The 139,674-nt window shown below is 42.7% G+C and overlaps 9 protein-coding genes and 1 non-coding gene across 16 annotated transcripts in view; 7 read left to right on the top strand and 3 right to left on the bottom strand.

Annotated features, from left to right (window-relative positions):
* Positions 1 to 9,719, top strand: part of LOC113020221 (C-reactive protein-like) — a 438,825-nt gene extending 429,106 nt beyond the window's left edge. Inside the window, exons 2-5 of one of the 2 annotated variants that reach the window (XM_026163991.2) lie at positions 7,795 to 7,877; positions 7,999 to 8,064; positions 8,883 to 9,090; positions 9,187 to 9,719. In XM_026163991.2, coding sequence (XP_026019776.1) covers positions 8,013 to 8,064; positions 8,883 to 9,090; positions 9,187 to 9,592 — 666 coding nt within the window. In that variant the 5' untranslated portion in view covers positions 7,795 to 7,877; positions 7,999 to 8,012 and the 3' untranslated portion in view covers positions 9,593 to 9,719. The remainder of the gene's footprint in view (positions 1 to 7,794; positions 7,878 to 7,998; positions 8,065 to 8,882; positions 9,091 to 9,186) is intronic. The other variant, XM_080300740.1, reaches the window with a different exon arrangement.
* An 8,164-nt stretch (positions 9,720 to 17,883) lies between these two features.
* On the top strand, positions 17,884 to 20,476 carry LOC113019974 (C-reactive protein-like). Its single transcript, XM_026163641.2, has 4 exons — positions 17,884 to 18,268; positions 18,384 to 18,450; positions 18,932 to 19,139; positions 19,494 to 20,476. The coding sequence occupies exons 2-4, from the start codon at positions 18,399 to 18,401 to the stop codon at positions 19,897 to 19,899; spliced, it is 666 nt and encodes a 221-aa protein (XP_026019426.1). The 5' UTR covers positions 17,884 to 18,268; positions 18,384 to 18,398; the 3' UTR covers positions 19,900 to 20,476.
* Positions 20,477 to 23,571: 3,095 nt separating this feature from the next.
* On the top strand, positions 23,572 to 26,139 carry LOC113019973 (C-reactive protein-like). Of its 2 annotated transcripts, none has more exons than XM_080300722.1 (4): positions 23,572 to 23,725; positions 23,830 to 23,905; positions 24,234 to 24,441; positions 25,331 to 26,139. In XM_080300722.1, the coding sequence occupies exons 2-4, from the start codon at positions 23,863 to 23,865 to the stop codon at positions 25,755 to 25,757; spliced, it is 678 nt and encodes a 225-aa protein (XP_080156848.1). In that variant the 5' UTR covers positions 23,572 to 23,725; positions 23,830 to 23,862; the 3' UTR covers positions 25,758 to 26,139. The 2 variants fall into 2 exon arrangements, with proteins under 2 accessions (XP_080156848.1, XP_080156847.1); XM_080300721.1 differs by having other exon boundaries at positions 23,652 to 23,725; positions 23,848 to 23,905.
* A 723-nt stretch (positions 26,140 to 26,862) lies between these two features.
* On the bottom strand, positions 26,863 to 26,934 carry trnat-cgu (transfer RNA threonine (anticodon CGU)). Its single transcript has one exon. It is a non-coding gene; the product is annotated as a tRNA-Thr (tRNA).
* A 9,731-nt stretch (positions 26,935 to 36,665) lies between these two features.
* On the top strand, positions 36,666 to 49,846 carry LOC113020216 (polycomb protein suz12-B-like). The gene is made up of 16 exons (XM_026163987.2): positions 36,666 to 37,396; positions 38,179 to 38,225; positions 38,326 to 38,390; positions 43,062 to 43,130; positions 43,452 to 43,501; positions 43,591 to 43,676; positions 43,767 to 44,013; positions 44,827 to 44,929; positions 45,055 to 45,160; positions 45,247 to 45,421; positions 45,629 to 45,717; positions 46,884 to 47,027; positions 47,562 to 47,719; positions 47,812 to 48,010; positions 49,086 to 49,165; positions 49,270 to 49,846. Exons 1-16 carry the CDS (start codon positions 37,234 to 37,236, stop codon positions 49,691 to 49,693), a joined length of 2,205 nt encoding a protein of 734 aa, XP_026019772.1. The 5' UTR covers positions 36,666 to 37,233; the 3' UTR covers positions 49,694 to 49,846.
* Positions 49,847 to 56,099: 6,253 nt separating this feature from the next.
* On the bottom strand, positions 56,100 to 74,412 carry crlf3 (cytokine receptor-like factor 3). 2 transcript variants are annotated; one of them, XM_026163989.2, is made up of 9 exons: positions 74,274 to 74,412; positions 64,143 to 64,268; positions 60,661 to 60,868; positions 60,428 to 60,515; positions 60,164 to 60,341; positions 59,248 to 59,476; positions 58,468 to 58,606; positions 58,234 to 58,346; positions 56,100 to 56,999 (listed from the first exon to the last, which is right to left on the bottom strand). In XM_026163989.2, exons 2-9 carry the CDS (start codon positions 64,257 to 64,259, stop codon positions 56,734 to 56,736), a joined length of 1,338 nt encoding a protein of 445 aa, XP_026019774.1. In that variant the 5' UTR covers positions 64,260 to 64,268; positions 74,274 to 74,412; the 3' UTR covers positions 56,100 to 56,733. The 2 variants fall into 2 exon arrangements, with proteins under 2 accessions (XP_026019774.1, XP_026019773.1); XM_026163988.2 differs by having other exon boundaries at positions 64,143 to 64,271; positions 74,274 to 74,404.
* A 797-nt stretch (positions 74,413 to 75,209) lies between these two features.
* mpv17l (MPV17 mitochondrial membrane protein like) lies at positions 75,210 to 81,714 on the top strand. The gene is made up of 4 exons (XM_026163986.2): positions 75,210 to 75,918; positions 76,386 to 76,456; positions 77,636 to 77,665; positions 77,904 to 81,714. The coding sequence occupies exons 1-4, from the start codon at positions 75,612 to 75,614 to the stop codon at positions 78,117 to 78,119; spliced, it is 624 nt and encodes a 207-aa protein (XP_026019771.1). The 5' UTR covers positions 75,210 to 75,611; the 3' UTR covers positions 78,120 to 81,714.
* A 3,519-nt stretch (positions 81,715 to 85,233) lies between these two features.
* LOC113020214 (nuclear distribution protein nudE homolog 1-B-like) lies at positions 85,234 to 99,287 on the top strand. 2 transcript variants are annotated; one of them, XM_026163985.2, is made up of 9 exons: positions 85,234 to 85,546; positions 86,335 to 86,458; positions 88,154 to 88,307; positions 90,917 to 91,065; positions 93,394 to 93,530; positions 93,613 to 93,879; positions 94,922 to 95,007; positions 95,365 to 95,510; positions 95,860 to 99,287. In XM_026163985.2, the coding sequence occupies exons 2-9, from the start codon at positions 86,373 to 86,375 to the stop codon at positions 95,906 to 95,908; spliced, it is 1,074 nt and encodes a 357-aa protein (XP_026019770.2). In that variant the 5' UTR covers positions 85,234 to 85,546; positions 86,335 to 86,372; the 3' UTR covers positions 95,909 to 99,287. The 2 variants fall into 2 exon arrangements, with proteins under 2 accessions (XP_026019770.2, XP_026019769.2); XM_026163984.2 differs by having other exon boundaries at positions 85,234 to 85,688.
* Positions 98,799 to 135,054, bottom strand: LOC113020211 (uncharacterized). 3 transcript variants are annotated; one of them, XM_080300724.1, is made up of 45 exons: positions 134,896 to 135,053; positions 134,712 to 134,814; positions 129,713 to 130,011; positions 127,137 to 127,437; positions 126,326 to 126,496; positions 124,688 to 124,844; positions 122,200 to 122,227; positions 120,977 to 121,076; positions 120,424 to 120,450; positions 120,194 to 120,286; positions 120,042 to 120,105; positions 119,864 to 119,962; positions 118,713 to 118,856; positions 118,294 to 118,389; positions 118,089 to 118,207; positions 117,850 to 118,002; positions 116,593 to 116,766; positions 115,595 to 115,768; positions 114,837 to 114,951; positions 114,557 to 114,750; positions 113,327 to 113,448; positions 112,370 to 112,439; positions 112,102 to 112,262; positions 111,526 to 111,634; positions 111,274 to 111,405; positions 110,984 to 111,190; positions 110,592 to 110,729; positions 110,376 to 110,499; positions 109,813 to 109,984; positions 109,171 to 109,383; positions 108,572 to 108,716; positions 108,207 to 108,413; positions 107,215 to 107,319; positions 106,978 to 107,130; positions 106,613 to 106,861; positions 106,205 to 106,417; positions 105,903 to 106,115; positions 105,301 to 105,462; positions 104,975 to 105,103; positions 104,544 to 104,632; positions 104,070 to 104,193; positions 103,752 to 103,960; positions 103,552 to 103,660; positions 103,295 to 103,467; positions 98,799 to 101,621 (listed from the first exon to the last, which is right to left on the bottom strand). In XM_080300724.1, the coding sequence occupies exons 4-45, from the start codon at positions 127,290 to 127,292 to the stop codon at positions 101,396 to 101,398; spliced, it is 6,018 nt and encodes a 2,005-aa protein (XP_080156850.1). In that variant the 5' UTR covers positions 127,293 to 127,437; positions 129,713 to 130,011; positions 134,712 to 134,814; positions 134,896 to 135,053; the 3' UTR covers positions 98,799 to 101,395. The 3 variants fall into 3 exon arrangements, with proteins under 3 accessions (XP_080156850.1, XP_026019766.1, XP_026019763.1); XM_026163981.2 differs by having other exon boundaries at positions 127,137 to 127,434; XM_026163978.2 differs by lacking the exon at positions 98,799 to 101,621 and adding an exon at positions 101,628 to 101,849 and having other exon boundaries at positions 127,137 to 127,434; positions 134,896 to 135,054.
* On the top strand, positions 131,147 to 133,143 carry hoatz (HOATZ cilia and flagella associated protein). Its single transcript, XM_026163982.2, has 2 exons — positions 131,147 to 132,241; positions 132,673 to 133,143. The coding sequence occupies exon 1, from the start codon at positions 131,750 to 131,752 to the stop codon at positions 132,212 to 132,214; it is 465 nt and encodes a 154-aa protein (XP_026019767.1). The 5' UTR covers positions 131,147 to 131,749; the 3' UTR covers positions 132,215 to 132,241; positions 132,673 to 133,143.
* Positions 135,055 to 139,674: the final 4,620 nt, after the last annotated feature.

Genomic DNA, 139,674 nt, shown 5'->3' with positions numbered 1-139,674 from the left:
TGTTCATCTGGATGTAGCGTTTTTAGTAAATGACTGTTTTGCAAGTTGAAAGCTTCTTTCTTTTCATGATAAAGGAAGGAGACATAAAATCTTAAGTTTATTTAAAGGGTTAAATGTCTATTTTATAGCCTTCACTGAAATTTCGATGTCATTGTAAATATGAGTCTCAACAATGGTGCATTATTAAAAAGAAAAAATAAGCTGGTCAGCTCAGCAACTCCAAATAACGCTGCAACGCTGGAATGCTGCAAATCTTTGGACTGATCCAATACCAAGTAAATACAGGGCTGGTGTTCTGACAAACCATCCTACTTTGGCAAAACGTCACATTTCTGCTGTCACAGAGTAATTCCAGCACATATTTAAGTAGGTATGACGGTTTGCCACTAAACTGTGCCCTTCAGAGTATGTTTGTAGCTCATATTCATAAAGCCAGGATGGTTTGCTACTTAATATTACCCGTCAGAGTATGTTTCTAGCTCTTATTAACCAAGGTAGGATGATTTTGCCACTGAATTTTAGTTGTTAAAGTATGCTTCTAAGCAGTGTTGTTCAAGTTACTTGAAAAAAGTAATCAGTAACTAATTACTGGTCATATTCACAAAGGTAGAATTGTTTGGCACTGAATTTATGAGTATTTTTGTAGTTAGGGTTAGATTGAAAATGTGACGTCATTTCCAGCGCAAAACCGCAAAGGATTGTAGGTACGAGTGGCAAGTGGTACGAATTGAATTCATTGTGCTATGCTGCTTTGTTCACTGTGGCTTTGCGGGCTAATAATTGTTGTGTTTTGTAGGAAAACCAGCCTACAAAATGCTGGAATGCGATCCAGACTGTGCACCCTCTACCAACCTGGGTCATACCGAGTTTAAAGCTGCTACCACAGCGAGATTTAATCGGTTAAGAGAGAGAGCGATATTAAAACAGCCACGAAAAGTCACGCATCTGCCACCAAGGAGTTGTTTAACTGCCTCAGTGACCTTGCCCCCAGAAATTAGCGGGTCACCCCCCCCCCCCCCCCCTCATCCCCAGACTCTGCTTCCTCCTCGGAAGACGTGTCAGTGGGATTAAGGAGGTCCTCAAAGTATTCCTTCGAGGAATACTTACAGCCTGATAGGATTCCTTCTTCAGCCTGGTGGCTCCCTTCACCTCTGGTGTCCACCAGCCCGCCGCCTCTCACCAGGGGCAACTCCAGACTGAGACAGAGTCCAGCCCCTCTCCAGAAGACTGGTTCCAGAGCCCAAGCTATGCGTAGAGGTGAGCCCGACTATATCGAGCCGGTACCTCTCAACCTCACTCAGGCTCCTTCCCCACCAGAGAGGTGACATTCCATATCCAATTGCCAGTCCTGGTAGCCGGGGATCAGTCTGTCAGGGTCTCTTCTCCTGGCTGCCGACCGGCACGCAATGCACCCGACCCCTACACCCCTACGGCGCCACCTGCGGGTGGTGGGCCTGAGGGAGGATGGGCCCATGTCCCCTTTTCGGGCTGTGCCCGGCCAAGCCCCATGGACTAAAGCCCAGCCACCAGACGCTTGTCCTCGGGCACGCTCCACGGCGGGGCCCCAGTAACCCTATCCAGGGCAGGGTAAACTGTTCCCTCAATGTTTTCCTCATAAGGGTCTTCTGAATTGCTCTTTGTCTGGTCCCTCACCCAGGACCAATTTGCCACGGGAGACCCTACCAGGGGGCAAAAAAACCCCAGACAACATAGCCCCTGGGATCCCTGGGACACACAAACCCCTCCACCACGATAAGGTAGCGATTCACAGACAGGCTTGTGTGCATTAATCTTATTATAATTTAGTTTTGTCTTCCTGGAATTTTACATTTTTAATATTTTATTAGTTTGATATTGGTGTTATCATGTGTGTTTCTGTGTGTGTGTTGCCCTCCAACTTTTGCTTCTGTATGTGACAAATTCTTTAACATCTAACCTTGATATATGTTTATGCAACAGATGTTTGCCTTCTACAAATCTATCTGTTACTGGATGTTGCTGGAAACATTGGCATTCATCCCTATTTTGGTTTGTTTGCCCTTTTGAACTCTGATATGACCCAGTCCTGCCAGTAAATCATGCAGCCCACTTCAAGGTACCGATCAAAGTCCTTGTACAGGGCATCAGGAAGCAAGTCTTGCAAGTTGATGCCATTTGGAAAATGAAACACTAGAGAGCTTTAACCTTGAAATGACCGGTGAAATCCTAACAAACTATTCAAAATATTTGGAAAATATTCTTCTATCCTTTGGAAAATTCTTCAGTGGATTTCTGCTCAGAAGTGTCTCCAAAGAAAAGAAGCCAATACATTTGTGCTTAATGTGTTTTTCTTTGTAAAGGTCATCAGGGGGCGAGTGTTAGCGAGCCCAGCAGGACTGAAGACTAAAAACTAGATAATTACTTTACTGCTCACTTTATATATGATCTCAGTAAACGTTGACCTTTTGAATTCATGGGCTTAATATCTAATTTGGGATCTTACTTGATACGACATAATGTTAATTGTGTAAGTCACAATCTCATTAAGAGGAAAACAGGCAGACAAATTTCAATAATAAAACAATACATTTGTGTTAAAAATGACAGTAGCTCATTGTGTTACATAAGTCAATGACTTATGTAACACAATAATATTTTTGGGATTTTGCCTTTATTGGATAGAGACAGTGAAGATGTAAAGAGGCGAAGACATGCAGCAAAGGTCTGTAAGTTGAACTCAAACCCGGCCTCTGCTTTCTGCAGTAGATTGCCTGCTCACCGACCAAGCCATATGTGTGCCCAGGTAGCATTAATTCAAATGAACTCCACTGACCACTGGGCTGCAAGACCAGACTGACCAACCTGTGCACCACCTGAATTGATTAGATGAAGGCCTAAGACTGGAGGCCCCACAAGTGGATCCCGGAATACCTAGAATTGTACAAGATCAACAGGACACTTGGAGCCTTCATCAGGAACTCAGTGGGGACATGGTGAACAACACTAGAGGCCAACTTCAAGCCTATAGCACATGTCACCATCAAGTGCGAGATCTACCGAGGAATAGCTCTGTCCCCACTGCTGTTCTGCATAGGCATGAACCTCCTCAGGGACATCATTGACAAGACTGGCTACAGATACCAACTACAGAATGGAGCAATCATCAGCCACATGGATGACATCAAGCTGTATGCCAAGAGTGAATGAGACATCGATTGAGGGAATTGAACTATATTCAAACTTATATATACTATAAGTACATAAGTGTCACGGTCTGGGTGAGTGCCAGTGTTTTTCCTCCGAGCCGGCAGTTTTATTCTCTTACATTTGTTGTGGAAATAATAAACATTGTCACTTAAACGTTCTCTGTCCTGCTCTGCGTCCTGCATTTGAGTCCTATTCCTTTCGAGTCGGCCTCGGCCGTGACAATAACATTTAACATTTCTTTCTCTCTCCCTCTTGGTATGTGTGCTTATTGCTGTGTGTGTGTCTACTTACCCTGCTTTACCTTACAGGGTGAGAACACTGGTGGGATCTCTGCCCTCTCCCTGACACACCTGAAGCAAAACATCTTACAAACAGCTGACTATGCTGGGATCTGACATTCGGTCTTTACTTGAGCTCTGCCTCACTGTGGTAGCGATCTCCTTGTTGATCTGCACGTCATGGTCCTTGTTGTCATCACATAGATTTCTAATGTGTCTTGTCCTCTGTTTAAGACATCCCAGTGGTTCCCATCAGTTTTGGAAATGCTCCTTTGTTGGATTTGGTAAATAAGAGGCTTTTGAACTAAGAACTGCTGAAAGACTGTAAATAGCACAACCATCACCTGCATTATAAATAAATCTCTAAACTTGCACTACTGAGTTTAGCGTTTGAGTTTGACCAGACAGATCATGACAATCAGCTTTCTCCTATGAAGTATTAAAGGCTAGAAAATGCTTCCAAAGAATGTAAAAATTTGAACAGATCATCATAACTTCTCTCACCATCTGAAAAAAATGATTTTAACTACTCAGTCTTGTGTGCATTAATCTTATTATAATTTTGGTTTGCCTTCTATGGAATTTTACATTTTTAATATTTTAATAGTTTGATATTTGTGTTATCATGTGTGTTTCTGTGTGTGTGTTGACCTCAAACTTTTGCTGCTGTATGTGACAAATTCTTTAACATCTAACCTTGATATATGTTTATGCAACAGATGTTTGCCTTCTACAAATCTGTCTGTTACTGGATGTTGCTGGAAACATTGGCATTCATCCCTATTTTGGTTTGTTTGCCCTTTTGAACTCTGATATGACCCAGTCCTGCCAGTAAATCATGCAGCCCACTTCAAGCTACCGATCAAAGTTCTTGTACAGGGCATCAGGAAGCAAGTCTTGCAAGTTGATGCCATTTGGAAAATGAAACACTAGAGAGCTTTAACCTTGAAATGATCAGCGTAATAATAATAATAATAATAATAATAATAATAATAATAATAATAACAATAATAATAATAATAATAATAATAATAATAGATTGGATTTACATCCGGTCGTTCAGTCTGACGTCACTAGCTGTGTCTGGGCCTAAACTCCGCTGCAGGTCCATATATCAAACGATCACTATGGCATTACTGAGAGTTGAAAAACTGTCTAAAGTCTTTCATCTTTAATAAAATGATCAGCGTTCTGCTCTACCAGGTGTAACAATTGAGTTTAACATCCAGGCATCCATGAAAACGGAATTTATGACATTTAACGGAGTTAGAAGTTAGCAGGGAGTTAGCTCGCTAGCTTCTATCTAAATACAATATAGCATGTCCTGACTGCGGGGTTTTGGAAACAAATTCAAACGTACAGCTCTGTTATCACTTCCAACATAAATGAAGACAGAAAACTAAACAGCAGAGACGTTTGTAGGGTTACTGAAGTTTGGCTAGCTGGTATATAATGATGTGCTACGTGACCGCTAGCGACACAGCTATGTTAGCATAATATAAACAAGCTAACTTTTTTTCCACTCGATAAAAGTTAACGTGAGTGTTCTCGGTGGTCAGGAACAAATGTAATCGCATGGCAGGATGCTGTAAAAGGACCACACTTCAGCCAGGAGAACAACTGAGATAATCCATCCACAATACGAGGTTAGTCGTTCATATACTGCTGCATGGGCGGTGCTGTAGTTACATCCTAAGGTTTTAAATACTGAGCTTAAATAAATGATTAGCGGTAATAAAAGCCGAGGGAGGTCAACAGTGATCACTGACTGTTTTAGGAGCTTTTTGAGATTAAATAGAAGAAAATACAAAACATTAAACATGTTAACAACACAAAAGCCATATTAAACGCAGACTACTTAAGGCCCGGAAGTAGGATTCGTCACGTCATCACTTAACAATCAGATAGCGCTTTTCAAGGCACCCAAAGCGCTTTACAATACCACTATTCATTCACTCTCACAGTAGGCGGTAGGGTAAAGTGTCTTGCCCAAGGACACGATGACCAGGTAATCCTAACAAACTATTCAAATATTTGGAAAAGCAACCTCAAAATAAAATTTAAAACTCTTGATTTGTGCAATTATATTTTTCCATTATGTATTAGTACACTTTAACAACATTATATATTAATTAACTCTGACTCAACACAGCTAAAACTGCAGTGTGCGTCAGCTATGAACATTGGCTCATGTTTCCCACCTCAACTGTTCTTCAGTGGATTTCTGCTCAGTAGTGTCTCCAAAGAAAAGAAGCCAATACATTTGTGCTTAATGTGTTTTTGGAAAGAAAAGCGTCCGGACTTCTTCCATGCAAGTGAAGAGAGAGACTACATCAAAGGACACCATGGTTTCATCTGGTTCCAGGGTAAGTTTCTGGACCTTGTCGGTGAAGTCGGTGGAGTTCTTGATGTGGTGTGGGGTGTTCCCCACGAGTGGTGCTAGGATGGTTGCAAAGTGTTTCGAAATGTTGTAAGTGGCTGAGTTTATGCTACTGACAATGGGTCTGAGTGGGACCCTTTCACAATGAGCTCACCCGAAACCCTGGCTGATTGTGACCCATACCCGTTTTCACACCTTGGCTCATGTGATTAGGTAGAGGATCATCAGGGGGGCCTTTGTCCCTCTTTGGGGGGAAATTCCCACTGGATTTAAATCTGGGACTCTCCACCATTTGACCTTAGAACTGAAGAAGCTTCTCGGATGAGAGGTGAAACGTCTTCAAGCAACTTAAAGAAGTCCAGACGCTTTTCTTTCTAAGCTCCTTAGACTACGATGACCTGGATGACTGAGAACCTTCACAGACTTAATGTGTTTTTCTTTCTAAAGGTCAGCAGGGGGCAAGTGTTGGTGAGCCCAGCAGGACTGAAGACTAGAAATTAGATAATTACTTTACTGCTCACTTTATATGTGATATCAGGAAAAGTTGACCTTGTCATATGACTGTGATTGCCCCGCCCCTCCTTGAGCCTGGTTCTGCTGGAGGTTTCTTCCTGTTAAAAGGGAGTTTTTCCTTCCCACTGTCTCCAAAGTGCTTGCTCATAGGGGGTCATATGATTGTTGGGTTTTATCTGTATCTACTATTGTAGGATCTACTGTACAATATAAAGCGCCTTGAGGCGACTTGTTGTGATTTGGGGCTGTATAAATAAAATCGAATTGAACCTTATAAGAATATACCACCTTACGTGGTTCATGTCTCCATCGTTCATATCTATAGGTAGGACGTTCTGATGGCCAAATCACACTTTTCAAAATGGGCTTCGTAACCCTTTTTTCGCACACAAGATCACTGTAGGATCAAATAATAGGCGTGTGTAGCGCCCCCTACTTAGTACTCCACTAATGCAGGGTACGCCCTGAGTTCTAATTACCTTAAACTTACCCAGTTGCCCTCAGTGCAAGCTCCCCCGAGTTACACACGTATAACACCTTTATCTTACTCTGAACTGTATATAAGAAACGGTACAACACACAAGATCTTTCGTTTGAACTAAGCAGGTTCTTTTCTCAGGCTCTTTCTTTCTAGTCCCTGTCAGTTTTTACAGAATTTTGGATTAACTGAAGATTTTTCAAGGAACACTATACTGACAAGTACAGTCCACTGTGTCCACCGATGTGTGTTTGGAACAGTCAGTTTCAACTGTTTAGCTGTTGATTTGAGATGAATTTAAATAATTTGGAGGTAATACTCCTCTTCATTATGCCGTCCACTTTCTGGAATGTACCTAAAGGACCACTCTCACCCCAGCAATCAACTGTTTGAACTATTACCGTCAGGCCGGCGGTACAGGTCACATAAAACAAGGACAAACAGATTCAGGGATAGCTTCTTTCCCAGAGCTATCACCGTAGTAAATAAGCACAAAAACAATTGAACCTATTCCATACCGTCACTGTCATTATATTATGCTGCTATCCTGTATATATTGTACATACTATTGTTTGAGTACTTACGATTGTGGGTTTTTTTTGTTTTTTTTATATATTTTTTATTTTTATTTTACATTTATATTTATTATTGAAACTTGCACCAAGGGAGCGGCACTCCAATTTCATTGTACTCTGTACAATGACAATAAAGGCTATTCTATTCTATTCTATTCTATTCTATTCTATTCTATTCTATTCTATACAACAAAGGAGCTTTCTTAAACAACCTCTTAAAATCTCCAAATAAAACTCAAAAGATCCTCATTAGCATAAATGTTTTTATTTATACTGACTCAAAAAGGCTGGATTTGTGTTAAGTTTCTTTTCCCTAAGTCAACAGTTTATTTTGTCTGCCCTCTGAACCCTAATTACTCACTGTTTATCTTATTTCCTCACCAGGATTCTGAGGTGGGGGCGTTTGAAGATCTTGGTTATAAAACCACCCAGCTGACTGTCAGTAGAGAGGCATTCTCAGCAGCACAGTACGTATACAGCTTCATTTTTGTCTGCAAGTTCATATAACATTTTAATAATCATTGCTGTGTATAAATTAAGATTGTATCAAAACATGAAAAAGACTTGAGGGGGTCTGATTTTCTGCAGATCTGGGAGATAAAATGAGTCCAGCGGTCATCCTTTTTCTCATCGTCGTCTCCACGACATTGGCCGGTAACTGTAACCTCTCCATGTTGCTTGTTTGTGTATACTTGTGCATTTTTTTCATTATTTTATTATTTAAATATTATATTTTATACTTTTCATTGTTTTTTCATAAAATGCATTTATTTGTAATTTAAGCTTTCAGTAAAGGAAAACATGGCATTTTAATAACCTTCATTTTTAAGAAATTGAATTTGTGTGACATCATTTAAAATGCATAAATTACTAAATCACAACAATACAACATAATTTTATGCATAAAAACTCAATTTTATGCCAAAGTTGTTTAGGTTTTTATTTTATTTTGAAGTTTAATGTTTTTTCTTCATTGGGAAGACCTCAAAATGAACATGGATAATATTCTGGGTTATGCACTCCCAAACATCGGCCAAGTGATGTACCTTGGAAACATAAAGGAACTGGTACAAAAAGAGGACTTATATCTAGTAAAAATAATTCTAGCCACAACAAAAAAAAAGCAATCACAAAGAAGTGGTGACACACAGACCCTCCCGCTCAACAAGACTGGATTAGGATTGTAGAAGGTATCTCAGAGATGGAAGAAATTACATTCAACATTAGACTGATGGGGTGTAAAAGCATGATAGACAATGGAGGAAGTGGAAAGCATTCTTAAGTGGCACCAAAAACACAACATAAAAAGAAATTTGCATGTGATAGAAGGTGGGAAAAGAAAGGTAAACTCCAGACTGTTTGTTTGTAATTTTCTTTACTGTATCGTTTTCAGTAAAAACTAAAACTAATAAAAATTAAAGTTGGAAGAAAAAAAAAGTATTTTCTTTATTGTTAATTTTGCTGCCTCTCAGGGAGTGTTACCATCAAGACCTTGGTTTTCTCCACTGAGACAAGCACCAATTATGTTGAGATGATCCCTCAAAGGCCGATGAACCTGAGGTCGTTCACTCTGTGCATGCGGGTGGCCACAGAGCTCAGCGGTAGACGAGAGGTCATCCTCTTTGCATACCGGACCAGAAACTATGACGAGCTGCATGTGTGGCGTGAACTGGATGGAAGGTAGGACATCTTCTGCGGGGGACAGGTGTTTTTTTTATTAAGCTGTCTGTGTGCAGACTCATAATGACTAAACATGCATGTTGTTTGTGTGTGCAGACTGTCCTTTTATCTAGCTGGAGATCCTGTTTTATTTAAAGTCCCTGAGCTCGGAGCCCTGCAGACCCACCTGTGTATCACCTGGGATTCCACTTCAGGTTTAGCTGCCCTCTTCCTGGATGGCAAGAGGAGCTTATCTAAAATCTACAGGAAGGGTCACACTGTCAGGGCAGGAGGCAGGGTTATCCTGGGACAAGATCCGGATTCTTTCCTGGGTGATTTTGATTCCGACCAGAGTTTTGTTGGTGAGATCTTTGATGTGAATATGTGGGACACTGTTCTGGCAGATAGTGTGATCCAAGGCATATTTGCAGGAAAGAGAGAACCAAGAGGAAATGTTCTTGACTGGGAAAGAACAGAGCTGAGAATTAACGGGGACGTCAAGGTCGCCACTCGTGAGCTGTAGCTATAATGGAATAACCCCATTCTGCTGTATGAAATAAAGATACTTCATTGATCAAAATGTGCATCAGTATCACTGACATGACTTCAGGTTACTGCTTTTTGAGGCCAAATAAAAATATCTGCTGAAATTGTCTGTGGTGAATTAATATATTACTCAACTCTGATGCATATTGTTCTACATTATTTGATACAATTAGTCTTCACATAGGTCACAATTTTACTCAAGAAGCCTAGCAGTAAAAAGGTTTCATGTTTAAAACACTGAAATTACGAATGTTCCAATACTTTAGATTTAGATTTGTTTGTTGTCTTTTTTGTTTTCTTCTTATGATGTAATAAATTGTCAAGCACTGTTTTTCAGTGCTGTAAAAAAGTGTTTGCTCCCTTCATAATTTCATATATTTTGGGGGGTATACAAACCTGCATGGTCCTGTGTGAAAAAGTGATTCTCCACAATGCAGGAACTCCAGCAACACTTAAGGGAAGAGGAACAACTTTATTGACTGACTAACACGTTTTGGCTTGTGGCCTTCATCAGGGTCATAGTAAAATATTGTAGAAGTTTGCTTAACTAAAAGACAGGAAACAGAAAAAAATTCAAAATAACCAATCACATCTTCATAGATAAACATGTAACAGACTGATATTGGTTAATTGGCTAAGTCACACCCAAGTAAAGACTGGATTAGATCATTAATGATGAAGACGGGGGGAGGAGACATAATCACCACCAAAAAGTGATTGTCCCCTAAACCTAATAACTGGTTGGGCCACCCTCAGCAGCGACACTGCAATCAAGCGTTTGCGATAACTGGCAATGAGTCTTTCACAGTGCTGTGGAGGAATTTTGGCCCACTAATCTTTGTAGCATTGTTGTTATTCAGCCACGTAGAAGGGGTTTTGAGCATGAACTACCTTTTTTAAGGTCATGTCACAGCGTCACAATCGGATTCAGGTCAGGACTTTGCCACTCCAAAGTCTTCATTTAGTTTTTCTTAAGATGAACATTTGTGTTTTGCAAAATAACCTCAGACCATCACACTACCACCACCATATTTTGCTGCTGGTAAAATGTTCCTTTCCTGAAATGTTGTGATGCTTTTACACCAAATGTAACAGGACACACCATTACATTTGGTGCATTACTCTGTGCATGCGGGTGGCCACAGAGCCCAGGAGGCAGGGTTATCCTGGGACAAGATCTGGATTTTTATCTGGGTGATTTTGATAAACATCAGAATTTTGTTGGTGAGATCTGTGATGTGAATATGTGGGACATTGTTCTGCCAGATAGCGTGATACAAGGCATGTTTGCAGGGGAGAGAGAACCAAGAGGAAATGTTTTTGACTGGGAAAACACAGAGCTGATAATTAACGGAGACGTAGAGGTCGCCACTCGTGAGCTGTAGTTATAATGCCACCCATAGGGTTGTATGAAATCTGATACTTTATTGATCAAAATGTGCATCAGTAATACTGACATCACTTCAGATTAATGTGTTTTGCGACCTAGTAAAAATATCTGCTCCGTCCTTCTCTATGCCTGATAAATCATTTTGATTTCAGAAATGCCGGACCTTCTGACAGTCATGTGACAAAGGAAGCACACCATCTTTCTGTTCTAGAGTTTAATGTAACTGAACATAATAAAAAAAAAAGTCATCATCAACAACAACTCATGCTATATTACACTGTGTCATTTCATTCATATATTCTCTCAAATATTTTAATAAGAAGTGCTGAAGATTCTACAATGTCTTTTAATTCAACAGGACGTATTAACGCATTACTGGTTACGATTGACCACAGCTGGTTTCTCTCGGAGCATTTCCAGATGACTGCAGATTCCAAAATCCTCACTTCAATCAGCTGTATATGTTATTTAAGTTATTCAGAAGTGTCAACAGTTTGCCAAGGGCTGGAAGAAAACCCAAACGGTCACCCTCAGGTGAGAGGAAACTACTGAGGATGTTTACGAACAAGACAGAACCCATCAAAGCTCAAGATATTTCCCCAGGTTCATTTTGAAGTCAAGCTTTATGAATTGATTTATAGACAACAATGGAGTCTCTGATCACCTGCTCTGTTTATTCGGATAAGCAAACCTGAGATATTTTCTGTTTGAAGGATAAATGATGATGCAAAAGTATGTATGACAGGTTTATTTTAACAACATTCAATGAACTGATCAACAGAGCACTTTATTCACTCAGTGTTGTGAATGTCTAGTTTTCCTGTGCTTATTTAAAACAGATGCAGATGCAGCCTCTTTGCTCTTCGGTTCTGACTGTTTGCCTGTGGCCGGAGCTGTAGCCATGGTTACTGGAACGGGTTGAGACTACACCGGGCTTAAAGCCAAGCTAGTCACAAGAGTCACCTCGTTGTGACGTTAGTTGAGCTTTGCTAAGCACTTCAGCTAACAAGCTAGTGCTAGCCTAACACTTGCTAACACATAGCTTGTGAAAAGGCTCTCTATGTCGTGTTAGCCCAACAACACAAATACTACTCGTTAACTAAAACCAGACAACTGCTGGAATAGCTCGCACCGGAAAACTCTTCTTCAATTACATATTCCTTCCAGGAATGCCTGGGAACTGAACTGCTGCTGGTGGTGGTACCCACGCACAGCAAAAACTGGTTAAAAAAAATCAATGAGAGAATCCTTCTAGGTTCTTATTTTTGTATGAAGAGCACAACATACAAGATACAGAAAGATATCACATGAAGTAAGAAAACCCGAAACCTATCCGGTCGTTAAGTCTTGACGTCACTAGCCGTGTCTCGGCCTGTGTTGCCAACTTAGTGACTTTGTCGCAATATTTAGCGAGTTTTCAGACCCCTTAGCGACTTTTTTTCTAAAAAAAGACGTGAAAGCCCGTATCACTTTTACTCTCAACAAGCAGCGGGTGCTGTAACGCAGTCAGTTGTTCTTTTACTCTTTTACTCTTATGCTGTTTTGTTGATCACAAGGTTTAAAACTACTTATAAACACACACAAAGTAACTCTCCCAGAGTGCCAATTTCGGGTCACTTTTGCCGGTCCAAGCCCGGGTAAAGGAGCAGGGTTGGAATTGTGACATTAAAAAAACAATAATTGCTAAAAGAAATTTAATTTGTAGTTCTAAATAAACTCTAAATGCATTTAGGACGTTTTTTACTCACTTTATGTCTCTTCCACGATGTTATTTGTCTCTCCAACAACATAGGTTACAATTACATTAGCATGACCAATTATGCAAATTAGGCGATGACGTCATTTAGCGACTTCTAGCAACTTTTAGGACAACCAATAGCGATTTTCCTTACTGAGGAGTTGGCAACACTGGTCTGGCCCTAAACTCCGCTGCAGGTCCATATATCAAACGATCACTATGGCATTACTGAGAGTTGAAAAACTGTCTAAAGTCTTTCATCTTTAATAAAATGATCAGCGTTCTGCTCTACCAGGTGTAACAATTGAGTTTAACATCCAGGCATCCATGAAAACGGAATTTATGACGTTTAACAGAGTTAGAAGTTAGCAGGAAGTTAGCTCGCTAGCTTCTATCTAAATACAATATAGCATGTCCTGACTGCGGGGTTTTGGAAACAAATTAAAACGTACAGCTCTGTTATCACTTCCAACATAAATGAAGACAGAAAACTAAACAGCAGGGACGTTTGTAGGGTTACTGAAGTTTGGCTAGCTGGTATATAATGATGTGCTACGTGACCGCTAGCGACACAGCTATGTTAGCATAATATAAACAAGCTAACTTTTTTTCCACTCGATAAAAGTTAACGTGAGTGTTCTCGGTGGTCAGGAACAAATGTAATCGCATGGCAGGATGCTGTAAAAGGACCAAACTTCAGCCAGGAGAACAACTGAGATAATCCATCCACAATACGAGGTTAGTCATTCATATACTGCTGCATGGGCTGGGCTGTAGTTACATCCTAAGGTTTTAAAAACTGAGCTTAAATAAATGATTAGCGGTAATAAAAGCCGAGGGAGGTCAACAGTGATCACTGACTGTTTTAGGAGCTTTTTGAGATTAAATAGAAGAAAATACAAAACATTAAACATGTTAACAACACAAAAGCCATATTAAACGCAGACTACTTTAGGCCCGGAAGTAGGATTCGTCACGTCATCACTTAACGACTGGATAGACGAAACAGAGCTACATAAAAACCTACATTCTTGCATTGTAATTCCTCTTAGTATATTTTAAACTTTTATCAGACTCTTCCAGGTCAGTGTATAGTTTGTGCTAACTTTTGGTTTTGTTAACTGTTATTTGTAAATCATGCCTTTACCTATGGGTGTAATGGCATACTATGTGAATTATAATGACCTTCGACCTGAAGCAACGTCATTAGTTGTGTTTTGCAATGTGAAGTTTTTTATGAAATATATGAAACTTTTTGCCACAATTTTTCTTTTCATATTAGCCAGTACTCGGTTTAAAGTAGTTGGTATATTTAACGTATACTTTCACAGTATCATCAATATATGTGCCCAAATTTTGGACAGTAATTTTTTTAGGATAATTGTAGATTATTGATCAGAAAATGTTCTCAAAAATGTTGATATGAGATAAAATGAAATAACTGTAAAAATTTGAAGGCCTTATATATATATGATAATCTAATGCAATGGAACTAAATGCCAATCATTTCAGTGAAATGATCCAAAAATACATCTGGAAAAATTCAAATCAGCAGCAGCGTCTCTTTGACAGAAACAATGGCCTGGTTACTTCTCTAACACAGACGCCTTTCAACCAGACCATTGTTTCTGTCAAAGAGACGCCGCAGCTCATTTGAAAAAGTCAAATGAGAAACTATTTACAGAAACAATTTAAATGAGAAACATTTGAATTAAAAAACAAACAAACACCAAAACGGAAACAATTCAAACAGCAGCGGTGTCTTTTCTTCAGAAAACATAGAAAACAAACATTGTTTCACTGCAACAAATGGCTTTCAAACATTTTTGAGGTGTGCTGATGAAAATAAGTCTCTCAGGTCTTAAGGTTAGAAATCATCTTAATTTACACAAAATGCCTTTCTGTCATTTGAAATAAATGCTTAAGAAACGAAACACCCGTAGGTAAAGGTATGATGTAAATAACAGTTACCACATTAATCTTTTTTTTTTTTTTTGCCTGTCCCGTTTGGCTCTTTTGCCATCAGAATTGTTGTCTAAAGGCAAAGAAAGATGCCCAACGGATTTACTTTACCAAATTGACCATCCCAGCCTTGCCATAATGGATCATTTGATTCACCTTTTATTGTTTATTTTATTTTCACTTGCTGAATACGGGACAGACTTGACTGGAGGAAAGAAGGGGAGAAAGAAAGAGAAACAGCTGAGAAGAGGGACGGGGGAGAAGGGCAAAAAACAAAAATCAACAGAATGGGCAGGAAAAAAAATGCATATATCGATCACCTGGATCACCTGTTGAGAAAGAAAAAAGAAAACAAGCAGAAGAGAACAAGAGCAACAGAATAAACAACATCACAATGATATATGGGAATTAGGGGTGCAACGATACTCGTATCGATATTGAACCGTTTGATACAGTGCTTTCGGTTCGGTACGCATATGTATCGAACAATACAAAATTTTTAATTTCTTTTATCAACTTTCCTTCTGACGATGCTGTCTGTGTTGAGCGCTCAGTGAATCCGCGCCCGACTACTCTGCCTAGGCTGCACTGTCGAGCGCAGATCCACTGAGCGCTCAACACAGACAGCATAGCCAGAAGGAAGAGCGCAGGGCAAGCTAGCGAGACAGAAGTTAAGCTCTCCTTGCAACATGGCGAATTGAACCTCCCCCACCCTCATTCACATCTGGCGTTTGGAATTATTTTGGTTTTCATGTGATGTATGACCCTGAAGGTAAGCGCGTCATGGACTAAAGTAAAACAGTTGTCGTGTCCAAATTCATGGGCTGCATTCTCCTGAGGCCGCATTTGTAGACCGATTACGTCACAGCGACGCGCCGAAGGCTGTCCAAATTCGTAGACCCCTCCGAATGCAGCCGACAAATGCGTGCTCCTTTTTCCGAATTTGAAGGATGGGTCGGGTGTGTCCTTCGTGGCCCACCATATCCCAGAATTCATAGCGCGGCCCAGCCAAACTCCAGTTTCCGGCTAATGGTGGCCGCTACTAAGTTTTAAAATTACTCTTATTAATATTTCTGGGTCACAAAATAAACTTTTAACATATTTTCAGGCGAGAAAGTAGCTGTGTAAACATCAAATATCTGCTCGGTTTATCAAGATATCGCATCTTTGCTAAAGTGCTTCGACGTTTTCGGAGACGTCTGCTACCCACCAGCTCGATAGCTAGCCGGGAGCTCGAGGGTTACTGATGCGGCCGAGAATGGCACAACTCCCGGCACATCATTTTCAGATCACCGCGGACTTTCGCTGCTCGGGTTAAACGTTGTCAGCCGGTGATCAGCTGTGATCAGCTGATCACGGGGCCGGGGTTAAAAGAGAGACGCCAGACATCATTCTCTTCGTGTCAGGAGCTCCGAAACTCTGCCGACGTCAGTCTCCGCCTGATTCAGCAACCGTGAGTGATTATCCCTTCAATCCTTTTTCTCTTCCCGGCTCCGCTCGCTCTCTGTCGGTAACGACCGTTCCGAAGCCACGCTTCGTGCACTGATCGTTACTAGAATAACTGCGTGCCTGCTCCAAACCCACCGCTAGCCTTCGCCGCGCTTGGGTCTAGCCAACACGCCACACGGGCACGCCGAATTACTGTGTGTAACCCGCCCGGCCGTGACAAACGTAATATATAAGTCACTTAGACAACCTAAAAATGTTATTGTTGGGCTTTTTTCAGTGTTTTGTTTGTTCGTGAGTAAATCGGTTTGGCTGAGATTAAAGTTATTAGATTAGATAAAATAAAACTTTATTAATCCCCAGGGTGGGTTCCTCCTTGGTTTTTACACAGCTGACTAAACGTCAAACAGAAAACTGATTAAACAGAAGTGTGAGATAGCCGGGAGTTTACTCCAGTGTCCTGTTATATTTTAGACAGCAAGGAGCAGACGGCTGAGTTTATTAAACTCCACCGAGACAGCGGTGACGCTAATCAGAAGGCTACCCGATCTTCTGAGGACCCGGCCCACGTAGACCGCGAAGGCCGGGTCCTCAGGAGAATGCAGCCCATGAATTTGGACACGACCAGTATGTTGGATGTGCCACGCAATGCTCAATTACATGGTGGGAGCTAGTGTGTTAGCGCAGTTAGCTCGTTAACGTGTTGGCCGTCTAGCCCCATGCACGGGGCGATCAGGGGTAGCTCGTTAACGGAGATTTGCCGTGTTGTGGCGTTAAGGTCATTTCAACGAGATTAACCTGAAAGCACTAGCGGGAACACAACGAATATGACTGCACATTTACGCTGACATCATCCTAGTGCAAAGACAAAAACAACAAGCATGCATGCTACAAACTTTACCCGAGTCATTTAGACAGCCGTTAGCACATGATTCTCCTTATGGGGACCTGATATGTTTAATATGCTGCTGAGAATATAGCCCAGAAGAAGCGGATAGTATAGCTTTTATTTTGGAAAGAGACATTTCTCTGTAATAAACTCTCTTTTCCAAAGATGAGTGATTCCTCAATCAGATACAGGGCTCGCAAAATCGCTAACCCGACGTCCTGGGGCTAGCGATTTTTCCAGTCGGGCTGCCAAAATCTATCTCTTCCCTGCCCGTCGGGCTATTGTAGGAAGGAAAATATATGTCAATGCTTTTGCATTCTTTCGGAAATGTAGCTGGGTAATTATGTCATTGGCATCGGTGAGCCACTGTCAATATGTGACATATTGAAATCGCGTTTGAATTTGCGCTTGTTTTTTGCTTTCACTTTGCAATCGTGCGAACTGTGTATAGAGAGCGACAGCACTGATCTGTGAGTGATGATAATTTGTGCACCAATTCCTCTGACATCGTCTTATTAATCGTTAGCTTACTATGCAAACATGACAAGTGAAATCTCCCGCAGCTTAAACATGTGAGAGGTTGATCGCGCAGAGAATCGCTGAGCTTATGTGAGTGCGTGTGTAAAAGCAGCAGGATATATATTTTAGTTCTCCATCCATCCATCCATCCATCCATCTTCATCCGCTTTATCCGGAGCCGGGTCGCGGGGGCAGCAGCCTAAGCAAAGAGGCCCAGACCTCCCTCTCCCCAGCCACCTCCTCCAGCTCATCCGGGGGAACACCAAGGCGTTCCCAGGCCAGCCGATCTCCTCCATACCTGACATGAAGCAGGTATGGAGGAGATCAAAACTCCAGACATCCAGAGGCCCTCAGAACCACATTAATCTAAGATGTTATGTAAAATCATTCATGATCGAAGACAAACACTGATCAAATCCAAATTTAATATGTACAAGAAAGAAAAGAAAAATCATCAATGACTCATAATGTGATGCTAAAAAACTTAAAAAAATAATCACAATAAATAATCCACAGAAGTGTTTGTATTTGTTAAGACTTCGTGTAATTTTAGCATCTTCTTCTTCTTCTACCAAAACCAATGAAAACCAGCCAATCAATGACAGCCTGTTATTTGCATCGCAGGACTCTGAAACGGGGAGGATTTCTGGTACTCAGGTTATAAGACTGCCCAGCTGACTGTCTGCATTAGGACCTTTGGAGCATCACAGTATGTATACAGCTTCATTTTACTTTGTAACTTTACATAACTTTCAAAAAAACTCCCACTGATATTCTGTGTATAAATTAAAATCATGTTAACATATGAGTCTCATTTTCTGCAGGTTTGTGGAGACAAAATGAGACCTCTGATTGGCCTTTTCCTCATCGCCGTCTCCATGGCATTGGCTGGTAACGGTTTCTCTGTTCTTTTGTCCATCTCTGTGCAAGTTTGTAATTATGTCATTATTTACTTTTTATTGTTTATCTCATTTTCTATTTTTCTTTATATGTTTTCTTGTCTTGATTAAATCCTTTTATCTGTCATTCATCCTCTCAGTGGCTCAGATGTCAAAATTTTTCATTTTTAAGAGCTCATTAAATTTGTGTGATATCAGTTAAAACAGAACTAACAACAACAAACACATTTATGTACATAAACAGCTCTCGTGGGAGAGTTAAAGACATGGAGTTTGTTGCAGCTGAGTGTTTTGAACCTTTCAAAGGTTACAGGCCAAACCAACTTTATTTATAAAGTGCTCTAAGAACAGCAAGTTCTGACCAAAGTGCTTAACATTACGAAGAGAATGAAAATATGAATTAGTTCATACAATTTAATTACAATTAATTCGTTTACAATTTCATCAACACAAAAGAAAACTCTGCTTCTCAGGGAGTGTTCCCATTAAGACCCTGGTATTCTCCACTGCGACGAGCACCAGTTATGTTGAGATGATCCCTCAAAGGCCGATGAACCTGACTGCGTTCACTCTGTGCATGCGAGTGGCCACGGAGCTCAGCGGCCAGCGAGAGATCATCCTCTTTGCATACCGGACTGGAAGCTACGATGAGCTGAATGTGTGGCGTGAACTGGATGGAAGGTAGGACATCTCAAAGTCAACAGCATCTACACTGTGAGCTTTACAAAAACAATATCAACCAAATTTGATCTTATTGGTCCTGGTGTAAAATTGTTTTGATTCAAATGTAGTAAAATTATGATTTTTCATGAAGCTGCCTGTGTGCAAGACTTTTATGACTAAAGGACGTATGGGTGTTGTGTGTGCAGACTGTCCTTTTACATGGCTGGAGGTGGTGTTTTGTGTGCTTTTGCAGCATTTTTCTTATTGCTGGTGTTTTCTTAAGTTGCAGTCCGTTTGGCCTCTGAGGGCCACTGTAGGGTTTTACATTAAGCTGGCTGTGTGCAGACTTATAATGATTGTTTGTGTGTGCAGACTGTCCTTTTACATGGCTGGAGATCCTGTTTTATTTAAAGTCCCTGAGCTCGCAGCCCTGCAGACCCACCTGTGTGTCACCTGGGATTCCACTTCAGGTTTAGCTGCCCTCTTCCTGGACGGAAAGAGGAGCTTATCTAAAATCTACAGGAAGGGTCACACTGTCAGGGCAGGAGGCAGGGTTATCCTGGGACAAGATCCGGATTCTTTCCTGGGTTCTTTTGATGAGCAGCAGAGTTTTGTTGGTGAGATCTGTGATGTGAACATGTGGGATGTTGTTCTGGCAGATAGCGTGATCCAAGGCATGTTTGCAGGGAAGAGAGAACCAAGAGGAAATGTTTTTGACTGGGAAAGCACAGAGCTGAGAATTAACGGGGACGTCGAGGTCGCCATTCGTGAGCTGTAGCTATAATGCTCACCCACAGGAATAACCCCATTCTGCTGTATGAAATAATGGCTATTAATCAAACTGTGTGTCAATATCACTAACGTTACTTTAAGCTTTTAGAAAACAAATATGTGCTCACATCACCTGTTTTTAATTATATATTAAATACTCAACACAGATTCATATTGTTCTAGATTATTCTTATCACTTACTTGTACTTACTTTTAATCACACTGTCATAGTCCCATTGTTGTATTATGAGAGTTTTTAGAGCTTTTCTGTCAGTTATTTCCATGCATTGAGTTCTTTTAGTTTCCTTCCCCAGTCTCAGTCTAACGTTGCTACATGTGGGTTTGTGTCTAACCGCTGCATTTGTTATTTGTCTTCATTTTTGCTACCCCTCCTGTCGCCTGTGTCTACTTACCCTAATCACCCTTGTATGTGTGCCATCTTCCCCTCACACTTTTGTTTTAACGTCTGTGACGATATCTTGTGTGTTTTCTCTCCATGCACTTGTGGATTTGGTTTCGTAAAAACTTTTACGTTTCCCTTTGTAGACTTGTGCCATCAGCTTATTAAAGATTGTCCTATTAAACCCTGCTGCCTCCTGTGTCTGCATTTCAATCCTCAGCTTTACACTCCATACAGTTGAAATAATATGCAGCTTGTGACATCGGCATATTTTATCACCAGGGGCTTAAAAATTAACAAGACAACACAGTGTCACTGATAATGCTGACTTCCCGGTCTTCAGGCTCATAAGTATCTCTGTTCTGATATGGTGGAGAACTCAAAGCACTCAGTGGCACACAAATAGTATAAAGGTGGTACTGCAGAAGAGTTTAGCTAATGTTTTGTACTACAGAACTGAAAAGAAGTATTTAGACTGTTTAGTTAAGTAAATGCTGTAATTGTACTGTATTTGTAATCATATAAACAGTACATTTGACAATAACTGAAACCAGCAGCACTGGCCAACAATGGGTTGTGAGGTCATTTTTTTCATTAACATGCAAATTGTCATGACCATTGATCAACAAACACTGATTAAAGACCATTGATCATTGGTCATTCATTCCCCAGCTTTTTAGAAGCTGCAGTCAGCTGAGACTGGATGGCCAATGATCAATGGTCTTTATTCAGTGTTTGTTGATCACTTGGATGAGTGACGAAACGTTTCTCCCACTGGGAGACATGAAAAAGGAACCGTAGGCCTAACACTGAACACCGGAAAACTAAGTCTAAGCATACATCACATGGAGAACAGAGTTAGATCTTTACCAAGAACACAGAGGAGGCTCAGAAACCTAAAAACCAGGAACTATAAATGTAATACAAACAGAAAACCATAATTGACAGAACAAAACTTGAACAAAAAGCACAAACACTGCGTGACCCAGGACCGTGACATTTTTCATTATAAAGCAAAAACCCCTCGATGTAATTTTTATTTTAGTGACAGAGCGCAAATATTTCCTTGCAGTTTTAAGTAAAATTTATATGATGTGATGAAACATTTTAAGACAAGTATATCAAGTTGAACTGTAGTAATGCTCTAGCAATATTATGGCATTATTAAACAATGTAAAGTTAGTATTACGTGTAGCTATTTCAGTGTTTATACTTATTAAATACACATGATGTATTTATATGTAACAATATTATAATTCAATAACATTTCTGGATATTTTACTTTTTATGGGTGGGATATTGTGTTATTACATGATAATAGTACTTTTCAGCAATTTTAAACCTGATTAATTTTATTGCAGCAGTGTTTGAATATATAATTATGTAATTTTGTTTTCACACATACCTTCTATTTAACATGAAAAATCCACAGAAATACACCAAACTTTAACTTACCACCTTGTGAAAGTACATCAGTTTTCAGTACTATAATTATGGGAAATTACTGTATGTTTTGGCACTACAACAGCTGGAATATGACAGGTTTTCTTGTTTTTTAAACGTTTTTTTACAGAGTACGTTTGCAACATTAATAACAGTATAGTCTGAGGAGCTTGGAAAGAAAAGCGTCTGGACTTCTTTAAGTTGTTTGAAGACGTTTCACCTTCATCCGAGAAGCTTCTTCAGTTCTAGGGTCAAATGGTGGGGAGTCCCAGAGTTAAGCTCTGTGGGAGTGCCCCCCCCCCGCCCGAGAGGACCCCCTAATGATCAGCTACCTAATCACATGAGCCAAGGTGTGAAAACAGGTGTGGGTCCCAATCAGCCAGAGTTTCAGGTGAGCTCATTGTGAAACCTGGCCCCACCCTATCATGTGATTTCCTGAGGTCAGATGCCCCAGGATGTGAGTGGGCGTTAAGGCGTCTGGGAAGAATCTCAAAACTAGATTATGATGGCAACCAGTTGGTGTCGTAAACCCCCGCCTCTGTTCAAAGATGGTCGCTCACAGTGGCCATAGATGCTTCTTTCACTCCTCTTTCAAACCATCTGTCCTCTCTGTCCAAAATGTGAACATTGGCATCCTTGAAAGAGTGACCTTTGACCTTTAGATGAGGTGGCTCTTCTATGTTGTGCCATGTGTTTATGAACTGATTCTTTGGTTTCTCCAGTGTAGAGGTGTGAGCATTCCTTGCTTCACTGCACAGCATATACAACGTTGTTTAGTTTGTGTTTGGGAGTTTTGACTTTGGGTTTCTCTGATAAACATGAATTGATCTGAGAAACTCAGGATAGTCTTCTCCAAGCACGACATCCCAGCTTTTATTTAGAAACACAAGAATACAAACACTGATGATCAGGAGCAAACAATCCCAAAACTAGTAGACTCGGGGAAATGTGCAACAAGGAAACACAAAACCATGAGGGCAAACACCATAAACAAAAAAGTGTGGAGTTTTAACATAAATCCGAAGTTGAAACCAAAAGGACGTTGTGAAGTCACAAAACGCAGAATGAACCTAAAGATTGACCCAGAACTAAAGCCATGAAATATAACCAAAAGAAACTTGAAAATACAAAACTAAACACCAACAGTACAAAACCACGATCCAAACACTATCAAAAAAATTCCAAACTAGAGAAAACCTAAAAGTCAGAAAAACTCGAAGCCCTCAATCCAGGGACCCTGACAGCAGTCATAATACAGAGTAAAATTACAGATTATAAAGGTGACATTTTGACACACCTTTGCTACAATCACTCCATGTGCTATGGTACATAGATGATTGTAGCATTGTATGCATATTTGTTTCTTCCATATCTCCTGCATGTATACTGATAGGTTTGTTAGAATATAGTAATATAATTCAGGGAACCACATTTTAATCATGCTGCATCAGTCTGAAAAATTCAAATGAGCATCAGTGTCTCATTTACAGGAAGAATTCAAATAAGAAACATTTGAATTGCAAAAAAATACAACAGAAACAATTCAAATGAGCAGCAGTTTCTCTTCTGCAGAAACTATTGTCTGCTTTTCTCTTTGATAGAAATCTTTCTTGGACAATGGTCAGAAGACACGCTCGTGCTCATTTGCAAAATTCAAATAACCATCAGTGCGTTGTGAACAGAAAGAATTCAAATCAGAATTTATTTTTTAAATATTCCCTTTGAAATAAATGGCTAATAAATAAAACACCCACAGGTAAAGGCATGGTTCGCAAAAAACAGTTAGAACTTTAATCTAAATGACCTTTAACTACAGAACTCTGTAACTTTAGCAGCTGCTTCTACCAGTACCAGTGAACACCAAAGCCTGAAACCAGTAAGGAAGTTTAGAGAGCTGCAGAGATGTTATTTGCGTAGCAAGAATCTGAAATGGGGAGAGTTCAGTCACCGCTCAGTCGTCTGTCTGCAGCAGGATCTTTGTAGCAGCTCAGTATGTATACAGCTTCCTTTTATTTTGTAACTTCATATGACTTTTTGATAATCAATGCTGTGTACAAATGTTAGATTGCATTAACACATGAAAATATCTCGAAGGCGTCTGATTTTCTGCAGGTTTGTGAAAATAAAATGAGACCTCCAGTCATCCTTTTCCTCATGACAGCATTGGCCGGTAACTGTATACCTCTCCATGTCGTCCTCTTGTGCACATTTTAAGTTATTTTATTATTTATTTTCTGGTTTTCTTTGTAAACTTAAAATGCATTTATCTGGTATTCAGGCTTTCAGTGGGAGAAAACACAGCATTTAAACAGTGATTTCAGTGACCTTCATTTTAAGAATTCTTTAAATTTGCGTGACACCTCTGTTTTTCCCCTGCCTGTCAACTTAGTTATACCATCTAATTATTTTTATACAGAAAAACACAGTTTTATCACAGTTTCTTTTTTAAACCATTTCAAAGTTTTAGTAATGTTTTTATTTATTTTCCTGCCTCTCAGGGAGTATTCCCATCAAGACCTTGGTTTTCCCCATTGAGTCATGCACCAGTTTTGCTGAGATGATCCCTCAAAGGCCGATGAACCTGACTGCGTTCACTCTGTGCATGCGAGTGGCCACGGAGCTCAGCGGCCAGCGAGCGATCATCCTCTTTGCATACCGGACTGGAAACTACGATGAGCTGAATGTGTGGCGTGAACTGGATGGAAGGTAGGACATCTCAAAGTCAGCATCTACACTGTGAGCTTCCCCCAAAAATAATATCAACCAAATCTGAAAAGTTCCCACTCACATATTTCATGTACACTAACTTTATTCTGTTAATGGAGGCATGCTGGGATAGACTCCAGGCTTTCACGACCCTGATAATGTTCAGCATAAGAGAATGGATTGGTTTCAACAGAATGTGTCAAAATGAAAATTACAGATGGATTTCTCCTGTACTTACAAATCTATGAAGGAAAAACAGCCCACAGTATGACCTCCCATTATGTGGTTTATTAAACATGCTGAAGTTAATGTGGAGCACAGTCGGGGGTCAGGTGGTTTTTACAGTGGCCCTGAGAGGCCAAATGGACAGCAACTTCAGAAAACACCAGCAATAAGAAAAATGCTGCAAAAGCACACAAAACACAACAGAAATAGGAAAAAACAAATCTCCAAAAGCACAAGGGAAGTGTTTCTGGGGAGACAATAACCAGAGGGACCAGTTGCAGCAACCAAAATATGCTAAGCATTGTACTGGGAGACACTTAGAAGAAGTGGAGGATCTATCAGTTTTGTGAGGAAAGAAATGATGAGAGGTAAGTGTGTTAGCCTAACTATTAGTTATTTGAATCATGAGATTAAAACACACTTACCCAGCATGTTTTGGTTTCTACAACTGGTCCGTCGGGTTATTGTCTCCCCAGAAACACTTCCCTTGTGCTTTTGGAGATTTGTTTTTTCCTATTTCTGTTGTGTTTTGTGTGCTTTTGCAGCATTTTTCTTATTGCTGGTGTTTTCTTAAGTTGCAGTCCGTTTGGCCTCTGAGGGCCACTGTAGGGTTTTACATTAAGCTGGCTGTGTGCAGACTTATAATGATTGTTTGTGTGTGCAGACTGTCCTTTTACATGGCTGGAGATCCTGTTTTATTTAAAGTCCCTGAGCTCGGAGCCCTGCAGACCCACCTGTGTGTCACCTGGGATTCCACTTCAGGTTTAGCTGCCCTCTTCCTGGATGGCAAGAGGAGCTTATCCAAAATCTACAGGAAGGGTCACACTGTCAGGGCAGGAGGCAGGGTTATCCTGGGACAAGATCCGGATTTTTATCTGGGTGATTTTGATAAACATCAGAATTTTGTTGGTGAAATCTGTGATGTGAATATGTGGGACGTTGTTCTGGCAGATAGCGTGATACAAGGCATGTTTGCAGGGGAGAGAGAACCAAGAGGAAATGTTTTTGACTGGGAAAGCACAGAGCTGAGAATTAACGGGGACGTAGAGGTCGCCATTCGTGAGCTGTACACTCCTGAAGCTGACGTGTGAGGACTCACAGTGTTTATGATGTTTTTCACACGGGCTGGACCACAGTAGCGTTCACGGTTTGTTTGTTTTTTCTTTTTGAATAGCATGGCCTTAAATAACTCTGTATTTATTTATTTTTTACGTGTATTGACACTTGTTACTTATGTTTTAATTAAAGATTCTGTTCATTTATTTACTGATTGATATGTTTCCCTGATGGCCAATTAACATCAATCAGAGAGCTCATTTTCATTTTACGTTGTGGGACACACAGAGCCCACTTTGAACTTAAGTGTCCAGACCAGTGAAACCACATAATAAATGGGTAAAATTACAAAAAAGTGCAGCTGTTTCATTCCAAGACTGTGTAATGTGTAATCATAAAATATTAATTCACAGAAAATTGTTGTCATTGTTTATTTATTGCTTAATTACTTTCTGAATTTCAGTGGCAGGGAGGAGTCTTTATCAACAGGAGAAGCTGGAAACCAGAATACAAGTAAAAATCTAAAAAGTAAAAAATAAAATTTTATTTATATAGCATCTTTCTAGATAAAAAGATCACAAAGTGCTTCACGAAGGGATGACAGAGTATAAAACAGAGTCTTTGTAAGGCCTGATTCTGGCCCCCGAGCTGTATGTTGGACATCCCATCCAGTAAGAACATACAATCCTTACCAAGCCAGTATTCATAATGAATTCATATATTATATATAATTGCTTACATGCATATTTCCAGGAATTTTTTAAAGTCGGATAGGCAAAAAAGAAGAATGGGAAGACTCTGTTGGGTTGCAATCAAGTTAGACATTAAAAAATATCTTATTGCTTTGCATTGAATTGCTTTTTCATACAGTTTGAGTCATTATCAGTTTTAACTTAAACAAACCCTCTGTAATATACTGTTCGTATTGCTCCCTCTTGTGGTCTTCTGAAGTTTTATAAAACATGAAAAGTTTTGTCCACTTTCGGGCTATGTTTATAGTTTATTTCTTTATAATTTCAATTTCGTGTTGGGGTTTTTTTTTTTTGGTCTGATTTTCTTTTGTAATACTGTTCGACAACTTCAAGGATAGCATTTTGTTTCCCCACCCCAAAAAACACAGTTGGTACATTCCAGTTTAACAGGCACGGACGGGGTTCGAACCCGCGATCTTCGGTTTACGAGACCGACGCCTTACCACTTGGCCACCGCGCCTGGTAATATAAAACCTGCAGTATCTGTCAATTTCAAGGTACAGCGTCAACGTGTGACGTAAGTGCTGAGATTTCATTTGACCGTTTCACTGACGGAGAAGAATCACGATCCCGAACTCCATCCAAAATCTGTTCAGTTTTGGCTTTCTCATCATCAACACGCAAATGCACGTCATATTATAAAAGCCAAGGACGGAAATTCTTTAAAACTGAGATAAAATATCCTGACAACATCATGTATGAAGCCGAGTGTCCCAGTCGAAGGCATTGCTGATAAAGACTGCCTCAGGTTATGGTTTATAGGCTACGTTTTTGGGTCTGTGCGAAGTAAGAAAATTCGTTATGTTTCTGAATGGAGTTTGGCGTTTCTTCACGACCTCACATACGCGATGAAAGGGTGTCTTCAAGGGAAACGCACCCGGAAGCAGATGAAGTGGCTCACGACAGATGGGATTTCACACTTTCCTTTTTAACCGCTAACTGTAGAGTCAGCATGATGATGTGAAAGACTCCTGTACATGTATGGCATGGAGGAAGGGCTGTCTGATCCTCGAGTAATGCTGTGAGTAATGGCGCCTCTTTAAAAGAATCAAAGCTAGCTTTAGCTTGCTGGTAAAGCGATAGCTTGGTAGCTAGCAGGGGAGAAGTTTGTGTGCAAGGTGCATTATTTTCAGTCTGCAGTCCTTGTGAGATTTTACTGACAGGGCCATTATCACGTCTTTGTAGTATTATTTATGTTTTGTGTAATACATCAAAAAATTATGTGTTCAATGGGGCATGGAACAACCTGGAAAACCTGGAAAAGCCATTGGATTACATGATTAATGTTTCGAAAAGAATATTAAAACCAGGAAATTTACTTTGTATTATAGTTAGTTAGCTAAATAAAATGGACAGAGGGAGATTTATATTTGTTAGATCACCAGAGGGGCGGCACGGTGGTTAGCACTGTTGCCGCACAGCAAGAAGGTCCTGAGTTCAATTCCACCATCAGGCCGGGGTCTTTCTGTGTGGAGTTTGCATGTTTTCCCCGTGTTTGCGTGGGTTCTCTCCGGGTCCTCCGGCTTCCTCCCACCGTCCAAAGACATGCAGCTTGTGGGGATAGGTTAATTGGATAATCCAAATTGCCACTAGGTGTGAATGTGTGAATGAATGTGAGTGTGAATGGTTGTCTGTCCCTGTGTGTTGGCCCTGCGACAGACTGGCGACCTGTCCAGGGTGTACCCCGCCTCTCGCCCTATGACAGCTGGGATAGGCTCCAGCGCCCCCCGCGACCCTGAAAAGGATAAGCGGAAGCGAATGGATGGATGGAGATCACCAGATCCCAAATCTGTGTTTAAGGCATTATCCAATTAGCACTGATGCTTCAAATGAGCAAAATTCACTAAATCGTCTTACTCTTTGATTCAGTGTGAGGTGACCTGTGACCGAGCCTAGAAAGTGTTTACTGAGTTTTCCCAGGTGCTCTTGTGTGGCATAGACTTGCATAGGACTGGGACTCTTTGTGCAACGAAAGGTGTCGCCCCCTGGTGTCGTTTAAAAAGAAGGTTTAACAGGTTTAATGCACTTCCACTGGCTTCACTTTTCAAACCTGGAAGCGACAACCATCTCCTACTCTCTCTGTGATGTAATATCTGACCTGAGCTCCAGGAGCACTGAATCACCGAATGTTTTAAATAATCATGTAAACCTGCTTCTAGACCGTGTGTAAAACATCAAAGCCTCTTTTCTTAGCATTTAGGGAATTATTGTGGCTCTAGCCAAATTCCTGTTGGTCATTTCACTCAGTTTAAAAAAAAAAAAAAAACCTTTTAAGGTAAGTTTTTTTTTTCCATCAACAGCCTGGAACTTCTTTGGGTGCTGTGTCATGAATACAAGCCTTCACTGCAGAGGTATTATAAGCAGTAATGATATAGGACATGGTTTTGTTTTCACCTGGATAGTCTGTCTCTGTGTCTTATGGCAAATTATGGGGCTGCAGGAGGTTTTCAGACCTTTGGCATGAATTGCTAAATGTCGGTTTGACTGTTGACAGATCTGGTCAACACAACCGTGCAAAAGACAGTAGCCTTTATTTTGCAGGTGTGTTGTTGAACACACCTGTCGAAATCAGTCAAAGGCGGGTGTGGTACTGACATAATCATGTAACAATAGTGGCTCACAGGTCAGAATATCAACATGTTAATGGTTGTCATGGTTGGTGTGCAGGAGTGGATCTACAGGGGTGGCACGGGGTGACCCCTAAAATAATCTCTTGCCTCTAGTTTTGCATATGAAAATGTTGCTTATTAAAATAAGATAGTATTAACAGTTTGAACATAGCCACAGTTAACATTGAATATAATTTCTAAAACTGAATGTATTACACAGTGTTATTCCCCCTCCACTATTAAAAAATGGTTGTGCCCATAACTCGGACCAGCTTCATTTCTTGTTGTCAGTAGCAACCGATGCCTATGATTGTGCCAGAGCACAATCAACATCACTACGACGTTTTTTTGTGCCACTATTCTGAGCGCACGTAGTAAAAGTTTGAGCGCACGTAAAAAAAAAATTGCAAGTACAAGTGTTGCATTTTGAGGAGAATTTTATTTTGAGTGAAGAAAAGCTCAATTTGAGCGAACAAAATTCATTGCTGCGTGCAAAAAAATTTACTTCAGTGTTTGCTATTATCCATACACACACACACACACACACACATACACACACACACACTCTTTCTGTACACCGTTCTATTTGTGCCACAAAACCAACCAATCACAGACTTGAATGCAAAAAAATCTGATTAGCTGTTTTGGTGTCCAATCAGCTCGCTAGCTACTGTAGCTAAACTGGGGCTGCTATTGTGTGTGTATATGGATAATAGCAAACACTGAAGTACATTTTTTTTGCACGCAGCAAAGAATTTGTTCTCCTCAAAATGCAACACTTGTACTGGCAAATTGTTTTTACGTGCGCTCAATTTTTTAAAATTGTTTTTTACATGCGTTCAGAATAGTGGCACAAAAATGACGCCATACATCACAGGCACGTCAGATCTGAAGAGTGATACACCTCCTGCTCCTTTCGATGTGGAGCAGCAGCTGCTCTACTCTGAGCCCCTCCCGGATGGCCGAACTTCTCACCCTATCTGTAAGGGAGAGGCCAGCCACCCTTCGGAGGAAGCTCATTTCTGCCGCTTGTATCCGCGATCTCGTTCTTTCGGTCACTACCCACAGCTCGTGGCCATAGGTGAGGGTAGGGACGTAGATCGACCGGTAAATTGAGAGCTTCGCTTTTACACTCAGCTCCCTCTTCACCACGACGGACCGGTGCAGCGTCCGCATTACTGCAGCTGCAGCCCCAATCCGTCTGTCGATCTCCGGCTCCCTTCTCCCATCACTCGCGAACAAGACCCCGAGATACTTGAACTCCTCCACTTGGGGCAGGAACTCATCCCCGACCCGGAGTGGGCACTCCACCCTTTTCCGGCTGAGAACCATGGCCTCAGATTTGGAGGTGCTGATCCTCATTCCCGCTGCTTCACACTCGGCTGCGAACCGTTCCAGTGCGAGCTGGAGGCCCTCACCCGATGAAGCCAACAGAACCACATCATCTGCAAAAATCAGAGATGAGATTCTATACATTACATAAAATCAAAATGTTTAAGTATCTTGGCTAAAGAAAATTATTAAGTTATAAACTATATTTATATGAAACATTTGCATACTTACTGCATTTGATGCATTATAACCTTATATAATGCATATTACTGGATGGTGGTGTGACCCCATGACAGAAGAGTTCGTGGACAGCCTGTTCTGATGTTCAGCTGAAACTGGTTTCACCATATATCCCATCGCATCAGGTGAAAGAGCACAAAAAGGCCTCCGATATACGCTATGACGTATAATCTGTGCATGTAGAGGGAAAAGTGTTGCAATAAAACGATTGAAATGTAGTTTTTCAAAATCAGAATAAAGGAAAATTTGGACACAGTGTAACTACAGGAGAAAGCTTTGTCATAAAACGGTGCCATCAGAAGATATCAGAACGCAGGTTCGGTCATCAGAAGTTCAAAGTTTTGTGACTTGTTTAAACGTTAATCAACGTTTTTACAATAGAGACCTTTGAGACGATTTTTATTTGAATGCCGTTCTTTGACCTTTTTTTATTTTTATGAATTGCATAAAAAACATGGGACCAGTCACTACTGGGAATCGTGGCCCGTTATTCCCAGTCGAGCTGCATGTTTTGAAATCATTTCGTAGAGGCTCTCAAAGCTGCAGAATGAGTTATGCATCAAAATTCAGCATAGAAGAAGTCGTGTGCTTCAGTGCTTTGCATTGACCCACTTACATTTAAATCATCAAGTTAAAACTGTCTGAAACATGAACCTGTATTATAATAATAATAATTATTATTATTATCTATTATTTATTGAATGCAGAAATGTTTTATAATGTTAAATCTTATTATAATATTATTATTTTATTTCTCCATGAGTCCATATTGATAACATAGTGTGCATCGTGTTTCAGCAGTGCTGCATCTTTCTTTTATACCGTCATTGATATGAAACCAGGGCTTCCTGCACTAACACGTGTGATATGCTGATCAGAACAAACTCATATGGTGTTTTTGGGGTTTTTGTATTTAAAAATTTCATCTTGTATCTGAATTATTTACGTGTTGTTCCCATGTTCCAGTCTGTAACAGAGTCTGATCTACAGCTGAGCCTCCATCCTCCTGCTTAGCCATGCCGTTGGTGGTGGATGCTGTGTGGGCGCTGTGGAGCATCACAGCCGGCGTCTACGACTACTTCCACACCAGTGCCATGGAGGAGAGGATCCACACACTGGAGAACGTCCTCTCCATCCACCAGTTTGTGATTGCAGGCCTGTCAGCAGGCCTCATTCTGCTCATGACCTACATACTGTTGAGAAAACACTAAAACCGTCCTCACCCGAAGGACAAGCGCCCACTATAGGTCGTTTACCTGAAGGATGGCATGTTTGGTGACAGTCAGGATGTCCCAGATGAAGTCGGGAGGACTGATGGGCTCCTAAGTCTGACCAACAAAGCTCCACCGGGACATGCTTTCTAAAACCTGGTGCACTTTGGGTAGTGGCTGCTTGGTTGGTTTGTCTGTTTGCTGCTTTGTTTAAATGTTAAATTATTCTGCTAAAAGAAACATAACAGCTTCTCAAGGCGAATTTGCACTCTGTTTTCCTAAACATGAAGGACTTCATTGTTTAGGAAAACCACCTGAGATGGCGTCAAGAACTCAAACACCTCCTCAGAGTGTAACGAAGGAGTTAAAATGAAGTTATTGTCGGTTTTAAAAGGGAAGAAGCCCAGAATGACTGTGATCACTGCTTCATTTTTAACACTGTTGTTGAAAAATCACACCATAATTAACTCGATCAGTTCTTCTTTTGTGCTTCCAAATGAATCATGTTATTTGTTAAGACAAATAATCTGAGATGCATCAAAATTGCCCGTTAATCTTTACATCTTCTAGCTCCATCTTCATGACTTATAAATGGTGGCAATGTCTGAATGAGACACGTGATATTGTGGACTAATTAGGGGCCCGTTCTCACTGATCCGAGCCAGAATTACACGTGTGAGACCTCAGGTGCACCACTCAGTTTAGGAGATGGTGTCAGTGGTTTGTTCAGTTTCTCGTGTCAGAATACTTTTTTGTAGATGATTTGAACCCTCGGACCGTTACAGGGAGTCTATGGTCAAAATCAGCTACGGAAAGCACACAGGAAGAGAAGGAAACCAAGTCTTTCGCTAAAATGTCAACAGTGAGGGGATTACCCATCACTAATAAGGTTGTGACAGTGAAGTGGACTTATTCTGCTTATGCAAATAGCTTTGCATGATTCACAGCTCAACATACGCTTTGATCCAACCCTGAAGTTCATCTTCTGTCTAAAATGAGATGTTTTAGCCCCTCCCCCTTTAATCCAATACAACTTTATTTAACCCAACTTTCTTTTTGGTCTCAGTCACACAAACCGGCCACCAACCACCTGGCAACCTCCAGACGCTGGGGAAAAATGTCTATTTCCTGAATTCATTGGGTTGCCTTAGGTTGATGGCTGTTGTCAGTTGAAATCAGTTGCAAAGAAACCCTGTCGAGATGCTTTGGTCACTAGCTGCAGACTAAAAGCACAACTTTTAGTTTGGAGGCATCGGTCTCTGTTACTGGTTTCTGTTTCATTGTTTCACTAACCAAAGTAAATGTGGACGGAGGAACAGTAACATCAGCCTGGGTTTTGACTTTCATTGACTTTATGCAGTGTTTAATTTTTAAATTGATTCAGTGGGACAGAAATGCCAAAAATGTGATGTCTGGGTCTGCTAAGCTTGATGGGAATATGGTCATACTAGAATCTACCCCATCTCTGAGACTGGTTCCAACATGCACAGTCCGGTCATGGTATTTGCTGTAAAAGATTATAATCAGAGATTTTAAAACATGCTCTGTGGCAACTGTGGTTTGTAATTACCCTGATTCCACCGACACACCTGGACTTGGAGGATAAACTCAAAAAACGCTTCAAATGCTGGGAAATGAATTTGTCCTGTACGTGGTTTATTTATTTTTAAACACCAAAGGGAAATGATCATGTAGGATGGAGGTTAAAGTCTGCATTTAATGTGGAAAAGGGAGATTGGGCGTTTAATCTGTTTGTTTACATTTTTACTAATGTGTGTGTTAGGATTTAACCGATTCTTGGTGGCTCACTCACTGCTGTTCCTGCTCACACTGGGCTTCATTGTCAGTGTACTGTAAACACTACTGTGTGCTCTACCCAGCCGAACCTCTGCCGCGACTGCTATTAAAAGGGAATATGTTTGAATATTGATCAGAATTTAAGTCCAGACTTTGTTGTCTTTTATTCATAATTTGTGTTTGCTGATTTACGGTTTTTTGTTGCTGTTCCTCTTTTCTTTTGTCCTCTCACCTCCCTGCTCCTTCAGCCTGGCTCTGTAAGAGTTCTTTTCCTGTTGAAAGGGAGCTCTTCCTCCCCGCCATTGCCAATTGTTTTGACATAGAGGATCATCTCATGGTTGGGAATCTTTTTCTACTATTGTAAAGGATTTTTCCTGTGAAGACTGCTTTGGTAGTATGGGGTATTAGCCCTGTTGTCACGTGTTCTTCCGTCCTTGTACGACCACAGTGCAAGCACAGTTCTCATTTCCAGCAATAAGTCAAATTAGGCCAGTGTGACTGGAACTTTTATGGACAAACATTTGTAGGCAAAGTCAAGGAGATGAAGTTGGAGATCGCATCTTTGCGTTTTTGTGAATGGCGTGGTCAACAAACGCTCACTATACTGCCAAAGGTATTCACTCAACCATCCAGATAATTGAATTCAGGTGTTCCAGTCACTTCCATGACCACAGGTGTATAAAATGAAGCACCTACACACGCAGACTGTTTCTACAAACATTTGTGAAATAATGGGTCACTCTCAGGAGCTCGTGAACCGTGATAGGATGCCACCTGGGCAGGAAGTCCAATCGTGAAATTGTAAGTAGGTCACCTACTTTCTGCAGACGGTTGCTACAGACCTCCAAACTTGATGTGTCCTTCAGATTAGCTCCATAAACAGTGTGTAGAGTGCTTCATGTTTCCATTTCCGAGCATCTGCATCCAAGCCTTACATCACCAAGCGCAACGCAAAGTGTCAGATGCAGTGGCGCAAAGCACCCCGCCACTAGACTCTTGAGCAGTAGAGTGATGGGAGTGATGAATCACTTCTCCATCTAGCAATCTGATGGACGAGTCTGAGTTTGGTGGTTGCCAGGACAACAGTACATGTCTGACTGCATTGTACAAAGTGTAAAGTTTGGTGGAGGGGGGATTATGGTGTGGGGTTGTTTTCAGAAGCTGAGCATGGCTCCTTAGTTCCAATGAAAGGAACTCTTAATGCTTCAACATACCAAGGCATTTTGGACAATTTCATGCTCCCACCTCTGTGGGAACAGTTTGGACATGGCCCCTTTCTGTCCCAACATTACTGCACACCAGTGTAGAAAGCAAGATCCATAAAGACTTGAATGAGTGTTTGGTGTGGAAGAACGTGACTGGCCTGCACAGACTCCTGACCTCAACCCGATGGAGGACCTTTGAGATGAATTGGAGCAGAGACTGTGAGCCAGGTCTTCTCGTCCAACATCAGTGTCTGACTTCACAAATGTGCTTCTGGAAAAATGGTCACAAATTCCCAGAAACACTCCTAAACACTGTGGGAAGCCTTGCCAGAAGGGTTGAAGCTGTTATAGCTGCACACTGCGACTGGTCTGTTGTGGTGAAGAAAGGGCAAATTTGTTGTTTCATGGTTTTATCTATGGCCTCAAGCTGTGGCTAGTGACCTACAGAATAAGATCAACAACTTAGTGTCTTCCCCAAAGAGGAGAAGGCTCAGAGGGAGGTCTGAGAATCATCTCTGCTTGGACTGATGTCCCTCCAACCTGGATGAGGGGTAGAAGATGGGAGGATGGATTTTGTAGGATCTGTACATAGATTATAAAGCTCCTAAGACAACTGCTGATCTGAGTTTTTGTCATAGAAGTCAAAATAAAGTTAATTAAATTGATGATCCAGAGTTGTTGGGGTATTTTTATAATTTTAATTTTCTTATGGGAAGCACAGAAGCAGTAATCTAATACATCTCTAAGAGGATCCAAAGTCTTATAATTACCTTATAGAACATCATGACACAGAAAACCCATTTGGAAAAATACAGCAGCATTTAATTTATAATATTGTGCAAGTAAAAATAGAAAGTACAAGAGCTGCACTGAATTCCACGTCATGTCTTCTAAGTACTGAGTGTTCACAAGCTATTTTAGGCCTCGTTACATTTTTGGGTCAGTGGTTCAGTCGTCTGCAGGCAATACAGCACTGCTTGCAACTGAAATGTTTACCATAAAAAGTCTCTCCAAACTGTACTCATAGCCCTGATTTCCAGTGTAATTTCTCATCAATCAAAAAAAAATTTTTAATTAACCTTTAGTAAAGCAATTTATTTTCCATTCAGGATAAAATTCCAACATTTCTACATGTGGATATTGAAGGGTGCTGATTCAAAGCGAAGCGATAATTATACAAAGAATATTTTTTAATTTTCTACATTTATGTAATTTAGAATTTTTAAAACAAAAACGTAAATCTCTTAAAAATAACAATGATACCATTTATATGTAAAAACATGAATAGTATTTTAATCTATTTTGTCTGTAGTCAAATGTGATGATTTATTGGCTATAGATTCCCCAAATTAGATAAATAATATTATTGTTATTATTTATTTATTTATTTATTTTCACAGTTAGTGACTTGCGTGAATAATGTATGCATATTCAGACCTTCTGGCTCGCTACCCAACGCAACGGGCGGCAAAACGTGCCTTCTTCAGAGTCTCGCTGACGAGCGCGATGATTGGACAGAGGTATTTAGAAGGTGGACACGAAGACGCAACGTATATCTGTGAAGTCGCTGAATTGAGGCCACATAAAGGAAGTTTGCCTTCCTAATAAAAGCTGAACAATTGCGTGAGGGTTTTTTTTTTTTTTTAAATCTACTTTGTATTGTAAGATTTTCTATTTAATTTTTTTCTGATTGCAATTTATGCACAATTACCGCGTATAAACGGGTAAAATATGCATTTGCCAATGTCATAAATAAATTAAAACTTTATTTAGGAAATTCCAACCGGATGTATGAGTGCTTTGTTGCTGTGTTCCGGGGTCTATATCCCAACTTGGAAACAGGCGCTCGGCGAGAGCTACTGTGAATTTGATGTTGTTGTGGCACCAAAGCCTCAGAAAGACTATCGTTTATGTGATTTATGAGATGTCGCGTGATAGAAACGCGCGTGGTCGTCGTCGGTAAAGTCAGAGCGCTGGACAATGCTAACCGGTTAGCGCAAGGTGGTTGCTAGCTGGCTAAGGAAGTTAGCCAGTTAGCTAGCAATCCGCCTGCCGGAGGCTGTTCTCTTGTTTCGCGCATTTCAAGTCTGTTAACCGCCCTCACCAACTGCTTAACCTGTTCCTCGTCGAGAGCGTTAAGTCGGAGTTTCGCCAATGACGGATATAAAAGAGGAGAAACTTTACAAATCGTTGTGTAAAATGGGGAGTAGGCGGTGTTTCTCCTGAGCGGCTGATTTTCTGCCACTGCTGCTCTTTTGTTTTCACAAAGGAAGAGGAGCCGCATTTCTTTATCATTTTACACCACCTCGCATTTGGTGGTGGGAGAGTTTCTTTGATCTTTCTCTTATTTTTTTTCACTGTTGTAATGGCTCCTCACAAGCAGAGCCATCCGGTGGGCTTGGGCTCTGGAGGTAAACCCAATGGGTTGTACCACCACCAGCCGTCCTCCGCCTCGATGGCTGCAGCCAAGAAGCCCAACATGCAACTTATTCAAGCCGACCACGAGTTGTTCCTGCAGGCCTTCGAGAGTAAGTTACTGCTGTCATCGGGTTGCATGTATAAAGTGTTAATTTAAGCTTATAGGAAGCTTTCCTGCGGCCATGTGCATGCAGCGGTAGCAGGAGGAAGAGAGCTGACTTAATGCCGTACTTTTATTATTATCTACAAACCGGTACTGTACACAGTAATTCTAAGAGTAAATGTGTCCATTTACTCTTAACTGCATGTCCTGGAGGGTCATCACACTCAATGTTACATCCTGAAACTTGTGTCAGAGAGACCCAGACAAACCTAGTAATTAATATAGTCTCTGCTGTTGCTTTTTAACTTTCTCTTTCTGCAGGATTGTTGTTAACTTATTTATAATTCATAGTTCTAAGTTTTCATAATTCAGTAAATGTCAAAAACTGTGCTTCCAGATGTCTTTTTCTTTTTTTTAAACTTTGAACAGTCAGAGTAGCTGTGAAATGGAGAAAAATTCCTATTCTTGAAGGTTCAAGTGGCAAATGTGTGGTACTTTACTTGAAACGAAACTACGTGACGATGCACTGATACTGATATTTAAAATGGATCCATAGCATGTGTTTTGAAAATGGTCATCTTTCCCCTTTTATGTCATAGCAAGTAAGAATGTTTTAAAGGTTTTTAGCTTCTAGTTACACCATATTTGGATATTCAGTCAACTCTGAACTGATGTGGCAGGGTAGATAAACTGAGGTAGTCGGAAAAAAAATATCACTGGGTATGTTGGTGCAGTTCTAGTGAATAATACATGAATTAATGTTCTGACATTTGGACTGTTTATTTGCAGAACCAACCCAAATCTACAGGTTTCTCCGCACAAGAAACTTGATAGCTGTAAGTTTTTAACTTCGTTAAACTTAACAGTTCAGATAGTCTCTACGTTTCATAAATTACTGATGTGTATTTAAAAAAACATTGTTTTTCTGCATTTCAGCCCATCTTTTTGCACAGGACACTCACTTACATGTCCCACAGAAACTCAAGGAATAACATCAAAAGGTAAAAACTCAGACTGTTAACAAGCTTTTTTGTTTTGTTTTGTTTTTTTTGTTTTTTTTTTTTTACAATTTTAGCTATAATTTTTCTTTTCCTTTAATGCACCTCAATGTGATTCATGTGTAGATCTCGTGTTTTTTCAGCAAAAATTGTACTTGTCACTTTCTCGGGTTTTAAAGTTTATTGAAAAAGTTTGACTCTTAGAAAGAAGGTCAGTTGTTATCATGAGTGAGAGCTAACTGACACGTGGAGGCTGCCTCGATCAGTTAAAGCTGAGATAGAAGGTTTTTTCAGTTGAGCTGCTTTGCATACAGACTCTGCAGGGGAAGGAAAAAAAAGATCACGCTGATACACATGAGGCTGTCTGTGGTTCAGACGACACACCGAAGGATTGTATTGGATTACAAAGGGCATGTCACAACTTCTGTTATGTTGCAGGACATGCATTTTATTTTGCAGACCTCAATAAGTGTTTAAAATGGTGCAAGTGATAGCTGCAGCTGAGCTGCCTCCAAACGTCTCTCTGGTTTAGTTTGTGGTACTTTATTTAGCTTTTTGTTAGAGGGCAGATTAATCATGGATTTAGTGTTAAAGAAAGGAGCATAGAGAGGAAGTTATTCAGCATTTAACTGAGACACGTGACAGGTAATGTTGTATAAAGCACTGAGTGCTCAGGTAGAGTAGAAAAGTCATATGTGAGAACCAGTCCATTTACTATAATCTAACTTTAAAAGTTATATCAAGTTAAGTTATGATTAAGCTGTTATTGTTGAATGTTTTGGGGTTTTTTGTTTAATGTGTTTGAGGTTTTTAACCCAATTTAATTGTTAAAAAGATGCTGTCACTTGTTATTTGTGTTTTAAGCTCTACTATGAGGTTAAACAGATTGTTTTCTGCTGGTTTTTGGATTTTTGCTTCTTCTCTCTTTGCATGACAGTAGTTTTCTCTTGTTGCTGTGGACTTGTTGGCTGTTAGTGTGTGTGTGTGTGTGTGTGTGTGTGTGTGTGTGTGTGTGTGTGTGTGTGTGTGTGTGTGTTCTTGATTTGAATTGGAGGTTTTGAACCAGGTGTCTGCTGCTGCTCAGCTCAGTTTCACTTTGCGCTGCAGTGGTGCATGCTTCAGTCACATGAAACGCAACTTGTGATTTGAGATGAAGAGACTCAGGGCCACACCACAGTTATTGACTGTTTTATTTAAAGCATTAATAACCAGAAGATAAGGAAGCAGGAAACCAGCAGGGTTGTTAAATGGTTGGATTATCAGAAACTGAAGTTCATGTAACTCCTTCTACACAGAGGTGATCTTTGGGTCTGCGCCCAGCTGAGTTTGCTGCAGAGAGAGAGACTGCAATAAAATGTTTGAGCAGGACACGGTTTCTCTTGTATGGCTTCTTGGAAAAGAAGGGGGTACACAGCCTGCCTTAAATGTACAGGGTCTCAGGTAATTTGGCTCATTTTGTGTGTTTAACCCTAAAGATACCAACCAGGCTGTTGTAGCTACTAAAACATGGGGTATAGTATCTACTGGAATTTTTAAGATGAGCATTAATGGAGCCCTTCTGTCATTTTCTCTGGTCATTAATGATGATTTAAATCATTATCGTAATAAGGATGTACAAAATTATACACGTTCCTGTTTAGGTTATAGTTATATTATTGTTACATATTTCCATGATTATAGAGAAAAATAAGATTCGAAGACTTACTACCGAACTAATCACATCTCTACAAAAAGTCAGTATTTATAGTTTAGACCCTTCTTCTTCATGACTTCTAAAATCGTTGGTAGCATGCTCAAGATCAGCTTCTGGGGCAAGTCTTATTATTGGTGATCCGTTCCTTCCTCCAGAGCTCCAAGTTGATCACAGGTTTGTAACTGATTATTGCTAAAAACTCAAACAATCACCAGCTTCTTCCAGCGATCCAGGAGGAGTTTGGTAAGAAGCTACACATCAAATTAACATTTCAACAGATCTTAATCCAATCGAAAATCTATGGGCAGACTTTAAAAGTGATTGGACAAGCAGGAGGCCACAGTCTGATAAACTTGGAGCTCTGATAAGGAACAAATGGATCAACATCAATCAGGAAAGGAAAGCCCAAAGTTTCAATGTTTATGTCCTGTATACAGTTAAGATGCCAAATAATGGAAGAATTACCAACAAGTTGAAAGCCTATAAAGTTTCAGAAAACATTTAGTGCATCAGTCACTGAAAAGTTCTAAAGTAAATTTAAAAATCCATAGCAAGCCATATAAATGACTGAGCTCGTAAATGAAGTTGAAATTTCCTGTAAGCAGGAGCATTTCCATTAAAATAATAGCTTGAATGTTACAGTCCTGTAGCAGCAGTGTGGTGCTGGATGCTTGGCGGCGTATAGATGTTAATGGTTTTTGTAGTTCCCTCTGCAGCGGTCATTAAAATGAGACTGCTTGGGCCTGAAGACAGCCTACAGATGTGAAGGTTACCTCACAGCTGTTCTCAGTTACTTTGGCTCATTAGAGTACAGCTCAGGTTAAAGCTGGACAGGACTTTATTTATGTTAGCTCTCCAGAGTACATGCACTACAAAACTCAAACGGTGTGCAGCCATTATGAGCTGGGGGGACGTGCTTCTCTATTTAATTTTATTTAAGAACACATCAGGACTTGCCAGCGATGCTGACTTAAACTGGCAGTTGAATAAAATACTTTCAAGCAGACACACAAACCAAAACGTCAGAAACGTCGTCATCCTTCTGCTGATATTAATTCAATACCTAATACCTCTTATTGTGCGTTCACACCATTTAAGAGTTTTGTCAGCCACGTCGTTTAAAGTGCCTTTTCCCTCACTTCACTCGAGTCTAAAAGCTCAAAGACGAAAAGTTTATTTCAGCTTTTAAACCTCCTCCTCCTCCTCCTCCTCCTCCTCCTCCTCCTCCTCCTCCTTCTTCTTCTTCTTTCTCCTCTTCCTCCTCCTTTTTAAAGGGCACCTACTCTGCTAATTTGTTTTCATTCTTGGACTGTTAAAACAGCTTTGCATGATTCACAGTTCAAAATAATCCTCCTTTATCTTACACTGAGCCTGGTGCAGTCTTCAGTGAATCCTCTGTCTGATAAAAAGCTTGCTTCCCACTTCCAACAGTTTTTTTTTTTTTTAAATATATAAATATTATAAGATATTATCAACAAAACAGTTCAGTTTTAAATGAAGCATATTTCCGTTTGACAGTTGTTATTTACCAAAGGAAATGCAATTATTCAACTAAGTTTCACCTCTTATTTTTTCCTCTGGCTGTCCGTGACCCGTCAGTGTGGGCTGCAGCACCGTTTTAGAACAACTCCTTTTTGTTTATGTCACAAAACGCTGGTTCGTATAAACAGAAAATTAACGGCAGAAACCTCAACAATCAGATGATCTCCTGTGAGCAAGACTTGGAGAAGGTGGTGAGAAAGAACTCCATTTTGACAAGAACGAGACTCTGCCTCGCGTCCTACTTTTAGAAACTCCAGGAAACGCGTATAAGCCTGCACAGAGGTAAGTGCTGGTACTGTGTGGTCTTTGAGACAGGGCTGGGCGATGTGAGGAAAACATAAAATCACAATGCTTTTTGGCTATATCGCGATACACGATTTATGTGTAACCAACCCTAACCCTGTTTAACTAAACTCAAAAAACAAAAGTTACTTTCAAACATATATTTTACTACATGAATAGAAACGCCTTATTTTAACCATTATCTTTAACCATCAGTTGCCCACAGAGGTTTTCTCTAATGACGACACTGTCACAGTGAACCTCGTTCTGTGGTCAACACCAGACCTTTAACAAACAGAAGATCAAAGCAACAAAAGTACATCAAGCAAGATTTGATGAGAGAAAATAAAACGACTGAATTTAAAAAGGTGCTTTTTTGTGCTTATAACATGTACAAATTGTAAAATTAAAAAATATGATCACCTCAAATTACAAAAACAAAAGTCTAGACAGTGACTATAAAAACGACTGACCTAGAACAGTCACCGGTATCACAGCTCATTTATTTAACATTGACGTTGACAGGCAGCGGTTAAAACGGCCTTACCTTTGCATTGGATGACTTTTCAGCTGGTGGGATATTTTGTGGTACTTCTACTTTTTGCAGCATGTTTTGCAAATTACCGGATTTTGTTCGGCGTCATCCTCGTGGAATCCAAATGACAGCGAGTTTCATTCCCTCTCGTCTGAATCTGGTAGTATATAAGCGCCTGCTCAGCGCAGTGTGCTGGACAGAAAGTCACAGTGAATTACATACAGACAGCTTAATATTGTTTGGCAATTTATACTTGATGGTTACAATAAAGCCATTTTAACCATCGTACGCAGAAAAACACAGTGAATTCGATATATCGCCCACCCCTACTTTGAGATGTGATCATTCAGGACTCTGAGTGTGAGGAGGAAGATTTTAAATGACAGAAGCTAATATTGAGAGGTGTCGTTAGCCCTTATAAGAAAAACGAGTCATTCAATCTGCCTGCAGCTGTATAACCCCGGGTGTAGTGTGCCGTAATCCAGATTACGTCCTTGTCCCGAGGACAAGAACCTGATCTTCCTCCAGAAACAAGACGTTTGCCACTGAGTTTCTGCATGTTTGGACTTTCAGTGGGCTGGTTGTACGATTGCTAACTGCTGCCGTTTGTCTCCATGTGCAGGAAAAATTACAAGGTTGACAATCTTCTGTTCAAAGTGGAGAAGATGAGAGGGGAACAGGAGACTCACAGGTAAGCGCTCAGTCCTGCAGGACTCTCTGCTTTCCATTCCAAGCTTCTAGAAAACATTTAGCTCGTTTTTGTTTATCAGGTGACAAAATATCAATAAAAAGTTCACCAGCTACATGTGGAGCGATCCCGCTGAGGTACATCCACACCTAAAAGTCCATTTTTAGCAGGAAAACAGTGCTGTAGCAAAAAGAGATTCTCAAGTTTCACATTTTTGTTTATTTGATGCTGCTTTCTCTGGCACCAGAACGCCTCCTTTTATAGCTGCAAACTTCACAATGTTTGGTTTTAAAAATATCTCAGAACTTTTCCCCTCTTCTACAGCTTGGCCTCCAATCTTCAGCTCACCTTTACTGGCTTCTTCCATAAAGCTGGTACGTTTTTCCATATCGGCACTTTGTTTTATCGTTTCCACTGATCCCACTGTGACTAACAGGAAATCTTTTGTGTTGTTTGTTTACAGGAAAACTCTCTCAGGACAGCGAGAACGAGCAGAACTCGGTGTCTCTGGAGGTGCTCCTGGTCAAAGTCTGCCACAAGAAGAGGAAGGTGTGTGTCATGAATTTCCTCTGCTGGTTTTCTACAGCTTGCACGTCTAAATGAAACACACGAAGTTTCCTTTTCTTGCTTCCTGTGTAGGACGTGAGCTGTCCGGTGAAGCAGGTCCCCACGGGAAAGAAGCAAGTCCCTCTGAACCCAGACACGAGCGCCGGGGTCCAGGCCAAGCTGAGCTCCTACCCCTCCCTGCTGGTTCCCAGCAGCGAGTTTGAACCCAGCAACTCTCACATGGTCAAATCTTATTCGCTGCTCTTCAGAGTGTCACGACCCGGGCATCCACGAACACAGATCAACGGGCTTGCTAATGGCGAGATTCACCACAGCAGAGGTGGGCAGAGTGGGTTATTGGGTGGGTCTCATCTCTGCAGCTTTGCAAAAGCTTGACAGAGCAAGACAAACCAAGGACAAGAAAATGGGATTGTAGCAAAAAGCCAACTTGCTTTGTTTGTCATCCGATCATCCCCTGCAATGAAAAAGAAAACATGAACTAAACTATTGGAGAAAATCCTGATTTAGGCCGTAAACTGGGATAGTGAAAGGAAGCAGGATTTGACTTTGGTTTCAAACACCAATGAAGTTAAAGCACCCCTCACGTGAGTCCATGACAGTTTTGCCAGTACTGGTGGGAAACTGTCACAGGAAGTTGTTAACCAGTTACTAGTGTCAGTAGGGCTTAAATCATCAGGGGACAGGAAATGTGTCATATGTTTTGGTAACACACATTGAGACAACTTTGGTTGGATCCAATCAGAATAGCAGCGAGTAGAATTACGAGTTTAAACCAACTTCTTAGATGCCAAAGAGTCCTCCCTTTGCTTAACGACTTCAGATTTCTTATTGGTCTGCAGTGGAAATTATCAGATGTTGGGAGGTGAGACTGTTGTACGGCGAGTCTTGATGTAGTTCAGTGATGTTTCGAGTTCGTTTATAGCGGGTCCTTCAGACTTGATTCACTCAAAGTTTTTAGTTGACCCAGTTTAACTTGCAGAAGATTATTATGGCTGCTCTATCTATATCTATATTTCTTCAGCTGTTTGAACTTAAAAATTAAACACAGTCACCCTCGTAGCTCCACATCCGTGCAGAAAACGAGGGACGGTTTGGCGGAGCAGAGGTTCATGTCACCGTGTGTCTTTTTCAGACTTTTCAGAAGAAGCTGTGAACAGGAAAAGGAGGAGCTCTGCTCTCAGGGAGGAGGGAGAAACCACATTTGTAGCTCAGATGACAGTCTTTGATAAAAACAGGTGAAAGACACACACATACACTGACGCGCACACACAGTAGCACCTTTTGGCACAGGAAAGAAAAGGTGTCATTGCAGCGTTTGTGCAGCAGAAGTGAGAGGACGTTGTCGTGTACTTGCGTGCAGGCGTCTGCAGTTATTGGACGGCGAGTACGAGGTGTCCATGCAAGAGATGGAGGAGTGTCCCGTCGGTAAGAAGAGGGCGACCTGGGAGACCATCCTAGATGGAAAGGTGTGTGTTTGTGTGCGTGAACCAAGTAACCCTCAGTTCACACAGCTGATCTGTGTAGTGAAACCCCGTGTTTGCTGTTTTTGCAGCGTTTGCCTCCGTTTGAGAGTTTCTCTCAGGGTCCGACTCTGCAGTTCACACTGCGCTGGACCAGCGACTCCGCCGATCATTCCACCGCACCCGTGGCCAAACCGCTCGCCACCCGCAACTCCGAAACCAACCAGGACACCCGACCCAGCACCCTGAGAGCCACGCACGCACCAAGTGAGTGTAGCACAGATAATGTGTGCTGTGTTTCAGCACACGCGTCAAACTCGTGTTTCATGTTGATTATATCCAGGATGATCTAATATTTAGATAAAATTATGACGTGCTAGTAACCTGCATATGTTTGGCCCTTTTCCCAGTGTGGCCCTCAGTAAACTGACCTATAACATCAGCAGTGAAAGTGTTGCTGTTTTTCTTCTGCAGCTGTGAAAGAGTCGGTAAATACAGATGTTCAAACCAGAAGAGAACAAGTCTTATCTGAGCCTCGACAGAAACTACGAATCTTCTACCAGGTCAGTCCGTACCTGCTAACGCTGCCGTTTCTCCCACAGACTTCAGTCATTTCTGTGACCCTTAAATGTCATTGTGGATCTTTTTTTACACACATCTGTAATTTTTCTATGATGGATGGATACTTTGTTGATCCCACAAAGGATCCTTATGCCTGTTGTTACAGCAGGAGCAAGTGGTGAGGGCTTTATACTGTGACAGTGCAAAAACGTACACATGTGATAAGAAAACAAAGAAAATAAATAATAAAACTGATTTTAGGAAGAGTAAAAAGTAAGACTGAGAGTGCAAATCCCATTAATAGATAATATGTACACTGTACAAGAAGGAATAATACAGAAGTGTGTGTGAAATCTTACACCTGACAGGTGTGTTCACCTGTGACAGAGTTTTATAGAGAACAGTAGGAATGATTTCATGAGCGTTACTCGAGGCAACCCACAGCCTCATTCAAAGGCTTTGCACAGCTGCTGTCTGTGCTGATGGATGATGGACACCTGATGGACATCTGCTGTCTGTAGTTTCTCCACTGCTTCGGCTCTCCCCCCGTGAAGAATCCAGTGAAAGAGAGACTGTGTGTTACAGATGGTTAGAAAAGTTGGACACTCACAGATTCAAGCGTGAGTGAACTGTATGAACGGAGCTCACTTCAATTTACAAAACAAATTTTCAGCCTGGCCTCGGAGGAAAACATGAAGTTATCACGAAAAGGCAAATTGTCCATGTTCGTTGACACAAAACGCAATTTTTATTTTGGCCAGCACGACTTTCTAATGCGCGTCAACGGGAAGTATATTTTCTGTCTGGGGCACATGTATATCCTACCAGTTAATGTCAGTCTACACCTGAGCACAGATGGGGTAAAAGATGTGGTATTTTTGTGTTGTTGCATTAGCATTAGAATTGGTAATCCCTTTTCTTGGGCGTCGGGAATCCCTGTGGTGAGTTTAGGTGAGATAAAATGACCCAAAAACCACCGATGAGGTGTGACAGCGAAACAAAGGAGTGCCGAGATCAAAGTGTGAGACACGGTGGGATTTATGAAGGCCGCTGCATGTCGATTCAGACCTCCGGAGAAGTGGCAACGGGATGTGAATTCCTCGTCAAAGATCAGCGAGTCTGTCGCTTCTCAGCAGCTGAGATCACACTCTGTTTCTTTCTTTCCTAGTTTCAATACAACAACAACACACGGCAGCAGACCGAGGCCAGGGATGACCTCCACTGTCCGTGGTGCACACTGAACTGCAGGAAGCTGTACAGTCTCGTCAAACACCTCAAACTGTCCCACTCCCGCTTCATCTTCAACTACGTGGTGAGAGATGTACACCAGCTGTTGCTCTCATGTTTTGCACTGCCAGTTTGACCAAAGCTTTCCTACCAACCAAATTCCTGTTCTGTCAGACATGTTTCTTAGGTAAAAATGTCTTCGTGCAGATGTTGCCCAACATCAGCTTACCTGCTAACTTGGGTAGATTACTTGATATCTAGTGCAGTAGCCACATCTGCGTCAGTCAGAGCTAATGTTGGCTCTAGGAAAGGAAGAGAAGCACAGATATCCCCAGGAGCATAAATCCTTTGGATTCAAACAGTCGACACGCTGTTGGAGTCAACACGAGCATCGAGGAGCGTTTCATTTTTAAGTTCTATTACAACCTGATGAGCGTGCTCCACAAGGCTTAGAATCAAAGCTAAGAACAAATAAAATCAAAGATACCAGTACTTTAAAAACATCGTACAATGTAAAACTTGGGGGTATCATCAGTATTTCTTATTTAAATTCAGCACTGAGATCTTTTAACATATTGTCGAGCGTGTCCTTTAAATATGCATCTCTGATCTTTGGCAGCCCCATCCCAAAGGAGCAAAGATTGAGGTCTCTATCAACGAGTCTTACGATGGGTCGTATGCAGGAAATCCTCAGGACATCCACAGCCAGCCGGGCTTCGCCTTCAGCAGGAACGGCCCCGTGAAGAGAACCGCCGTCACCCACTTTCTGGTCTGCAGGTACCCCTCCAACTTCTCCTCTACCTTTATATTTATTTACATGCTGCCGAGGGCGACAGGAACTCCTGATCATCCTCTTCCTGTCCTCTCAGACCCAAGAGGACAAAGCCGAGCCTGTCTGAGTTTCTGGAGTCTGAGGATGGCGATCGGGAGGCGCAGAGGACGTACATCAGTGGACACAATCGCCTGTACTTCCACAGCGACAGCTGCCTGCCGCTGAGGCCCCAGGAGATGGAAGTGGACAGCGAGGACGAGAGGGACCCCGACTGGCTCAAAGAGAAGACTGTAAAGGTGAGCTTGAGCCAGACGAGCGAACACAGGAATGCTCCTGAGGAGGAAGAAGCCGGGTATAAAAACAGTAGAAAGCTTCATTGGATCGGTATTCGATATCAACACAGTTTGAACTGTAAAAAGTTTGATTGGTGTGTCCCGGCTCTCTCAGTCTGGGATAGGAAATTTAATAGTCATGAAAGGGAAAAATCCAGGATAACCCTGTTTCCATCTTCACCAAATTCAGAGAAACAAATGCGCTTCCAATAATCAAACAGCGATATTGAAACATTTGCTTTCTCCTGCTTCTAAAAGGAGAACATTTGGAGAGTAAAACATTTCGGGTTGTTGTTCAGACGAAACAGCCAGTTTTTGTTGAAGATGTCACCTTGATCTCGACTGTTTTCTCTGATCGTTAAAAACCTCTGAAGGATTCAGACGATTCAGCAGACGCTCGGGCTTCTCTCCTCCTGTGAACGGCTTCTGCTTCTCGTGACTGTGTTAACTATGCTAACTTTTCCAGATTGGTGTGAGGGTAACAGAAGTCAGCGTGGACGTTTCTGCCGCTGGCCTATTGATGTCAACATTAAAGCTCCCCATGACTTAACAACCTGTGACTTAAAGCAGGTTTTATAATGAACGATAAAAAAGATTTCAACACACACACACCGTTTACAAATGGTTGTTGTGTTCTTGCGTTTCTTTGGTTGTTTTGGGGAGGTTTTCTTTTTCAAGTTTTCTCTGTGATGTTGGACTCCAACCTGCATAAACGCTATAGACTGTATGTAAAAGATGGATGTAACCCCGTGGTTTGAAGAATGAAGCCAGTGCAGAGGTGTCTTAAATCTGCAGGGAGCGGCTCCTCTTAAATCTGATTTGTATAGAACTCTATGAGGAAAACGACCCTATTTTTAACTCGAGTTCTGACTTCAGTAAATGCTTTGCTGAAGAGTTTGTGGTCTCATTTAAAGTCTTTTTTTTTAAAATACCAGAGGATGCGACACTCGCCTAAATCATAAATTTGAGGCTTCAAAATCGACCTCCATCTTTTATATACAGCCCATGCTAAACGCTAACTAGTGTGCTCTGATTGCAGCAAATCGAGGACTTCATGGACGTGAACGAGGGGGAGAAGGAGATCATGAAGATGTGGAATCTGCACGTCATGAAGCGTGGGTATGTACTCGGCAAAGCTTTTATCAAACTGCAGAAGTTTTTTGGTTTATTTCAGGGTTTTTGTTTTTTAAACCTCACCTTATCCACTGGCGTCTTCCTCCCAGCTTCATCGCAGATAACCAGATGAAGGAAGCGTGTCTGCTGTTTGCTGAACACCACGCCGCCTTCATCGTCAAACGCAACCTGTGCCGCAATTTCCTGCTCCATCTGATCAGCATGCATGACTTCAACCTGATCAGCACGCTGACCATCAACCAGGCCATGGCCCGGCTCTGCCTCGTCCAGAGCCAGGCCACCCACAGAGACAAAGAGGAGGATGACGAAGAGGAGGAGGAGGACTGGGAGACGGCCGCGGAGTCCCAGCCGGAGCCGGATCCTGACCCTGATCCCGATCTGACGGAGTTTAAAACCTGCAGTACCGAGACCGCCAACAGCTCCCTGGAGACTGGAAACCAACTGGTGGAGGACGGCGGCGAGAAGCCGCACGCCAAGCAGAAATTGTCCGGCTTCGGCTCGGTTTTAAAGTGACTGCTCGGCTGGAGCGCCACAAAGATTCCCGGACAGAGCGGGAAGACTGAGGCCTGAATCAGCAAACAGGTGTTAGACACACACGGGTTACTGCAGGGATTCTCAAAGGCAGGTTACACCAGGATCAAAATGAACTTCACATCCTGGAAGTTACACATTCAAATCGAAGAGACGCTTTATGGTTTCACAGTTCATCAACGCTGAGATCTTTGAATTATTTTTTAATTATTTTCATGTTTTTCCCATGTTGTTTGTCCTGTTTCTGTAAATGTTTGAGTGTTTAACTCTGAGCTGCTCCAGTTTTATTTCCAGCCTGACACAGCTGTGGAGTGAGCACAAAGCAGGTTCGGTCTTAGGGCTGGAGGTGCAGAAGACGGTCGTACGCCTTCTGCAGATGACGAGTTGCCTTCAAAAGAGGCGTCAACATTTCATGCAGCAGCTGCGAATTCAAACAGGAGGAGATGGGCCGTCTGCTCGGGACTGTTTTCAGCAGCGGAGTGATCCGTATTTGGTGCTCTCTTTGGTGCTACTTTGCCTCTCGAGACTCTTCGTTGGTGCTCTGAGTCATTTTGTGTTCACTCCATCGTTCAAACCTCATGTCAGTCTTCCTCAGAGTGAAGCATCAATCAGTGACCTTCCGGGCACCCTCAGCTCCACCAAAGGTTTTCTTTTAGCAGGGAGTGTGTGCACATGCTCAGTAGTGTCACGGTTACGGCGTCTGATTGGGTGTCAAGAGTGTTGCTGCAAAAGGAAGTTTGACCAGTTATTATCAAGAAAGGTCAGGGTTGAACCGCTGATGGTCGGGAGGTGGCTGATCACAACTCGAGACGCCTGTTAGAGCCGTTGCTATCAGGTGATTTTACCTGGAGACGCCACAAAGTTCGTATTAACTGTTAATGAGACCGATGCTCAAAGCTAAGAGACTCTCTGCACTTGTGTTAGTCTTTTTTCTCTCCCCCATATGTATTGTTGTTGAGCCCCGCTCATGTGAAAATCATGTTCATAATAATTCTGCGAGTCAGAATATGAAGAAAATATATTTTTGCTCATACTGTGGAGCATTACCTTTCACTATCCGTGCAGCGAGCTCGAGGGATCTCGTAAGATCAAGGATGTTTTCCGTGTGATTCAGCTGCTTGTTAGCTCAAACACAACGAGACAAAAGTCTCCGAGCTTTCTTTGATCGGGTTAATCAGGAAGTTAATCCTCAGGTTGGGTTAATTTTTGGCATCCAGTGATCATGAAAACAAGATAATATTAAACAAATGGTTCGTTTTTGCTGCAATGCTCTGTGAAGACTTTTCCTTTGCAGGCGTTTTTCTCTCTTTTGCTGCTTTAGTTCAGCTCGAGCCGAGACAATGAAAACTGACTCCTAACAACAAGTTTTATCTGGAAGTAAAGGGTTTTCGCTGGATCGTTAAAGGTTCCAGCTTCGTCTGTGTCGGATCTGAGGGTTTATTGAACCTGTGACTCTGCTGTACTCGTGGGCACACCTCCCCTACAGTTATGTTTTTCTTTAAACTACTGGTGCTAAATGTTTTTACTCCTCAGTGCATCTCCTTTCTTACAACAGATCTCCACTGCCAGCTCTCCAACAACGAGAAGCATGTTTAGTTGTCTGTTTCGTTTTTTTAAAGCGACTCTCTTTTTCCTACAGTGCTGTTTTTACCGTGCTCTGAGCCCAGGACAACAAAAAACACTCGCTGTGCAGCAAAACTGGACAAAAAAGCTCCTCAGAGCTCAGAGAGGCTTGGAAAGGCCACGTTCCTACTGTTGTAATCTAAAAAAAATTGATAACTATAGGGTTAAACTGTTTATGCAGGTGCTGGTTCCAGTTTCTTTAAAATAAGAAATTGCTGCTTTATTTTGAAATTATTATAAACTGAATAGTTTAAGTTTTGGACTGATACAAGTTTGGCTGGTCTGTTTTGTGTTTGTTTGTTTGTTTGTTTGTTTGTTTGTTTGTTTTCTTTTATTTGATCAATGAAATTGTTTAAAAAAAGAAAAAAAAAAGAGAAAAGAAACAAGAAAAGCCACTTATAAAACGAATGGTTCTACAGGGTTGTGATGTCGCTTTATGGTGTGGCGTTAATGCAATATAAATAATGTTGCTCCAACCAAAAAAAAACATGTTTTGATTAGGGGGGGAAAAAAACACCTGGAAGTCTAAAGTTGGCTGGAGGAGGTGATGGTGGATGGATCAAATCCAGGCCTTTCACACAGGACGTTTGGGGTTTGAGTCCACCATGATGTGAAAAGTTAGTACCGATTTATCACTTTTAGACCAAGCGACACACTCGGAGACTGAAATAAGTATGAAAATGTGCAGTTCCTGTAGCGACCACCAGAGGCTCCTGCAGTGGCTCAGTCTATGTTAAAATGTCCAACTTTAATTTGTTTAAATAAACATGTTTTCAGCCAGATATAAAAAAATAAATACATTTCTGGATGGTTTCTTCCTTCAGAAAAACTGCACAGCTTAAAGTGGCCACTCTGACACGTGGGTCAAACCATCTACTTCATGTAGATGATGTCATCTCGCTTTCACATTTAGGCTAATGCTACGCAGCTTGGTTAGCACATTTCATATCCATAAAGTTGATACAGCACACAGACATGCATGTCTGTTAATTGGTACTAAGAAACTCTAAAACTGGATGCTTTTCCTTTTGGATTTTTGTTTATTAGAATTGGACAGGTCCATGTTGAGACAGGCAGCTGTAGATGTTAGCTCCTAGGGTGCACTGTATTCTTGCTAACCAAACTAGCTAGCATTAGCTGATAGCTTGGTACACCAGTTTTCATCCAGTCTTTTCACTTCTGGCTCCAAAAATCAACATTGTTGGAGGCCAAACTGTGAAGTCCAGAATCCAGCAGGTGAAGGCACAGTAACTTCGTCCATCTTTTAGCTTTCTTTACCCCCACGAATCTGCAAAATTGTGACATCACAACAGTGTGACTGGTCCTGGAGCAACATTAAAATGATGAGGGGACACCATGGCGGCACATGTAGTTACTGAACACGCCCACTACACCTGTTATATATAAATGTAAATATGACTGTAAAAAAAAAAGCTTTGTGATATGTATGTTTTTGAAACTCAAACACCATCAGTGACATTTTAGTAGGTGTTTTTTAGTTAAAGGACCAAATTGGGATTCATTTCCTGCAGATTTCTTTGCTCTTATGTGTCCTGCGTCATGTGACTCCTGGATCCCTGCTGCCGTCATTACTTTGACATTTAACCTGGAGAACACGCCGGGTAAAGATTAGACATGACAGACGAATCGCACCGGGAGCATTTCAGTCTCCACGGGCAATTTTATTTTGAAAATTAAAACCGTGCTCCTGTATAGACTGTATATGAATGTTGGATGCATCTATTGTGGACCCTCTGTGTAGGTTTTTCGCGAAACAACAGGAGTAGTAACTCCTGGAGTTCTTCCATTCTCCTGCAAGAGGGTCCCCAAAACACTCGAGGGCGCTGCCACAGATTTGTAAATGAAAATATTTCATCACCCCACCCACTAGTAACAGAGTCAGGCAGTCCAGGTGCTGATGTTTTACCCGTGCCATTTTAGCCTAAATGCAGTACGAGCCTCCAGATGTGGGCAGCTGTGAGGCCATGGGAGCATAACGTCAGACATGATCATTTGGATGTATTTAGAGCTTATCGATCTTTTTTGTGTTGTTTTAAAAAGCTTTTGCCTGCTGGTGACTGATCCAGCCTGCTGAAATCTGCAGATCTGAAACCTTGTCTTTGTTCACGAGACCCAGCAGCGTTTTGCACAATACGGGAGGAGCCGTGTCGGCCAAACGAGACTTTTCTTTAACAATAATGTAAAACTAGTTCGAGTCACAATGGTTTTCTATTAAAAAGGACAATTTTGTAATAATATTGGCATCATGCTCCATTTCTTTCACCAAAGTACACGTCACTCACAGCTCGGTCACACTAGGTTCAAAATAGGACCACAGTGACTAAGTGTCGTCGTTTCAGGATTGCACTGATTTCATTTGCTGTCTGAGACTGATTGCAAGTACTTGCTGCGACCAGCTGATCGCTCAGAGCTGCAACATCCCAAACCTCTGGGTGACTTTTGATCACAAAGAGATTGCACAGGTTGAGTGCACGTGGCTCTTCCCTCTCATGTTGCTGGATTGAGAGCTCTGACTTTAAAGCTGTTGTTTGGTTTTTTTGATAAAGGCTGTTGTGTCTGATCTGGTACTTTTCATTTATAGACAAATGTTGATTTATATTTTCTATAAATTATATTATGGCTGGAGCATTCCCCGCATGATTGTTCCAATATAATATTGTACAACTTTTTGCAAAGACAAAAAAATCAAAGCAATCTGCATGCTGGGTTTTCAAATCTTCCAAGTATGAACGTTAACTGCTCACACAACAGTTGGTAACTACTTTTACTACCCTCTCGTGTCTGCAGTGAGGAACTACAACACAAATGCAGGCAGCAGCATTTCTAAAATACAGCGACCTATAGAAGTGAAATAAGCTGATCTCGTTGCCATAGTGAAGACTTCAAACACTGATCAACACTAAAACGCACACTGATGATCTTGATCATTGATATCTGCCAACTATAATCCAGATGCTGTCCCACATGTGACCTTAGTGACTCCCCACATGAGGTGAAACATCTTCATGAACAGCTGTCATCCACTCAAGACGGTGAAGATGCACAGACGTCTTTATAGAGGTTTAACAAACTGATGTTGTGGTTCCTGTCGTGACCACTGGGGGCAGCACAGATTAGAATACATTTGCCCCTTAAACAGGCAAATTAAACTTGCATTGATGTCATTAATAAGCCAATACATCATATTTTTAAAACTGAGAATCACATGATGATCTTTATTGAACACAATGTGAAGAGACCAGCAGTGAACACACATGCAATACAAAGGTTTGACCAGCAGGTGTCACTGATGTGACTTTGACACAAACAGGTTTGTTTCCTCCACCTTCAGACGAAAAATAAAATAAAAGGGTTTTTTGAGGTTGCTGGTTTCCGGACTTTTGTACCATCAACTGGACCAAATCCAGAGTCCCACAGTTCTCTAAAAACACGAAACACTGTGCTCAGTTCTTCAGAAAAACAGGAGAACATCTGTGAGCAACAAGCTGTCCCGGCCTGTCTTTGTATCAGCTGATAACAGATTACGCCAGGCGGCTGAAATGTGTCCAGACGTGTAATAAAAGCAAGACAAGTGAGCAGTTGCAGCAGATAAATCCTATAACAGTGTGTGTGCAGAACACGTATGTAAAAACAAAAAGCTACGCAGGAAAACTCGCAATGTTAAGACATCTGAAGACATTTTTAAACCACATCAGGCCCTCTGCTCCACCAGAGTGCAAACATGAGCATGAAAAAAATTGGCAGGGCAGGAAAAACCATGGGGAAACTTCCTGTACATTACCACAGACTTTACTCCGTTTAGTTGACTGTTTTGTTAAAATGGCTGCCGGTTCGCTACTGAAAGAAATGATAACGGATCATTTGCCGTTTGACGCCCTCCTCCTGCTTTAAATACTGTCAGCAAGCTTAAAAGTAACCATGTAACTAAAAAAAATAAAAAAGCAAAAACAGAATGAAACGCTCAGAGCGCCACCTGTCAGCCAGAAATCAGTCATCAGCTGTGAAATTGGGACGCATGATTCAGATTTCATTTTAAAGCCTCAGCGTCACATTTTGGATTTCTACATGTTGATCCAGGTCACATAGGTGACCGAGGTTAGAGTCAAGATCAAATCAAAAGTCCCCATAGACTCCCATCTGTACAGCAGAAAGACGTGTTTACAGCCTGCTGTGTGTCAGTTTTTAAGCCTCAACAAAATCTAAATGAGTTCAAAAAAATGTTATGAAGGAAAAATTGTGCACTGAGACCAAAACAGCGTCTGTATCAGGCTGTAAACATGTTTATTTCCGCTTTAAAGTTGCACATTTTTAACATGGGAGTCTATGGGGACTTTTGGAGACAACTAGTGGACGTTGGAGGAACTGCAGCTCGTGGCACTTTTTTAGCCCTGATAATCATCACTTTCAGCCACTGTAGACGTCTGATTTCATGCAGGACTCTAACCGCAGGCTAACATGTAAAGGTCCTGAAATGGAGCGCTTCACCTCAGATATTTCTGTGCTGCAGCCCTGAAGGATCCGATTGGTCAGAGCATTCTGAACGAGCCATTTTTATATGATGCCGACATGTGTGTGGGTTGCTGTTCCCAAACGCCACGTGGAGGTTTATGGATAAAATCTGATTCCTCAGGACTTTTACTGGTTTTGGTTTTATCCTCCTCTATAACCCGTGAAGTCCAAGTAACCCTAACCTGTAGTAACCATAGTAACCCTGTGCTATGAAATTATGCGATTTTCTCAGAAGTCAAACGCCAAAAACGACACAGTCCTTTTAATCATGTCCAAACCTCAGGGTTAGGGGCTCGAGCTACTTCTCATTATCTCTGATGACTTAATAGTGCGTCCACATCAAACAAAGGCTTTGCAGAGGTCATGGCTGCCACTCAGAAATGCAGGACGAGGTTTCTAAAAGTGAAGGGTAAACCATGTAACGTGATATCAGGGTGAATGCTGTGGGGTTCTGAGCGGCTGCAAAGTGGTTCACCCTCCATTTGGTGTGAACACATGAGACCTCACTGGGTAAATGTGCAGATGGAGGACGGCTGAGCTCAATCAGTGTTACTCAGAAAGTGAGAGGACTGCAGGAGAGGGGACAGTTAGTCCTCAGACTGAAACTCTGTCCACGGCCTCGATTACAAACAGCAGAAACCGTCACTGCAGAACCGAGCCGAAGACAGGAGCTGCAGTTTGTGACAAGCAGAAGGAAACGTCGGCAGACGCCGCCGGTTGAAAACTCGCTCCAGCGAGGAAACTCCAGAAGAGAAAGGCTCCTGTTTGAGCTTCAACCCAACAGACGTGCAAGCGGCTTTTTTGTGTGTGTGAGGTGAAAAAAAGAGGAGCAGAAATGTTTGGACTGGGACGCCGGAGGAGCTGGCGTCTTAAAACACGAGCACCTTCCAGCCGGAGTGGACGAAGGAGCAGCCGAAGAAGAGGCAGTCCACCGGCTGGTCCACCAGCCAATCGAACACCACCTCGCGGTTCCCCGAGCCGATCGTCACCCTCAGCTTGAAGTTGCCGCCCTCGCTCGTGTTGTTGTTGCTGATGGGGAACAGGCTCACCACCTCCATGTCAAAGGTGACGGCGGAGCCAACGGTGACGGCGGGCAGCTGGTTGGTCATCTCTTTCCCGTTGACGAAAACGGCACCTGAGGAGAAGAAGTTTGAGAGAATTCAACATTTGTTATTTATCATAAAAAAGAATCGAAGCTGAACTTTAGTTAAATTGAAGTTTGAAGTTTAATTTTCAAGCATCTCGTTTAAATGCTTCCCACAGAGGAATTCTACACTTCAGGAGGTTTTTCCACTCTCCTGTTTTCAGCTTCGGTGATTTTGCTTTAAGTCTCTTTGTCTCCTCGTCTCCGACGATGCTCTGCTCTTTGCTTCTGCATCAACACGTCAGCACCACAGAAACAGTCTGAGTTGATTTGCCTGAAACTCGTCTCCAGACTGTTTCTTCATCTTTGCAGCATCACCAGTTCTTCTTCTTCGACATCTGGTGGGGTTCTTTTTAATTTAATTTTGGCTCCACCTTTCAGTGAGTGGCTTCAAACATTATACATCCCATAACTGGGAATAAATTAAATTATGGTCCATACTCACAATCCTGCCCGGAAATCTAATCCCTATAATGGCTCCATCTCCCACCAGGAGGGAAACCATTGATCTAAAACATGGCGTCCACACAGAAAGCCTCATCAAGAGCAACCTTTCAAAGTATCAGAGCATCAGAACTTGAAGGAAATGACTTTTCAGATCTGATCAACAGAAATTAGAGACTTCAAGAGCAGTTTTTGGAATAATGGAATCTAAACAGTCTGCAGCCTGTTTTTATACTTCAATGAAGCTTAAAGTGCCGCTGTAGGAAAACAGTAGCGTGGTGGTTAGACCCTGTGGATCCGCCATCTGATAGTGACTCCTCCCATTTTAAAGCCTCGACTTTAAACATTGTGTTTAAATGTGTCTAAACAAGAACAATTTGCACTGGCCTCATCATTTATTTACAGTCTTTGAAAAGGACCCATTAGAAATGAATCCGCCACTGAAAATAGTCCCTGACAAGTGCACTATTGTCTCTGGTGTAATTCAGTTTTGTTTGTATTTCACCGATTCACAACTGCAGTCGCCTCAAGGTGCTTGGATTAATACAGAGAAATCCCAACAATCAAACGACCCCCTTTGAGAAAGCACTTGGCGACTGTGGGAAGGAAAAACTCCCCTTTAACAGGAAGAAACCGGCTGGGGGTGAGAGCCTTTCTTATCTGCCAAAAAACAAACATTTTCAAGGAGACTAACGACTTTCAGGCTCGAATCCTCAGCTGTGAGCCACGCAGACTCGCCCTGTACAAGCTGAGTTTTTCAAGTCTATCTGAGGCGGCATACCATTGGTGGAAATGCAGACAGCCTGGTCCCGCTGTAGTGACTCCTCCTCACTCTCGCTGTCTATGCACACGCCCAGACTGTCCCTCCGATCCATCTGACCCGCTGCAGAGATCCTGCACAGACACACAAAAACACGCCGTTAGCATCTAACTGTGGATTTACATATGATCTGTACGTGACGTCCAGGAGAGAAATGGAAAGATCTCCATCTTTAAAGCTTTGTTGTGGGCGTACTTGAACGTGAGCGTCTGGCCGCAGAAGTAGGTGGGCGCTTTGGAGTAGAGGACAGGGCAGCGCGATTGGGAGGAGTCATTGCGCAAAGCGATGTTCTTCCTGCTGCTCAGGATGTAGCCCTCGGTCCCTGAACGCCACTCTGGAAGATAAAACAAACACACAGCGTTCGTTAGCGGACCTGATCTGCTTCAGTTTAAACTTTCAGGTTTCTATATATTAACACGGCTCCATACTGCAGTGGAGACAGAGACGGTCTCTGCTGATAGTACAGAAACACAGAGGTCATGCTGATGTTTCCATTAGATGCTGCCTTCCTGTTAGAGGTGCACTGATTGGCTAGTGACTGCATGAGAAGGCTGCAGCGAGTCCTGCGCACATAAATGCTTACAGGCCTGTGATGATGTCACGGTTCCTGCAAACAATTACCAACGCGACTGCATTCACAGCTCTGTTATTTCAGCTGCAACCCGGGAGGCGTTAAAGGGTCTGAGAGTTAAAAACAGAATGAAAACTGGCAAATATTTTAGAGAAAGGTCACAAACACGAGACAGAGGTCCTTGAAGGACGATAGAGTAATAATATTATTGCTTTAAAGTTATCTGTAGCCAACAGGAGGTGAAATCTCTGTTTCTTACTGGAGCATCTGATTTTAGTGGCTTAAAAGCCTGGAAGGCTTTTGGGAAGAGATGCAGGTCTTTGATTTGCTTTAGTAACTCAGACACGAGTGAACTTCACCGTTTGCTGCTACAGGGTTTCCCTCTCTCGGATGTCTCCACCTACCGTGCGGTGCCAGCGTGGTGTAGCCCGTCTGCGGGATGCTCCAGGGGCTCCACTCGGTGCGACCCTCCCCGCGGGCGCAGACCCTGAACAAATAATCCGTGTGAGGGTCCAAGTGGAGAACCAGGAACTCCGATTCCCGCCCGATGTAGGCGTCCTCATACTGGCTTCCCCCACTGCCGGAGCGCCGGTACTGCAGCCGATAATCTGCAGCCGCGAAGTCCTCGTCCACCTGAAGCACCAACGATAATGTCCAGTTTTAATTAAGATGCAGAATAATGTACTTCCTCATTTCACCAAGTTTTACATTGTAACAACAAATGTCCATATTTGAGCTGCGATTCCTCGGCACAAACTTAAAGGAACACGTGTGTTTCCACCAGAGACTAAATTAACTTCATGATTTTATCCATACAAACAGACGTGCTCGAAGGATTTTGGTGCAGAGAAGACTTCACTGCAGAGGCTGACACTCAGGTGAAGTTTAAATGCTGTGAAAACTCAAACTTAAAGGACTTCTCTGAACTTCTGAAGTCCATTTATGATCAAGAAATGTCAGTAGTAAGTTCAAAGAGCCCTTAATTACACTGGCAGTTTAACCTCCTCATTACACCGACCTTAACTTTCACTGTTTGAGTCGAGTAGTCTGGTTTTCGTCCACAACATTAAAAGTCACACCACTACGAGCGTTTTACAGAGCGAGTGAGCAGCCTGCCTGGGAACTTTTATTTTGAAAGCTGACTGGATCTTCCTACCCACCTCTGTGTGGTGCGATGGGACTTTAAACAATAGGCTCAGCATTATCTCAGATCGTGGGCTTGATAAGGTCTTTTGTTACGCTCTGCAAACTCCAACAAGCTTCCTGCTCAGTCTCTTCACCTGGAAAAGCACCGTGTGTGTCCCGTTTACCCCTGCTGACCTTACACCAGCGAACCAGGATGCTGCCTGGTCTCTCCTGCAGCTCCTCTATCTGGACGGGCGGGTGGGAGGAGACGGCGCCGTGGCGAGCCACCCGGTCCCTCAGCAGGCTCAGCAGGGAGTCATCAAACTGGGCTGAGACACACGGCACGTCCACCAACGCTGGAACCTCTGGCAGGCTGGAAAACACGCACACAGTTCTAAACAGCAGCTGATTAACTTTTTCCTTTAAACACCTGCAGCGAAACACCTTCGCCCGTATCACCTGTCCAGCTGGATGTGCATGGCCTTCTTCGTGAAGCTGCCCAGTTTGTCCTCCTTTTCTCCAAGACCACATCGCAGAGCTGCTTCTCCTGCAGAGAATAAGCATGGATCATCTTTCTGGGCTTGCTTTTGCTCTGAATAATTGTGAAAACTGTGGTGGCTGTAAATCATCGTCTCTCCTTCTTGAAAATAATAGTTTGCAGCTGTGTTCGTGGCAGCGTTTGTGCGACCCACCCTCTCTCAGCAGCTCGTCGGCCTGGCCCACGCCGTGCTCGATCAGGCTCTGACAGTCGTCCAACGGCTTGATGCTGTCGGCCTCGATGGTGTCGACCTCGGTCAGGAGGTTAGCCAGCCGCTCCGCCAGCAGTCGAGTAGCCGCCGCCTGCAGCTCGGCAAAGTGCTTCCGGAGGGTCTCGCGGGCCTGACCCGAGCTGCCTCGAATCTGAGCCACCAATCAAAGAGGAAGAAGGTAAAAACAGGTGAGGACGCGACTCCGAGAGAGAACGACATAACCGAGTGTTTCTGTCATCAGACGTCTCCTCGTTAGCTTTATTGGTGCTAATTGTTGCTGTTTTGTGTTTTCTTTTGTCTTTGCTCGTTTCAGCTCCTGAACAGATTTTAGCCAAAGAGTGAGCTCTGAAATAAACATAAAGGGGCTGCGTGAAGGGAAAATATAACATTTAAAGGCAGTGTGGCAGATCGTCAGCACACTAATTGTAACATAAGCTGAAAAATAACAACAATAATAATGCAAATTCAAAAGTACCAAATTTCGACCTGCCAGTGTCGTCTGAGCGCTCAGTCTCAAGACCATCAAGGAAAAAATGAGTTCATCTGGAATCTGATGTGAAAACACGTTTCTAAAAGTCGGGTCGGGGTCGTGTTTCCCACTGAGGAGCATCTTCTCTCCTTCAACATCTGTAAACATCTGTGAGCTGAGCAGCTGCTGCACTGTTGGGAGACAAATGCCTGATGGAGGATTGTCGCTGCTCAGCAGTCCTGGCTCTTCTTTGTCCTGTTGTGGGTTCGTGAAGCTCCAGATGAGCTCATCCGGTGAAAGGTCGCACAGACGGTGATTTCTGGAAGTGTTTTTGAGCCCGTGCACTCGTTTCCATCCCAGAATCGTGCCTGTTTTTAATGCAGCGCTGCCTGAGTGCCTGAAGATCACGGGTACCTGCCTCATCTCAGAGCCTTTTGATGAGATTATATTGAGTTGGTTGTAGAAACGTTTACTTTGCCCGTCTCCAGCAGCCACAGAAACCCACAGTCTGTGCTGAGATGCACAAATCATCACCTTCTGTATTTATTTACGGTGCACACAGCGTCCCAGCTGTTGTGGGGTTGTACTTTAAGCGCTTATAAATCAGGAAACATTCAGAGTATAAAGGTAAAGTTCTGCAGGGCTTCATCACACGTACTGAAGTTATTATACATTAAAAACACAGTCGGTTGATTCTGGGGTTTCGTTTGGGAGGAACCGATAGAGTTTCATTGAATGACCAGCCACAGTTACGCCGCAGTTAGCGCTATGACAGGTTACACCTCACACAGAGGCGGTGCGGACCATCTGCACACACCAGCAGCTCATCAGGAAGCTGACTTACTCGTCATCTGCAGCGGCGGAGGTCATGTTTCAGTTCCTCTTTGCAGAACACACAGAGTGAGATTTCACAATGAGTACACGGAGAGCGACGGCAGGAAACGGAAGGCTGATTGACAACTGCTGCACTGATAAAGCAGGGACTGTATGACGACGGAAAGCCGCTCTGCCAGAGTACACTCGGATCTTTTTGTGTGTGTGAGCAGTTCTCCAGCAGAGGCATCATATCCTGAGGATTATCAGCTGGACACAGATGAGCAATTATCAATATTTTGGGATTTGAAAAGTAAAATAAGACTAAAGATATGATCCAAACACGAGGCAGGACAGAAATAGTTTTCCTCTTACAAGAAGAGAGATGCTGCAGTGATAGCATTGTCTCAGATCTCAAACACACACTTTGGTATCCCTTATTCGCTCTGTGTGTGTGTGTGTGTGTGTGTGTGTGTGTGTGTGTGTGTGTGTGTGTGTGTGTGTGTGTTGTTTCCTGGACTATAATCTGGTGGGGAGCCGTCTCCCTCTGTGGGAAATCGGGGGGTCATGGGAAAGAAAAGAAAGCACATCTCGATCCAGGATAACGTGCGATGGAACAGCTGAGGGAGGTGGAGGGAGTCTCAGCTGCACTAACAAAACAAATGAAACACATCCCACATCGAATTTTACTAACAAGTCTAATAAGTCTGCAGATTGTTTCTCTGGATGAGGCAAACTGTACGTGTGTGTGGATCAGCTGGAGGGGCTCAGGTTTGCTTTGTGATACATTATGTGCTCTGGACCGCACTGATTCAGTTAGCGTGGCGACTCTTGCAGGAGACAAAATACTGATGGAAAGGCAGACAGGAATTCAAAGTAACCGGATCACAGACAGCAGCACCAGCAGCAACCCTCTGATAGAGATCATGTCAGAGAAAGATAAAAACTGGAAAAAAAAAGGCAGATTTACCAACTGGAAGTCGCTCGTGGAGCAAAGGAATACATGATTATGCCCCAGGTCACCTACATATTACACCTACGGGAGCAGCTCAGCCATGCCATCAAGTCATCAGAGCGTCAGCGACTTCTGAACATTTAGTTTGCAATAAAAGCACTTACAGTTCCTTCCATCCATCCCCTTCTGCTTATCCTTATCTGCTTACCAGGAAATCTCCTTTTTAACTTCTTTATTAGTGTTTTTAGCCACTTTATGTGTAAGTAACCTAACAAGCTTAGGCTGAAAGGGGGGTGGGGTCAACTTCAAATATAACCCTGAACAGTGTAGGTGATTATCAGCTGCACAGGGCTGGAGCCTGTCCTCGCTGCCAGAGAGGCGGGGTACAGCTAAACACATCCAATCAGAGAGACGCGACACACTCTCACACCCACACCTACAGCCAATTAAGAATCACTAAAAGAAGAGATGTTTGAACCCAGAATCATCCACTATGCCCCCTGGTGGCGGCATTTTTAGGTATATTTTGAATTTAATGGCTGCCATCCTGTCCTGGTTAGTCGGCGCTCTCGTCCCTCAGCTTTTCTGTCGCTCCATTTTCATTGGAAGATGGTCTTTATGGTAAAATAACCTCCCCCGCCAACTCTATGCCTTCCCCTCAATAATCTATAGATACCCATTTTTATACCACCATGTGCACACGTCTATGTCCGTCATTTTAACCAGACCAACTCACTGTTGGAGCCCCCTGTGGAGATTAGAGGAACTGCAGTTGCTGCTTATTCTGAATGAAAAAACAACAATCCCATATTTTATGTTCTTGGACCAAAATCTGCCTCGTTTCTCTCCCGCTCTCCTTTTTTAATCTCTCCTCTAAGGCTCGCTGTCCGTCCACAGCGACAGGAAACAGCAGCATTGTTTATTGCGAGCAGCTGGAGGGGTAAAACTAGACAGCAGGGGGAAGGAAGAGATAGCAGAGAGGGAGGGAGGGGGGAGAATTTACTCTCCCGGGATTCTTCTGAGTCAGGAGCGAAGACAAATCACACCGCCTGGGCCTGCACGAGTCTTTCAGAGTGAGCGGGTGCAGTGAAACCGACAAAGAAAGCACTGAGGGAGTGAAGCGCATCACAGGAGGAGGGAAACACGAGGCCTGAGCTTCACAACAGATCACAAATCAGGATGCAGTACCTGTTTACGGGCCTGGTTGAGGCCATGCAGGCGCTGCTGGAGTTCGCTGCGGTAGTTCTGCGCCGCCTCGATGCTTTCCTTCGCCTCCTGCAGCAACACGTCCACCTCCACAGACATCCTCCCGGCCTGCTGTCACACACACGAGGGAGGGATACTTACTAAACACACCCAGAACGCAGCGTAACCTGAAACTAAGCACTTAGAAGATGTATTTGCACAGATGACAGAGGCTGAAAAATGACTCCAGCAAACAGAATCAGGCCTCAGTAATCATGTTGTTTTTAAATCACAGACAAAACAGAAACGTGTTGTCCCTGAGAGGCACACGGTGTCCCGAATGCCCTGCTTCATCTTCTGTTTTACCTCGAGTGTGACCATAATTTACAACATGAACATCGAGTTGTATCACAAAGCCTGCAAACTAAAGACTGGGACCATAACCTGGCTGTAAAGTGTTTCAGGTTTCTCTACATTCAGACCACAGGAGTCGCCCCCTGCTGGCCATTAGAAAGGACACAGGCTTAAGGCACCTTTGCATTGAATTAACTGTTTACGGCACAAAGCGAGTGACTCAGAGTGACTGAGCGGACACCAGCGTGTCCTGTAGCTGGTCGTGACTCATCGATGCAGACGTCTCATTGGACAAACGGCCCACAGCGTTCTTCATAATTCACCTCTGCAGAGGCGCTGCTGTGGCTAATAACCAATAACGGAGTAAGACTCGATCTTCTGCTAGAAAAACTACAAGTCAACCAAGTGCGTTGAGCATTTTCAGTGACAGAGGAAATGAGAAAACAAGTAAACCACTTCCTCTGCTGCCAGCCAGCCGCAGTACCAGCCGCTTTACGACACGGCGAAAACACAGGACTTCTGGTTTCATTGCAGCGGCGTGGGACCACATTCTTCACGACCTTTACGTACAATGCTCAGTGTGGTCCACCGGCCTCACATAACTACGAAAATAAAACCCCACAATGATCATAAACACGCTTTAATGAGCCTCTTCCTGTGACCTTAATATGATTATCAAACATCAGTAAAATAATGCTTTGTTACTGATTTTGGCTTCATTTTAATGTCAAAAGCAACGACTGGAAAACTGATAGCATGGAGTTCGTCTAGTTTTAAAACTGCAGCTCTGTCCGTCTTCACGTCTCTGCACCGGGAGCCAAATGACCTCTAAGACCACTTTTACAACAGCAGACACTCAGGTTTATCAGAGTAATCAAGGCTGGAGGGTCCCTGAGCTCTTTAGTGTTTTAAAGCAGCAAGTTTAATTTTTAGACATTTTTTAGCCCTCAAATGATTTTTGTGGACCTCGTTTTTGTCGATCGTTTAAAGGAAGCTACAGTTTTAGCATCCACAGACTATTAAACCTAGAACATCCAAATAAAAACATTATTATGGTATTCTGGATTTTATTTATTTTAACTTTATCCTCCCTAAAAATCCAGTTCCCTCACGGCTAAACCGTTCACTTCACTTTGAGTCATTTAGTTTATTCATTGGACTCGAATCCGAGAAGAATCGTGTGAATCGATGCTTTCCTCGAAGCGTTCCCAAACCAGCAGAGATCACTCCAGAGTGTCCTGGGTCCACTCCAGAGCCTTCTCCCAGCTGGACATTCCTGAAACACCTCAGCTAGGAGGGGCCCAGGAGGCATCTCAGCTGGCTCCTTTCAGTTTGGAGGAGCAGCTCCACTCTGATATGTCAGTGTAGGGTCTCAGTCATCCGGGTCATGGTAGTCTTAGGAGCTTGGAAAGAAACTGACTGGACTCCTTTAAGTTTTGTGAGGATGTTTCACCTCTCATCAAATGACAAGATAAAGGAAAACCCCCACTAAGGTTTAAATTCCTGGGACTCTCCACCTGGATTTGGTTTCAGAACTGGAGAAGCTTCTCGGATCAGAGGTGAAATTCACGGGAATTAAAGAAATCCAGTCACTTTCTTTCTAAGCTCTACTCTGATGTCTTCACTCTCTGTCTAAAGCAGAACCCAGATGTCTCATTTCTGCCTCTTTCATCTATGATCTTATTCCTTCAGACCCATAGCTCGTGGCCACAGATGAGGAATGTAGATTGACAGTTAAACCAACAGCTTCACTCTCAGTTCTTTCTTTATCACAACAGGCTGTTAAAGGGTCTACATCACTAATCAACCTGCTCCAGCCTCCCTCTCACCATGACAAAAACCCAGAGATACTTGAAATTCTCCACATGAGGCAGCAACTAGTTTTAAATCCACCCTAATCTGGCCTCGGACCTTGAGGTGCCGATTCTCATCCCAGCTGCAAAGCATCCCAGCAGAAGTTGGAGGTTACCTCGTAACGAGGCCAGCAGAGCCTCTTCTTCCACCAAAAGAGGAGATCACACAGCAGGTCTGGCCAACATGCACTGGAAATATTCCTGATTTACTGACACAATGTGGATCAAGCTCTCACAAGTAACCAAGGCTTCAAAATGTAGTAGAGTAAAGGCTTTGGCACAAAGCTTTACAAGAAGTCTGCATATTTTAGCTTCTTCTTTATAGGGCTGCTCAATTAATCGAATTTTAATCACGATTACGATCTGGGCTTTCAACGATCATTAAAAATGACTGAGCCGATTATTAGCCCCTCCCTCATTTATCCGCGACACCTTAAAGGCCGGTCCGTGAAAATATTGTCGGGCATAAACCGGTCCGTGGCGCAAAAAAGGTTGGAGACCGCTGATTAAGAGGACCCGAGGGAAGCTCGGAAAGCTAAGCAGAAGTTATTTGGAGAGTGACTGCCGTTGGTTGAAAAGAGTTAAAAAAAAACAAAAAAACTTCAGTGGTGTTGCACACTATTTTATATTATTTTTTAAAGTCATTGTTAACCCTTTAAAGCCGGTCAGAGCAGCACGCTCCGTTTTGCGTAACTATTTTTAAATCCCTGTAGAACCTGAACCATGTAAGCTAGCGCAATAATTTGTTTTGCATATGAAACCGGAGGAGTTGTACTTACATCTTATGCCATCAGCTTGTCCTCGGTCACGGTTTCGTTCCACATATAGCTTTGCAAAAATTGCATAAAAAGCGCTTGCAGGAACAAAAACATAATATTCCAGAAACACGCTTTGCCGTTACTATCAGCTGTTCGTAACACTTCCCACAGTGAAATGATGCACCTGCTGTTTTCTTTGCAAATTTGCATCATAGGATTGTTTTTTGTTTTTCCTGCAGTATATAAAAATTGCTGTATCTCCAAAATAAAACTATGAAGACACTCAAAATAAATTTCCTGTGGTGGGAAACTATTTTTTGCAACTTTATTGTATTTAAAGTTTTGAGGGATAAGCCTCTTAAACTTCTCCAAGTAGAAATATATGTAAACAAAACAAAAGCGATTTTCAATTTTTTTTGTAGTTTATTGCACTTTTTTGCAATTTATGTAATTACTATGGACTTAATGCATACATATTATTAAAATATGGACTATAACAGTTGTATTGATGTATAGCAACTTGAAATGCTCCCACAAATGGCACTACAGCATGTAAAAAAAATAATATAAGCTCTGGTGGACTTGGTTCTATAGTAGGTCTTAAAGGGTTAAATAAATATCGTCAAATAATCGTGATCTCAATTTCAGTGAAAATAATCGTGATTATCATTTTTGCCATAATCGAGCAGCCCTACTTCTTTATTTAGCTGTGCTCTCAGCTCTGTGCTGCTTCGTTTTATGTTCAGGATACAGCGTTGGAAATAATCGTTTCATCACTTCCACCTCACTTGATTTGCATGTCACTGAGTAAAATAAGACAAACATGACTTAGTGCTTGGTGAAGAAACCCTGATTAGTGTAAGACGTTTGCACACATTTACACCCACTCCTCTTTGCAGAAACTCTGTAATCTTTTGGGTTTCTTCTTCTCAAAGCTTCAGCTCACTCCGCAAATTTTCAGACTGGACTGAGGTCTGGCTAGGCCACTTGTCTATGTTTTGGGTTACTGTCATGCTTGAAGACCAGTACAAAGATATTATGGAAACGGCCCCATGCACTGGCCCCTCAATGCGATGAAGTCATCCAGTAGCCCTAAAAAACAGCCCCAAAGCATAACGTCTCCACCTCTGTGCTCGACTGAGGATGGTGTTCTTTTGGTCATGCTCAGCATATCTATTACGCCAAACATGGCGGGTCGAGTTGATGCTTTAGACGTTCAGTGGCAAACTTAAGACGTGCCTGTACATGCGCACTCTTGAGCAGGGGGACCTGCAAGATTTCAGTGCACTGCAGTGTGCTATCAGCGGTGTTCTTGGTGACCGTGGTCCCGACTGCCTTCAGTTTGATAATGAACTCCTCCCGTGTGATTTTGGGCTGATCTTCCACCTTTCTCATGATCATCCTCACCCCACAAGCAAAGATCTTGCACGGAGCTCCAGACCGATGGTGACTGATAGTCTTTTTATCAGCGTCTTCCTGATGGTCCGTCCATTTTCCCCTGACAGCCTTTGATAGCATGTTGGTCTTTCCCAACCTTGCTGGAGAGGCTGGAACATTTTCTGTGGACAGGTAAGCTTTGAACACACACCGAGTTGCGAACAGGAGAAGCAGTTATTCCTGCTGGGTTGTAGGGGATCAAATACTTCTTTCTCCCAGTAGCATGCAAATCCTTTTTTAACTTTTATGTAATGTGGTTTTTTTTCCTGGATTTTTCCTAGGAGCACCAATCAGCTGCAGGAGCGTAGCTGGACTCTTATTGGATGGATCTGGACACTCAAAGCCCACGAACAGACAAGACATTAGTCACAGGAACATATCTAATCTTACCTGCATGATGGAAAGCATCACCTGAGTTCAATTATTCAAAGTACTCTGAGATAAGTGAACATGAGCAGTGTAATGTCAAAGTACTGTAACAGCCTCCACTTTAATAATTATTTTAATGTAAGTTTGAAAATTAATACCATAAAACAAATACCAAATTCTGCCACAAACCTCTGAGAGAAGCAGCAACTTTGTGTCCTCACAAAGGGGATAAAAGCAGCACGGAAATCTCTGTAGACAGAATGAAAGTGAAGGTGAGGTGAATTACCACCAGCCTTCAACGTCTTCCTGTCAGAGGTGTCCGCTGACAGGTTACACGTTTAAAACCGATCCTTTATCTCATCGATTAATCTGTTTATTTCACAGGTTTCCCAGAAATTGTGGTGTTTATTTTCTCTCAATGTTTACCCGACAAACATTCATACCTAATCCTTTAAACTCATGTGATCTGATAGTTCCTGTGCTTGTATTTAAAACCACATTTAAAGGTTTTTTTGTATTCTTCTTTATTTTTGGGGTGAATGTGAGATAACAAAATAAAAAAAAACATTAAAAATGACTCATTATATATAGTAAGAAATTATATATTTAGAGTCTTTTTTGCATGATAATAACTCCTCTGAGCACAGCTTTTACACCACTGCTTTGGGGCTAATATTCACCTACATTTGGTGCTTGTTGAGTGAATTTAGGACCCTGGAAGGAGGTCTCGGAGGAGTATAAATACTCCAGTTCTGAATCTATTTTGGTGAAGGCAGTGTTGGAAAAAATATCTTTTTGTTGACATAGAACAATGAAATATATCACAAAAACGCTGGATTAAATGATCTTCATGCTACAGAATATCTGGCTTGGACCTTCATGTACCTTCCGATGCTTCGGCAACATTCAGTGACGCGCTGGATTGCGAGTTTTGTCTCTATGTGAAGCAGGTGCGTTAAGTCTGAGCCAAGTCCTTCTCAAAGCTGAAAGTAATGCCGCTACCTGCTGCGGTCGGCCACGCTTCCTTTAAAGCATCTAAAGAGGAAGTTACTAAAATGCATCACGCTCCCGCCACATACAGTATGCAAAGTGTCACATGTGGTCCGCTGCTGCAGGTTATGGAGGAAAGGCATAATCTATACAAGAAATCCAGCACAGCAAATGCTTTTTTAACCTTTAACCCCTGCTAATGAGTCCTGGTGATTAAAGTGAAACTTGGAGATAAGTCGAATAATTTATACTGTAAACTCCAGTGTGATTTAAAAAAAACCCTCAAAAACTAAAGTTAAAATTACTTCAGTGGAGTTTTGCTACTGTGCAAAAGTCTTGAGCCACCACTTAGTGCTCCGAGGAAAATAAGAAAAAGGTGCAGCGATGTATCGAAACGTGCAATCATGCATAGAAACACAGTGTGTAAGAGAAAACATTTACCAAATAAATGCATTTGGTATTTTTCAGCACAGCCTGAACTCTCAGGCAGCTTTCTGTGATTTAAGTATCTGTTCTCCAGATTCTTGAAGGACATTCAAAGCTCTCTGGATGTTTCTGCTCTCTGTCAGGACGATCCCACGCTGCTTCAGTCACGTTGAGGTCCGGTCTGATCCATGACTGATGCTGTTTGTGTGTTTTTCTATCCAGGTACGTTTTTACTGCATTGGCAGTGTGTTTGAGATCATTGCATTCAGAGGATTTCCAGATGGTACAGCATGGTGGAACAAAACGGGATGTCCAACAGCACGTGCTGAAATGCAGCTCCCAACAATGGCAGAGCCTCCGCCATGTTTTCCAGACGGCTGCAGACTCACTGCTGTAGCTCTCTGCTGACTTCGTCCATAAACACTGGACATGATTAGAACGAGACATTTCAAATCCAGATTCGTCTGTAACACCTGTTTTGCTGATTTTCAGTCCAGTTCTTGTGTAATTTTTATACGTCAGCCTTTTCTTTCTGTTTCCCTTCGTAAGAATGGCGTCTCGACAGCCGCCCTTCCACTGAGACCATCTCTGATGAGGCTTCAGTGAGCAGTAGATGGATCAGCTGACGGTACAGATGCATCTCTCTTTGCTCTTTTCCTTTTTCTCGTTTCTTAATGACTTTCACATGCTGTTCATCTGCTGTAGATATTTTTTGTCCTCCACTTGTTCAGTTTTAAGGATACACTGCACAACATGCCAAAATATGCCAAGTTTTTGGCTAATAGCTCTCTTTGGGAATCACTTTGCTGCTGTTATTCCTGTCAAACTTTTACCTTTAGCATTTTTAATACATTCATCTAAAGAAATGAGAACAGGCTGTGCTTTTGTGACAGGCTGCTAGTAACAAAATGCAAAGATACAATTAATAATAATAATAATGGATTGGATTTATATAGCGCTTTTCAAGGCACCCAAAGTGCTTTACAATGCCACTATTCATTCACTCTCACATTCACACAATTTGAAGATGGATCTTTGCTGTGTAGACACAACACTGGTTCTCCCTTCAGCTGCGTACTTTTTATATCCGAATGGTTAATAGGTCAGTGTTTAAAACCAGTAAACCTGTGAAAATGGTCAGGTACAAGGACTGGACTGAAAATGAGTGAAAACACAGCCAGTGAAGAACTTTGAAAGACCTTCAGAGAGCTGGAGAACTTTTGACGAGCACTTCAAAAAACTATTACACTAAAATCTGGCTCATTTGAAATAAAACAAAGAAATTAGGGGTGGCTCAAGATTTTCGCACAGTCCTGCCATACCAATCACCTGAATCAAACTAAACAGGACGTTTTCTGTTGATGCACAGACAGACAACCGACCAGAGATCCAGTGTCATGCCTCCAAACAAAACCCCAGTATATATATATTTATACACATGAATGCAAATAAGTATGCAGGCATGCAGTCACTTTGACTTAAACAGCGCCCACTGCTAACACTGCTCCTCGACTCTCACGCTCCTTTAACAGCCCAGACATTGTTTTACATCCTTCAAAGAGAGGGGTGCAGGCCCTCTCTCCCTCTGTCTCTGTAATCCTGTGGCTTATAATCCCTCTCTCTGAGCGCTCAGCCAGGTCGACTTGGTTTCCCTCTCTGTTTAGATGACACGGGTGTGGCTAGAAACAAATGAACAGGAATTTCTCCTCCTACTTTTTATTTATTCTCTAAAGAGTTCAGCCGTCTGTGTCTCTGGGATATTTAGGTCAACCTGCATGGAGCCATGACCCGCTGTCCTGCTTTCAAGCTCCCCCACACCGTTTACAGTCTCACAAATATATGTGTGCTGCAGCGGGGCTCCTGTGACACTTTAGCAGTCAAAAATCAATGCTTTTTAAGATCTGTGTGTAATTAAATGAAGCCTACAGTGTGTCAAAAATAGGCCTTATAGTTCAGCTTTTATAAACAAGCTCTAACTACAAGTTGGGTATGCAATTATCCAATCAACAAAGGCATGCTTCTCTTTGCCACACATGACAGTTGAGTCAATCTCTTGTGAATTTTTGGACTATTAAGCTGTTTTACTGTCTAAGCACAAGTATTTTAGCCACAGACGCAGGGTGTTTCTCACTTTTTCTCATTATTATACAAGATTTCCTCCACAGGGAATACTTCCGCCTTACCCACAACAACTTTTTGTGCATTGTTGAGACATCCTAAAATGTGCATCTCCACTCATGCTCTACTTGTGCAACAGTCTTTGCTTCAATACACATCAGGGAGCAGGGCTGTAAACACTTATCTAATGCTGCCCTAGACGGAGAAAGAAAACACTGAATTTGTATCACGATGGTTATAGTGTGTACTGTGTACTACATACTGTTTCGTGAACGGGAAATTAAGCTGTTGAGGCTGTAAATAGGTCATTTTTCATGACCTTAGTTCGGATTTTAGCTTCATGCTAAACAAGCACAAGTTTCCAAGAAGAAACTAGAAGATGCAACCTTTCAAATGAAGTCTCATTTGGGTGAAGAGTCAATAAAATGTTTGGATGCTAAGAGGTTAAAATACCGTATGCCAACAATAAAAACAATAAAGATGACACATTGCATGTCAGAAGGCACAAACATATCCTCTACATCAAAAGTGTTCTGAATATATATTAAAATCAACCTCAGTGTTGCATTTAAATGCCCCAAAATGTGTGGATTTGAATGTAAAGTTGATAAAGCCCAGCTAGAAGGTCCCTAAAGAGGCCTGAGGCAGCTCCTCTGAGCAAGCTGCACATGCAACAGGAAAGCTATGACAGGCACTCAAGTGCAAACCCACGCTATTATTATTATTAACAGCGCAGGAGGCATCAGACATGTCGTGGCTCGCTTCTGTTACTTCCGTATTTTGCAGTTATTTTCTAGATAAACTCCCGCCCACCACCAACTGCAGGGGCTTCTCCAGTCTTTTTAAAAGTGCTCGAGAATGCATAAAATGTGTGACTGCATAGCTCACTCTGCGTGGTTTCTCATGCTCTGGAGCTCCAACAGTTGAGTTGAGCCGAACTCTGCTGGAAAAACTCCCATTTTTAAGTTTGTGCTGGTGTCGGCAAACAATAATAAGTCATAACAAAACAGTACATTGTTTTTTATTATAAATAAGTTGTTTAAAATAATTCGGCATGAAAACTATTTAAAAGTAATAACACTCTTGACTGAAAGTCTAACCTAAAGGACAGTACGTGCTGTTCGTGTAAGTGAAAGAGGACGGCGATAATACGATAATGACAGAAGAATTTAAAATATAGAGCTGCTCTTGTCGTCTTTAAAAAATCAAGAATACATAAAATGTTTAATAAGGTAAGTCACGCCGCATAATTTCTCACATTTTTGGTCCTGGAATGTCTTTTAAAGTCGGGTTGAGCCGAACTCCGTTAGAAAATCACCAGTTTTCCAAGTTTACGCGAGTGGCAGCAAAAACGATCAATCATAGTAAAATATTATTTACTTTGAAAAGATTTACAACGTGTTAAAAAAAATCGGCATGGAATATTTTTAGCAGGTAGCAACTTTTTCCATGAAAACCCAAACTTAATGGATGCTTCGTGCTGCTTGTCAGGCTGAATTTAAGAGGATGAGGAGAGCGTTCGACCAACTGCCGAGAAAGTTGTAAAGTATGAGGCGTAAACTGGTAATAAAGAGGTGATGAAGAGGGACGACAAAGAGTAGATATACACGAGTTGGTGTTGAGACTAGTTTGTCGTCAGCTTCTCAGAATAAGGTCGGAAACCTGAGAAAAAGTTGAAGCTTGCTTGTTGTGGAAAAAAGACAATGAAATCGGAGCACGCTTGAGAGAACAAACACAACACACACATTAATCACGACAACAAGACAACCGACACATCGACTAAATCAACAGCCCTTCTTAACATGCGGCGGTAAAAACCCCAGCCGTACCTGTTTTAGTGCTTTCTGGTGGCCATTTCTTCCCGAGAGTTATGAATCAGCTCGAAGCCGCCGCCACACCGATATGCCCAAGTTTTCACTCAAGTCCAAAAATGACACTTCCGAGGCTTTAAGGGCAGCAGCCAATCACAGAGGAAGTCGCTTCGAACGACAAGACAATCAACCAATAGGAGTAAGATATTCTCTCTTTTCCCCACCCTAATCAGACTAACCTTCTAATCGAAGTGGAACTGATGGAAGTTAAGCGACCGACTGTGTATGGAATGCCCCTTAGGCCAAAACTAAACTGACTAAATACATCAATAAATAAACTGTATATTTTATAAATAGTTATGTATACAATTTAGCCTTTTCCTACATTAAAATGTCATATATATATATATATATATATATATATATATATATATATATATATATATATATATATATATATATATATATATATATATATATATATATATATATATTATCGTATATATTTTCTAATTTTGTACTTCACAAGCGAGAAAAGGAAAACAGCCCCAGTGTGGAGAGATGTCGCCCTCTAGTGCTCTGTAATGGATATGGCATTTGGATCACAACCTTCCATCATTCAAGTTTTCGTGATGTCTTTCCAGACAACTCCTGGTTTTATTTGATTTAGTTGCAGTATTAGGGAAAACCTTTGGCTGTACAGGCCTTTAAGAAAAGACAGAGGATAATCTATTTAAGGATCCTCAGAATGAGAGATCTACATTTTTCTCCATAGTATTTGAAGTCTTTACCTGGCTGTACACTCAGAAAGATTCTGCCCAAACTCTTAACTTTTACATAATTTAATTACATGTAAATTTCCCGAGTAATTTTGTTAAATATTTGGCGTGTAAAATGTTACATTTAATGGAATCTGGTCAAATTAAATTAATTGTGCTGCTGTGTTGGTGACGCAGTTGGACGGGATGTACGCCTGAGCAGATTAGCGCTTGACCTGCAGGATTTGTTGCTGGAGACGCACCTGATTCACGGGAAGTAGAAAGAATGATCTGGATTTAAATTTACCGTGACCAAAGCGAAGCCATGGCAGGTTTTATGCATTGCATTTTTCGGGGAGTTTTTTGGGCATTTCTCATCTGAGATCTGATGATGTGCGATATTCCTGCTGCCAGCGGAAACGTGTAATCCCTCCCAGATTACGGCGCACTGATGGATTGCGTCCTGTCGTCCAGTAGGCTGGCACTAGGGCCTAGCCAAACGAATCCAACCGGTATGCCTGCATCCTGACTGCTGAGGTGAAACCACTCAGGGCAGGTCATTCTGTAGGCACCTGCGTCCCCGTCGGTGCCAAAGACGATGAGGAGAGCTGTACTCAAAGAAGCCGCCAAGCGATTCCCCTGGCTGGCTAATGTCACCTTGTACGGATGCTTATTCGCCGGCGGTGACCTAGTCCACCAGCTCATCGCTCAGAAGGAGCACATGGACTGGAAACACACTCGCAATGTCGCCATCGTGGCAATCAGCTTCCAGGGAAACTTTAACTACTTCTGGCTACGCGCCCTGGAGAGGCGCTTCCCTGGAAAGTCCGCCGGGATGGTTTTCCGCAAACTGCTGCTGGACCAAAGCTTCGCGTCGCCTTTGGCCACCAGTGTCTTCTACACCGGTAAGATGGGCAGCTTTCATTTTATCCACGTTAAGGGTTACAGAACTGAGAGTTTGCTTCGTGTTAAAGCAAAGCGCGTGAGTACACCCCCCCTTCAGTGCGCTTTTGTTTGAAGCCAGCAAATATTATCTTTAGTCGGAACATCAAATATGAGAGTTATTGATTATTTTTCCAACTATAAATGTCAACCAGCCATCGGAGCCAGAGCGCAGACGCAGAATGACGCTGATAATGAGTGATAATTGGACAATCGGGACAAACCATTACTATAAAATCTAAAGAGTGTCAGTTTGTGAATGAAACTCTAACATCTTAAATGAGTGTGAAGGTGAAGTGGTTTCCGGTCAAGGTTGTCTCTCAGTCAAATACTAAAGTGTTCAAGGTGAGGTCTTGTTCCATAGTTTTTACATTTGTGCGTAAAGACGCACGTCCCAAGCCGTGCCTTAAACCTGCTCTCTGTTTCGCAGGGGTGAGCTTCTTGGAGGGAAAGGAGGACGTCTTTGAGGACTGGAGGGAGAAGTTCTTCAACACCTGGAAGGTGAGAAGCGCTTCAGCAGCGGCGCGAAACGAAGGAAAGTCGCCTTTCTTTCACACACGGTAGCTTCTGCCGCTGCCAGCTCACAACCGGATTAATGTAGATTACGCCACCGGCACTTCTGCTTTTGCGCAGTGGGCTCGGCGCCCGGAGGAGAGCACGCGGGGTAATTCAGCCAGAGGATAAAAATGTCAGTGGGTTTCAGGACGTTCAGGAGCTGACGTCCTGCCAAGTGTGACTCATAGTGTCATGTTGCTGTGATTACAGTAAAACAGCTTCGGGTTGCTTTATTTGTACTTGCAGTCGTGAGTCATCCATCCTCACACGCAGACAACAGTTATGCATAATACAATATCTTGAAAAACAGTGACTAAACACACACACACACACACACTAAACAACAAAAGTGAGCACCATTAGAAATCAGTCCATCAGAGGGACAGCTCAGAGTTCGAGAGGCTGAGGTGGTCTGAGTATGTGCAGAGGTGGGAGGGAGGATCTACTGGACAAAGTATGATGGAGCTGCCAGGCAGGAGGAGAAGAGGAAGACCTCAGAGGAGGTTCATGGATGTAGTGAAGGAGGAGATGCAGAGGATCAGTGTGACAGAGGAGGATGCTGCTGCTGCACTTCCCCCTCTGTTAACTTGTAACCCACACCTAAACCTAACTTCTCTTTCATGTAACGTTTTCTAACCCCAGTCTTTTAGCTTCAGTGCTGAGCTCTAACCATGTTTGGTGGCCATGCTTCACTGTTTTTCTGAGATTGGCGTGTCTCCCTTCTATCTCTGTCTTATTCAGATCTTTTCTGCTTTATCACCTTTGTGTAAATTATACTCTAAGGAGTATAATAATTTGCACACACTAATTGAAGTGCAGTTGTGCAGGCGTTGCTGCTGACTCTCCATTTCAAGCTGCGTTAAGTGAGTGGATTGAAACTGCGAGTGAGATATGTCCTCTTTTCTAACCTTAGAAGGATCCACAGTGACCAATGTTTTAAATAGTAAAGCAACAGATGTTGCTGCGTGCAGTTTGGCAGCTCTGTGTGCGATGTTTTAATGAACGGAAGCATCCCAATCACAGCACCTTCGCCTCAGTTCTACACTCATCCCTGGCCTCTCCCTGGGATCCTCTCAGGTGTGCATGGAGATGGAAACTCTGATCGTGTCTTGTTTTCTCTTTCAGACTGGACTCATGTACTGGCCATTCATGCAGGTGAGCCTGTTTTCATTTTTATTTGTTTAAAGTCAGAAAAAATAAAAATCTCAGAGGAGTGGAACTAAAAATCAGAGATTTTGCTGCTGTGCTGTCTGATATTATTTACTGGTAAATGTTGTTGTTTTTTCACATGAAGTGTGTAGATTCAGAATCACAGTGTGCACCCCACTGACAAGAAAACCTCTCAGAAGACCCTTTTCCATGATGGTCCTCTTCTCTGCTTCTACTTTTCTAGTTCCTCAACTTCGTCCTGATGCCGTTGTACATGCGGACTGCCTTCATGGGCTGCTGCGCCTTCCTCTGGGCCACCTTCCTGTGCTTCTCTCGGCAGAACGGCGATGGCACGGCCGGAGTGGCTTTTGCGTTCATCATGGACCCACGTAAAACTCTGGAGGAGATGCGTGAGGCCCGGCTGGCCCGGAAGAAGCAAAAGACCCAACGGGAAAACTAAAGCGAGGAGGAAGGAATGGAAGAGGAAGCCGCTTCAGTCATTCAGGTTGTTGAGCCGTGGAGGAAAGACCGAGAGTTCGTTACCTCCACTTAAACCAGCACGATGAGAGCTGAGGAGCGAATGAAAGCAAAATCACTGAATACTCTCACTGTCTGTCATAAGGTTTGACTGATGTGGATTTTGAAGGCGAGTTTTTAAATTAAGGGCATTGATTGACAGGCAGGAGTCTGTCAAGGAAGTTTATGAGTCCAGCGTGTTTTATTGATTCTTTTTATGGCGATGAACGTTTTTAGGATTTATGAAAATATGATGTTGTTTGCGTACCAATTTAAAGGCTCTCACAGCTACAGGAGAATCTTCTAAAGCTACACATTAATGCAGTACTCCAGCTGGTACCCAGAACTCTTTAGTCAGTTTTGGTTAGATCAGTCTGGTAACATCCACAAGGGTCAGCCTCAGGGTTCAGTAAGCGTCCGTCCTTTTTCATGCATTTTTAATCTTTTTGGAGCAACCATAGGTAAAAGTCCCGCAGCTCTGCTCACTTTTCTTCAAACCCTCTCCCTTATTTTGCATCTTTATATAAAGCAATGGTAAATCATACGATTTAGCTGTGCACAAGCGACAACATGAAGCTTGTCCTTCATTTCTCGTTGCAAAGGTTCATTCGGTGTGAAAACTTGTTATTATATTTACTTCGAGTACACTGTGAGTCAAGGTCAGGTCATTAAACTGGTTCCTGCTCAGGCAAGCATGAAGGCTCATTTAAACTCATTAGATCAGGTTATTTAATGTGTAGCTGAGACTTTTTTTGGGTCAAATGAGGCTGCTGGTCGTCACCATTCAACCTCAGGGAGCTTAGAAACACACCAAGAAGCTGCTGAGATGCACTATACTGCCAAAAGTATTTGCTCTTCTTCCTTCCTTTGACCATTCATCCACAAGCACCTTTGTGAGGTCAGACACTGATGTTGGATGAGAAGGCCTGCCTCACAGACTCGGCTCTAATTCACCCCAAATGTCTCTTATCAGGTTGAGGTCAGGACTCTGCAGGCCAGTCAAGTTCTTCCACACCAAACTGACTCATTCACGTCTTTATGGACCCTGCTTTGTGCACTGGTGTGCAGTCATGTTGGAACAGGAAGGAGCCATCCCCAAACTGTTCCCACAACATTGGGAACATGAAAATGTCCAAAATGTCTTGGTATGCTGAAGCATGAAGAATTCCTTCCATTGGAACTGAGGGCCAAGCTCAGCTCCTGAAAACAACCCCACACCATAATCCCCGCTCCACCAAACTTTACACTTGGCGCAATACAGTGAGAGAAGTACTGTTGTCCTGGCAACCACCAAACCCAGACTCGTCCATCAGATTGCCAGATGGAGAAGTTTGATTCATCACTTCAGAGAACACATCTCTGCTGCTCTAGATGCTTTACACACTGCATCTGACCCTTTGCATTGCACTTGGTGATGTAAGGCTTGGTTGCCATGGAAACCTATTCTCTCGACACTGTTCTTGAGTTAATCTAAAGGTCACATGAAGTTTGGAGGTCTGCAGCGATCAACCTCTGCTCACTATGCACCTCTGCATCCGCTGACCTGTGATTTCAGGTCGGTCTACCTCTTTGTAGCTGAGTTGCTCTCTTTCTCACTCACTTCCACGTTTCTTTTTTATAAAACCACTAACAGCTGACTGTGGAATATTTAGTAGCGAAGATATTTCATGCCTGGTCTTGTTGCACAGGTGGCATCCTATCACGGTACCACGGGGAAATTCACCGAGCTCCTGAGAGCGACTCATCCTCTCACTAATGCTTGTAGAAGCAGTCTGCATGTCTAGGTGCTTGGCTGTACACGCCTGTGCTCATGGAAGTGATGCAACGCCTGAATTCAATGATCTGGATGGGTGAGTGAACACTTTTGGCAATATAGTCTATTTTTGCTCTGGACCAAAGTGAAGCAAACAGCGATGAATCAGCACTAAAGCAGCTGCAGGGCTAAAGCTGAACAGCAGATGTTTGCAGCTGTGGTGACGTCTCGACTTCAAACATCGCAGGTTTCACTTGAAATAAACGGGGACGTTTTATCTGACATATCGAGCCACAGCTACTGGTTCCTGATCTGATCTGAGCCTGCAGCTCAGCGGAGCTCCTGAGACCAGTTTCAAGGGCTGATATTTCTGCTTTATACCAGTCGTGCCTTTTTCTGTTGACAACAAGTCTGCAGATGTGTTTGGCTGACTGGTGACTGCCATCAGTTACAATCAATGCTACGAAAGATGTGTGTTGCTGTATATTTATGTGTGTATGTACAATTAAAAACGTAGTTGCGCTGGGATGCACTGACGTATCTGCAGGATAAAAACTCAGAAAGGTTCACTCTGTGTGATTGTGCTCAGTAAATGTCAAAGTAATCAAACTTGAGAATTTAAAAGAATACCCGCTAATGCCACTAGATAAGTAATATTAAAAATAAATATACATGAAGGATCGAGCAGGCAGGTGAGCAGTTAGACAGTAAAGATAGATGACTGTCAGTTACTTGCATCAGGTGGCTTAGAAATGTGGTGGGGACCTTTTTAAAGGAGGCAGTTGAGATGGTTTGGGCATCCAGCTAGAATGTGTCCTGGGCACCTCCTTTTGGCCGATTTCAGGACACACCCAACTGGGATGAGACCCTGGCCTAGACCTAGACCTTCTTGGAGAGATTATATAGCTCATTTGGTCTAAGAACACCTGGCCTGGGCAGCCTGCTGCTAGTTGGACACAACTTTGGATTGGTGGGAGATCATAAATGGATTGATGCACAAGTAGAATTACAGATGTTTCCTCCTTACCTCCTCCCTTCCTGCCCCTACAAGCGTGCAAACGTAACCTAAACCTCACGTTTATGTGGAGAAGAAGCGACTGACCTGATGTCCTGTTTCCTGAGATGCGGTGTTACCAGAAAACATCTGTATCAATACAGATACACAAGAAGAAGAGTTAGAAGGTTACTTTACTTCACTGAAGGCCTGGAGGGAACCCAGAGGGCTCATTATAAGTTATTAGAGCAGGATACGTATCAGTGCATCCCACTTCTGCTGTGTTTGGTAGTTTGAAATGTGAAGTTACAACATTTGAATCCTGTTCTGTTACTTGAACCATCCAATACAGGTGAGTGACAAATTAAAGGAAAAGTAAAGTGCTGAACCAAAATCTCCCACCTGTGGTCAGCTGGGTTGAGATCATGTGACTGTGAAGGCCAGAGCTAGTGATGAATGTCATCTTCATCCCAACGCCCTGCTAGGCCCCGAAACAGCAGAGGGAAGCGTTCCTTCACAGGATGAAGCAGGAGGCAGCGAGCCTTCCCTCGCAGGTTTCACTGGTTTTTATTTAATTTGTCACTGTTCTGTATTTTGCCATCAGCCCAGAAACCTTACTGTGTTCACATCACTTACCTGAGTTACACGAGTTTAGATTTACTGATTCTGTAAGACTTTTGGTTTTGGTGTTATCAGATGAGATCATGTATCAAATGAAAAACAGCCCTTCAGTGGATAAACCTAGAAATCCTGTTTTCCATGTTTAGAACATTAAACCTCAACAAATGTTCATTTATTTTGCAAAGTGGTTTATAAAAGTTATCACTAGGATCTTACAGCGACTAGTTTACAGCAGCTGTGATGACCTCAGCTGTTCTGTTGTTCCATCACTTTAATATTTTCACAACGAGGCCACGTCTTTGTGCGTCCTTTTGACACGTGTTCACAGAGTAAACCTGACACCAATAAACCGGTCAAACAGCTCTCTCCTGTTGTCTCCAGTGGACGGGGTTATTGTCCTGATTCGAATGAGATGCGATGGGAAAATTGTGTCCCAGTTAAGCCATGAACAGTGAGGCTGTTGGACTGTTGAGCATTAAACAGGTTCCCGGAGCAGATAAAGACCACAGTTAGCGGCACGGTCACAGGGGTGGAGTAAATGTTGTTTCCACCCTCCTGAGACCCAGCCTGTTCACTTATGTCCTCTGTAATGGACATTTCTTTTAGGTCTCTATCTTTTGAGTTATTTGAGCAACCCCACTAAGTACTGATGTGCTAAAAAGAGGACATTGTGGCCTTTCCAGTGATATTTCATGTGTTTTGGTGATCTTGTTTAGCTCCAAAAGGGCAGGAAATCACAAAAAAGTTAATCTGGAAGATACTTTTTTCCTCAGCGACTAGAATCTCACGAGGTTCTCACGAGGATACGCACCAATTCTTCTAGAATTTATCGTCCAATAAGAGGTTTTACTTTTTATATAAGTTAAATGAAAAACAGTTAATACATTCTGATGAATTTTTCTGTGTTAGTCTCAGAATCATCCCACAGTTAACAGTTAAATATAGGAATCTTAAAGAGTCGCTGTCTATTTATACTGCAGCACCATGAGGAGGTGTTTCAGGCCAGTTTGTGGAATCTGATGCTCAAAGTCTTTTCCCAGCAGTGCTCAAAAATGAAAACTAAAATGATTAAATAAACACTTTAACTTAGTCTAAGTATTCTCTAAGATTTGACTCTTAAGTACATCACTCTAAGTTTATGTTTTTGTTTTGTTTTCCAATTTCTGGCAACTCGTTTGTCTAACCAGATCGAGCTATCCTGTAAAAATCGACAGACTGGCTTTAATTAAAACCTTTAATACAAACTCTTAAAAAGAGTCTTAAAACATTAGCTAACCTTAAATTAGGATTGATGCATTGTTTTGTTTTTAGTGTGCATAACAGGATAAGTCACTTAATGTACCGGTAAACAAGAGTGGAAGAGCTAAATATTATCCATCCATCCATCCATTCGCTTCCGCTTATCCTTTCCCAGCTGTCATAGGGCGAGAGGCGGGGTACACCCTGGACAGGTCGCCAGTCTGTCGCAGGGCAGATAAATATATTTTTTAGCTAAATTATAGTGAAGAAATTCATGCTGACGTAAGAAAGCGTCATTATAAATGGGCTGGATATTTACTTTATAGCATGTACACAATATTTACGATTCAGAGACAGGGTTCTCTGTTTTCTGTGACCCATACGCTGCAGAGACAACAGGAAAGCTGGATTTATTAAAGTTACTGATCACTGCAGAAGTCTCAAACGTGGTCGTCTAAACACATCATAGTGAAGTGAAGACTAAATCAAAGATCTGAGGTGAAACATCAACAGCCCAGTGAGTCTTTGTTCTCACCACAGAGGAAGTATTCTTAATACAAATTATTACCTTTAAATGAGTTTAGTCAACTCTACTGCTCAGCACAGACAACTAATACTAATATAAGTAAGTAAACTCCAAAAACAAGTGTGAATAAAATTAAAGTTAGATTTTACCAACACACAGTACTGACATCAGTCTTTTAATAGATTTCATTCTAAAAGCAAATAAAAGTATTTCTTAAAACAGAGATGTATCACTTTAACCAGACTGCCGCTAATGTCAGTGACGGTCACATGTTCATGTTTATAATCTGCTGTCAGTGTGTGGACTCAAAACATGCAGCACAGATATGAAGCAAGGGTACAGTGTGTGTGTGTGTGTGTGTGTGTGTGTGTGTGTGTGTGTGTGTGTGTGTGTGTGTGTGTGTGTGTGTGTATAAAAGCTTTATGCTCCAGTGATGTGCGGGTGGATTAACCAGGATCAGATAGGCCTCCTTAATCCCTTTGCAAAAGGACAGAGTTGACCCAGTCATTCCGACCTCTGACCCCATCAACAGGAAGTGAAATTTTTACCCAATCAGAGTGAAGGACGCTGCCAAGTGCCCTTCTTTTCTAACCCTGGGAAACATAAGCGACAGACTGTGAGGGGGCGGCTGCAGAGGACTTAAATTTAAGCACAGGTTTAGTAACTGATACAAAAAAAACCCACAATGGTTAATATAAATAACCATTAATGACGTCATCTCAGTAAAAAAGTGATCACATGATGAAGCTTCTGTTGCCACCCAGTGTTGGAAAGTGATTTTGGTTTTTATAAAATTGTTTTAAAAAGCTGAAACTCACATTTGGGTTGGCAGAAATAAAAGTAACTTGAAGTAAGCAGACAAAGAAGTTGAATATTTAACATGCTTCTTGATCTCTTTTTAAATCACACATCCACACAGTTTCAGCTTTATCACACAGCTCCTTGTCTGGTTATGTGAAAACAACAAGTGGTTTTTTTCCACTGAGAAACCCTGAGGTTTCTTTTGAGTAAGTACTTGGTGACAACACTCGTCCTGTGGTCTTATTGGCCACAGAGCCAGGGATGCCTGCAGACAGATGAAGGGAGACCGAAGCTGCAAAGGCAACTAGGGGGGACCAGCACTGCCAAAATAATGAGGTCATAAATAAATGAATAGCTCTACTAAAAAACAAAACAAAAAAAACATGCACATATACATTTGCAAAAAAGTATAAGCATGAACGAATCTTCCTTTAGCCGTCTGGCTTCTGTCTCACCCTGTTACTACCATCCTGTCCTGTCACACCAGCCCTTTGTTTTACAGATTCTGAGCTGAGCTACATTTGTGACCTCACCAGTATCCTCGTCATTATTGGTAGTGACTGAAAGAATAAGAACCAAGATACCAGTAGCAGAAATAAGCATCTTCTAAAAGTGACAGCTGCATCCTTCAGTATTGGCTCAACATCTGACCAGGATGCCTTGGACAAATGCCGGATGGATGGTACATTATTATCTTCTCCAAACAATATTATTTCTTATGAATGTACTTTTTTCTTTAACAATAAGAAAACTTAAGGTGCACTCCAAGAGAATACAAAAATAATTTAAATGCCATCTTTTAACAATATGCAATACAAACTGTCGTGAGCAGGGGCTCTTTAAAGTAGAACGCACACACAAAATAAACAACAAGTAAATAAAATAAAAGCTTTCCTGAACTTTTTTGCAAAAATAATTTACCACCCTTTCAAAAAACAAACAAAATCTATCTGAATTTATCACTTTTCTTTATGGCTGGCAGCTATTTATGAAACAAAAAAAATTGTTAAATAAATATAAACATAAATATATTTATATATGTTTTTATTTTGCAATTAAAAATAATAATGGTCTTGTTAATAACTTTTACATGCCTATATTCTAGAACTTTTTAATATTTGTTTTTTCGACACATTTCCAACAGCACTTAAAGGCAGCATCCTCTGGTAATCCATCAAAAACGTCTAGACTCTTGGGACTGTTAAGATCCCTTTTGGTAGATTCCCCCATTCTACATTGATATCATTACTGTGATTGGACAATAATTATAAACCCCGCCTGCCAGTCCTTGATTGACAGACAGTTCACCAATAGCGAGAGGCAACGAGGCTCCCTTGTAACCTCTGATTGGTGGATTGGTCTGGACAATATGAATGGCAAAGTGTATTGTTCGACGTCTTCCCAAAGAGCAGCAACTTTGCGGTTCTCCAACTTAAGGCGAGTCCGTTAAATTGGTTTGTTTGAACGATTCTGCTTGAAATTTCATCGTCAAAGCGCCACAAGTTAAAGAAGACATGGAGAAGATTTAGATTTAGTTCAATCTGGTTAATTTGTCGTCGAACGGAGACAACTGTTGAGCGTAAGTAGCTGAAGTCATATGTTAGTCTCAGCGGGGATTTAAATGGTTAAACTCCGTTAGCCCAACTAGGTGGCTAGCGGTGGCTTGTTTGCAGTCATCTAACTTTGTTGTATACGAGTTAAAAACCAATACGACTCTAAAGGAATGTGTTACTAGTATGAAAAAAAAGATAAACTAAGTTCTAGGTTTTGATGCAAGTCTTACTGCTCATTAAGTTCCCTTTTTTGGTCTCGCTCACAGTGTGACCAGACTCCATGTAAGTTTTTCATTTAAAATCGTTTACATTAGTTCAATTGCTTACACTATTTGTGGAAGTTGGAAATATTATTACGTTCTTGGACGCAACACGGTATGCTCCTTAATTCGGCATACACTCAGGTGTTCGATAAACTGCACTTAAAACTGAACGATGTTCTCCAAGCACGCCCTTACACCACGGATAGCTGCGACGAGCGAACTCTGAAAGTTCAGATTTATTTTGTATAAATTCTGCTTCTTTTCGTGCCGGATTATTGCGAAAACTCACAAGAATCATCTCAATTTATTTCCTACTTCAGGTCCTGTTTTTTCACAAGCCTGTGTAACAATGAAGATAAACTGGCCGCTTTCAAACAGTAGTTCAGCTCTTTATTGAAATTGCCCACAGACTAGTGTTGGTGTGTGAGAGAAGAGCCTGCCCTAGAGATGGGGGACCGGGAGCCTCCAGTGTTTGGGTCCCTGGAGGAAGAGCTGGAGTACTGGAAGGAACAGGCTGCCAAGCACCAACAGAGGTATGGCCCCTGGTGATCTTCTTATAATTTTATTAATTTATAAACCCTAAGCTGTATATAGAATGAAGTGGATGTGTATCTTAATCTCACGTTAAATTCACCGCTGGTGGCGTGTTTAAAAATAGTTGGGAGTGAGACATGTTTATCACTGTGTTGCATCACGTTCTTCTTTTATCAGCGCTCAGAGTGTTTAGAAAACCAAATGTTTCTCCGTTCTCAGTGGATATTGGATTTCAGCACTCCCAGCTGTCGTAGGTTTTTGTTTCATAATGTGCCAAATGTTTTCGACAGGTGATCGGTCAGGGGCCGCTAAAGCACGTTTAACATACCCCGGATATTTTTTCCTTATCTGGCTTCACTCAAACATCCACAAATAAATCAACCTGGGGTCTAACAGCGTAGCCGAGGCAGGGTTTGCAGCATCTGACCAAGCAGAAACACTGAGAGGTCTGCTGGCAGCAGCTGATTTTTAGGGCATGTGGACACGTGTGAATGAGAGTTGGCTTTACGAGGTTTATTCAGTCGGGCTGGAAAACTGTTGCTATGTTCATAAAGTTTATTTGAAGCCCAGAAGGAAAGCTGACTAAAAGCATGACTGTATAAGTTAAGTCTTCTGTTAATCTCACTGTATTTTTATTTTGTATCATTTCTGCTCCATCGTTAGGAGTTTTTAACGCTCTGAAAGCAAAGAACACAAAAGCAAAATTCAAATTTGGGTTATCAATAAGTAAGAACGCCGTTTGAAGTTTACATGTTTAGGCTCATAGAACAATAAAATGGTTTTTAAATCGTACATAACGGAACGAAAAGCAGCAGTGACGTTGCTTCAGTGGATCTTTGTTTGTTACTGGTGCTCTTATAAACTTCAGATGCTCTTACTATCTGGGTGCTGAGGCCTTGTTTGTCTTCAAGCAATGCTGATGCACATTTCCAGAGAGCTGATTGGCCAGTAGAAAGTGATTTAATACCTGTTGATTTGTGTTCTCGCTTCTGAGCAGGTTAGGTCTGGAGCGTAAGTTACCATGGTGGTGAACCGCATGTGTAATACTGCGTCCCTGGGTCCTAAAGCTGCCTGCTAGTACGAGCTTTCAGACTGCAGGCGGGATGGTTTAATCTGGAGCTGTGTGTTGGAGTCTGAGCAACACGCAAATAATAACAGGTTGTATGTTTCTCTGCAGCCTGAGTTAGGGTTCGGGGCATATGTCATTCAGCATTAGTGGGGCCTTCACAGATGTTCATATTACCAATCTAACATGCACTGATGCTCCGCCAGACCATCGCTGATGCAGGTCTTCTTGCAGTTTACTGATACATGACACATGTTGCTGTAATCAAATGAAAAGTGAAAATAGATTTGTCAAAGACTAAACATTTATTTGTAATTAGGGAGGTCTGCAAATGAAGGCCGCCTTCTTTTTATTTTTATTTTACACAGCATCCCAACATGCTTGTACCCCCTCCCCCAGTTAAACAGCTTCCCATAATGCTGACTGTGGTTATGTTGGTCAAGTTGGGTCCAGCTGCATCTGGTTTAAATTGATCCAGATCTTTGTCTTAAACATCGTCTTGGTCTGATTGTTTTCACTGGAAGAACCAAACTCACAACCCGAGCTGTATTCATTTATGAGTTGGGATTGATTTGCAGTGAAAATATCCAACGGTAACAAACATGCGGGGCATGTTCTGTGTTTTCAGTGCAGAGGAAGCTCAGGAGGAATTGCAGGAGTTCCAGCAGATGAGTCGGGACTACGAGGTGGAGCTGGAGACGGAGCTGAAGCAGTATGAGACGCGAAACCGCGAGCTTCTGACTGCCAACAACCGGCTGCGCATGGAACTGGAAAACTATAAGGTACGGGAGACGCAAGGAGTTCTCAGTATTCTGCATCTCAGCTCTCCAAGCTAACTCAAGACTGAAAACTGAGACTCCACCAATGAAGAAATGAAACTTTCCAGCATTCAGCAGCAGAGAAGACCTCCAACAGAGCCCTGATTTTCAAGATACTCCCTTTGATTCTCTGAAGCTACAGTCACAGTGGGGGAAACGGTGGTGGGAGACCACAGCATGACCAAAATTATTGCAACTGTGTGCAATGAACTTCAGCACAGGAAGCAGGTCTGCGACCAGCTGCAGACATTTACAATCTTCAAAGTGACTTTGGTGCGTAACTGTAGCAACAAGACAGTCAGTCTGCTACCAGCGTGCAGCTGAACGAGATGGAAAATCAGCAAAAAGTGCAAATCTGGAGCCGTGTACACCGAGATTCACATTAACAACTAGCTTTCAGAGTCCTTTCGATTCAAAATTCCTCCACAAATAGTGACGTAGTTGCTGCAGGATCATTTGCTTATTTTCCAGACATGCACATCATTTTTTAGTCAAAGTGAATATGTTAATGTGCTGAGGAAATGCAGCGCTTCAAACACAGAAAATAATGGGCAGATTTCAAATATGAGAATCTTTGACGAAGCAAAATGAAGAGAATCTCCACCTAATCAAATACCTGCACCACCTCACCTGGCTCATCTTGATGTGGAATAGCAGTAGCTTTACTCTGAGCTGCCATGCTATAGGAGTCAGTTTCATAATTTATAAAGAAAAAGTAGTGAAAACCACAAATGAGACGGTTCTGTTCAATTCACTCTTTCCTCAGTTTTCTGTTTACTTTATTCACACAAAGTAAATGTTGAAAGGGTTATTGCACTGGTGACCGAACCTGTATTAGGCTCGGATATATGGCTAATTTTTCAGTGTTTGATGTTTAAAAAGCATAAATGTTGTCTTTTAAGATCCTGCAGAAACTCTGAAAGGAGCTTCTGTGACGCAAGTCCGTATCTAAACTTGAACTAAAGTGTTCAGCCGTCTTTGAATTTGCATTCAGCCGACTGACCGTCGAAGCGGCTTTGATGAGGATTTTCATATCGCTCAGCTGATTGCGAGTCGGGTTTTCTGGCTCTGGTTTGCCTGCAGTGAAGAGGAGCCGCTGCTCAGCGTAAGCAGCGCGCTCTTCGCTCTCACAGAGGATCGATTCAGGCCAGAGAGAGGCAGCTGACGCCTCCTGCGCTCCATCTGTGTCTGGAGGGGATGGCAGTACCTCCAGAAGATCCTTGGTACAAATCTCATTAGTTTGTCCCGCTGCTGTGCACAGAGCCGGGTGTGCGCCGGCATTTTGAGGAGCTCGGTTAAAAAGCAAAAAGGGGACAATGGCGCAGAGTTTGTTCATGGTGGGCGCCGCGCCCCCGGTGCCAGGCACAGTGAAAATGACGTCATGCCATTGTGTTTGATGGTGAACCGTCCCCACACGCTGCAGTGATAAGACGGTTAACAGCTGTATCTGCTGTTGCGCTCACTGCTCAGAGCCAACATCAACCCTGACGCTTGCTTGTAATGATGACGGTGCCGTTTTCTCCTCGTCATACAGAACGCAGCAGCCTGACGCTGGACCCAGACTTCTGTGGAGCGTCTGTGCAGACGGCTCCGGCGTTGCTGCCTGTGTGAGCAGCATCGATGGGGACGGTGGTGTCACCAAAACGGTGGAGAGAGAAATGCATTTTTTATATTAATATCTAAATATGCAGCACGATTCATGACTAAGGTTTTGAAATAAATGCTGAACACTGGCTGCTCTGTCGTTCACAAGAAATATGAGAAAATGTTGACGTCCTGGAGGCGAACCCTGCCACAAAAAACCTTCCACGTGTACGAAATAAGAGACAGAGTTCAGATGGTCTCGCGGCACAGAAAAGGCTTCATCTTGGAAGGATTTTTGCTGTGCTGGATGAGAATTTATTTATTTATTTTCTGACAAGGCCAAAATAACTCCAGTAAAGTAAGCGAAGGACCAGACTTTGAAGAACTGAAACATGGCGACACTTTGCTGAATCAAACATTTGAGCCCAAACTTTCAACCTGGCATAAAAGATTCGACTAAAGAAATGTGAACATGTGAAGTGTTTTTGTGACAGACTGGGTGCAACCAAGTGCCCGAAGATACAAATGAAATTTGGTTCTTTGCTAAATTGTCTGACTGACTCGTCGCTTTAGCTTTGGAGCCTTTTATGCTTGAATGATTCGTAGGTCGGTGTGAAGCAGCTTGACAAACAAAAGGTTCTGACAGAGCTCGGGTCTAAAGGCTGGATTGAAAACGAGCGAAAAAAGCTCTTCAAGTCTGACATTTGTTTATAAAGGTTGAATATTATGCCTTCAGTCGTGGTTTCTTCATTTGTGAGGCATTTGAAAGGTTCTCTGGTGAATTTGATTCTTGAAACGGTTTGTTTTTACTAAAAGTTTATTCATTTATTTCTGCCTTTAAAGCTGAAATCAATCCTCTTGAATATTTGTTGAGGTTTAAGCCGAGTTCCTGAAGATCTGCTCCACTCCAGCCGCCGAGGTCTGTCTTTATTTTGCTTCTCATTCTCTCTCTGACTGTATTTTTCTTGTATTTTCGTCCCTCCTGCCAGGATAAGTATGAGACGCAGCACTCTGAGGCCTGTCGGCAGATCTCCAGCCTGGAGGGAGACCTGGCTGAAACCACTGCCGTCCGAGACCAGCTTCACAAATACATCAGAGAGCTGGAGCAGGCCAACGACGACCTGGAGAGGGCCAAGAGGTCAGGAGGAGCATGAGCATGGTTTTATTGAATTTCCAGAAATAAATGAAGAAATTTAAGTTAAGTGGAGGTAAAAGAAACTGGAAAATTGTACATCTGTCCACCAAAACGGGCTCGAAACCAGCAGAAGACAAATGTAGAGAAACGACAACAAAAAGCTGCAGGGCTCCAGGTTTACTGATTTATTAAATAAATGACATTTTGAACATGCATGCTCTTAAATCAGATGATTGTGGTACCACCTTAAATCACAGCGCCCAATCAGTTCTTTGATATTGTCCAGTTAAAATATAAAAATGAGCCTTAAGATATTTTTCAAAAACAAAATATTAAATATACAGAAATAAAACATTGATAAAATATGAACAATGTATGTTTTTATAACCTATTAAATAAATTAGAAGAAGAAACAGTGAAAATAATTGAAATAATTGGGGGAGAATAAAAAAAAAAAAAAAATATATATATATATACATACATACATACATACATACATACATACATACATACACACACACACACACACACACACACACACACACACACACACACACACACACACACACCGGTAAATGTAATAAGGAAAAACTCCAAACATTCATAAATTAATTAGTAAAATAAATCCTTTTTTTTTTTTTTTTTGTTTTTTTTTTTTTTTAAACATGCACTAACCAGCTGGTAAAAATGAAATGAGCCTTAAAAACAGCAGCAAGCCCTCCTCCACGACCAGAAGCTCTCAGAACATTAAAAAAGGTTCAGCCGGCACTAGCTCAATGAAGGTGCTTAACTCAGCGGGAGAAATCCAGGTTTCAGTCAGGAAGAGCAAATCCAGAACACGAGATACAAGGGCTGTCTCCCAATTCAGGGTCTGCAGCGTTAAAGTACGCAGCCTCAACGATCCTCAAGGGCCGCGTACTCAAAGACCGCTAATGCCGGAAGTGCGAGGCTTGTGAAATGGGACGGTCTAGCCTCCGTTGCGATGCCCAGGTTGCCTAGCAACCATGATACTAACAGCTGGAAACGTGTCATACAGCTGTGTTTGACAGAGATGAAGGAGACAATCTTTTGTTCATTTGTTTGTTTCTACATGAGCTTTGATCATTCTCTGTAGGATTAAGCTCAGCTATTGAACGCCGTATATTTTAAAGTAAAGGCTTTAAAACCAAGTTAGTACAAACGTCACTAATGTCACATGACTTTGCTGACATGTGGCCAACAGGAATGTTTAATGTTCTTCGTTATTAAACATTTGCACATAAGTGACGTAATATTCAGTACTTAAAGTTTACTCTTCGGGAGCCCCTCATCCGCAGTTTTTTTTTTTTCGGCAATTTTATCCACACCCACCGCCGCGCTATGCATTCTGGGATATGTTGGGCCACGAAGTCTACACCGCCACAGCCTTAAAATTCAGGGAAATGAAGGACGCATTTCAGGGCCGCATTTCGAGCAGCCTTTGAATTGGGACAGCCTTCGGCGCGCCGCTGTGACGTAATCGGCCTTAAAATGCGGCCTTTAAGGCTGCAGACCCTGAATTGGGATGCAGCCAAAGAATTCCTTCAGTATGAAGGTCTTGTTTGCCACCGACCTGGTATTTATTAGACCCAGCCTGAGAGGAACTGGGCCCAAAACTTCCGAGGCATTAGCAAGCAGATCCACCGGTCGAAGGTTGTTTTGTTTTTTTTGTTTGTTTTTTTGCCAACTCCACGCCAGCACAAATGTCGTAGAGGACAGAGAGTTGCAGGACCATTTTCGAGAGATGCAACGGGAACCAACCAGGAGTCCACGGCACGCAATGCAACCAAAAGTCACGGATGGAGCGGAGCTCATAGGGAAAATGAGAAATCTAGGATTTCAGCTTGACAAGACGACCTCCACGGTGACCCCGTCTCCTGCGTCGCTTCCGCAAATCCAGTGACAGTGGTAGGGAACGCCAGTACGGTGGTACTGGTTCCAGATAGGGAGGCAAAAAGCCTTGGTTGTCACATCCAGGCCGGTCAGACATCCGGACATTTTTTTGACTTAAAGACACTTTTAGTACAATTTTACCTTCATAAATGAATCTTTTCTGAGTAACAGGTGGATTCAGATTTTATTCAGTTTTTCAGTTTTGATCCTTCATAACTCCAGAAGTTCAGGAGAAACATGAAAAACACCTTTCATAGTTTCAACAGCAAAACTGCAGCGGCTCTGGTGTCTGCTCATCTCCATGTCTGCTTTGCTGTCCTCTTTCCTGGTCTCTCTTGTTACAGGACAGACTCGCTGATTTTAATGCAGTGACCCTGTAAACGGTCTGTTTTGTGACGTTTCTGGTTCGGTGCCTTTCAGGGCGACGATCATGTCACTGGAGGACTTCGAGCAGAGGATGAATCAGGTCATAGAGAGGAACGCCTTCCTCGAGAGCGAGCTGGACGAGAAGGAGAACCTGTTAGAGTCCGTCCAGAGACTGAAGGACGAAGCCAGAGGTGCAGCGAGATCTTTTTCTTCTGCAGTTTCGTTCGTGTTTGCTTTTGCTCGTCTTCATCACTTCTTTGTGTGTCTGCACAGACCTGAGGCAGGAGCTCGCCGTGCAGCAAAAACAGCAGGTACAGGAGAGGAAACCGTCCTTCAGCAGTGCAGCCAAAGAGCCTTCTTCATCAGCGTCGTTGTCCTCGGCTGGGCTGCCCACCCCTCCTCTCACCCCGTTAGACAAAAGAACAGAAGACAAACCCGCGTCTTCGTCCTCTAACCAGCCCCTTCCCTCCGCCGCCACGCCGCCCAGACCCCCCGCCTCCGCAGAGCCCTTCAGCACCCCGCAGCCCCCCGTCAGCAGAGGTCAGTCTATGTTCTGTGGTGGTGTTAACCTTTTTACCATCCAGCTCTGTTTATGAAGTGTGACTTTCTCAAAATGTGCTTGAAACACAACCTGAGCTCTTCTATAATCAGTCGTATCTGAGCCACAGCGATTCCAAGAACATGCTTTATGCCTGATTCAAGAAAAAGCTCCAAAAAGTTTCAGATCCCTACAGATAAACTCTCTTTAGTGACACTAAAACAACTATAAAAGCTTCTGGCATCATAAAAAACAATGCTGTTCTTTTCTTGCTGCTAATTATGGATTTGCCCGCGATAAGCGCTCAAACTGCTCGGCTGAAATCCAACCAAACTGCCCGTGTTTACTGCTGCTGGGAAAGGATCAGCGCTGATCCTGATTGGTTGCTGAGCTGCCCCGTGGTGGAAACTACACCGAAAATACTGGGGGCTCATTTTGTAGTTGGCAACAGTATCCAGGAAGAAAGAAAAAATATGATGTTTTTTGTTTGTCTTTTCTGAACAAAACCGCCAGTGGAAAGGCTGCAGCAGCACTTTTAATATAGAAAATCCCCTTTGGTGTTTATTTTCTGTGGATCCTGAAGGAGAAACGGGTCGAGCTCAGTGTTCAGCTTTTATTTTACTTTATTTGTATGTGTCAGCTGTCCTGCATGGGTTACCCTGATCCTGTGGAGTGGGTTTTGCAGCAGTAGTCTCAGTTCTGCAGCTTCAGTTTAGGTCCGTGTGGGTCCGTGAGTCGGGTCTCATCCTGCTGCAGGTTCTGGTTAGCCTGACATCACCGGTGGAGTCCGACTCTATCGATGGGCGACCCTTCCACCAGAGAAACACGAGGCAGGAAAGGACGGAGCGGACTCGCCAACAGTGAACTTTCACAATAAGAGTGTGATGATTGTTGATAAGTTTGAATTGGCTACAGATGATGATCATATTCATGAATCTGATTATTTGTGAATGTTTTCTTTAACTAACTGCTTTATCGAGTGTAAATCGGTCATCCTGCTCGTCTGTTTTCGTTATCACTGTGAGCTGCGTGTCTGTTTCTCAGGTGAAAGCCTGTCTGGGACCCCGCTCACCACGTCGGCGAGGATCTCTGCTTTGAACATTGTCGGAGAGCTGCTGAGGAAAGTCGGGGTAAGAAGCTCGGCTCGTGTTTTTCATCATCTGACTTACCGTCATGTGATGCTGCAGGCAGTTTCTCAGAGTCCATTAAACATTACACAGACTTATCTTTGACTTTTGGGAAGAATAACACAGCCAGTGATTTTTCTTTCTTTCTGTTTTTAAATCACCGGTACAGAGTGAAGACAGTAACTTGGCATATTTTTAGATAAACAATAGTAAGATGGGAGCAAAGCAAGAAAAGCCTTAAAAATTATACAAAAGGTACTTGGTGTCACATGACAGGAACATGTGGTCCGTTATGGCCGGTGGTTTGTGACACTCATTAAATCAGAGATTTGAACCTTTCGTTTTTTCTTCTCCGTTCAGAGTCTGGAGTCCAGGCTGGCATCGTGTCGGGAATATGTCCAAGAGCAGGCGGTGAATCGCAGAGCCCACGCTGGTGGACAGGGGGCAGCAGCGGGTCAGAGCAGCTCCTCAGAGAGCCATCCAACCAACGGCCTCTACAACAAGGGGTGAGCTTCTGTGCAGCCATGAAAGGCAGCGTAAGACTCACTGTAAGTCTCCTGCTTATCAGGGGAACCTTCATATTACTGAGAGAGGCCTAAAAATTTGGATGCATGTGTTTGGTCATCTAAACTTTCCACTGTTGCTTTCCTCGCCGGTCAGCATCGAGCGCATTAGTGAGATGAACGACTGATTTTCTTGCTGTAACGTACGATGCTGCAGCCCCGGGTTGTTCTGCAGATTTACTGATCTTTATTAAAGTCCGTCCTGTGAAGTGGAAATACTCACTCTGTTGTCTGATCAGAGATGGCACTGAAAGACGTTCAGAGGTTGTGACTGTTTACTTGTTGTTTCCAGGCTCGTTAAGAGGTTGGATTTAGGAGCTGGATCCAAGCTGCTGCTGTGAAAGTAAAAGTGCTGCTGGGCCCGTCGTCTCCGTCCACCCCGGGTCTCCCGAACGTGACACAGGTATCGCCCTTGTCGCCTCTTCAGGACACAGACTACCGAAGCTCTGAGGACACGTTACTCCAGACACGTCGGGATGTTTTTGTTTGTTCGTTAACAGGACTCTTTTCAGCACTCGCACTTGGCTTTGAACTGATCTACTGGACCCTCTCAGCTCCTTTTGTTTGGATCTTCTTGTTTTCCCCTCTCCCTCTAAAAGTTTTGTTCAGATTAAACACAAAGTGAGCTTGAGAGACGTCTGATGGCTGAGCACTGGACGGGCACCTTTATGCACACACTGGGGGGTAAAACTGCCTTTAAACCTCCCGACAGTCAAGAAGCTTCCACCGTCAGGAGTGTCTCTGAGTTCACACAGAGAGGAGATGATGAGCACACGTGGTGGCCTAGAAAGACGATATGTTTACACATTCTTACAGACTGAGCAGAGACTTTGACTACGTTACTTAGGGCTGGGCAATGTGTCGATTTGGTAAATACGTCGATATATTTTCAAAAAATCCACATGGTTTACTTCTACGTGTAGCGTGAATAATGACTTGAAATGTAACGGTACATGTTAACTTAATGTCTGTGGTAGCAGAAAACTTGAGGAGAGGGAATCGGACTTCGTTAACAAAAACACATTTTTACCTCGCAGGAAGCCGGATTTACCCGTCACTTCAGATCCAAACTGACTGCAGGGTTTCTGCCGCTGTGCTACAACCCTGCCCCAAGCTGCTGGGATTAATGGCTTTTCCTAGCAAAACCTCTGTAACCACCTTTATCATAGTAACTAAAGCTAAACTAAAAGGGCGGCGTGGCAAGTCAACTACTAAAGGCCCATCTTGAGCCAGGAAATACCCCAGAGGTGTTTCCCAAACTTCCACGCCACCACGTTTATTAGAACCAACCGAAACTATTGAACGACTAACTCTGCCAGTAACCACCGCCGTGCAGTAACACGAACTAATGATGAGCAGCTTCTGCTCTGGCAGGTAAACTTCCTGTTTTTGTGAATGGAGTCTGGTGGAGCGTTGCAGCTTCTTGTTTTACCACAAAGCAACTGTGAAAAGTCTTTTTTAACAGAGCTTCCACTTAAACCCGCAGTGACTGAACCTCAAACAAGCAGCGTTTATGTTCAACAGCAGAACGAAAGGTGGACGCAGACTGTTGGTGAGCGGTCACGTGACCGCTCAGGATGTAATGTGTATTAATGTTTTTGTCTATATCGCCCAGCTCTAACATGACCGAAGATTTTACTGCTGAGGCAGCAAAGCTCAGAAGAAATAGTGTTGTTACCTTTGACCTTTTATAAGGAAGTCACAGACAGCACGGTCACGGAAAGGTGACGCGCTGTCTGTGACTATTTTTGAAGGATCCTGCGACACCAGGTGACCTTTTTGGGATGTATCTGTCAAAGGTGTCTAAATGTGTTTATAATGATTAATTGAATGTGAGAAGTTGGCTCCTCTGCAGCTCCATGTGGCCCTTTGGCCTCGTTCTGTGGTTCACTCTTTGCCTTCTGGTTCTCGGGCAGTTCTCCATGAATTTCATTTTAGTTTGTCAAAGTCAGGCTAAAACCTAGATTGAGGTGGGCCGAACACAGTAAACGGTTTTGTTTGGGTTTATTAGTGTTATTGTCTTAATTATGGAGTTCAGCTCAGTTTGTCATCAATAACCTGATTGTAGAGGAAGGAGGCTTTCTCACAGTTTAAGTTTGTGGCTGTCCGTCCACACGTGGCGTTCATAATTCTGTCATCTACAATTATTTCACGAAGACTAACCGATGGACATAATGAGCTGGTCTGACTCCGCCCTCCTGGATTGTAACTGGTAGTCTTTGTTCTCAGTGTAGTGCAGCGTAAACCAGCTCTTCACCACTTTGCTGTTTTTAACTCGCAGTCTGACTGCAGGATGAAACTTTCTGAAGAAGCAGCTGAATGATTTCTTTCAAAATCAGAGCGAAAGCATTGTCCACCTCGTTTGGTGCGTTCACACTAAAGAATCGAAGAATCGTCATATGAAAATCCACAATTATTCAATCGTGACAGCCAACGAGACGAGGAAGAGTCCAGCCCACAGCTGGAATAACGTTTCAGTAGCATATTTTCAGAGTTTCGCAGGAAGTCTTCCTTTTCTCCACGTTCTCCAAGTTAACTTGAGTAATGCCTCGAGATTCAAACAGCGACGGGTGTCAGGAGAATCTCAGCTGATCGCCTGAAATATTTTTACCTCCATTCATGTCACCAGCTCAAAATTTAGTCTCCTTCTTTGCATAAACTTTGATTCTTTTTTCTGTGAACGCACCATAACGCTCAGGTGAAGAAGATGAACCCGATAAAACCGGTTTTATTTCTCTGTGTGGTGGAAACATTAGGAAAGATTAGCCGTGGATATTCATCGTTCCTGGATGATGATTACTAATGATTCTGGAGACTTCCCTTCAGACCAAAGTTCAGTTTTATACTTAAAATGTTTCACTTAAATCACCAGCTTGACGTGAAATTTACAGGTAACATTAATGCCTCTAACAGGGTGAAACTTTATAACTTATTGTAAATTCCTGCATTTAAACAAACAAGAAACAAAACTTTTTAACCTTCCAAAACGAACCAAAGCTACCAACAGAATGTAAATAACTGCTATAAATTTGTGCCCAAATTGTACCAGGATACAGTGCAGCAGGTCTGGGAAAGCAGCCGCAACATCTGGTGAAACACTGCCCCCTGCTGGTTAAAGATTGCAAACGGTAGTTACAAAAAGTACCTCTGGCGACCCTCAGGATATTTCAGATGAGCTTTTATGCTTATAAAAATATTTGTTCCGTCCAAAAGTTTGATGTTATAGCTAACGTGTAGATGTTAGATGATTCTAATGATGGAGATTTGTGAGATCTGTGTGGCAGACGGGTAGTTTAGGCACTTTTTAGTCTGTGGAGACGTTTGTTAGATCCCTCTGCAGGGCTACTTCTGTCTTTCCAGGAGTGAAATCTGAAACATCTTCTGTTTCTGAGGAGATTCGATTACTTCAGTGAAGGCTACTCGTGTTTTATGTTAAAAAAAGTATGTCGTAGTGTTGTCTACTCACTGTAGGGTCACTAAAATGTAGGATGAGGATGTGTAGGTTGGGTTGCTCAAGCCTTGAGTCAGGACCTGTTATAAGTAGCCGCTCAGGGTGGGAGTAAAGCAACAGGCTCTGGTGTTTTTCTTTTGCCTTATGTGACTCTGTAAAATGAAGTGCTTGCATGCTCACATGAAGTGCTGAAGACCTGTTCTGGCCTTTGTTGTTTTTTACCTTCAGCGCTGCTTCTGAAAAAGCAATAAAACTTGAAACGCACAGAAGGATTGTCCTTTTTCATTTTTATTTATCACAGGAAGTGGAAACAGAAAACATTTGTAAGAGTTTGGTTTCAGTCTGATATCATTTCTGTGGTTTACAGAGCACAGACTCCTGCTTCACCCTTCGCCAAGTGTGGGGGACTTTGAGCCTTCTGTGAGTATCTGTGAGATTTAAAACCAAGTGTGTCAGGAATTAATGTGGACCCGGTTGGATACATTCAGTTTCCAAACATACAGATTTTCTCTAAATATTCCTGAAACCCTCAAAGAAAGTCCAGAAAGGATCGCCTCAGTTTGTGCGCTGAAGAGTTGCATATGATCTCCCGAATCCTGGCAAAGCCAGAAGGTTGTTTAGACAAAACAAAAGATCTACAGGTAATATTTTGACAGGAAAATCACACTGATGACACAAACCGAGGCGAGCAAGGCCGACTTCTTATATAAGAGTTATTTAGCTTAATAACACTCCACGTAACAAAAGCTGAAACGGCAAACGTTCATCTAAAGTGTGCAGCCTAAATTCCTCCTGTGTTAAAGCAGCGCAGATTGTTAAAGTGTGACGGCAGGGCTGGAGCTGGCAGCTCTTCAGCTGTTGTCTGAACCTTGTTTTATTCAGTTTGACATTGTGAAGCCAGGATCCTCCCCACAGGTACACGGATGGTTTTAAAAACTGCTTTTATCCACCTGTTGTACAGTTTAGAACACAGTTTACTGTAAATGAAGATATTCCAAAACTGCTAGGTTTGGTTTTTGGGTTTGTGCAGTTTCACTGCATCTGATTGGCTGAGTAGACCTTTAATAAAGGGTGATGCTGCCATCTGCTGGTTAGGAATGCTCCTAACAGCACTTTAAAGGAGAACTATTGAGCTAATTTATTCATCTTAAAGCTTCTTTGTTGGTCTAAAAACTGCTGCAGTGTTGCACTGTAGACACATCCTGCTCATGTTTGTCTCCACGTTATGATTCTTAGACTCCACCTGAGGAGCTTTGCATGATTCATGTCCCATTTGTCCACCTATCTTCAGGTGTGTGTGGCTTGTGTGCCCGAGATGAGCAAACTGTGATAAACAGCGTTTAGAGCAGCCGGAGCTCTGGGCTCACAGGGACTCTTGTACATAATCATCTCATTATTAGAAACCCTATATGAGCGTAGACTGCTGGAACAGTGAGAAGATTTAAATGTTTTCCACCAGTTGATTATTAATAATTCTTCTCCTGTGGAGCTGCTGTCAGGACAGGGATGAACAGGCTCAGATGCAAAGCTGCAGATATTTGTGGAGCTCTGGAACTGAAGTTCATGTTTGTTTTTAACTCCAGCATGTGGTGGGAGGTTATTTGGACAGGAGATGCCAATTAAATTTTACCAATTCAATGAAATTAATTTCTATATTTCTATAAACTAGAGCGGCAGTCTTTGGCGGGACTAATGGGACTCATTAAAATCAGCTTTAAGAGTTCTTGGGTGAATTTAGGAACCTTACTGTGGTGTTTTACATGTATTTGCAGGGATAAAATGTTTTTTAAAATAATTGGAGATATGTGCATATTTATGGAACAACAAAAGAAGGGAAATTCATCCACAAAGAATCATAAATTAATTAAATTGGTCTCAAATCTCACAGATTATTTCCTATAGAAACAGATTATGTATAAAATGTAAAAGCGTAGGCACAGAGGCTTTAAAATGCTCTCAGATGTGACGGTAAAACAAATTCTCACACTGAGGAAGTGAAAGTGGAACATTTGGAGAGTTTTTGCTCGTAAAATAACATTTTACTGACTTTTAGTGTCAGAAATAATTAAAAATAAATAAATGATCAGACTAACAGGTTGGTAGCATTGTATGGATGAAGTATGAAATACTTGCGCTAATATTTCTAATATTTGGGACATTAAATTGTAGCTTCAGGCTATTAAATGACTTTTTTTCTTGTTTTGTTGGGGATAAATTTGGTCCGTCCACAGTTTGTCCCTCAGTGTGTTTGGAATAACTTAAAAACAAAACTATTTGCTTCAAACATAAATCCATAGTATTGATTAAATATCCAGCTCCTCCTGTGACTCTACGCTTGGTTGTTTCCTAAAACACTTCTTTATCTGCTCCTGGTCGTCTACTCATTGGGGGAGCAGGTGTAGACCTCGGCACGGGGCTCCAGAGGTGGGGTGCGGGCGGGTGAGGGAGGCTCTTCCTCGTGCAGCTCCACCGAGTTCTCTTTGATGTTGCTCCTCCGGTTGATGCTCCCTCCGAGCCCCAAACTCCTCATGCTGCCGCCACCACTGCTGCGAGGAGTGGAGCTGCTGTACAACATCTCCCCACCAGCACCGCTGCCGCCACGCCTGGGAACACCCGACACATCGGGAGGAAGAGGAGGGTCAGAAAGAGAGGAAAGGCGGCAGAGGAAGAGGAAATGGCTTTCTGCAAAGCAAAATAATTAAGAGGTAGGGCCTGAAATCCTGAAGCAGGAGTAAACTGGAGGCAGAGCAGTGAGGGGGGGGGGGGGGGAAGCCCGCTGAGGAAGAGGAGAACCATTCCCAGAAGGCTTTGAGTTTGCAGATCAGAGGCGCCTGAAGACGAGCGTGAAACAAGAGCAGCGAGACATGAAAGGAGCAAAAGGAAATTTAAAATCACAAGTGAGCTCGTCTTCGACACTCAGCCGCTACAAACACGAGAGCGTTCGATACATTCAACAACAAAACACTTTGATTTGTGGAGACTGTCACTGAGGCTCATTTATGAGGGAAGTGTCCTGTTAAAGCTGAGCTCTGATTGGTTACTGAGAGGGAGCCGATGCTTCCAGCCTGTCAGAGCGCAGGATTAACCAAAGAGCCCCACCTTAACACCCGGAGGACACACATCTGTTTGGGGCATCCAGTGAAAAAACTAGTTGGCGTACCTGCTGTGGTGACTCCATCAGTGTTTTAAAGCAGAGTTATTAACTTACCAAATATAACCAACTAGTTTCCAGCATTTAATTTGGTCAAGTAACTTTTGGCATCTCCACCTAAGCAGGAAGATTTTAATGACTACACCTCGACAGGTAGTTTTTCTGCTAGAGTAGCTAATGCGTCCAAATTTGTCTGTTATGAACTCTCCTCCACCTTTCTTCTGATTGGCTGTCTATCTTAAAGACGAGGTTTAACCAGAAGGTGGGCGGGGCTTCTGTGCCGTGTGACCATATTAGCGAGATCCTCTCTCTGTGACGACATTCAGATTCAAGAGAGGACAAAACAGTAACTGAGGGATTGCTGTTCATACACTGATCAGGCACAAGGTTATGACCACACACAGGTGAGAGGAGTAACACTGATTCTCTTCATGGCGCCAGCTGTTAGTGGGCGGGATATATCAGAGAGCAGGTGAACATTTTGTCCTTTTTGCAGAGCTGCAGACCAGAACATGGAGCCCTACCATCCGCGTGGATGTTACACCTACTAAAGCATCGTTGCAGACCATGTACAGCCTTTCATGGAGGCGATACTCCCTGAGGGCTGTGGTCTCTCTCAGCAGGCTAAAGCTGCAGAAATGGTTCAGGAATGGTTTGAGGTGTTGACCTGGCCATCGAATTCCCCAGATCTCAATCCAATCGAGGGTTTGTGGGATGTGCTGGACAAAGACGTCTGCTCCATGAAGGCCCCGCCTCAGAGCTTACAGGACTGTGTTGATGGTGCAGCTACCACAGCACAGCCTCAGAGCTGTTCTGGCAGGAAAAGGCGACCAACGCAATATCAAACAGGTGTTTATGATGTCACGCCTGATTGGTGTGTACTCATCGCACCATAAGAAAATGCATTGCTGCATTTTCTTATGGTGCGATGAGTACACACCAATGCTTATTATGCCCGCCCACTGTGGAACAGCAGATACGAGAGGAAACAATTGTCATTTGTCTTGTTTCAAACTCCAGAGCAGAAGAGGCGCTGAGGTGACCTTTGCTCACATTGTTCTAGTTTTGCTTCGCGGTGGGTGTGACGTATTTATCGAACGTCTCTGTGCTCGAGACCTTCGTTACCTGAGTTTGCTCCTGAGCGAAGCAACCTCTCTGTTCAGGGCGTCATTGGACTCTGCCGCCTCTTCCAGCTCCCTCTGCAGCTTCCTGCGGGCTGCCACCACGCGCTGCGCCTCCTCCTCCGCTTCCTCCAGCTGATGCTTCAGCTGCTTCACCCGCACGTTGCTCTTCTCCACCTGCAGGGGGCAGACATGGTTTTATTTACAGTTTGTAAATGACCAAAACTCTGAACTGTCATTCATCCTTTGATCTTGCGTCACCTGATCTTTGTACTGCTGCGCCTGCTTCCTCTCGTCCTCCATCTGGATCGTTAAATCTTTCAGTTTCTTCTCTTTCTGGCGCAGATTCTTAGCGTTGGCCTGCCGCTCTCTGCACAACAAAGTGGCACAAAGTCATCTCCTCAGTGCTCGGCACACGTTGAGTTGGGATCAACACTCCTCGTCCCACCGTGCGCCCTCACCTGCTCTCCACCTCCAGCTGCTCCTCGGCCTCTCGGAGTTTGGCCTCCAGAGCAGTGATGGAGGACTTGAGTTTGGAGCGGCCCTGGTCCTCCAGCTCCTGCAGCTTGGCCTTCAGCTCTCGGTTCTGCCTCTCCAGCTGCTGCCTGGATCCCTCCCTGCTCTGAGCAGAAGACCTCTCCGTGGCCAGCTCTGCTCCGAGCTGATCCACCTGTAGGAAAATCAGTTTCAGTGGCTGTTAGAGGAACTGAACTTGAGCATCAGCTTCACTGGTCAGGCCTGCTGTAATGAAATGAGATTAGAGACGATCATGAACCTACCAGCTGCTGGCTCTTCCTCAGCCGGTCGTTGAGGCCCTCCATGTTGGCCTGCTCCTCCTCCAGCTCCTCCTCCAACTGGCTGATCTTAGTCTCCAGACGACGTTTTTCATCGGACAGCAGTGACCTGAGCGAGGACATTCAAGTCAGAGTTAGATTTCGCCATCAGAAGACTAGAGATATAAATGACTCAGATATTTAACTAAATCTGAAAACATGATCAGTGTTCTTGCCGATTCCTGATTAATTCATTTACATTCAGAAATGTTTTCATTTAACCTTAAAATCTCAGTGACAGCCAGCTGGGACGACCTTTAGTGGATGTTAATGATCCCTAGATGACAAATTCCAGTGAATTTATTGATCTCTTGGGTTTTCCCCTCCCAAAGTAAAGACTAAAATTCCAGGAAGTGAAGTTGAAGCTTGATGAGACTCATGCTCCTCATTTTAAATGCATCAATAATGTAAGACACCTACTTTCCAGATGAGTTACTGGCCAGTTCCTCGGACAGCTCGTCTCTCTCTGTCTCCGCCTGCTTACGAGCTCTCTCGGCAGCTGCCAACGCCTGGACAGATGGAGACAGCAGTGTAAGAAACGATTTCCAGAGGACAACCTGTGCAATGCTGGTGAAGCCTGAAACCTTTATCGTTCCAAAAAGTGCTAAAAAACACTTGGAAGAAACTGATTCTGTGGATTAATCGCATAACGATAATGAGTATCTGCGTCTGACTGATTGAACTCGCTGTATAAAATCAGCTTTAGCTCTCCAGGCACGCCCTTTAAACCACATTTCTTCTGACCGCCCCTCCTCAGGTGGCCATATTGGGTCGATCCACCTCTCTGTGATTTCATACAAACTAAAGACTAAAAATTCAACGTTTAGAGCAGGCAGCTCCTACGGCCTTACCTCATTCAGATGCATGATGTCGGCCTCCATGGCCTTGGACCTGCGCTCAGACTCTCTGGCTGAGGCAAGGACCTCCTTCTGGGCTGCACGGGAGTCCTCCAGCTCCCTCTGGAGATCTTTCATCTGGCCCTGTGAGGAGAGCAAGGAGGCTCATGTGGGGTTTTGAACTGGTTTCTAAATACTTCAGCTCTTATAGTTACCAAACCTGCTCAGGCAAAATGTGAAAATACATCAAACGTGGTTATGTTTAGGACTTTGTTAGGACAACTCAGCTTCAGAAACGACGAGTTCAGAGAAATAAGAAGTCAATAAAAGAGTTTGCTGACCTGGATTTTGCGGAGCTGTTTGAGCGCCTCGTCACGCCCCCTGCTGCTGGCCTCCAGCTGATCCTCCGCGTCCTTCAGCTCCCCCTCCAGCTTCTTCTTCCCGGCTGAAGCCTGACTTCGCTGCTTCTTCTCCTCCTCCAGCTCTGACTCCAGCTCTCGGACCTGACGGACGCCAAGAGGAAAACATTAGCTGTCTGAAAACTTGCGCTTTTTTCCTAACATGTGCTTAGAAATGTTCTCAGTAAGTGCACTGGCCAGTTTTGTTCTTACTGTTACATCAATGATAGCAAATCAGAATCTTTCTAAACCACTACCTGCAGTCTCCATCCCACCAGGTCTATTTCTCCAGATAAGGAAACAGATAAACCTCACAGTATTCGGGAGAGAGAAGTCTGCACCACTAAAGCAAAAAGCAGGAAGACCTCAAAGTGGAGAAACATCATCAAGTTTAAGGAGGAAGCCAGTTCAGAGAATTCAAACTTCTTCTCCTTCTCAACTCTTAAAGGACCTAAATTATGATGATAAATTCTAAAACTGTGACGAGGTGCGAGTGTTTACAAAATGAGATGAAGTAAAAACCAGCGGTGGCGAGGTTTCCCGACCTGTTTCAGGAGCTGCTTCCTCTTCTCCTCTCCCAGCTCGTCGCGGGCCTGCAGCTCCCTCTCGTGCTGAGCTTTCAGAGCCTGACTGTTGACCTCCAGACGCAGCTTGGCATCCTCGGCCACCTGCAGCTCGTCCTCCAGCTCCTCCATCTGCGTCCTCATCTCCTCCACGATGGCCTCCAGGCCGCGCTTCGCCTTCTCCAGGTCATGCACCTGAAATATAACCAGAAATACATCCACCTTCATCGGAAATACTGACCACGGATAGTAGGAGTCGCTCGTGTCCAGGTTCAGTGTTTTACATTCTTTCCCACGTCGTCCTTGGAGCTGATGAGATCTTCCATCTCGGCTCGGAGCGCCTTCACCGTCTTCTCCGCCTCCTCCAGAGCCTCGTGGCTTTCTTCCAGCCCTCGGGTAAGAGCCAGCACCTTTGTCTCCTTGTCCCGCACCTCTGCCTCCGCTCGATCCCGCTCCTCCGCATACTTACAGGACACAGTGCGCTCCTCGGCCAGCATCTGATGGACATGGAGGACATTAGAGATCACAGATCATTGCAGGCTCAAAAAAAAGCACTGAGAGAAGCTTTTGTGGAACATCTGGTTCCTGGGACAAACTCTCCCGTCTTTAATACGTGTGGAAACAAAACTGGAAAATCTGAAAAACTGATCAGTGGGTAGGTAACTGAAGCAGTCATTGTGGAGCTGCCAGACCTGATCGAACTTCTTCTGCTTCTTCTCCAGGTTGGAGACGAGCTGCCGCTGGCTGTCCAGGTCCATGAGGACGTCCTCCAGCTCCTGCTGCAGCCGGCTCCGGCTCTTCTCCAGCTTGTCGTAAGCGGAGGCCTTCTCCTCGTACTCTGTGTTGGTCGCCTCCAGCTCACGCTGCAGACGCTTCTTCCCTTCCTCCAGCAGCTCCACCGTCCCCGACATCTCGTCCAGCTTCTTCTTGTAGTCGGACAGCTGAGAAAAGTCAGAAGAATGAGAACTTCAGTGTGAGAGAGGATGAGCTTAAGCATTAGGAAAAATCCCAGTCGGCCTTTGAAACGATTGCTTCGGAGACCCGGAGCAGAGCTGACCTGCATGTTGAGGCTGGACACCTGCCTCTCCACGGCCCGTTTGACCTCAGTCTCCTCCTCCAGCTGCTCCATGAGGCTGTTCCTGTCGTCCTCCATCTGACGCAGACGCCCAGACAGATTCAGCTTCTGACGCGTCTCCTCTGACAGCAGCTCCTGAAAGAGTTGGGGGGGAGGAGGACGCTGTTTAGAAACCTGGCTTCATGCATCACAGCATTTAGCAGTCAGGGTGCTCCTCACCTGTGTGTCGTGCAGCTGAGAGGACAGGCTGGAGACGTCTTTACCCAGCTTGATGTTCTTTCCCTCGGCCTCGTTCAGCAGACCCGTCACGCTGTCCAGCTCCAACTAACAGAGAAGAAGAGACGAGAACTGTAAACACAAAGGCTAACGTCAAGCGCAGATACGTGTCTCTTTAAATCTGAGTGTGACTTTTCATGAAGATCCATTTGTTCTCTTTAAGTAGAAGAAGCAGAAAGTTTAAAGTTAACTGAGAAAGCTTACAGCTACTGCTGCCAACCTCTTTATCTCTGATTGGAGTTTAGGTCTTGTTGAACCAGCTAACACAAACACAGCCTGGATATTTAAGACTCTGTTCACATACTGTGCTCCTGATGAGCCTTTATCCTTTAAACCCAGAGACATGGTGGTAACTCAGATTATAATTTATTTTTACCTCAAAATATTCTTTGACTTCTAAATATGTTTGTTTACAATGCTTTATCTTTGCTTTAATAACCAGTTTATAAATCAATATCTGTTTTGTGCATTTTAGATGTACTAGTTTCTCATTTATCTGTAATTAGGATCTAAAACATTTCCAATTAGTTACTTAATCACATTTAAAGAGGAACTATTATGATTTAGGTCAATATTTGAATTATGTTTCAGGCACTTTTATTTCAGTTTGTCACTGATTTCCTTATATGGTCATAAGAAACACCCACAGTCACTCCTCATAGGAGGCGGAGCTTCCCATTTATTGACTGCGTTTGTGTAAGTAAAGCAATCTGGTAGCTAATCAGAGGACAGTGGCCTTTAAAGGAAGATGACGAGCTTGTTTCAGAGGACAGACTCGGGGACTTGTACTCTCAGGCATTCAAAGCTAATTTGGAGAAATCTCAGAATTAAAACATGAAGATGGAAAAGAGTAGAAAAAAGCCAACTTGTAATTATAAATAGCCGACTGATATCTTCCTATCTGACTCACTTCTGTCATTGTTTGTATGGCTCACCGTCATCTTTGAGACTCGCTCCGACAGCTCGTTCTTCTGCCGCTCGCTCTCATTGAAGCGAGAATTTAGATCATTCAGCTGACCCTCCAACTTCTTCTTTTTGTGCTCAACGTCCTGTTTGGCGCTGGTGAGGGAACGCAGGTCAGCACTCAGGTCTGCTGACTCCTTCTCCAGACCTTGCTTGGCTTTCTCAAGACCAGCTCTTACCTGGACAGAAGGAACAGATGCTGAATGAGTGAAAATATCCACCTCTGTCTCACTGTTCTTATAAGGACGTGCCAGTAGCAATATCCATGTACCTAATATTACACAAAAGTATATCTGCACCTCGTATGAATGAAAGTGTCTGACTTTGGTGAACTGACCCGCTTGGCCTGCTCCAGGTGCTCATTCAGCTCCTCCACAGCCTGACTGTGTTTCTGTCTCAGTTCCTGGATTTGGGCCTCATGGCTCCGCCCCTCTTCCTCCATGGCTCTCTTCAACATGGCCACTTCCTGCTCACGTTTCGCCCTGCCAACCATAAACACAAAACATCCGGTAAGATGGTGCAGAGGCCTGATTAAAACAACTTAAAAGCTGCTCTTCTATGCAGATGATACTCTTATTTACTGCAACGTTTCAGATTTGTGTCGCATTAACTGTTATGGATGTTTAACCGATACCTGAAGCTCATTCTTATGTAACTGGAAAAGATTTAAGCATTTTTTTAAACGCCGGACCAATTTCTTTTCTCATCTTTTGGGTATCTTTCTTTGGATTATCTAATTCCAGGGATGAAGAATTGCTGTATATATATTTTCCCAGACACAGATTAGGGCTAGTCTCATGCTAAAAGTAAAATTAAATGAAAAACGTTCAATTTGTGATTCATTAATTTTGTCCTACAGAATATGAATAACAGAAAAATGAGCTTGCTTATCAAATTATGTGGTTCATTTCGAGGATGTATATGGACGACACGGACCGTAATTCCTGCTGGGCAGCAGTCGTGTCCAGACTGTCCTCCAGCTCGGTACGTAGAGCATTAAGCTCCTCCCCGAGGTCCCGTCGTGCTGCCTCAGCCTTCCCTCTCGCCGCCCTTTCAGCCTCTAAGTCCTCCTGCAGCTCTGAGAGCAAAGCCTCCAACTCCCGAATGCGTTTCACCGCCGCCCCACGCTGACTGCTCTCCTCCTCCAGGCTGTGGACACAAATTTGTTGGAAAGGAAATCATGAAGGTTGGAGAAATGTTACAGTTTTTCTATGGTTTCATTCACACTGTTCAATTAGGAGAGAATTTAAACAACTCTGTATCTGCATCTCTTGGGTATGGTGTCCCACAGGGATCATTTTTGAGACCCATTTGATTTCCTTTATATGTGCTTAGCCACATAATTCATGATGTCTCTTTTCAAGTTTATGCTAATAAAACACAAACCCTTCCCCTTTAGATCATCTGACCTGGTACGATTAAGTTCTCTAAACAGCTACATTCATAAAGTTCAAAACTGGATGCACTGGTTCCCTCCTGGATCATATCAAGCCATGTTTGATGGCCTCGCTTCAAGCTTCGACCTGTCAGGACATCTTCAGCATTCATAATGCATCGTCTGTTCATGTTAGTCCTCACCGCTCCTGTGTGGCCTGCAGCTCCTCCTCCTTGGCAGCAAGCTGGGCCCGCAGCTCAGCTAACTGCGCCTGCAGGTCGGCGTGCTGCTCGTGCAGTTCAGCAAGCTCCGCCTCCACCTTCCTCTTCGCCTTTTCCACATCTTGGCGACTCTTCTCTTCCTTCTTCAGACGCACTGGACACAAAAAAACCAAATTTCTTTAGATGTTACAGACACGAGTTACTCCATACTAAAGCAGCAGAATGAAATGGTTGATATTCGGGTTGTCATATTATTTTAATCTTGAGATGAAATATGATATAATGCAATAAAGAGACATTTGCTCTCTGTACTGACTGCAAGGTCAGTTATCACTCCTGAAATAACTCCTTTAACTCCAACTTCACACTGTGAGTTGAAATTTACTGTAACAGCTGAAATCTTCCCCCAGGTTTAAAGCTTTAAACATTTCCTCGGTCCAACATGTGATTGCTGCAACGTCTGCACCGTGCTGTAAACTGAACATGCACCACAGATTTTTATTCAGCTCATGAGCCAAACAAACAAAGACAAAGTGCAGACTGACCTTCGAGGTCAGAGATCATGGACTCGTGCTTGGCCTTGAGTTTGGTTAGATTCTTAGACTTCTCCTCCTCCTCGGCCAGGTTGGAGCTCATGTCAGCCATCCTCTCCTCCAGCAGCTTTCGCTCCTAAAAACAGACGCATGTGAGCGCGTGCAGTGCAGCGTTCACGCTGAATGAAGCGCTCTCTTAGAGCAGAGCGTGAAGCTGCCTCTTCATACCTTCTGCAGCTTGTTGTTCTGGTCCTCCATCAGCAGAATGTCCTCCTCCAGCTTCTTCACCTTTCCCTCCACAGCCGCTTTCTCCAGCTGCAGCGTCTGCTTGGCGTCTTCTTCCTGTGCTATGTGGGCCTCCATCAGCTGCAGGAAAAGACGACGCAAAGTTAACGGACAGAAAATATAAGGATGCAGTAGGAGGACAAGCTTTCAGTGTAAGACCAGAGTTATTATCCATCATTGAGTAAGTTTATACCTGTAATCTCTTCTTATTTGCTGGACTTGAAAGATAGTATTTTAATTAACAACAAGATAAACTAACCATACGTGTCTGTGCCTTACATTGGCGATACAAAAAGCGTTGCATGTCTTGTTTTTGTAATGATAACGAGACAAACCTGTAGCTGCTGCTCCATCTCCTTCTTCTCCTGCTGCAGGGCGTTACTGCGGTCCTCCTCTTCCTCCAGCCGGGCCTCCATCTCGTGCAGCACCTCCTCCAGCTCCTGCTTCTTGGCCTCCAGTCGCACCCTTATCTCCTCTGCCTCAGCGCACAGCTCCGTCTCCGCCTGAAGCTTCAACTCCAGCTGCGCCCGCTCCTCCATCAGCTATAAACACCACAGCGAGAACATTTACTCAAAATGACTTAACGCTCAGATAAAACCCAGATAAAAACCCGAGTTTGTGTCACCTGGGTGTGCTTCTGGGTAATGTCCTTCAGTTCAGCCTCAGTTTTGGCCGCCACCTCTTTGGCGGCCTTCAGCTCCTCCTCTTTCTGACCCATCTCCTCCTCTTGTCTGGTCACCTGCAGCAGCGGCTTGACCTGAACCACAGACAGATGAAGCAAAGTTTGTTCATCTGACCTAAATAAAAATGTATTTGAGAGACATTTAAGAACAAATATGTCCTCTGGTTGGATGGTGGTGTGAACTGTTTGAATCACCTTAGTGAAAAGCCTCCACCACTGCCAGTTCTTGAGCTTGAGGTAGCAGGCGCAGTTCCTCTGGATGACCTTCATGGCGGTGAGCTGCTGCTGACGTTTGCTGAAAGCCCTGAAAACACATGAAGAAGAATCAGACCTGCAGAGATCACAGACTGTAAAGAAATGATGCATAACAGAAGACAACGTGGAAGCAGCCTACACACGTATTCTTTCTAATGGCCAGCAGGGGGCACTGCCTTTCAAAGTCTATGGGATAATGACCCTACTGCTCACTGGATTTATGACTTTGAAAAACATTTTCCTGATGAGTTTATGATCTTAATCACTAGTTTAGAGTCTTCTTTAATATGACATAAGGTTTCTTAAAAAAATTCTGGTCCCATTTAGAGTCAAATAATAAAACTGGTCATGCTTTAGGGCACGGAGCCTTCTGTTGTTTAAACCAAACAAAGATTGTGGCAAAACATCAAACTTGAAGCTTCCAACAGGACTTCTCTGTTATTTCCTGATGACTGCGTCTATCATGGGCCCCGAAAAGTAGAGGAAATGACTTCTGGGTCTTAATGCTCCACCTACTTGCGGCCCAGGAAGCCTCTTGCTTGCGCCTGGAAGGCGATGATGACGACAGTCAGTTTGAGGTCTCGCTCCTCTTCCAGCTGAGCCAAAACTCCTGTCCTGAAGAACATTTTGCTTTGACCGATGCGATACAAGTTAGGGTCCAGATCCAGGTGCTTTACCTGGAGACGAGCAGAGGAATGAACCCTGCTTCTTCCTTTTCACAGTAAATTAATATTCAAATAGCATAAATTTGTAAGCATTAAACGTTTTACTCCATCGAGCTCACCATTAAACTGCAGGCCTGTTTTCCATCCATGAAGCCTTTAGGGATGGCATTGGCAGCCAGGATCTCGTACCTGCAAACAGCACATTACCGGTGAGACCAAACCTACTACTACATGAAGTACTCGTTCCTTAAATGGGTTATCGATCGAAGTATAATTGCAAAGCGGTCAAAGAATATTCTAAATTGGAAGATATGAGGTCCCAATTCACTCTAATCTCAAACACAATCTGCTTGACACTTTATTCCCGTACCAAGCTTATTCATTTCCTTTCTCGTGGGTAAGGGGCAAGCCCATTAAAATTTAGTTTAGATGCAGATCACCTTCACGTAACTGCAAAATATAGCAATAAGCTAGCAATGAAGAAAAACAAAATAAGATAAAGAAATAGAAAAAACTCTTGTGTTTTAAACTCATCCAATTTTTGATCTGAAGGAACTTTTCTAAAAGAGGAAGAAGCATCTGCCTTCAGTCCAGAGTGAGGAACAACCAACGAAACCTGATCACAGGGCCTCAGACTGTGGGCAGGTGTCCATGGACTTATTTGAATATTTAGTAATAGCCATAGGTACATGCAGGTAGCTGTGGGTTTGTGAGATGTGTGTCTGCTGTGGGCTCTCACTGCAGCTGCATGAGTAACTTTTTTATGCAGGAATTCTTTTGACATGCCAACTTTACACAGCAGCTAATAATATTCCACAGCTGACAAGTATTTTTAAACAAAAGCATTTACATGACACTTAAGGCTCACAGTTGGTAGCATCTCCCATTAAACTTTTACAGAAATAAAAACATTCTGAAGAAACAATGTTTTAGTCTCAAGTGAGATACAGAATTGAACATCATCTGCATACAGTGGAAGCAAAAATCTTTAAAGTCGTTAGCATTCAAACTTAGTATTATTATAAAGGAACTATGATACTGTTATCAGTATAAATGATCTCAGACATCTCCCTCACCTCTGCCTGAACTCCTGGAACACAATCCGGTTTGGAAATCCCTGCCTGCAGATTCGAATCCCCTCCAACACTCCGTTACACCTCAGCTGCTCCAGCACCAGGTTGGAATCCATCTTTCCAGCCTGCACCACAGCAAAAAGCCAACAACTCCTCAATGAATTAACAGACTGTCTTTTATCTCGGGGTTAGAGTCAGCTAGGGCTGCCACAAACGATTATTTTGATAGTTGACTAGTCACCGATTATTTTTGCGATTAGTCGACTAATCAGATCATCATCCATTGGACGTAAAACTACAGCTTATTGCACCAGCAGCATCTGCTCTTATATAACTATCATTAGCTTACAGCTTTAAGTGTTTAAGGTCTGTGCTAACTAAAAATAAAGACAAGATGATAGTTTATTAAATTTTAATGAAGTTTGCAGATTGTTTTGGTGAAGTTTAATAAACTCCTTGCTATCTAAACTATAACAGGACACCGGAGTATATTCTCGAGCATCTCACACTTCTGATAATCAGCTGTCTGCTTCACGTTTATTCAGCTGTGTAAAAACTATAACTTTAATCTCAGCCAAACCGATTTACTCAGGAACAAATAAAATACTGAAAAAAGCCAAACAACAACATTTCAAGTTATCTAAGTGACTCATATATCATGTTTAACCTGAGTAGCGAAAGACTGCGGTGGGTTTGAAAACGATCTGCCGGGAGTCCGGTGTTCTCACGGCGCTAGTGACCTAGCCCCCGGCTAGCTATCAAGCTAGTGGGTAACAGACGTCTCCGAAAACGTCGGAGCGCTTTTGAAAATATGCGGTGTCTTGATAAACTGAGCAGATATTTGAGGTTTACACAGCTACATTCTCCCTGAAAATATGTTAAACGTTTATTTTGTGACCCAGAAAGAATAATAAGAGTAACATTAAAACTAACTAGCTGCCGCCATTGTTGGAAACTGAGCTGGGCTGCGCTATGAATTCTGGGACACAGCTTCTTCTTCTTCTTCGGGGTTTAACGGCAGCTGGCATCCTTGTACATGCAGTGCTGCCATCTTCTGTTTCAGTCCGTTTTTACACTCTTAAATCCTGCTACTTATTCCTGCGTCTTTGGGATCTTACAAAGCTTCAAACGACGCGTCGATTATTAAATTCGTCGTCGACGATTTTGATAGTCGACGTAATCGTGACTAGTCGACTAATCGTGGCAGCCCTAGAGTCAGCTATAATAACCTACCCGCTTCTCGTGGTTTGGAATGATGCAGCGGACGAAGTTGGGCTGGGTGTTGTGTAACGTGGTCATCAGTTTGCCCAAAGACTCTTTGTACAGCTGACCCACAGTGCGAAACATGCCCTTCTTGGATTTGGTGGAACTGGGCGCTGAGCTCTCAGACATCTTGGTCATGGTCTCCAGACCTACAACTCGATCCACTGACATGGAGAATAAAACAGGAAAGATTTATGACGACTTTTAATGCCCTGCTTTATGTTATTGCTCTACTGTGATGACGACTCACCGTCTTTCCACAGATCCTGAATGAAGGCACTGGAGGAGTTGTTGAGCAGAGCTGTTACGTTGTCATTCAGAGGGTCCATGTTCTTTGTCAACCAGTTGGCGGCATTATAGTCAACCTGGAGTCACAATTTTTAAAAGAAATCTCAAAATATTTAAATCACCGTGCCCAAAATCATAGAGTCCATTGGTTTCCACTCAGCATTTATCATACACCTCACAAATATACACAGTACTTCCCTGGATCTAGACCAGCGGTCCCCAACCTTTTTTGCGCCACGGACCGGTTTATGCCCGACAATATTTTCATGGACCGGCCTTTAAGGTGTCGCGGATAAATACAACAAAATAAAACTAGTACCGTACCGAAAAAAAGAAAATTTATTCATAACACATGTGAAAAGACCAAGGAAAACAGAGTAAACGATAAAAACGATAACAAAATAACGCTGAAAACCGATAAAAACCCTGAAAACCAGACATTTCACACCTGAGCCTCAACTCTCGCGGCCCGGTACCAAACGACTCACGGACCAGTACTGGTCCGAGGCCCGGGGGTTGGGGACCGCTGATCTAGACCATTGAATTGGTTGTTGTTTTCAGAAAAATTGCATGAGAGAAATTAAAATCACATCAATCAAGAGCAACAGAACCAAACAGACCCTCTGTTTCACTGTGAGTCATTTTTTCTTAAGTGTTTAAATATTTTTCACAAATGCAAAGTTTTACAGATGACTGTCCGTCTCGGGAAGCTGTCCTCACCTTTCCAGCGTAGTGCAGGACAGTGAACATCAGTTTGTCTTTGTGCTGTTTGGGTTTGGAGAATTTAACGTGACCAGTGTGGGTGTTCAGCAGCTTGTCCACGAAAGAAATATCAGTGGCTTTGGGGAACCAGCACTCCTCGTCCAGCAGGGCCAGGATACCCGGAGGGTTGTTCTGGAAGAGAGTGTCGGATCCACGGCTCAGTTTAGGAGAACATTTTTACAAACAGTTACTTTTTGATCAGTGTCGAGTACAGGGATGTTTAAAAGTCATTCCTATACAGGCAAACATCCTTTATAGCAGTCCTGATAGGAGCAAAGAGAACGCAGTCCCTTCCTCAAAGACCTCGAAAAATTAACCTAAAATTATCCCCATATGGAAAAGAAATAGTAAAAACTTATATGTGATTACTCGTGAAAGTGGCCACTTTCTCATTACTTTCATATATTGTTTTAGTAAGTATCCAAAACATACAAGTTTCATTATATAATTTTTCAAGGGATCTTATATCTGTTTTCACACTTATATGCTTTTCATACAAGTTTCACACAAGACAGATACAAACTTTATAAGATTTATATATATCTTTTCCATATGGGTTATTGTTGGATGTTTGGGAATAACATGATGGAAAAATATTTAAAACACATACTTTCTTGGTCCAAATCTTCTCTTATCATTTTGTTTTATCTGTCCAGAATAATCTTAATTAGATAATCTTGTTAAATTTAAACCTTCTTGAAATTGATCTGTTAACAATCTTACAGAAAGATCTCTTTGCTCACTCTTCATTTGTTAAAGACCGTGAATGTTATCTTAATTCATCAAATTGCTTTTGTCCTGTTCATAAAATAAAGGCAAACTTTGAGTTATCTTTCAATTAATCCTTCGTTAACTTAGATGCCATATTTTCTTCTTTTGCATTTATCAGTTGTGCAACACCGGCGTAGACTTTATTGTTATACATGTTAAGTTGCTTGTGTGTGTAGCTGTCTGACCGGCCTCTCGATGAGCTCGATGCAGGGCTGCAGGTCGAGGCCGAAGTCGATGAAATTCCACTCGATGCCCTCCCTCTTATACTCCTCCTGCTCCAGGATGAACATGGTGTGGTTGAAGAGCTGCTGCAAACGTTCGTTGGTGTAGTTGATGCAGAGCTGCTCGAATGAGTTGTCCTGTGGGATCGAAATTCATGATTAAAAACTGACAAAAAACACAATTAAACTTTCATACATCCATTTTCCCAACTTATCCAGGTCACAAGTGCTTCAGTCTAAGGAGAGACTCCCTCAGGTGCTTCTGGGGGCAGTCCCAAGTAAACCGGCATAATGTCAGATGCCTGAACCATCTCAACTGTCTTCTTTCAATACGGAGGATGATTTTCGAGAACGATGATGATGACACAATGATTCTTTTTTTTTTTTTTGCAAACGCCCTGTTGACTCCAGAAAGTTCTATCAGAAAAACTTGTCACCCTCAGCCCTCGATTTTGTAGAACAGACCAGTGAGTCTGCACAACGATCCAGGTAACTGGGGAAAAAAGACCCCAAGACTCTGAAGCTCATTCCCAACCAGTGTGGTCAATCCACCATTTTCCAGTTAAGAACCAGCGATAGAAATGCTATATCTCATTTTGGCCACTACAAAGGAGGCTGCTTGGAGCTTGAAGCCAGAAGAACCAGAGACCAACCAACCCTCTTCTCTTCGTCTTTCATTATGAAGAGGACACGTGACAGGGTGGGGCCTCATTATGGTTGTGCACACACTAAAACACCCATAGAAGGGGACACGGGACTTCTCCAAGTCTATAAAACACGACTGAATTTCCTCGAGAAGATAGAGAGCTGGACCGGCGTTCCACAGAACGAAAATCTCATTGTTTCTCCTTAGTCCTCCACCAGGAGTGGGCTCTCCACCCTTATCTGGCTAAGACCCACAGACAGAGGTCTTAATTCTCATTTCCACCACTTCTCAGTTGACTGAAAACCAGCTAAATGAAACAGTGACTTCCAGCTTACATTACTCCGAAAAACGTATCAACAGGGCCTGAGGTGCTCTCGGCAATGGACCTCGAGGGATGCATACCCTCAAATATCCTCAACAGGATAAAGAGCCGGTCCACTTTTACGCAACTGCAAACCTGGCTGTTCTTCTTGAATGATTAGTTCGACTGACTCATAGGAATGACATGAAACATTTCACTGTTTCATGTCATTCCTATGACACACACTAAAAGTTAGTTTTTAGGAATCAGTTACCTCAAAAATCTCAAAGCCGGCGATGTCCAGGATGCCGAGGAAGGATGACGACTGCCTCTTACTCTTGTCCAGAGTCTTGTTGACTCTGGCGAGGATCCAGCGAAACAGACGCTCGTACATGGCTTTAGCCAGAGCCTCGATGGCGAAATCAGCCTAGGAAGGGAGATCGAAAGGACATGAGATTGAAGGCTGCCGTCTTCTGTGTTTAATTAACGAGGTTTGGTTTGCTTCTCGGGTACCTGCTGCTTGGTCTGAGCCTTCTGCACCACCTCCCTGCCCACTTTGATCCTGGGCGTGAGGATGGCGCGGGTGAAGTCGGTCACATTGATGCCCTGCAGGTGACACACCTTCTGCGCAGCTGTGAGTCGAGGCAGAGAGGAGGTCAGACAGGTGAAGATGCTCATTTACAGAACTGGTGATGGTGCTTTTTTGTTTTAAAGTTACCGGTGTTGTCGGGCATCGTCGCCTGCTCGTTGTTCCTCTCCTTCTCAAACTTGATGTTACCCAGCTGGAGCACACTGGACACCACCTTCAACATGCCTGCAGACAGGAAAAGGAAGAGCAGGAGCATCAAACTGATTCAGATCAAATATAACTTCTTATGTTCCACTTATTCTTTGATAAGTAGGGTACTTCTTTAACTAAAAAGGGGCATCAGAAGCATGAACCTGGGTTGCCCCAACACCTCAGAATTAAATTTGGAGGTGATTTCTGTCTACTTTCTTATAAAAATACCCCCAAACCCCAACTTTTCCTCATTTAAAAATATCCTAAAGTATAATTACAGTCCTTTTATTTTGTAGGCTTGAATAGGAAGTCTTGCATAAATCGTTGGGAATCTTGTCATTACGTGGTCTCTGTACCTAATCGCTCCTCCTCAGTGAAACCCATGATGTCCATGGCCTCCAGCGTTTCATCAAACATCTCGTTGTCCTCCTGCCCGGGGATCTCCACGTGACCCTCTATCAGGAAACGATAGCTGCTGAAGTCCTCCAGCAGCAGCTCCTCTACAAACAGAGAGAGAAGACGTTACGCTGACTGAGTGTAATCCGTGCAGTCGCTACAGAGGAAGCAGCTGGTTTCCAGCATCATTCACATAATTTCATATCTACGCTGACATCAATAGGGCTGAAAATGAAGCAAAAACTGCTGTTCCGTGTTAAAATGTTCATCTTTACAGCAGAAATAAACACGTTTACATCCTAATATAAAAACAGTTTTGGCCTCTATGGATAGTTTCCTCTTTTATAACATCTCCAGGAGTATATATTTTTAAATAACTGATCCATCTGGATTTTACTGAGGCCTAAAGTTTGGGGTGTGGCTGCTTTGATGGCCAACTGTGCAGACAGAGTCCAAACATGGTTACAACGGTGACATCACATCTGCCTGTCGTCGTGCTACGATGGGTAAAAACTGCAGAGTGGACAAAGATGGTCCAGCTACAACATTTGATTGCTGATGATATTATTGACTGAAGGAAATGAATGAAGGCATCTTTCTTTTTGACTAACAGCTAACTTGAACACACTGTCCACCTACACAGATTCATTTATGTTCATCTGCATGCAAACTCTGTCTCAGTCGTTGGATAGTAAACTTGAAACGTAATAGGATGTTTTCACAGTCTTTCAGAGATGATCAAGTATCTGAATCATACAGTCTGTAGATCTACTCTGCACTCTTGCTGCTTGTAGCTCCTCAAAAGCAGCACCGAACTTCACCCTTCAAAACACCAAAAGCTGATGGATAATGTCACGGTGGCCATCAGTTATACACAGTCTCATTTGACTGAGACATGACTCGCAATTTAACAAAAACATCTGTTATGACTTTCTCAGTCAGGCTCTGATCTGCAGCATCTGTTTTGCAGCATGAGCTTAAAATTCATATTTACCAATAAATTATAGTTATTACTATGTTATGACAGCTCCCATCTGACCCCAGGATGGTTTAAAAATGTCAGCTTGTCCCTTTAAATGAAGGATTTTTTCCTGTGGTTTGAGCTGCTCACCTCTCATCTTGTCTTTGGCTCCAGCCACCATGTAGTAGAAGATGTGAAAGGCTCTCTCGGTGTGTGCCTGTCGAATACAGCGAGACTTCTCCAGCAGGTCTGACCAGGATTAAGAAGAATGACCCACTTATTTAATGCTTACATTAAAAAAGGAAAAATTTAACTCAAAGTAGGATACAGGTGTCGATATTCGCCCCGACGATGTAGCCGGTCACATCAAAGTTGAGTTTGATGAACTTTCCCTGCGAGCAGAGAGGACGACAGCAGCTTTAACTTTATATCACAGGTATTTTTCCATCTCTGCGTTGACAGACTGAATGAAGTTCTTACAAATCGCGAAGAGTTGTCGTTCTTGATGGTTTTGGCGTTTCCAAAGGCCTCCAGGATCGGGTTCGCCTGCAGCAGCTGCTTTTCCAGCTCCCCCTGCAGCAAAAATGAGGTTAAACAGCTAAAAACATCTCTGCTTTTAAACAGAACAGGTCATGATGTAAGGCTCACAAAGCTTTCCTGTTACATTGATACTGAAGTAAAAACGAGTCTTTATGAGATTTTATACTCACGTAGGCCAAAGATCCCGCCTGCTGCTGCTGCAAGAGAAACACGCCGGTTAGAAATCATAAAATATTTGCATTTTCCCCAAAATTGGCCTGAAACGCAGCAGCGGAGCAGCAGGGGTCAGAGGTCAAGCACTGATAAATCCTGACTAAACAAACCAAAGATGGTTCATGACTGGATTAAATGCAGCGGAGCGAAGAGCAGATGTAACGTTCAGGTTAGTTATGGAGGATCGTGAGAATCATGGAGACTTTTCTTTGATTTTTCTTTTAAATCATCAAAGATAAAGAATTAAAAGCCCCGCCCCCAGCAGCAAACAGCAGTAATCTGTCCTCACCTTGGCCACGGCGCCAGCGACTGAATCCTGTCGTACACAGCAGAGTTTGCACTTTTTTATAGCAGTTTTTTCAAACTTAAAGCTCATTCTGATTTCATAATGTCTGAACTTTCAGTCTGGATCCTGAAACCTTATAAAACTTTTAGCTTTTGTCTGATTATTTGGCTGCTTTGGGCTTTATTTTCTTTAAGAGTCAGAAAGCTTGAGGCGCTGGTACTCACAGGGTTGACGGGGTTCTTGCCCTTGTGCGAGGAGGCGATGACGGCGAGGTACTGAATCACCTTCTTGGTGTTTTCTGTCTTCCCGGCTCCAGACTCACCTCTGGGTGACGCAGCAGAGACTGATTAACCTCCTAACACCCAGCTGCTAGTTTTAGCATTAGCCTGCTAGTCAGCTGTAACGCTTCTTTAAAGAGAGTTTTCAGCTGCAGCTCTTTTAAAATGATAAACTTGGATTAAGTAACACAATATTTGAACACTAGCGATAATCAATTAAAGATTATAAAAGATTTATGATGAATATTCCCATCGGTCGTGTTATTATTTACATGTAAAATAAAAAAGTGCTTCTCTTTTAAAAGCAGGCACCAAAGTGGACACATGTTTTGGAGTAAATGAAACTAAGTCGATTAATAGCAGGGATCGTAAAATAAAAGTTCTGTGAAGGTTCTTAGATATCCAGGTCATCGTAGTCTAAGGAGCTTGGAAAGAAAAGCATCTGGATGTCTTTAGGTTACTTGAAGATGTTTCACCTTTCGTCCAAGAAGCTTTTTCAGTTCTAAGAGCGATTGGTGGAGAGTCACAGACTTTAAGCCCGACGGGAGTGCTCTCAGAGCATGTCTAAAGACATCCAGATGCTTTTCTTTCCAAGCTCCTTAGACTCCCCATTTTTATGTTTTTACATTGTTTTACAGCAAAAGATCCCATTTTTGACCAGAACCACCCTCTCAGATGTAAATACCTGTTGTTTTCTTTGTCTTTGTGTAAATAAATGACATTTTGAAACTCCTATTCTGATAATGTTTTATGGGCCCCCAAAATTAAAACGGTAAACAAGAAAATAGTGAGAATATTAAACAGGGCATCGTCGTTTGATTTGTTTTTCTTAGTGTAAAGTGGACCTTTATGACATCCCTAAAACGGCCATCTCTGGCACAGAGGCCCCGCCCACCTGCCGTTTAAACTTTGCTTGCGAGGGGCAGCCAATCAGGAGAAAAGATAAGAAGCTTAAACAGCTTGTTTCAGACAGAATATCTGATCTGACAGCATCACTGAGGCCCAGTGTAAGAATAATTAAGCTTATTTTGAACTCTGAGTCATGCAAAGCTGCTCTGGTCTAAATAGATGGAGCTGGAAATGAGGTGAACTGGTCCAGTTAAAGGTTTGGGTAACAAACTGGTGGTATGTGTCTGTGAAAAGGTCAAGTGCTGTCTGTTTTGACTCACGTGCAGAGAATAGACTGATCCTCGCGGTCTGTGGAGAGAGAGAGAGAGAGAGAGACATAATGTGACACTGAACTCGTCAAACTCCAAACACTTGGACACGAGAGCGAAAGAGATCTCGCTCACTGGGAGATTAGCCTCCATCACTCATATCCTCTAAAAATAGCAGGTGGATGCAGGACTCCGTCACTGTAATCTCGTCTCACTGCTCCATGTATGGCCATCCTGGAGCTCAGTGGAAAGTATGGAGCTGCTCTGAGGTCACCGGCGGACCAAACGGAGGCCAGACGGCACGCTCCGAGGCTTCAGTCGAGGTTGCTCAACGCCATCGCTCACCTCTGAGAAAGAGCTGTGATGTGACTGTTTGTGGCTGCTTCATGTTTTGTACAGCAGCGTCAGAAGCAGCAGGACTTATGGGACTGAATGTGTTTTCATATTTGTGGGGGGAGATGGGGGCATCTGGGGATAGTGATGGTCGATCTGAGGGGACAGGATGAGTGTTTGTGTATTCATCTGATACACACCAGCCTCATGTGTCTTGAAAACATAAACACTCTTACATCAAAAGTCATAAAACACATGATAAATGCAGCATTTAGTGGAGAGAGTATGTCATTAGAGAAAAGGGTGGCTGTGCAAAATCCTGTGAGAGGTCTGCCCGGGAGTCAAACGTCTGACCAGCGTGCTGCGATTTAAAAGTCAGTTTGTGTGTTGGCTGATGATGCAGAGTGGATGAGCAGGACTTATCCGCTTATCCAACTCGGGGTCATGGGGGTGGGATGGTGCCTATCCCAGGTGCCACAGGGTAAAAGGTGTTGTACATCTCAGATGTGAAACCAACCACACACTCTCACATTTACACCCAATCAAAAGTCACGTCTCTGGACACAGAGAGGCCCACAGGCTCAAACAATGCACGCTTCTGAATCTGACAAGTGTTTCAAAGAAAGCATGTTAGCATGATCCAGCTCCTCTGACTTCCCCGGTCCAGGTGAAGCCAGGTGGGCTTTCTCAGTGCTGCTGACTCCCAGTGCTTCAGACTGGGGGTGCCAAACATGCAGAACCACAGAGTCCAATCCAACCCACACTGGAGGGTTGAAAGTGTGGAAATTTTACGACAGTCATTATTCTGAGGGTAACGTTTCTACACAGGAATGAAAACACAAAGAAAGTGAAAAGTTCTTTGCACATGAAGGTTTTGTGCCTTCATAGATGCTGTAAACTGTACGGGAACGGTAGGTTCAATGAAGGTGGGAAAACAGAGACACGTTGTTTCTCCCCAAAGGGAGGGAGTATGTCACCGCTCCATTTGTCTGGTTGTTAGCAGTCTAGATGTAACTGTCATATTCCATGTGATGGTAGAGACCAATAACAGCTGGAGTGGATTTAATTTAGGTGAAAATCTGGTCGAAGTCACACCAAACATCTTCCAACTGTACAACATACTGGAGCTTGGGGGACATGAGTACCTAGGGTGGCTGAGCGTTTGACCTTGACTTTCACTGTTAGCTCCCAAGGTCAAAGTTGACCTTGTAAAAAATTTCAAGAAATCTTATCAAGTAATATATCATATGAGAGAGCATGGACAGAGCTCTATAACACACCGTTTATCAGTGCGATGCACAGGTAAACAGGGGGAGTGCCATCCACACATTGTCTGCAGGTCCCCAACTTCCTCACACTCTTCTGGTCACACGCCCAAACCACCTCATCTGATTCCTTTGCAAGTGCTGCTTACATCTTATATCTGTGATCTCATTCTTTTAGTCACGACACAGAGGTCCTGCTCACAGGTGAAGGCAAGAAGATGGATCCTCAGCTTTACTTTCACCCTCATCTCTCTCTTTGCTTACAGTTTCCATGCCTCCTAAAGTCCCGTGGCACACCTGGACTTGGCTCAAAATATGTGCTTTGGACTCACTGGTGCACCTGTTCAGGTCACCAGCAGTGAAACACCTTCCAGGTTTGAAGTGGCTCAGGTTAACGGTTGTTGGGACAGGTGAAGAACAGTTGGATGGATAAAAATGTTTTTGTTATCGTCACAGAGCCTCTAAGGAGATCTGTATCTTTATATTTACTATAAAACTGGTCACTTATGTGCTAAAATATTGAAATATTCATAATTCAGCATCTTATTTACAAATTTTAAAGGTAATTTTGGTTAAAAAAAAGTTTTCTACGATGTGAAATATTGTCATTTATTTACCTGAGTGCATTTCCCACCTGTCGTTTACTTCTCGATGGTCTAACTTTAATCCGTCTGTACATATAAACTTGACTAAATTCTTTGATTTTCAGTCATCTGGGAACATCTTTGATATTTCCAGTGATGCTGATGGACATGTTTGTTGGTTTGAGATAAAAAAAAAGTATTTAAATACTTTCTGTATCAAACACAAAGTTTGTAGCTGCTTTTCTTGGACTCTTGATAAGAACAACAGTCGTGTGCGTTTTACCGTGTGATCTGTTGTCTGTGCATGCAGACAGTTACCCTGCATCATGTTCCTGTAGGCGTTGTCCGTGATGGAGTAGATGTGCGGTGGAACCTCGTGGCGTTTCTTGCCCTTGTACATCTCGATGATCTTCTCAGAGTAGATGGGCAGCATCTTGTAGGGGTTCACCACCACGCAGAAGAGGCCCGAGTACGTCTGTGGAGGGACGAAACATCACTTTATCACCACGCCGGAGCTGCCAGCTCATTCTGACGTCTGTTTTCTACTCGAGTTTTTAAAATGTTAAGACATCGCCCAGTAAACTGGTGCTTTGATATCTGATTACTCACGCACAGCAGGAATAAGGAAGGTTATCTTATGCTGTACATGCAGATTTTAGTACTCCTGTAATAGTTCATGAACAGGTGTGTGCTCCTAATAATGGGAGTCATCGTGTTTGACAGGTCACACTTCCAAAGTAAAAGTGTTGTTTCAGCTGTGGCTCAGTTTCAGGTGTGTTCTGCTTCCTTCTTCCAGCTCCTGTCTGATTGTTTGACTCCTCCCACCTTCTTAAGGGACTGGCCACACCTCGACTGGGTGCATTCAAGATCAAAACAGTGTGAACTGTTGAACTGGCGCCTCGCTCTTTTCATGCACGAGCAGGTTCATGTGCTTTATTAACCTGTGACTATAAGAACTTCCACCTCGTTGACATGTTTAAAAGTCAAGACTGTAAATTAATTTTCGTTATAAACTGTTTCCTGACTGCTTCTTGTTGCTGCTTCGTCTTTTATAACAATAAAGTTTCATTCAGTTTGTTTTACAGCAAATAGAGACAAAATAATAAAGCAGCCTTAGAGTCAAATGATGGGATTAATTATATTGATACATGGTAAGAATGAATGTAATCTGTGTGAATCAATGCCCTGTTTTGTCTAATCTGATGGCTTTAATGATTAAAACAAGATTATTTTGCTTCTGAATATATTTAAACCTAATCACACGCTTCCTTTCTAACCACAACATTATAGAGAAAACTTCACATTGCTGCATTAATTCAAACTGCACAGGCCCTGCAGCTCGTTCTCTTAATAATCCAACTTTAGGTTGAACAATAGCGGTGGCTCGAGTTAACGTCAGAGATGGTTTTAGCTGCTCTGAAGTCCTCTGCTCATATAAGGACTGGAGGAACTGGACCTCCTAACTCTCGGGGATCTGCACAGTGGTCTGTATGAGATGCATGAGCTCGGATTCAAATTTTTACATGCAGTACCTTATTAGTCTTTGAAAGACTGACTAAAATAATACAAACATAAGCTGCTGATCTTTCCAGTACATCAGTCCTTAAACGAGGACTTTCCACCTGAACGTTAAGTCTCGTCAGCCTCTGAGTTTATGAGGGGCCCTCAGCTCTCCTGTCTCCTGCTGACTTTGTCTTTACTGCAGTTTTCTTTACGTAAAACCTTACAGCACATTCAGGTTAACACCTGATTCTTTCAATTTGTCTTCAACATAGGGGGGCAAAGTTTTCACTTTAGTTCTATAAACACAGACCTGTGTGGTTTTTATAGAACAAACTTCCTTTTTAATGTAATTTAAACACAGTTTCTAACAAAGAGACTTAAAATCATGGGTGTAAGTTTGACTTGAGCACCAGATAAATCAGGCGCCAGGTGATCATTGAGTGTTTTCCTCACATAGATCAGGCTGGAGAAGTATCTCTCGCGCAGGTTGTGCAGGACGGAGGCTTCGTTGAGGAAGGTGAGGGCGGCCATGTCCTCCACCTTGCTGAATTTGGGCGGGTTCATCTTCTGGATGTCGTCTTTGTTCACCGTCACCTTCTGACCGTTGGAGAGCTCCACCAGCACCTGCAGAGCAGCGGCAGGTATTCAGCACAAAAATTCAAATATCACATCGCCTGACAAACCAAACAACCGTGTTGGTGTCCTGCACATCTGTGTCATTCAGAGGAAACAGGTTTGAGAACAGGTGAGAGAAAACTAAAAAAGACAACGAAGAGAAGAAAATCTCACAAGAAAATTAAAAATGTTGAAATTCTACATTTAATTTATCTCAAGTTTATTTTTTAATCTTTGAAAAGTAATTTCTGAAGTTTTACACGCGAGGAAGTAATGTCTGTAACCGCTGCGTCTCATGTTCGTCCATAACAAAACAATTCCCATAGAGTATTCTGGAATGTATGGAAGCTTTTCCATTTGTTCTTGTGTTTACTCAGTTTGCAGAAAGCGGTCCCGTACTGAAGTGCCAGGTTAAATTTAATTAAAGAGTTTAAGGGTAAAACTCTGTTAAAAGACCAGAATCACTGTTACTCTCTTCATAAAGTAACAAAGTAACAAAGACAAACAGTTGGTGTAAATGTTTGTCTGCAAGCTGCTTTGCAACCCCACTCTGCTTCAGCTCCTTCTTTTCACGCTGTTTCTGACTTAATCAACATCATATTTGTGTTTCCTGATGGCTCCTGTCAATCATTCTTGTTTCCATGCATACCTGGTCACCCTTCTCCTCCTTGATGCTCGCCGGCTCGAAGCCCTCCCTCTCTGATGGCACCCACACCATCTTTTTAGCTGCCCAGTCGGCCTGGGCCACGCCGCTGTTGCGGAAGTCGTTTTCCAGGAAGAGGTACTTGTCGTCGGTGTCGGCCATGTTGGCGGTCGGATCGACCTGCGGGTCAGCAGCGGCGGGATCGGAGTCTAACGCTGGTGGTTCGGAGGCAGTGACGCTGATGTTTGAATCGTCGATTGGGACCGGCTCAGCCTCTGATATGTGAGTTGATTTGACCTCTGACCTGCTGACAAATCAAAAATGTGAATTAAAAAAGACACTTTTTCTTTCTCTGCTTTTTTATATTCACTGCAGTTTTAATTTTGCCTTATTGTACTCATAAACCTGCCATTTATCTATTTTTATGCTGCTACAGGTTCAGGCTGCAGGATGATTTCCCATGATGCACTGAGGACCTCTTTTCACTCCCCACGTGTTCACATTTTTATATCTATTAGCTTATGTCTTTGCTCCCATAATTGTTTCTGTGTCTCTCTGTTCCTCTTCTCAGACCCCTCCCTGAGCCTGGTTCTGCTGGAAGTGTCTTCCTGTTAAAAAGAAGTTCTTCTTTCCCGCAGTTGCCAAGTGCTGCTCATAAGGGGTTGATCTAATTGCTGGAGTTTTCTCTGTAATATTACATGGTACTTACCTTACAGCACATGCTTCATATCATTGGCCTTTTGCAAATTTTATTCCATTCTGCACTTTGCTTACAGGATCGTACCTGTGCTCACCTGCATGCCAACAAGCTATCTAATGCATTACAGAAAAAAAGGAAAAGCTGATGCTGAAAACAGTTTCAGTAGAGTTCTGTGTATCCACTCACCCATAACTGAGATTGTCTTCAATCGAGCCCAAAGTCAGTGTTACGACACTCTAAAGGAAAGCTTTTATCGGCATCCAGTTTCATCCCAGAAGGTTGGACAGTTTAGTACATGTAAATTACAACATTTATTTTGTTTCCCTGAAACTTCCTACACACCCCCTGAGCTCATTATTTTTGTTTTTATATCAGGATGCTCTTGGTTTTATTACATCAGATGATGAGTAGCTGTCATATACAGGCTTGTGTGGAATCTTATAAAACTGTAATTAGAGTGAATTATTTTGCATATAGAGGCTAATCTGGTGGTTTTGTTGAGCCCAGTGCATCCCACTAACAGCCCAGAGTCATAGCATAAAGAACTGGTGCTCTATAAAAGAAAAATGAGTTTCAAACTCCCAAATTCAAAAACAGCAGCTCACAACTTAAAATTTTTTTTTATAAATCCATCTCCTGGTTTCTCCATAGTTTTCCACCTGCCAGCACCAGGACTCACAGCAGTGTGTGCGTTGCAGATAATTATGTTTCCAACACAAGATTCATATTTTATATTTTGGGAGTAAAAAAGACCAATTTTTAAAGAAAAAGACCTTGTTGGAGGCATTTTTTCCCATACGGACTACTGTTGATGTGTTTTTGTTTTTTTCATGCCTTTACTGAACAGGACAAATGCATAACTTGTTCAGTTTTCTGAAGGAAAAAACTACGCCTACGCCTTCAGCGCAACTTGATTTAAAGACCTAACTATTTTGTAGCACAGTCTCACACAGCATCAAGCAGAGGAGGAGAAATAAAAGCATCTTTCTCACAGACTTCTGAAAGCTTTCAGGGGCACATAAAGGCTAAGAAGTGATGAAGACGCACCAGCATCAATAAAACTGACTCATTAGCTCATTTTTCTGCCTCACACTTCCTCCATCTGTGCCTCCAACTGCTGCCTTTGCATCTCACAGCTCATTTACATCCACTTTCAGTGAACTGTCTCACAGATTACATCTGATAAATAAATGCCATATTTCCCTAAAGTTTGCATACAGCTACTTACTCACTTATCCTCGTCTGTGCCTCTGCGTGCAGGTCACAAGGCTGCTTTGACCTCCCATTGAACAGCAGGCAATAAAATATGAAAAGCAGCACACAGATAACCCCGAGTATCAAACAAGTGAGCTGCCATGCTGGAATGCCCATGTTTGGCTAACCATTTGCTCCTGGTAGCTTGGTAGCCCAAAGAGGGATGCTAGGGACTTAGCAGGCATACTACCTTATAAGGTGCAGCTCATGTGTCCAGCCAAGCTTACCGTTTACACCAAAATGGTGACATGTCAGGGGGGAGCATCCATGTGTGGCTACTGGCACACGGGCTATGCAGAGCAGGTGAAATCAGCATCCTGCATCATTTCTGACACTTTTCACAGTTTAAACTGAGAACAGGTCAGCCTGGAATTATTGTTAATGACGAATAACGGATTCAGGGTCATGCAGAAGGCCATTAGTTCCTAATTACACCTCATAAAATAGAACATTTCTTTTGTCTTGACACAAAATAGCCACCTGTTGGAGATTCATCTACTGAACATTACACATTTCTGCAAGTTTAGATGCATCCACACAGGCTCTAACTCACTGAGCAAGGCAGCAGCTGTAGGTTGGCATCAAAACTGTGGGAGTATTAAAATTAAAATTAAAGCGCTGTACTCACCGTTCAGGGCTTCAGTCCTCAGTGCAGGATGCAGGCTGAGCTCCAGGGAAATGAGACTCTCATGTCAGGTAAATGAAGTGATGGTGATGATGAGGATGAAGATGAAGATGATGTCCTTCCTCCTCCCCTGGCATTTAAATCAGCCGCGATACCTGGGGGTGGAGCCCTTGGGCTCCTGCCTACCTCCTATCCAAAGTTAGCAGCAGGTCTTCATTCAGCCAATCAAACGAGGTTCAGTCAGTCTGCCTTCAAATTAAGAGCCCACGGTTGTTCTGGCTCAGCTTGATGACATGTATCTGCTAAAGTGATAACAAAATTGAGTTGGTTATTACACAGAGGTGCTGGAAAGTGCCTACATTTCAGGATTTTTCAGCACTTCCTTGTTTTGTGCCGACAACACACTGGGAATCCATAAATTAAGCTGTTAAAACTAACAATATAGAAAGTATAGAAACTTGGCTTCACATTAGTATGTTGCACACATGACCAATAACCAGTGTTATTAAATGATCCTCAAACTCTGCTCCTCTACCTGCATTTTCTTGTACGTGACAGGCTTCTTTTACACTGACTGTACATAAAAGATGGACATGGTCTCTATGACGCCTGGGTTGTTTTTTCAGAAGCCCGGGTGTGTCAAATGTCTGCCTCCGCCTCTGCTTCACCCATTGGTTTTGAACTCCTTCATGTCACAGATAGGCCACGCCCCCAATAATGCAAACTTTAAACCTTCATGCAATTTAAGCAGGTGAGTTATACAAACATTCTTCCTTGTATATCGGTTAAGATAGAGACCAAAATTGTTTTATTTCAGGCAGTAAACATTTTTATTTCTGCTGTAAAGTTTCAACACATGAGTCTGCAGGAACTCAGGAGTCTCCAGTGGACATTAGAGGAACTGCAGGTTTCGTCTTCTTAAAAAAAAACAATGTTTTCATCCCACTCTTTTTGTCAGAAACTCCGAGATTAAGCTTTTATGAGAATCACAAATTTAAAAACACCTTATTAGATCAAATTGAATAAAAGTCCATAAAATATTTTAAACTGGCTCCACACCTGAAACCCTTCTCTGTGTAAACTTAGGTCATTCACACAGTTTAAAATCATGCAAATCATTAAGTTTTATTGACGTTTTAAACAGTGTCTCAAATTTAAATAGCAGACACATCTGGGCTAGTTTTAGCACTGATGGCTCAGTTACATGTCATGTAGTCCAGACAAGTGTCAAAGGTCACGAGGAGAGAATAACTACGGGTTACAGCAATCGTAGTGTGACCCGGACGTGCAGACATAAAAAACAAGTCTCCATCTTTGTTCTTAAAACAAAACAACTAAAATAAAATGATTATTGTGTCCGAATCTGTTTCTCAATAATGCCATCATTTTACTTTTCTTTGCTTTTTCTTTGCTTCATGAAAGTCCAAATTCAATCCTTGCCAGACTATTTCAGTTCTTATTCATTTATTTAGATCATTTATTTTCATTATGATTATAGTTTAAGGAAATCCACTTTATGAAAAAGACAAATTCCTGGATTTTTCCTGGATATCCATCCTTTGGCAAGCCCTATTTTTAACCAGTTTTATTAACTGGGGTTTCATTTAATTAAGCTTAATTGACATTTTTGTTTATCAGATGGTCAGAAACATTAAGAATGGCTCAAAAGAGAGCGCCAAAACATAATAATAATTAGGCTACTGTATGTGATCAGGAAGGTTTATGTGCACAGTCAACTCTAGTCTGCAGCAACTGAAACAGTTTTGTGAATTTTACTCGATAAAAGCTTAAATCCATGAGATTAAGTGATGGGCTGTCACTGTGTTTTTTCCTCTTCTAAAAATTGGCACTGACAGACAAAAGCGACTGAAATGATTACATTAATCCTGCTTTTGAATTTATTTTGAAGGCTTACGCGCGTCAAGAAAATCTTGACTCCTGCTGGCTTGCCGTAGTCTATTTCCATGGTGACAACAGTAAACAAGAGCGCCGTTATCTGTTTAAATTAAAAGTTTCTCTGTTTCTGGCCCGAAGGCTCAAATGTCCGTTCAGGCGGATCCTCCGGAGCAGGAGGAGACTGATCTGCTCTTCATCGTGTTTGAAGGATCCTCCCCGGAGGATGTGTCCCACGCCAGGCAGCTGTGGAGCTCCCTGTCCCTGCTGCCGCCGCTGGAGTCGCGGCTGGTGTCGGCGGATATCCGCCAGAGGCTGCCGGTGTCTCGGCCGCAGCGCAGCGGCAGCACCGCCGCCGGTCCCGCTCCGGAGCCGCAAAGAGTCCCCGATCCCCGGCAGAGGCAGGAGGAGAGGCAGCGGTACGCGGCCATGGGGGACCAGAGGAAGGAGATCCTGGCTCTGCTGAGGAGGCAGAGGGAGCGGAGGATCCAGAAGGAGCTGCTCTCTGTGGCCTTCAAGCCCAAAGGGAAAGTCGGCAGAGAAAACATAGGAAAAGAAAAGCCTGAGGAGAACTCTGAGGAGGACAGGGAGCTGGTCAGGCAGCTTCAGTAGGAGGGAACAGAGTGTAGAGAGGAGCAGGTGTGTTTGAGATAAACTGCAGGATTAGTTTAAAGTGTTCAGACAACAAAACGTCTCTCACACACACTGCCTTAATATATCAAAACCAGTTTATCCATATGACTGCTTCAGTATGGGCACACTGTGGGAAAAACAGATATGTAAAGCAGTGTAAAAAAAAAGTATTATAAAGGGGAGCCAAACAGCTCTGGTGGCGACTAAATAATATTTTAAATACTGATCTGCTGATGATCCTGTAGAACAACCGGAAGTCACAAAAAATGGGACTAAAGTGGTTAAAAATTAAATGAGGGAGACCAGTTTCCTGTTTCTTTTTCTAAAGAATGCACTTCTGTAAATATAGTTATATAATATTAAATAACATTACATGATGCAATAAAAGCTGCTATCCTAATTAAATGGTTCAGGTCATGTCTTCTGTTCTATTACAGGTGTTCCTCAGGGATCCATTCTGGGACCTCGTTAATTCACTGGGCTGATAACATTTTAAAGTATATCTGGCCATTAAAATGTTTCTTTTTTGTTTAACTAAAAAAATGAACCACATTACATTTATATGCAAAGACGATGCTTTATAGGCCACAATATTTTTGAGTAGTCACCAGCAGCCCATCTAAGTTTAGGGGGTGAGTGTTCGATTAACATCCACTGCTGTTTGAAGAATTTTGAAGAATATAGATATTTCCACCCAACAGCATCACTTTCATTGAAGAGACATGCCATACCACACACTTTTACAAGTTTTATAAGCTTGTATGATCTAAGTCTTACCAGGTTTTATTTAAAATTTAAAACACACTCTTTATTGGAAAGGTAACAACCTCTGCTTTCTAAAAATATTCCTAAATGTCACGGACAAAAATAAAACCCATTTATTCTGCTGATGAGCTGCTGGGTCATAAGAAACTATATCTGCTAATTAGCTTCACACAGAGAACAGATGAGGCGTGTTTTGTAGTTTTAATCTGATTTTTTATGTAAATAAGAATAATCTGATTGTGTTTGGAGTGTTAGACTGATACTGGTGTCAGACACAGCGTACACAGCAGTTTGCTTCAAACAGCATTACATAATGTGATGTGAAGCCTGTGTGGATATTCAAATTCCAAATGTCCAGTGGAGAAGGGCCGACCATAATAGGATAAGAAGAGTCCCGCTGACTGTTGACTTGAGCTAATTTGGTTAAAGTTTTCAAAGCGCACAGAAGCCCATCGCCTACAAACACTCTTTAACCTCTCAGACCCAGATTGTGAGAGTAAGTCACTCTTAAGTGACTCTAAAGTGATCCTCCACTCAAAATCCAAGTATCCGAGTATCAATAATGCCCTTCAGCGCTGGCTATAATAAGAACGTCACTAGTACCTCTCCTAATGATCATTTCTTTTATGGCATTGTTGAAACTTTAATATTGGATGCTGTGGAGATCCTAATATGACCCAATCTTACCATAACCTTTGACAGAAGTTCGGTAAGGGCTTTATTGCTTTATTACTTCTTCTTATGTCCTATTATTGGATTGTCAGTCATCTGTGAAGTACTTTGAAGTTCACCAACCTGCTTGAAAGGTGCTTACAAGTATGATTCATTATTTATCAAAGAGACCATTATGAACATCAACAGGCTCTGTATAATAGCTCACACAGAGTTTATATTAGATATGTGAGGTTTCAAAAACACTTCTCCTCTTAGGCTACATTCACACTGCAGGTGAAAGCGCATCAAATCCGATTTTTTTGACCCTATGCGACCCATATCCGATCATGGTATGACAGTGTGAACGGCACAAATCCGATATTTTCAAATCCGATCTGGTTCACTTTCATATGTGGCACTGAATCCGATACATATCCGATGTTTCAGAAAGCGACTGCTGTTTGATGGTCAAGTCGCATTAAATCCGTCTTTTACGTCACTGACACAAGACAGACGCTAATTATCAGCACTGGAGAAGACATCGTGAACGCTTTCTGGCCATCCAGTGAAACTATTGGGAAGACAACGTGAACATTTTATTTGTACTGTATAATCTGCAGATTCTGACAGAAATCTGCAACTATCCTTTGAAGCAGCGCTCCTCTAAAACAGCAATAAGGATCATTATTAGGTTATTTACATTATTATGTAGATAACAAAATAACTTAAAGCAAAAATTGGGAAACGTAAAGTCCGAAGTCTTTATATTAAGGGCCATCAGTCAAACAATACTGTTTGCTCTGGGTCTAAACAGAGCGCGTTGTGTGTGACGTCTTCTTTTGCGCATGCGGGCCGCTTTGAGCGTTCACACTAGAGCGCGTTCGCATTTTATCTGTAGTGTGAACGAGCAGACAAAAAAATCGGATTTGATCAAAAAATCGGAATTGAGCATTAAGACCTGCAGAGTGAACGTAGCCTTATAGTGTGCTGTAAATTGAGAGAACCAATCTCATTTGGATTATGAGTGATAATGCCGTGACCATCCAATCAGACCTACTTTGGGCTGCGACTCTGTGAACGGTCCGACATCTTCCTCCTTGAGATTTGGACAGCCTTAATTTGGAACACCTGCCAGTTTGTCCCGTTCAGCCGCGGCCTGTCTGAGAGCGCAGTTACGTCGGTAATTGCACTCAGATCTGTCTCCTGTCATCATCGTGGTCTGAAAACACTGTGATACTCACCTGGAGGTTCAAAATAGAACTTCTCCAAACCCGTGCTTGATGTCATAGTGGCTGTGTCCATCTTTTATGTACAGTCTATAACATGGGTGGAGGAACTCTTGGGCTTGAGGGCCGGTGTTCTGCAGGTTTTAGATGTGTCCTTGATCCAACACAGCTAGTTGAAATGGCTAAATGACCTCGTCAACATGTCCTGAGGTTCTCCAGAGGCCTGCTAATGAACTAATCATTTGATTCAGGTGTGTTGACCCAGGGTGAGATCTAAAACCAGCAGGACACCGGCCCAGGACAGTTCCCCACCCCTGGTCTATAAGACTACCTTTTTGAAGCCTTTGTCATCGTCATCTTGGTATTTGAATAAAAGCTTAGAGCTGTCGAGTTATCAGCTCATGCTAGAAGTGGTTATCTCGGTGGATCTCTGTCTCCTGACAAAGCATGAAACAGTCGCGTAAAAGTAATGTGTGCATAAACTGACATGTTTTACTTTGGTTTTTAACCTTCAGTACGCCACGAGTCTGCAGCACGTCTGTTTTCAAACCACCTCAGAGCTTTAAAAAACAAGGCAGCTGCTGCTGTAGGAGTTTGTAGCTGAATGATTAGAATATGTTAAAGGTTTAAGTATTTATACACGTTTATGCGTTTTGATTAGGTTATTTTTATTTAGCTTGTTATTTAGTCTTATTTTTCTTTTGGTTGTTTAGTTGTTTTTGAGAAGGTAGAGAGGTACAGGACCAGCATGCACTAAAGAATCCATTTTTTTTAGCAGTGCAAAGGATGAAATAAACCATAAATTCCCCTGATTTTATTTGAGTTCTTTTTCCTGCATACATTATTTGCTCATCATGCATCAGTGTCCTTTTAAATGGTGGTTTTTCAGTTTGAATGTGAGCAATAGCCACTATAGTTGCAGTTGAACAGTGTTGGTGCCAAACATTGAATGAAAATTAAATAAATCTGTGAACGAGAATCATAAACTGTGAAAGTAAGTGCATCTGTGTGGGACTTGCACTTATCTTTTCTTGTTTTTCTTTCCTACAGCTCAAATAATTGTTTTTTCAGAGATTCTTCTTTAAAGTTTAATACTTGGAAACTTGATTTAGGCAATGGTTTCAAATGTGATCTTTAACTTGAAAAGATTTCAGCAGCTGACGATTTAAAGATGATTTTAGAGGTGGTTGCAGTGACGACAATTCACCATAAGATGTCAGTAAAAGTTCATTTGTGGGAAATCTCCTGAGATGAAGCTGTTTATTTTCCGCACTGCAATCCCTCCGATGGTTATTTGTTTGCTCAGACTACTTTCACCCAAATAATTTATCACGGCACCCTGCAGCTCCGAGGCTGCCCGGTGGGTGATATCTCGGCTCAGCAGTCTCTCCTCTCTCAGGGCTGGAAAACAGATCGCTGTAATATCTGCCCGCCAGCTGTTGCCCGCTCTGTTTGCTGCATGCGCTTCATCACCGCTCTTATGAGACGCAGCTCTCTGAGGGAGTATTACGGTCAGTGGAAACTGATGTTCCTGATATTTACCTGACATTTCACACAGAGCCAGGAGACTCTGCGAGCTGATCTGCTGAAGCCCGGTGTGGGAAACATGTTGCTGAAAATCCAACTTCTTCTCTGTCAGGAGAAACTTCTTTAAAAATACATGAAGCTTTCATAAATTCTTAAATGCTGTAAACAGGATCTGTGGGCGAATCAAATGTTAAACCTTCTTTGTAAATATTTTCTGATGATCTGAATCAATGATGTTTTATTCCCTGATGTAATTTCCTTTCTTTAAACATATTTCCCATAAATACTTAATACTACTATAATAAACCCCATTAAATGATGCAAATAAACATTTGTTACTCCATCTCAGTCCTTTATCCATCCATCCACTTTCTCTTATTTTCTCTTATCCTGACCTGGTCACCTGAGCAAGAATTCCCAGACCTCCCTTTTCTCAGCCACCTTCTCCAGCTTATCCAAGGGAACACCGAAGCGTTCCCAGGCCAGCTGAGAGTTGTAATCTCTTTAGCATGTCCTGGGTGTGCCTCGGGGCCTCCTCCCTGTGGGACATGCCCAAAACGCATCATTTTCAGATGCTCGAAACACCTCAACTGGCTCCTTTTGAGGTGGAGGAATAGCAGCTCTATTTCCACTACTCATGCTCTTGTTTTTTCGGTGTCTACCCAGAGCTCGTGACCATGGGTGAGGGCAGGGACGTAGATCGACCGATAATTTGACAGCTTAGCTTTTATGCTCAGCTCTCTCTCCTCTCCAGTACCCTGGCGTAGCGAGGAGCCTGAGGAATGTAACCCCCTCCTGTAGTGGGATGGGAACACTACCCCAGTCTGCCAATCCAGAGGCACCGCCCCAGATCTCCGTGTTGTAGAGGCGCGTCAACCAGGACGGCCCTACAACAACCAGAACCTTTAGGAACTCAGGGCGAACCCACCCTCTGTGATGTCACCCATCACTGAGGTAGTTCAACAACTTTCTGACTATCTCACCTTTTATATGAGTCTGGTGTTCCTACTGAAGATTACAGTTGTTAAAACTGCTAAAAGAAAGTATTATATATTCTTATTGTTATATTGTGGTCTGTTTTTATTGGCAGATAAATTCTTGTGATGAAAAAACCATTGCATGTAAAGTTTACATACATTCATCCTGGTGATGTAGTAGCTCATCCAGCTCGTGAGCCATCACCCTGTCCTCCTTTAGTCGGTCACTGTGTGCGGCTTTAAGCAAAGTCTACCTGATCGACACGGCAGGAGAGGCAGGGATTCAGAAACAGCAAAATTACAAGCTGTTAAACCAAAACAAAGCTGAAAGATGCTAAAAATCTTCATCAAGTTCTTTGGCTTATGTCTTCACTGAGCCCTCTCACTTGACATTTAGTCATTTGAGCCACTGCAAATATGAAATTATTGATCTATGCATCTTAAAATGTGACATATTTGCATATTTGGGAAGAAGAAAAAGAACTTTAAGTTCTCCTCAGACCTCCTCCACTGTCGGTGATGCATGCTGTGCTCATGCAGCCTCCAAATGGTGACATAAACCTCTTGTTTGGCACTAAGTGAGGTACAGCACAGTGTCAGTCCTTGGAGGATATCGTACATTAGATACATATTTCTGTGCTGCCCCTGGGCCTAATGGGGCTTGATGATAGTAATGCTTCATCTCAAGGAGGACCTGCATTTTTAAGTGCGTACAAACAAGCTGACTGCGTGACCTTCTCTGTTAATGACAGCGCAGCATTGCATAAGAGCTTTTAAACACTGCAGCGAGGTTGGATATACATCAGTGGGTGTTGTGTTGTGGGCATAAGTAATACAAATAAATTAGCTGCAGATGAGCTGGAAGTAGGTTATTTGTTTCCATTAGAAACAAGGAGGACTCATAATGAGACAATTTATTTTCAGCGAGGTCTACCCCGGTGATTGATGCCCTGTATTCTCATGAATTCATCTTGGCCTGGACTCAGTCTCACTCTGGGATTTCCAGGGAGTGATCAATATCCTTCCTATTGACAGTGACCTTGTCTGTGAGGTCACCCAGTGGATCTGTGTTTGGACCTCGAGCTTTCACAGAAAACGGATTAGACTGCATGTCTTCTTGGATTTCAGAGTTCAGTTCAGTCCAATTGCTCATCCCTTCCTGTGGCATGAGTCAGGAGACTGAAGTGTTCTCACTGTGGCAATAAACACTGTGAACAACTACCTTCTTCAGACAGCTTCCTCCTTTTGAGATGAGATCAAACAGAGACAAAGGAGGAAACTGGCTTTCAAAGTTTTCATTCAGTGCTGTTGTAATACACTGTTACATAAAAGCTAACATTTTCCAAGCATGTAGGTGCTTTAATACTTGAAATCCAGAGAGCAAGGTGGCACATTTAAGTGTGTAATGAACTAAAGTCCAATATTCAGCCTTTTTTTTAGCTCAGTTTTGGTCTCCACCATCTTCTATCTGCGACTATTTAGCTGCTAACTCCTCCAGCTGTTCATTACCTTACATTTAGCTATGTTGAGCAGGTCGTTTACAGCAGCTTTCTGTGTAAACCGCTGCCCACTGCAGCTGAAAACAAAGACACGAACAGTGAAAAACCCAGGCGATAATTCTTTGGAGCATCACTGTGATTAGCTGCCCTGAGATCTGACGCTGTTGCGTTCACTGTCAGTTGTGGCCACTTTATGTTTAAGTGGTTGGTTAAAGTTATTTAACTGGATTAAATGTTGACCGGGCTGATGTAAAACACATTTAGCTGAAGAGCTTTAGTAACGTTTGAGCCACATCAGCAGTGTTTTACAGTTTGTCTCATCCATCTGAAACTACAGCCAATCAAACATCCCTGAGCAGCGAAGCAGTTTAGTGCAGCTCTGAGACGAATCAGGTGAATCCCAAAAGACATCTGAAAGTCAGAGAACAGCCGCGTGTTATGTTCTTTAAAAGTGGGACTAGTTTACAAGCCTGCTACTTATCAACTGTAAAACATCCCACCGGCTGTGTAACCTTTATTGGAGAGGAGGCAGCTGTGTGTCACTTCATTTCCAGCTCAAACTCAGGGACGTGGCTTTGGAAAGCCAGCGCTGTGTCGCTGTGATTTGTGTGGCTCTACAGTTTACTGACCGTGAGGTTTATTTATGTATTTTTTATGCGTGCTCTGGTCTTGTATTACACAAACATGAACGTCATCAATGCTCTTCTCTAACAGAGCAAATGAAGCACTTCAGTGTCAGCATATGCAGGTCTGATCACACAACAGAAGCTTTGTGGCTATTCAGAACATCA

Source organism: Astatotilapia calliptera, chromosome 4, assembly GCF_964374335.1.
Source record: "Astatotilapia calliptera chromosome 4, fAstCal68.1, whole genome shotgun sequence".
Taxonomy (NCBI): domain Eukaryota; kingdom Metazoa; phylum Chordata; class Actinopteri; order Cichliformes; family Cichlidae; genus Astatotilapia; species Astatotilapia calliptera.
Note: the sequence above shows the minus strand (reverse complement) of the source record. Positions and strands in the feature narration are given on the sequence as shown.

Excerpts from the sequence above, each read along its gene's own strand:
- LOC113019974 (XM_026163641.2), top strand. The coding sequence starts at position 18,399 with ATGAGACCTCTGATTGGCCTTTTCCTCATCGCCGTCTCCATGGCATTG. Across the intron at positions 18,451-18,931 it reads CGTCTCCATGGCATTGGCTG|GGAGTGTTCCCATTAAGACC; the intron begins GTAACGGTTTCT and ends TCTGCTTCTCAG. Across the intron at positions 19,140-19,493 it reads TGGCGTGAACTGGATGGAAG|ACTGTCCTTTTACATGGCTG; the intron begins GTAGGACATCTC and ends TTGTGTGTGCAG.
- LOC113019973 (XM_080300722.1), top strand. The coding sequence starts at position 23,863 with ATGAGACCTCCAGTCATCCTTTTCCTCATGACAGCATTGGCCG. Across the intron at positions 23,906-24,233 it reads CCTCATGACAGCATTGGCCG|GGAGTATTCCCATCAAGACC; the intron begins GTAACTGTATAC and ends CCTGCCTCTCAG. Across the intron at positions 24,442-25,330 it reads TGGCGTGAACTGGATGGAAG|ACTGTCCTTTTACATGGCTG; the intron begins GTAGGACATCTC and ends TTGTGTGTGCAG.
- LOC113020216 (XM_026163987.2), top strand. The coding sequence starts at position 37,234 with ATGGCTCCTCACAAGCAGAGCCATCCGGTGGGCTTGGGCTCTGGAGGT. Across the intron at positions 38,226-38,325 it reads GCACAAGAAACTTGATAGCT|CCCATCTTTTTGCACAGGAC; the intron begins GTAAGTTTTTAA and ends TCTGCATTTCAG. Across the intron at positions 44,930-45,054 it reads ACAGTCTTTGATAAAAACAG|GCGTCTGCAGTTATTGGACG; the intron begins GTGAAAGACACA and ends ACTTGCGTGCAG.
- crlf3 (XM_026163989.2), bottom strand. The coding sequence starts at position 64,259 with ATGTCTGTGGAGGTGGACGTGTTGCTGCAGGAGGCGAAGGAAAGCATC. Across the intron at positions 60,869-64,142 it reads TCAACCAGGCCCGTAAACAG|ATTCGAGGCAGCTCGGGTCA; the intron begins GTACTGCATCCT and ends TTGGTGGCTCAG. Across the intron at positions 58,347-58,467 it reads GGCCAGACGCTCACGTTCAA|GATCTCTGCAGCGGGTCAGA; the intron begins GTACGCCCACAA and ends GTGTCTGTGCAG.
- mpv17l (XM_026163986.2), top strand. The coding sequence starts at position 75,612 with ATGAGGAGAGCTGTACTCAAAGAAGCCGCCAAGCGATTCCCCTGGCTG. Across the intron at positions 75,919-76,385 it reads CACCAGTGTCTTCTACACCG|GGGTGAGCTTCTTGGAGGGA; the intron begins GTAAGATGGGCA and ends TCTGTTTCGCAG. Across the intron at positions 76,457-77,635 it reads AGTTCTTCAACACCTGGAAG|ACTGGACTCATGTACTGGCC; the intron begins GTGAGAAGCGCT and ends TTTCTCTTTCAG.
- LOC113020214 (XM_026163985.2), top strand. The coding sequence starts at position 86,373 with ATGGGGGACCGGGAGCCTCCAGTGTTTGGGTCCCTGGAGGAAGAGCTG. Across the intron at positions 93,880-94,921 it reads GCAGCCCCCCGTCAGCAGAG|GTGAAAGCCTGTCTGGGACC; the intron begins GTCAGTCTATGT and ends TCTGTTTCTCAG. Across the intron at positions 95,511-95,859 it reads AACGGCCTCTACAACAAGGG|GCTCGTTAAGAGGTTGGATT; the intron begins GTGAGCTTCTGT and ends TGTTGTTTCCAG.
- LOC113020211 (XM_080300724.1), bottom strand. The coding sequence starts at position 127,292 with ATGGCCGACACCGACGACAAGTACCTCTTCCTGGAAAACGACTTCCGC. Across the intron at positions 112,263-112,369 it reads AACAGGCCTGCAGTTTAATG|GTAAAGCACCTGGATCTGGA; the intron begins GTGAGCTCGATG and ends GCTCGTCTCCAG. Across the intron at positions 106,116-106,204 it reads AGGACGACGTGGGAAAGAAT|GTGCATGACCTGGAGAAGGC; the intron begins GTAAAACACTGA and ends GTTATATTTCAG.
- hoatz (XM_026163982.2), top strand. The coding sequence starts at position 131,750 with ATGTCCGTTCAGGCGGATCCTCCGGAGCAGGAGGAGACTGATCTGCTC.